Raw genomic sequence first — 144,179 nt, forward strand, 5'->3', positions numbered from 1 at the left:
AGACTGGCTGATTTCTTGAGCCCAGGATTTTGAGACTAGCCTGGGCAACATAGTGAGACCCCATCTTTACAAAAAATTTAAAAAAAATTAGCTGGACATGGTGGCATGCACCTCTGGTCCCAGTTACTCAGGAGGCTGAGGTGGGAGGATCACCTGTGCCCTGGAGGTTGAGGCTGCAGTGAGCCATGATCACGCCACTGCACTCCAGCCTGCGTGACAAAGCAAGACCCTGTCTCAAAAGAAAAGAAAAAAAAAAAAAAAAAGAAATGAAAACCTAGCTCAGAGATAGAGAAACTGAGCAATGTATAGGTTCAGAAGGGTTTGAAACAGACTGAATTGTGTCTTGGCATATGAGAGAGGTCATAGCTATAAAACAATGAGAGAAGAAACCAAATTCCACCTAGGCAGGACTGAGACAATTGGCTGTTCTTGTGGATGATATGTGATCAAATCTCAACCTCATGCAATACTTTTTTTTTTTTTTGAGATGGAGTCTCAATCTGTCACCCAGGCTGCAGTGCAGTGGTGTGATCTCACCTCCCTGCAAACTTCTCCTCCTGGGTTCAAGTAATTCTCATGCCTCAGCTGGGACTACAGGCATGTGCCACCATGCCTGGTTAATTTTTGCATCTTTTTAGTAGAGACTGGGTTTCACCAAGTTGGCCAGGCTGGTCTCGAACTCCTGACCTCAGGTGATCTGCCCACCTCGGTGTCCCAAAGTGCTAGGATTACAGGTGTGAACCACCACACCCGGCCTCATGTAATACTTAAAAATGAGCTATAGGTGGATTACAAACCTGAATATAAAAGAAAACTTTTTTTTTTGGAAAAATAGAGGGAAATGTCTTATAACCTCAGGGTTAGGAGGTTTTTCTTAGATAAAATACAAAAAGCATAACCACGCCTATAGTCCCAGCTACTCAGGAGGCTGAGGCATAAGAATCACTTGAGCTCGAGAGGTGGAGGTTGTGGTGAGCCAAGATCCTGCCATTGCACTCCAGCTGAGGCTACAGAGTGAGAGTCTTAAAAAAAAAAAAAAAAAGCATAACCTTTAAAAATGGATTAGACTATGTCTACATTTTTAAAATAATAATAATAATAATGTTCCAACTTCAGGCTCTGAAAAAAGTCAAAAAATGAGCTGTCAACTAGAAGAGGCTCCTTACTGCTCATATCACTAGGGAAAGTTTAATATGCAAAATGCAGTCATCCTTCAGAATTCATGGGGGATTAGTTTTAAGATGCCTTCTTCCCCGCAGACACCAAAATCCACAGCTGCTGAAGTCTCTGCTATAAAATGGTGCAGTACTTGCATATAATGCAAGTATATGTTCCTGTATATTTTTATTTATTTATTTGGAGACAGAATCTCACTCTGTTGCCCAGGCTGGAGTGCAGTGGCGTGATCTTGGCTCACTGTAACCTCCACCTCCCGGGTTCAAGAGATTCTCCGGACTCAGCCTCCCAAGTAGCTGGGATTACAGGTATGCGCCACCACTCCCAGCTAATTTTTGTATTTTTAGTAGAGATGGGTTTTAACCATGTTGTCCAGGCTGGTTTCGAACTCCTGACCTCACGTAATCTGCCCACCTTGGCCTCCCAAAGTGCTGGGATTACAGGGATGAGCCACCGTGTCCAGCCTCTGATATACTTTAAATTATCTCTAGGTTACTCATAACTCCTGATACGGTGTAAATGCTATGCAAATAGTTGTTATACTATATTATTTTTTATTTGTATTACTTTTTATTAGATTGCTATATTTTATTTTTTGAAATATTTTCAATACAAGACTGGTTGGATCTATAGATGCAGAAATTCTGGTTATAGAGCACAAACTGTGTATAGATAGCTCCTACCAAAACGGATGGTGAAAAAAAAGAAAGAAAAGAAAAGAAAAAGAAAATGGAGGAGAGAGACTATGAGGCGACTAAAAGAAGAGGGATATGATCATTCCATTTGCTGAAAAGAAAAATTCAAAGAAGAGGGAATTATGCAATTGACCAGCTGATGTGTGTTAGAAATGCTCAGGGTCACACATATTCATTGAAAGCCAATTTAAGCCACTATTTAAATTTAAACCAATTTAAACAATTGGGCTTTTTTTTTTTCTAAAAAAAAAAAAAAGTCAATTAGGCCGGGCGAGGTGGCTCACGCCTGTAATCCCGGCACTTTGGGAGGCCGAGGTGGGTGGATCACAAGGTCAGGAATTTGAGACCAGCCTGGCCAATATGGTGAAACCCTGTTTCTACTAAAAATACAAAAGTTAGCTGGGCATGGTGGTGTGTGCCTGTAGTCCCAGCTGCTTGGGAGGCTGAGGCAGGAGAATCGCTTGAACCCAGGAGGCGGAGGTTGCAGGGAGCGGAGATCATGCCACTGCACTCCAGCTTGGGCGACAGAGCAGGACTCCGTCTCAAAAAAAAAAAAAAAAAGAAGTATATTGGTTCGGTCTGGAAAGGTGGACCACTTGAAGCAAAGGCAGGAAGACCGGAAGCAGGGAGAGGGTTTCCAGGTCACAAACAGGTGAGAGACAAAACAGTTGCCTTCTTTTGAGTTTCTGATGAGCCTTTCCAAAGGAGGCGATCAGATACGCATCTGCCTCAGTGAGCAGAGCGGGGACTTTGAATAGAATGGGAGGCAGGTTGGCCCTAAGCAGTTCCCAGCTGGACTTTTCCCTTTAGCTTAGTGACTTGGGGGCCCCAAGATTGATGTTCCTTTCACAGTGTATGAGTGAGAGCACTTGGAAACTGAGAGTGGAAGTGTGGCAGGCCAGGTCTCACTGACACAGGCCCCCACAACACCTGTTTCAATATTGACTGAGTGGTTAAATATTAAAAGCCAGCGCCCTTATATAAAGGCTGGAATGTAACAAAAGCCCACCAAGAGTTTTTCCCAGGACTTTCCCTGGCCTTAAAGCGTGACAAAATAATGAAGGAATTCTTAACAGGATCCATTTAGGATTAAACAAGTTTTACTGGGGGTCTGCAGAAACTCCCTAGGCCTCCACAAACAAGTTTATTGGGACTTTGAAAGAACTCTGCAAACCTCCGTGATTTGGCAGGAGACAACATAAGGGTAATCACCCCAGCACCTGGACCCATTTAGATTAAGTCAATTTACTGAGGCTCCTGAGGCAGATCCTCAGGACTCAGACCTTAGTTATAGATTAAAAGAAGTTAAGGCCGGCGCGGTGGCTCACGCCTGTAATCCCAGCACTTTGGGAGGCCAAGATGGGTGGATCACAAGGTCGGAAGATCGAGACCATCCTGGCTAACACGGTGAAACCCCGTCTCTACTAAAAATACAAAAAAATTAGCCGAGTGTGGTGGCTGGCGGGTGCCTGTAGTCCCAGCTACGCGGGAGGCTGAGGCAGGAGAATGGCATGAACCTGAGAGGTGGAACCTGCAGTGAGCAGAGATTGCGCCACTGCACTCCAGCCTGGGCGACTGAGCAAGATTCCATCTCAAAAAAAGGAAGTTAATCACTTATGTCGTTAGATAAATGCGCACTTACACATAGACGTATAACTTAGAAGGTATATAAGCTCTGGAAAACTTTGTCATTTTGAGTGGGTCTGGTGATATTATCTACATGTCTTCTCCCTGTAACCACTTATAGAAATAAAAACCCTCTTCCTCTCAGTTCATCTGCATATCATTATTGGGCCACAAAAAAATAGCAGCCTGACCCTCAATTTGCTCAGGAAAGACAAGGGGACTTGGGAACACTCCTTACACTTCAAAGAGAAGGCTCAAGCCATTAAGAAAGACCTGTTGGGGTGCCATCCTTCCATCTGGCTTAGTTCTTAAAAAGATTTATATATACCTCAAAAAACAGAGGGGAAAATATTAGTTTTCTAAAGGTGGTACTCTAATGAAAAGTAGGAGGAAGGATTACTTTCTTCCTTGACAACAAAGAAAACTCAAATTACATATATTTTAGACTTACAAAAATTTTCTGGACAAATATGAAGAACACTATTAAACTCTAACAAACAGCAATCCAGAACTATTTTTTTGTTGCTGTTTTTGCTAAACATATTTGTAGTTCTGTTAATTTCCCTACTGTAATCTACCAACTTTATGTGATCTCAGTCTAAAAAGCAGAACTTTCTGGTCATTTGTAAAGAGCATAGAGATTTTAAGGAACATCAGCAATATTCAAATTTAAGAAAACTGATTATAACTTAGAAATTCTGAGGAAGAAGAGTAATGAGGGGTAACTTGTTCTAGCAGAAAATCAAGTATATTTTTATAACAACTTTAATTATTTTAACTACATACCTTCATTCTGCGGTTAAAATTTAAGACACTAACAATTCCAAATTTTGGTGAGTATGTATAGCAATGGAAAGCTCAGACATTTCTGTGGCAGTGTGAAACAGCACAAAAACCCTGGAAAATTCTTGGAAAGGTACACACAAAATTAACTGAGCTGAAAATTTCACTCCTAGATGTTGGCCCAGGTACATTAAAAACAGATGTCCACTTGCAGACTTGAGCTCAACTGTTGATAGCAGCTTTATTAATAAAAGCCTCAAGCTCAAAATAGCCCAGTGTTCACCAACAACAGTGTACATAAACTGCGGTAAATTCATGCAAATTTCAACCTGAATGAAAGAAGCCAGATGCCCTTCAGAATACAGCTCCGTTGATATAAAGCCTTGAACTTGGCTGGGTGTGGTGGCTCACGCCTGTCATCCCAGCACTTTGAGAGGCTGAGGCGGGCAGATCACGAGGTCAGGAGATCGAGACCATCCTGGCTAACACGGTGAAACCCTGGCTCTACTAAAAATACAAAAAATTAGCGGGGCATGGTGGCGGGCACCTGTAGTCCAGCTACCCGGGAGGCTGAGGCAGGAGAATGGCATGAATCCGGGAGGTGGAACTTGCAGTGAGCTGAGATTGCACCACTGCACTCCATCCTGAGCGACAGAGCAAGACTCTGTCTCAAAAAAAAAAAAAAAAAAAAATTGATCTCTCAATTGCATGATAGAAATCATACAATTGACAGAGGAATTGCAAAAGGGCACAGGAAATTTTAAGGGTTGAAGGAATGATGTAAATAGCTTGTAACCTAGTTGGGGTGATAGTTACTCAGGCATATGCATTTGCCAAAGTTCATGCATCTATAAATAAAAGACCTGTGCACAATATCTCATGAAGATTTTTACTCTTGACATTATTCCATAGTCCAATATGAAATAAAATATGAATTAAATTTCTTGAAATACTAGAACTCTGATAACTATGCTTTGTTTCTGCACTTTGTAGAAAGAAATCTTTATGGAACAGATTTGGAGCAAATATGGAATATTCACGTATTTCACATCAGTAAAATCGTGACACTGCACAGTATTGGGAAAAACATTACCCAGTTCAATGCCTAATGAAATAATATCTAATCAATCATGAATATCTACATTACTCTTTCACTAAGATATTTTTTAGATGGAGTAATTACTTTCAGGTTAATAATAGCAAATATTTAGTTAATTCTTCACTAATGCTGATGTCTGTTCTAACTATTTCTTTCTTTTCTTTTCTTTTCTTTTTTTTTTTTTTGAGATAGAGTCTCACACTGTTGCCCAGGCTGGAGTGCAGTGGCGCCATCTCGGCTCACTGCAAGCTCCACCTCCCAGATTCATGCCACTCTTCTGCCTCAGCCTCCCAAGTAGCTGGGACTACAGGCGCCCGCCACCAAGCCTGGCTAAGTTTTTGTATTTTTAGTAGAGACACGGTTTCACCATGTTAGCTAGGATGGTCTCAATCTCCTGATCTTGTGATCCACCCGCCTTGGCCTCCCAAAGTGCCGGGATTACAGGCGTGAGCCACCGCGCCCAGACTGTTTTAAGTATTTCTTTACACTCATTTATTTAATGCTTGTGTACCTTAATTCATGCAGCCTTCACATCTCTTCATGGGTTGGTTTTATTAGTAAATAGCGTTTCAACTAACAAAATTATTACAGAATTGAAAAAACTGAGACTCAGACAGCGAAGTAAATTGTTCAAGCTCAAGCCTGTAAGTGGCACTCAAGTGAGCCAAAGCTGAAGGGTTTACCTTCTAGAGCCCATGTTCTTTATTCAGTACCAAGCTCCCTCTTAATGTATTTTAACTGTTGGCATTTTAAAATATAGCAAACATCCATTGGCAGCCAAAGCACACTTGATGCTTATAGTTAGAATTTGTTTGTTTATGGATGTTTGTTTAAACATCACAAAAATACAAAAATGCTTCATTTCAGTAATTCCTAAATAAACCGTACATGAAGTATCAATTCTGCTCTTGGGAGTGTGCTTCACAGAAATTCTTATAAATGTTCTCCATTGTACATGTATAAGAATGTATAAAAAACAGCACTGTTTGTAATAATTGAAACCAGAAAGTGTCCATTCATTTGTCCAACAAAAATAGAATGAAATACTCACAGCAATTTTTTCTTAAAAATTCTTGTTTGGGCAGCATATATACTAAAATTAGAATGATATGGAGAAGAATAACACTGCCCCTGTGCCAGGAGGGTATTCAAATGTGAAGTCTTTCATATTTTTGGGAGTAGAATTGTGGCTACCCTCTAGTAGGGTCAGGTGGAGAGATGAGTATTGTTATTCAAAAATTATAATATTTCATCTAGATAGAAGCAATTCGTTCAGATCTATTGTAGAGCATGTTGAATATAGGTAATAAAAATGTATTGTATGCTTGAAAATTGCGAAGAGAGAACAACTTAAATGTTCCCAGTGCAAAAGGAAAGGGAAGTATATGAGGTAGTAGATACCTTAGCTTGATTTAGTCATTCCACAATGTATACATGCATGAAGACCTAATTTTTAATAATCTGAAAACTGCCAAAATTTATTAAGCAAAAGAAGCTCCACATAATATTTTGTATTTATATTTATTCACATTGTTAAGGAAAAATGGTATTCAGTGATACTTGTTCAAACTTGGTAAGGAAGACTATTCAGGACCAACAGCACAGCAATGGGGTCTTGCACTAGGGGAGAGATTGGCCTTAGCTCCAAATACAGCTGGGTAGGTGGGGATTTATAGCCAAGGAGCAGGGAGTAGGGTCAATGGATGGACAATCACTAAGAGAAGACATCACAGATAAGGCGGATTCTTGCTGAAGACAGGCTAGGCTGATCAGACATCACCTAGAGGGTGGTGGAGGATGAGGAACCTGATCAGATATTGAGGGTGATCGATCAAATGTTGAGGGTGATCAGATATGCAGTGGGGGAACAGTCTTGCTAACCTGGCTTAGGAGAGTTTTTTGCCAAAACTGAGTTTGGCAAAGAAGTGCACAGGCGTGTCTAGGAGAACGTTCAGAAACCTGATTAAAGTTTGATCAAGCAGAGAATCTGTGTCAGAGGTTCAAGAAAAGGAAAATTAATGTGTGGTAATGAAGGTCAGAATGGGTGTTATTTTTGGGAGAGTGAAAAGAGTGGTTTTAAATATTACAAAGTAGTTTTGAGTCAGTGTTTAAAAGTTAACGGGCAATATACAGTTCTCATTTGGCATAAAGCTCAGATTAAGTAATATTGTCCCTGGAATAAAGTGGTTTATGAATTAACAGCTTTTTTAAAACCCTGAACTTTGAGAAACAGGATATCCATCTCTAATATACACTCTTTTAGTGTGTGAGTTTTATTATTTAAGGTAATGTGTCTGAAAAGTTTTGAAATATTGGACAGTTGACTTTGATACATACCATTAATTTTGACCTTTGATTTATTTTTATTGTAGAAAAATTTATTTGTAATTTATACTTTAAACTGTGGTTTACAGTTATTTGTAAACTTCTAAAACTTCTTTCTGCTTTAGCTTAGTATGCAAATTTTATGAAGTCTTGGCATTAAATTTTTATTTAAATCCCATCAAATTAAACCAGTTGGGTCACCAGCCCCTGTCCTTCCATCTGCATAATCTGGGTAGTTGCCATTCTCAACATTCCATCTGTATTTTTCATTCCATAGGCTTAAAAGCTAATAGGCCATGGAAACAAGTAGATTGCCATTTTAAGAGATAGTTTTCAGAAGAAAGGCAAAATGATGAGCTTCACAGAGATATAAAATGACAAGGAATTAAAGATTTTGTTTTAACAGAGGCATTTTATAACTAGTTGAAAGGAAATGTCAACCATTTGGATTTATATGGAGTAAAGGAACTGAATTGCAAGTGGAGGCAAAACTGGTTTTTCCACAGCGTGAAGGGGAGAGAAAGAAACAAGTTTGATCCTGCTTACATATCCATTCCTTAGTTACCTGCAATTTATAGAGACGTACAAAGTAGCTGAAAGACCAATGAATACACGGTCTAGAAAGGACTGCTTAACACGCTGCGTATAGAAGTGTGATTTTTTTTTTGTACGATTTTCAAGTGTTTCTCATTAGAGTATTTAAAGTAAACCACAGTGTCCCTTTGTATCAAGTTAGTACTCTGTTAAACAGCCACAAACATAGGTGGGCTCGCTTCTGGATGTCTTATTTCTTTGCATGTTTTTTGTTGACACAACTTGTCTTGAAATTAAGTTTAAAATGAAATACCAGTAAAACTGAAATGAATAAGGCCTTTATTAGCCAGAGGAAAGAAAACAATATTGAAACTAAACATAAGAAAGTGAGGGCTGTAAGTTATCGTAAAAAGCAGCATCTAGGTAGGTCTTTGTAGCCAATGTTACCCGATTGTCGTACAGCTCCGTCGAGTGGCTGTAGCGGTCCCGTTGCTGCGGTGAGCTGGCTGTGTTGATGGGCGGTAAGTGGCCTAGCTGGTGCTCCAGTCTTGAGTGTGTGGCTTTCGTACAGTCATCCCTGTACAACCTGTTGTCCAGTTGCAGCACTTCGCTGCAGAGTACCGAAGCGGGATCTGCGGGAAGCGAACTGCAACTCTTCTGCAGCATCTTCGCCTTCCGACGAGGTCGATACTTATAATTCGGGTATTTCTCTCTATGCATGGCCTGTAGTTTCTGTGCCTCCTGGAAGAATGGCCATTTTTCGGCTTCAGTAAGCATTTTCCACTGGTATCCCAGCTGCTTGCTGATCTCTGAGTTTCGCATTTTGGGATTCTCTAGAGCCATCTTGCGCCTCTGATCGCGAGACCACACGATGAATGCGTTCATGGGTCGCTTCACTCTATCCTGGACGCTGCCTTTACTGTTTTCTCCCGTTTCACACTGATACTTAGAGTTATAGCTTTCAGTGCAAATGAAGGAAGAGCTTCTCCGGAGAGCGGGAATATTCTGTTGCACAGCTGGACTGTAATCATCACTGTTGAATACGCTTAACATAGCAGAAGCATATGATTGCATTGTGAAAAACAAGGAGGATGAGACAAAATTGAAAGGTGCCAGAGTTCGAAACTTATTTTACTATCCAAAACTCACTACTACCAGATTCTTTGTTACGTTAACTTTTGTAATGAAACTTTCATTTCTCCGCCCCCAACACCCCTCTCAACCCCGCCCAACCAGTCTACCCCCTAGAGCCCTGACAATGTATTCATTCTCAAGTAAAACATGGTAATTCAGTAACATTGACTACTTGCCCTGCTGATCTGCCTCCCTGACGGCTCTACTACTCTCCTGAAAAATGCAAATTTGACTTAATCGCCAATTTTTTCAATGACCTTTTATGTCAGAGAACGAGAGGACACAAAAAGCTATATGAATTGTTTATCATTATCAATATATGTGCATGTTATCTTTAAAAAACAAAGCTTAATGAGAAACTAATTGTGTTAACCACACACATACATGCATAACTGCATATTGAATTTATAGTAATTATTATTGCTTTTTCTTCACTTTTATTTAAAGAGTAATTGAAAATTCTATACACATTTTTCACGGGCATTAAGTATCATAATATTAACATATACTTACAAGTATTTTATGCCCAACTTCTAGGATGGCTAACATTTGACTTTTAAAAAAGTAATTGTTTCGTTTAGAGAAAAAGAGATGACCTAAGAACTCAAAACAGTTTCAGTGAAGTGTTAAGATACACTAAAAAGGGGACACAATTCTTTTCTTTGCAGATTGTATAGTGGGATATTTTGAAGTCATTCTCTTCACTGTCACACAATTAGCAATTTAAAAAACAATCTTTTACAAGTCTAAATTAAATTTCCATTCACAACTAATAAATTACAGCCATCAATTTATCATATTTTACATTTTAGTTCAACGTCCTTCAAAATTTAGAAGTCACAGTTTACCAAACTAGTGAATAACTCTTCTCAATAAATCTTAAAGTCTGATGAGAAATGACAAGATTTCTTTGATGAAATAAAATGGGAGGAAAGTCCCCCCACTCGCCAATGTTTTAATGCCATATTTGCAAAACAGGAGTAACAATTACAGGTTGCATAGTACACAGAACGTATTAATAAAAATAAACTCTCAGCAAAACTGAATGATGCCAAAATTCCTAAGATAATAAAATAAAAATCCCATAAAATATGGAAAGAGTTCATAGACCCAAATGTGATTGTCCAGTAAATGTTATAATGAATTAATATCAGAAACTTAAAAAAATTAACTATATTCCATGAAAAGAAAAATGTGAAAACTGTAATTTGTATCCTAGTTATCTAATAAAGTTTAATATTTAAGATACAAAATTTAGTATTCATTATACAAAGTGGAAATATAGTTCACTCAAGTTAAAACATGTATATGAATTGCAAATAAAATGGTTAAATTGCAGTCATACACACAAATAGATTTTCTACAACTGGAAATCCCTTAAAAGATGAGAAAAAACATACCATTTCAAAACCTGACATCAAAATAGCAAAAAACGACACAAGGCACCACATAGTGAACCTTGAAAACGTTATACTGTGTGAAAAAGTCAGATACAAGAGGCCAGATACTGAATGATCCCATGTATACGAAATATCCAGGAAAGGCAAATGAATAGAGACGAAAACCAGATTAATGGTTGCTAAGGACTGGATGAAAGAGGTTGTGGGGAGTTACTGCTGGTGGGTGCACGGTTTCTTTTGAGGACTAATAAAATATTCTCTGGAAGTAGAGAGAGGTGATGGCTGCACAACATGGTGAACCAAAGAGTCAGAGAAACTGAAGTCCAAATAAGGAGTTTGTTGGCAGTTTTAGAACTGGAATTCGAGAAACAGATTCCAGAAGCATCTGACATTGTGTCGTGACCGGCTGTTTAGAGAGAGTTTTTAAAGGAAATAAGAGAAAGCTGGTACTCATTAGGTTACTTACAACCTATTATCTTAATTGGTAATGAAGGGTTATCTTAACAGTTCATGGTTTCTACGCAAAAGTCCTTGAATCAGGGGTTTGGGGAAAAAGTCAGTTTTCACTATAAAGTCTTTTAATAAGTGGCAGCAATTTTTGTCTGCAGAATCTGCAAGTAGATTTTGCAGTCAGGCAGTTGCAAGATGGGTTTCAAAAAGAAAATGTTGCTATGGTTAGCTCTTGTTGCCTTCGTTCCCCGGTACTACTAAATCCTCCACTTTAAGAGGGATAAAGTGGCGTCGCACAAGAGCGAGGATGGAGAGCGGCGACTAGGCGGCTATCGAGAGGTACGGCGTCCAGTTCCGTCCAGCTACACTGCGGGACGCCGCCCCCGCCACACTACACCTGATATCCTGCGGCCCGCCATGGTGCGTCTTTTCGGGGCCGCAGTCTACGGGGCGAGGAGGTGGCGGTGCCGCCCAGCCTCGTGGGATACGTGATGGTGACTGAAGAGGAGGAGGTGTCGATGGAGAAGCCAGACCCCTGGCGGGGTTCCGGGAGTGACAACCAAGAAGAGGAGCCTCTGCAGCGGGACTTCGACCGCTTCCTCGGAACTACTGCCAGCTTCAGCCGCTTCACCCTGTGGGGCATGGAGGCCATCCCTGGCCCGGAAGCCAAAGTGCTTGGGGCCTTAACTTGGCCCAGCCTCGCGGCAACGATTCACGCGCAGGTGCCCAAGGACACAGAACCAGAGCTTGAAATTCAAAGCCGCGAACCCTTCACAGCAGTAAACCAGCTCTTCACTTTGGAGCCACTGGTTCCATCACCCCAATAAAGGAGCTCTTCACAGCACACACTCACACACAAAAGATAAAGTGGTGAATTTTATATTCTTATATACATATGTCAAACCATCTGTATATTTTTAAAAAGGCAAAAAAGACCTCCCAGATGCATATATTACAGGACGGGGTGTGGGAGGAGACTCACTTGGGGGTGAAAGTCAACAAAATTTAAATAAAGACACAAGATTTTATTATTTTTCTGTCTACAGCTCCTACGATAGTGTGTGACATGTAGCAGGTTCTCAGTATACGTCTCTGATACTTTAATGAAATGTGTAAACATGCCTCTGGGTTCAGAAAAAGAAACTCAACCACTTGAAAAAAAAAAAAAGGAAAAACAAAAGCGTTGGTTCTCCTGTAAAGTAACAAAACTTCCACGCAAAAATAAGGGAGCAGGGGGAGGCTGAGAGCATTTAATTTACCTCTATAATATCATATCAACACATTTTAATCTCTCAAGCAGGGCTAATATTTCACTCACTGTCTCCAGGGGACTACATTAACAATTCTTCCAATATTGAGCCTTTATATCAACAGCTAACCAAATGCTTCCCTGAGCGCCTGAGTGATCCCAGTTTCTGGAACACTATTCCTTTCTCTCAAATTCATTAAATAAGAAGTTAAAGCGCTATATTGTTTTATATGAGTACGACCTTTAAGATTCACTGATGACTATTTCTCAACAGTTGTTAAATATTTTTACATCAGTCAGGCCCACAAACAAGCTTAAAAGGTAGAAAGTTAGCTGGTCCTGTCAATGCTAAATCCATACAGGCTTAACCAAGAGCAAAAGTTGCCAAACTAAGGGATTTATTTTTTTTTTAATCTTAAGATATGGTAAGAAAAATGTTCAAAGACATTAGGTTCAAATAATTTCACACAGATCCTGGTTCATTTTTACATCAGAATAAAAATGAAATGAATAATGAAATAAAAATGAAAACTGAAGAATAGTAACTTAGATTGGTTCAATGCAATTAATTGCATTTGAGGTACATTAAGGTATTTTATGCTCATTATTTAAATACCCTTTGTAGCCCTAATTTAATTTCTATGGTGTATGCAAATACAGTTTAACACTGTATACAGAATAAAACCCACAACATTTTATACTAATTTAGTTATTTTTTCTCCTCACAAGATGTGCTTTGGTATTTCTTCAGATTCAGGGATGAATGCAACAAAAATGTTGTGAATATTATTCCACTCATTCTCTCTAATTTTATCTCAAGATATTCCCATCAAAGTACAAATACATGTGTCATAAACCATCCCCCATAAATTGTATACTAGACATAGTTGACTATTCTAAGTCCACTTATGTGTTCATTTATCCTGCAGCTTGGCTATAGGCTGTTTTTTGAAGTCTGATCGTTGGGAGGTCACCAAAGACACAAACAACAAAAGAAAAGGTAAATAAAATGCACAAGAGCAAAATTCAAAACTTTTGTGAAAGGACACTTACAAATAAAAAGGTGTAATAGAGTAATACTAAACTTAGGATTTTTAGACTTGTAATTATTTTTGGGACTTTAGAGTCAAATGTCCTTTCAAGATGTTGGTTTTTTTTGTTTGCATGTTTTTTATTTTAATCATGCTAAATTCATGAGCCATGTTTTCAACATCTAATTCTCAAAGAGTTAGAATGGTCTTCTGATTTGGTAGGTAGAAATTAATGCTCACTTTAATTGCTAGGTTCTACTGTTTCAAGACTTAATCAGATAAATCACCTAGCAACTGATGCATTTAAACGTGATCAATTTTATTGGCATCTTTTTTTCCCAGGGATAATCTAATTATTTGTGGGTGGGAGGAAGAAGTAGTGTGCAGTGGGAAATAGAACGATCTCCTACCTGAGCCGAAGAACCTTACAAATGCATATCTACTACATGTAAATTAAACTATAAGTAAACAAAATAGTTTACAACTTTAAAATAATGCTGCCTGCTTTTTTCTCTACCTCACCTGAATTATTTTTCTTTTGATTTATTCTTTTGATTTTTTCAAAATATAGGAAACTGCCTCTAAAAACAAAGTTTCAATCTTGGGAAGAAATTTCTCAAAGACTGAAGCATTTTTTTTTTTTTTTTCAAATCAGTTGTAACTAATGGTCTTAAAGTCACATTGTGGCTAGGTAGGCCTGAAATATGTAAACAGAAAACAGATGACATCCACAATTTTCCTTTCTTCCTTGAAACAAAGAGGTAACTTCACCTTTTCATTTACCTTCTGATGCACCAGTATAAGCTTCTCTTTTTAGTTCTTCTAATCAGCTTAGATACTACATGTTATAGCTTGTTTCTCTCCATAAAATGAAGGTCACTTTTGATCTTTTCCAGGGTCTTCCTTCAGTTCCTTTTTGTCCAAGGCTAACTACACTCCCCTTTGTCTAGTGAGCCAGCAGCTGTTTGACCAAGAACCATTTTAGGAAACAGTTTTTAAAGATACCTCATGGAAGCATTCTGTTGTACCCTTCCATACATTATTTTTTCTCAGTCTGTTTCATTAAGATTAGAGACTGCTTTCTTTTTGTTGATGTTTTGAAATATTTTGTTTAGTGTCCAAAGGCTTGGTCAAATCATGAATAGTTCTATTTTTCTTCTGAAAAATATTGTTCCTTTAGTGATTTATAGTTAAGAGATATTATCCTTTAGCTGTCATACATTTCACAAATACTTTCCTAATTTTGGACTTAAAATTGCATTTATCCTTTTTATCTTAACATTCAAAACAATAATATAACAATGATTATTATAATTTGTGCCTCTGTTTTTGCCTTGTTTGAATGACGATGGCTTTAATATCTTACTGCTAAAAAATGTTGCTTGTTTGCAAAATAGCCTTTATGCAGAAACCTGCAGCAAGTATCCAATAACCACAATAGGAAAAATCTGAGGAATTCTGGGCTTTTCAAATTTTTGTATTACCTAGCAATTATATGTTATTTGAAATTTGATTAGAAAGAGGCTAATTAGAAATTTAATTAGAAAGAGGTTTGAGTCTGGTGATTAAAAAGTGGTAAGTCTTTGTCTGATCTATGATGGTTAGTAGTTTGTGTTTTGTGGTTAAAACAATACTTACTTTCCATTTTCAAATAATTTTAATTGTTATAAGTTATTACAAGTGTCTTGCAATTAGTTTTTACTGCCTCTCTCATAGCTTTGGTTGTATCTAATTTCTCATTTCTAATGTCACTTATATTTGCTTTATTATATTTTTATTTAATCTATACCAGCAAGAGGGCACTTAATATTGCAAGCTTTTAAAAGAAATAGGGCTTCTTTTCTTGCTAATCCTCTCTTTGTCATTCCTTTTTGCTTTTTGGGAGAAGTTATTTCTACTGAAACCTTGTTCAGGTCACAAAGAAGCTACAGATGAAGAACACGAAAAGTTGTTGGTTAAAATATAACTATAACTAGGCTTATTTATGGTGAGTAATTTCTTTTCATGCTCAATTTAAATGTTTTTACCCTAAAGTAATGATGTAGGAGAAGTCTCAAGCAATCGTATTAATATACATGTCCCAGTGCAAATTTGATTCATGAAACTCTTTGTTATTTTTGGCTGCATGTACATTGTTACGATTGTGATGTGAGATGAACATTTGGCATCTTTCAAAATCTTACATTAGTAGGGAGTTGCCCCCAACCTAGGAGAGAGAAAAAGTAATATATTTTTCTCACCTGTCAACAAAGCCCATAGATAACACACTATGATGAAAGACAGATAAACAAGAGAATAACACTCGTATTTATTTAGTAAATGTTTTACATGACATGAGAACCTTCAAAAATGAAGATCCGAAGAAACAGAAAGCTATGTGGTTTTTGTTGTTGTTGTTGTTTTTTGAGGCAGAGTTTCGCTCTTTTTGCCCAGGCTGGAGTGCAATGGTGCAATCTCGGCTCACTGCAACCTCCGCCTCCTGGGTTAAAGCAATTCTCCTGCCTCAGCCTTCCAAGTAGCTGGGATTACAGGCGCCTGCCACCATGCTGGGCTAATTTCCTGTATTTTTAGTGGAGATGGGGTTTCGCCATGTTGGCCAGGATGGTATTGATCTCTTGACCTCATGATCTGCTCACCTCAGCCTCCTAAAGTGCTGAGATTACAGGCGTGAGCCACTGTGCCCGGCCAGCTATGTGTTCGTACACTTAAGTTTGATGGAGTGGACAGGTGTGCAGAAGTACGAATGGGCAAAAGAAGCCCAGATTCTAATGGTACCAGATCTAATGGTAATCAATGGGGAACTTAGCAAGTCCTGTGTGTTCAGATTCTGGGCCTGTCTGTGCCATCAGCTCATTTCCTTTGGGTATAGGGAAGGCACCTCTGGAATGAGGGTCTTAGGACCTGCTGTTCTTCAAAAAGACCATATACATGCAAAGCAACTCCTAAATGCAGAAGGAACCAAGAAACCAAAGAAGTGGGCAGACAAATCCAATGTGTCAGTATGGGGTGACTTACTGGGGAAACTTACAGACAAAATGTGGTCTTGGGTGCCCACTAGACAGGTAGATATTTGCATCGCAGTCTCCCATATCCATGGCTTATATCTTGGGGAAAAAAGAATACATGCTCAGAAAGGAATGTGTAGTTAGCTGCAGGCATGACAGCCTATAATTTCTACAACAGGGATTGTTTGGGAGGAAACTTAACAATGAATAGATATTTCTACATAAAGAGTGATACAACAACTAGACATTTGGGAGGTATTTCTAGACTCAGTGTTAGCCAGATTCACATTTTAAACTAAAGTAATTCTTGTCCCCACACTCTATCCCTCTAATTCAGCTCTTCCAATGTCATGTGCTGATATCTTCTGAGATGGTCCCTGACACTTTAGAAGGAGGCAGGCATCCAGTGCCAGAGATTGTATTAATAAATTTATTTTCTAGTTGCAAGAAAAGGCCACAATGGCAATGTAAACAATAACAAGAATTATTAACTGCTTTTGCCATTGTAAGCCCCCAGAACTAAACCAAGGAAAAAAGCCAGTGGAATAAAGGGAGGGTAGGGTCAAACATTGCAGTTATCTGGCTTTGTGTGTCTTGCAGGGTTACCATTATGTTGCCAGAGTTATCTGGAATATATACACAGCATTGAGTTATAATAACCTGCTGCACTGGTTCTCTATTGTGCAGCAATTAAGATATCCAATGCTGTGCAATTTCACCAAACAGTGTATACATGAGGGATATTTCAGAGTTCTTTCAAGAAATACTTTGTAAGCTGTCATTGAGAGCCTGCTGAATATTCTTAGTGAGAGCTTCTACTTGCCATTAATAGATAATGTCTTTAATGCCCAAGGATGGTGCTAAATGATCATTCCAATGAAAAATAGCTCTTGTCTAGCTATTAATCACATGTAGGAGATTAGCAGGTCTTCCAGATAAATTTGTCCATCATCCTTGGACCCATGGAGAACCTAAAGTGCAGCATTCTAGCCAACCTTGTGGTACCCAAGGACAGAGATTAGATCCACTCACATAATCATTCAGTACCATTTGGAGCATACCAGTTTAAGCTGGATCATCAGGACCAGTCTGTAGCAAGTGAGTGCATGGCCTGCAGGATTATAATATATTGACACTACTCCCAGAGTAAGGGTGGCTTGTGAGTCATGGGTGTGGTTCCCTTGTTCTTAACATAGGGGCACCAACTGACTTAACTGTCCTGTAGTTGGTGTCAACTGAATTTGAAGAAAACTGTCTTTATAGCAAGACTTACGAGATTTCATAATAAAAACCATACTTTCGAATTTTAGAATATAGAGTAGGGTAGGCTAACTATTATGCTTCTTCTTTTTTTTTTTTGAGATGGAGTCTCACTCTGTTGCCAGGCTGGGGTGCAGCAGCACAGTCTCAGCTCACTGCAACCTCCGCCTCACGAGTTCAAATGATTCTCCTGCCTCAGCCTCCCGAGTAGCTGGGATTACAGGCGCATGGCACCATGCCCAGCTAATTTTTGTATTTTTAGTAGACACCCAGTTTCACCATGTTGGCCAGGATGGTCTCAATCTCTTCACCTTGTGATCCGCTCGCCTTGGCCTCTCGAAGTGGTGGGATTACAGGTGTGACCCACAGCACCCAGCCTATTATACATTCTTGTGTGGCATTTACTGAAATGTGTCTTATCAGTAGGTCAATTAATCACATCATCCCCTGTCATACCAGCTAATGTGCTGTTCTAATGTTGAAGAGCCTTAATGAATGCTTTTTAAGTGTTGCCAGTCATTTTCCTGCATAGACAATGCCCACCAAGGCAGACCTGAAGTGTTGAGAAGGGTAACAAAACGCAAACCCAGTAGGCCTCTTCTTTAAGTTGTCAGCATAATGTTGAGCCCTCTGTAGGAAGAAGTTCGTTTTTCCTTTAATAGGTCAGAGAAGTAAGAAGAACAGAAGATTATGGGCAGAAATAGAAGTGTTTTGTAAGTACGTGGCAGAGTAGTTCTTTCCCATCAAACAAAATGACAGTGGAACTTTTATCTCAGTCATTATTAGAATATTGGCAGCCTGAGGATTATGGGCTGGGAGCACATACCAAACGTTTTGCCTGAGGGGTGAAGTTATCTATAAGCAACATCAAATGACCATATTAAACAGCTGACCAAAGGGGCTGTATTCTGGTGTATTGGTATGTGGAACGTTTTGGCCCAAACTCCAACAGGGTCAATAGAGAGCACTGTAGCTGCCCAGGGGATTCCTTAATTTCTGACAAGAAATACCCTATCTAATCTGTGGGAAGTTGCCAGTCCAATCCGTATTCAATTGTTCCATCTCTTGGCTCAAGATCTTGGGGAATCCTGAATAATATTTGCCATTGATCTTTTACCAGCTCTGGTAGAAATATGTCTCCTCAGATCTTTTTCACAACTATGGTTAATGAACTTTTTTCTGGGGTGGTCCCAAGTCATTGGTATGGTGCCAGCTCTGTGTTTGTTTTGACTGAATTAAGATTTCTCAGCTGGGCACCGTGGCTCACACCTGTAATCCCAGCACTTTGGGAGGCCGAGGCTAGCAGATCACCTGAAGTCAGGAGGTCAAGACCAGCCTGGCCAACAGGGTGAAACCCCGTCTCTAAAAATACACAAATTAGCCGGGTGTGGTGGCATGCGCTGTAATTCCAGACACTGAGGGATTACACGGAAGCGGGAGAATTGATTGAACCTGGGCAGAGGTTGCACTAAGCCAAGATCATGCCATTACACTCTAGCCTGGGAGACAGAGCAAGACTCCTTCTCACAAAAAAAAAACAAAAAACAAAAAAATGATTTCTCATGACCTGTGGCAAAACCATCAGCTACCCAAGCAAGGTATCAGATTGCATCACTGTTTGTAGTTGTAACTTCAAAATGGCATTATTTTCTTTTTCTCGCTTTTTTTTTTCTGGTGAGACAGTGTCTCACTCTGTCACACAGGCTGGAGTGCAGGCTCACCACAACCTTGACCTCCTGGGCTCAAGCAATCCTCTCATGTCAGCTTTCCAAGCAGCTGGGTTCACAGGCTCTGCCTACGATGCCTGGCTAGTTTTTGTATTTTCTGTGGAGGCAGCATTTCACTATGTTGCCCAGACTAATCTTAAATTCCTGCGCTTAAGCGATCCACCTGGCCTTCCAAGGTGCTGGGAATACAGATATAAGCCACCACACCCGACCTTCTAAAGTAAAAAGAGTTACAGTGAGCTAAGATTAATTTGTTGTTGATTAACAATTACATTTAGTGGCCAGGCCCAGTGGCTAATGCCTGTAATCCCAGCACTTTAGGAGACCAAGGCAGGCAGATCACTTGAGGTCAGGAGTTGAAGACCAGCCTGGCCAACATGGTGAAACCCTGTCTCTACTAAAAGCACAAAAATTAGTTGGGCATGCTGGCTCACGCCTGTAATCCCAGCTACTTGGGAGACTGAGGCAGGAGAATCACTTGAACCCGGGAGGCAGAGGTTACAGTTAGACGAGATGGCGTCACTGCAATCCAGCCTGGGTAGCAGAGCGAGACTCTGTCTCAAAATAAAAAAAAAACATAAATTTAGTGTAGCCTAAGTGTTTGTGAAGCAGACGGTATTATACAGTAGGGTCCTGGGCTTTCACCTTCACTCACTACTCACTCACTGGCTCACCCAGAGCAACATCCAGCCCAGCAAGTGCTAATCATGGCAAGTATCCTACCTGTATAGGTGTATTACTTTTTTAAATGTTTCATATTATATTTTTTACGGTATATTTTCCATGTTTACACACAAATACTCACCATTGGGTTACAATTGCCAACTGGATTTCTTGCAGTAACTTGCTCTACGGGTTTGTAGCCTAGGAGTGCTAGGCTCTACCACACAGCCTAGACGTGTAATAGGCTACACCCTCTAGGTTTCTGTAAATGCACTTTATCCTGTGCTTACAATGAGGAAATCACGTAATGATGCATTTCTCAGAAGGTATCCCCATCATTGAGTGATTGATGCAGGACTATAGCTTAAATGTGAATTCATTTGAAGTAGTCTGCATGATTAGCAGTTTGATATCTGAATTGTCTTTTATTCTTGTTAACACACACACACACACATGCACACATACCTGTTAGATAAAAACCTTGTCTCTTGCTGGGCGTGGTGGCTCATGCCTGTAATCCCAGCACTTTGGGGGACCAAGGCAGGGAGATCACAAGGGCAGAAGTTTGAGACCAGCCTGGCCAACATGGTGAAACGCTGTCTCTACTAAAAATACAAAAATTAGCTGGGCGTGCATGCACTCACCTGTAATCCCAGCTATTTGGGAGGCTGAGGCAGGAGAATTGCTTCAACCTGAGAGGCAGAGGTTGCAGTGAACCAAAATTGCGCCACTGCACTCCAGTCTGGGTAACAGAGCAAGACTCCATCTCAAAAACACAAAACAAAACAAAACAAAAAACTGTCTCTGTCTATATTTTGTCTGGGTTCACCTTTTCTTATTTGAGATGCTTATAAATTCATTCTGTGATTTTGTTTTGCTCTGTTGAAGTAAGTAAAATGTGAAGATGAATCTCTGAAATAAAAACGTTTTATCTGGGAAGTTAAGACCTGCAATCTGGTGCCTACACGCAGACAATGTGGTCGTCAGTATGTCTGATGAACAAACACAACATTTAAGGTTTTATAAAAGAAAAAGAAATGGTGTATTGTTCCTTGAGAAAGTTCATTGGCACTATTCAGGTTTTGGGGAGCTGGCAAGCGAGCTGTTGGTGGTGCATAAAACTAGTCTTAGATTTTTAGCGAGTTGTTTCAGTAGCCAGGCTAGCTGAGAGTTACATTCTTGGAACAATGTTTTGTTGCTGTTGTTGTTTTGAGAGAGAGTCTAGCTCTGTCACCAGGCTGGAGTGCAGTGGTGCAATTTTGGCTCACTGCAACCTCTGCCTCCCAGGTTCAAGCAATTCTCCTGCCTCAGCCTCCCAAGTAGCTGGGATTACACGTGTGTGCACCCATGCCCAGCTAATTTTTGTATTTTTAGTAGAGACAGGGTTTCCCCATGTTGGCCAGGCTGGTCTCAAACTCCTGGCCTCAAGTCATCCGCCAGCCTTGCCTTCCTAAAGTGCTGGGATTAAAGGCATGAGCCGCCAAAGCCAGTGTGAACAATGTTACATGACCTGACTGTTTCCTCACCCATTATGGCCCCACAAACCCCAGCCTTTCAAGAGTGACCCAACTTGTATAATCAAATTTTATATTTTTCCATTTTGATAAAGACCTTTCTCTGAAAGCATTGCTGATCAACCATTTTGAAGTTAGGCTTAATTGTCCATTAATATCTGGATGGACCTGTCCTGGTTGCTTCTCTGTCATGTTGAGGGGAACATTATAGAGGTCACATTTGAGGCCAGAAGGGAACATTTTCTCAAGCAAATTTGTCTGGAGTCCAGCATCAAGTTCTGTCTTATTAGTCCATAAGCATCAGCAACTGTCTCAAAGTGTTGCATTAACTTTATCTTTTTTTTTTTTTTCTTTTTTTGAGATGGAGTTTCACTCTTGTTGCCCAGGCTGGAGTGCAATGGCACAATCTCGGCTCACTGCAACCTGCGCCTCCCAGGTTCAAGTGATTCTCCTGCTTCACCCTCCCAAGTAGTTGGGATTACAGTCATGATCCACTATGCCCAGCTAATTTTTTGTATTTAGTAAAAACAGTTTCACCATGTTTGTCAAGCTGGTCTCGAACTCCTGACTGCAGGTGATCCACCCTCCTCAGCCTCCCAAAGTGCTGGGATTGCACGTGTGAGCCACTGCACCCGAGAACTTTATCACTGTAGGAGAGTTGGCTTTATGAGGATTAGACAGGCAATAAAAACAAAGTTAAAAAAATATAAAAATAATTAATAGTAATATTATAAATTTAGTTTGTTTAATGGTTTTAAACTAAGATCCTAAGCCTAACAGCAAAAAACCAGACAAATAAAAAGCCTGTGGGGTAAAGGCTTTGGATGAGATCTGTGGTAATTGTTTAGTAGATCTTATGACTAGATTGACTTAAAGCAAAGAACACCAGCTTTATAAAAAGGGACCCACTAGTATAATTTGAATAAAAAGTTGTGATACTGATATTTTTGGTTGGCCACTAGGTGGAATAAAAGGATTCCTTATGCCAGGTTTTGTCGCATTACTGATAGCAGTTACTGACTGGAAAATTTTAATTACAGCACTATCCTTCCAAATGAAGAAGGTAGCATTACGGGGGGTGATAGTCTCATTCTGATTTAGAGTCTTGTTCTGATGTCTTAGGAAATGCTCTGTACAGTGTGGGAAAATGTCAACTTCTTGTCTTGTCTTGAATGTCTCTGGTGATGGCACTGGGTGGTTTGGTAAACTCTTGGTGCAGCTCATGCAAATCTATTCATTTTGTGATTTGCTGCCCCATGTATCATGCAGAAGACTTGCTTTTTAAAAACATGTATCTGGGCCAGGCACAATGGTTCACGCCTGTAATCCCAGCACTTTGGGAGGCCAAGGTGGGCAGATCACCTGAGGTCGGAGTTCGAGACCAGCCTGACCAACATGAAGAAACCCCACCTCTACTAAAAATACAAAATTAGCTGGGCCCAGTGGCACATCCCTGTAATCCCAGTTACTTGGGAGGCTGAGGCAGGAGAATCTCTTGAACCTGGGAGGCCGAGGTTGCGGTGAGCCAAGATTGCACCATTGCACACCAGACTGGGCAACAAGAGCAAATCTCCATCTCAAAAAAAAGAAAAAATGTATATATATATATGTATATAATCAGCTTATAAGACTTCAGGAACACTACAATTGCTGTTTCAGTGTTTTATGGAACCAATGTGGATTGGAGGGACCTAGACAATATACACAGCTACAATCTAGTAACAGATGTATCATAGCTTTTTCTCTTCTTTTTACATTTTCATATAGGAATATCAGATTAAAAACTTATTGAGGCTAGAAACCCAAACCAAGGCAGACTTTAGGTTTTGCTTACAGCTTTAGAGATCATGAACCTGACAAGAAGTGACAGTTTTTATTTACGTATTGCAAGACTCTCAAAGTCACACATTATATGTATACTTTTATATGGAATTGTACTCAAATGTATAACCCATGTTTTCAGTTGTATTCTGCTACAACGAGAGAGCACATTTTTATTAGACTTATGCAGATAACCATATTTCCATATGAATATTCATAAATAGTTTTGAAATTTTGGGGAATCAAAATAGAAAAGGGAAGAAAAAATATTTTTATCTTTGTTAATAAAAGTGTAGTTTACCAAATTGTAAAAAGTTATGGATAGGTTAAGATAGAAAATTTCTTTAAGTCTGAGAAGACAAAACATTTGAGTAAAGGATCATTGATGTCTCAAATAACAGTCATAAAATCATTGTCATTTATTCTTTTTTTAAAAAATTACTTTTTACTTTAAGTTCTGGGATACATGTGCAGAATGTGCAGGTTTGTTACATAGGTATATGTGTGCCATGGTGGTTTGCTGCATCCATCAACCCATCATCTAGGTTTTAAGCCCCACATGCATTAGCTATTTATCCTGATGTTTTCCCTCCCCTTCCCCTCTCCCCACCACAGACCCCAGTGTGTGTGGTTCCCCTGCATGTATCCATGTGTTCTCATTATTCAACTCCCATTTATGAGTGAGAACTTGCAGTGTTTGGGTTTCTGTTCCTGTGTTAGTTTGCTGAGGATGATGGCTTCCAGCTTCATCTATGACCCTGTGAAGGACAAAATCTCATTCCTTTTTGTGGCTGCATAGTATTCCATGGTGTATATGTGCCACATTTTCTTTATCAAGTCTATCATTATGGGCATTTGGGTTGGTTCTGTCTCTTTGCCCTTGTGAATTCTGCTGTGAAAAACATTTGTGTACATGTACATTTATATTAGAATAATTTATATTCCTTTGGGCATATACCTAGTAATGGGATTGCTGGGTCAAATGGTACTTCTGATTCTAGATCCTTGAAGAGTCTCCCCACTGTCTTCCACAATGGTTGAACTAATTTATATTCCCACCAACAGTGTAAAAGCATTCCTATTTCTTCACAGCCTCACCAGCATCTGTTGTTTCTTGACTTTTTAAAAATTGCCATTCTGACTAGTGTAAGATGTTATCTGTTTGTGGTTTTGATTTGCATTTCCCTAATGATCAGTAATGTTGAGCTTTTTTTCATGTTTGTTGGCTGCATAAATGCCTTTTTTGAAAAGTACCTGTTCACATCCTTTGCCCACTTTTTGATGAGGTTGTTTGACTTTTTCTTGTAAATATGTTTAAATTCCATGTAAATTCTGGATATTAGACCTTTGTCAGATGAGTAGATTACAAAAATTTTCTCCCATTCTGTAGGTTGCCTGTTCAATCTGATAATAGTTTCTTTTGCTGTGCAGAAGCTCCTTAGTTTAATTTTACACTATTTGTTAATTTTAGCTTTTGTTGCAATTGCTTTTGGTGATTTCATCATAAAATCTTTGCCCATGCCTATGTCCTGAATGGTATTGCCTAGGTTTTATTCTAGAGTTTTTATGGTCTGGGCTTTGGCATTTAAGTATTTAATCCATCTTGAGTTAATTTTTGTATAAGGTGTAAGTAAGGGTTCCAGTTTTAGTTTCTTGCATTTGGCTAGCCAGTTTTCCCAGTATCGTTTATTAAATAGGGAATCTTTTCCCCATTGCTTGTTTTTATCAGGTTTGTTGAAGATCACATGGTTGTAGATGTGTGGTGCTATTTCTGAGGTCTCTGTTCTGTTCCACTGGTCTATATGTCTGTTTTGGTACCAGTGCCATGCTCTTTTGGTTACTGTAGCCTTGTAGTATTGTTTGAAGTCAGGTAGCATGATGCCTCCAGCTTTGTTCTTTTTGCTTAGGATTATCTTTGCTATATGGGCTCTTTTTTGGTTCCATATGAATTTTAAAATAGTTTCTTCTAATTCTGTGAAGAATGTCAGCGATGGGAATAGCCTTGAATCTATAAATTATTTTGGGCAGTATGCCCATTTTCACCATATTGATTCTTCCTATCCATGAGGATAGAAACAAACACGATCCATTTGTTTGTGTCCTCTCTTATCTCCTTGAGCTTTGGTTTGTAGTTCTCCTTGAAGAGGTCCTTCACATCTTTTGTTAGCTGTGTTCCTAGGTATTTTATTTTCTTTGTAGCAATTGTGATTGGGAGTTCATTCTTGATTTGACTCTCTGCTTGTCTATCGTTGGTGTATAGAAATCCTTGTGATTTTTGCACATTGACTTTGTATCCTGAGACTTTGCTGAAGTTGCTTATCAGCTTAGGGAGTTCTTAGGCTGAGATGATGGGGTTTTCTAAATATAGGATCATGTCATCTGCAAACAGAGACAATTTCACTTCCTCTCTTCCTGTTCGAATACCTTTATTTCTTTCACTTGCTGAGTGCCCTGGCCAGAACCACTAATTCGATATTGAATAGGAATGATGAGAGAGGACATCCTTGTCTTGTGCTAGTTTTCAAAGGGAATGCTTCCAGCTTTTGTCCATTCAGTATGATATTGGCTGTGGGTTTGTCATAAATAGTTCTTATTGTTTTGAGATATGTTCCACCAGTATCTAGTTGATTGACAGTTTTTAACATGAAGGAATGTTAAATTTTATCGAAGGCTTTTTCTGCATCTATTGAGATAATCATGTGGTTTTTGTCAATGGTTGTTTATGTGATGGAATATATTTATTGACTTGCATATGTTGAACCAGGCTTGTATCCCAGGGGTGACACTGACTTGATCATGGTGGGTAAGTGTTTGATGTGCTGGTGGATTTGGTTTGCTAGCATTTTATTGAGGATTTTCACATTGAAGTTCATCAGAGATATTGGCCAGAAGTTTTGTTTTTTGTGTGTGTGTCTGCCAGATTTTGGTATCAGAGTAACGCTGGCCTCATAAAATGAGTTAGGGAGGAGTTCGTTCTTCTCAATTGTTTGGAATAGTTTCTGAAGGAATGGTACCATCTCTGCTGTGTACCTCTCATAGAATTCAGCTGTGAATCCATCTATCTGGTCCTGTGCTTTTTTTGTTTGGTAGGCTATTTCTTACAGCCTCAATTTCAGAACTTGTTATTGGTCTATCCACAGATTTTACTTCTTCCTGGTTTAGACTTGGGAGGGGGAATGTGTCCAAACATTTAACCGTTTCTTCTAGATTTTCTAGTTTTTTTGCCTAGAGACCCTTATTGTATTCTCTGGTGGTAGTTTATATTTCTGTGGGGTCAGTGGTGATATCCCTGTTATTATTCTTTATTGTGTCTATTTGATTCTTCTCTATTTTCTTTTTTATTAGTCTACCTAGCAGTCTATCTTATTGTGTGTTTTTTTTTTTTTTTCCAAAAAACCAGCTCCTGGATTCATTGATTTTTTGAAGGGTTTTTTGTGTCCCTATCTCCTTCATTTTCACTCTGATCTTAGTTATTTCTTGTCTTCTGCGAGCTTATGGATTTGTTTGCTCTTGTTTCTCTAGTTCTTCTAATTGTGATGTTAGGGTGTTCATTTGAGATCTTTCTAGCTTTCTGATGTGGGCATTTAGTGCTATAAATTTCCCTTTTAACAATGCTTTAGCTGCATCTCAGAGATTCTGGTATGTTGTCTCTTTGTTCTCATTGGTTTCAAAGAGCTTCTTAATTTCTGCCTCAATTTTTTCATTATTTACCCTGGAGTTATTTAGGAGCAGGTTGTTTAACTTCCATGTAGTTGTATGGTTTTGAGTGAGCTTCTTAATCTTGAGTTCTAATTTGATTGCATTGTGGTCTGAAACTCTTTGCTAAGGTCTCAGTTCTTTTCCATTTGCTGAGGAGTGTTTTACTTCCAATTATGTGGTCGATTTTAGAGTAAGTGCCACATGGCACGAGAAGAGTGTATATTCTGTTGATTTGGGGTGGAGTGTTCTGTAGATAACTGCTAGTCCAGTTAGTACAGAGCTGAGTTCAAGTCCTGAATATCTTCGTTAATTTTCTGTCTCGTTGATCTGTCTAATATTGACAATGGGGCGTTAAAGTCTGGTATTACTGTGTGGGAATTGAACTCTCTTTGTTGGTCTCTAATAACTGTTTTATAAATCTGGGTGCTCCTGTATTGGCTGCATATATACTTAGGGTAGTTAGCTCTTCTTGTTGAATTGATCCCTTTACCATTATGTAATGCCCTTCTTTGTCTTTTTTTCCCCCCTATTTGTGATGGTCATACTTATTTTTTTTTTAATTATACTTTAAGTTCTAGGGTGTGTGTCCACAATGTGCAGGTTTGTTACATAGGTATACGTGTGCCATGTTGGTTTGCTGCACCCATTAACTTGTCATGTACATTAGGTATTTCTCCTAATGCTTTCCCTCCCCCAGCCCCCAAGCCTATGACCGGCCCCGGTGTGATGTTCCCTGCCCTGTGTCCAAGTATTCTCATTGTTCAATCCCCACCTATGAGTGAGAACATGCGGTGTTTGGTTTTCTGTCTGTGTGATAGTTTGTTCAGAATGATGGTTTCCAGCTTCATCCATGTCCCTGCAAAGGACGTGAACTCATCCATTTTTATGGCTGCATAGTATTCCATGGTGTGTGTGTGCCACGTTTTCTTAATCCAGTCTATCATTGATGGACATTTGGGTTGGTTCCAAGTCTTTGCTATTGTGACTAGTGCCGCAATAAACACACGTGTGCAGATGTATTTATAGTAGCATGATTCACAACAATTTGTGTATATACCCAATAATGGGATCACTGGGTCAAATGGTATTTCTAGTTCTAGATCCTTGAGGAATCGCCACACTGTCTTCCACAATGGTTGAATTAGTTTACACTCCCACTGACAGTGTAAAAGTGTTCCTATTTCTCCACATCCTCTCCAGCATCTGGTATTTCCTGACTTTTTAATGGCCACCATTCTAGCTAGTATGTGATAGTGTCTCATTTTGGTTTCGATTTGCATTTCTGTAATGACTAGTGATGATAAGCATTTTTTCATGTGTCTGTTGGCTGCATAGGTGTCTTCTTTTGAGAAGTGTCTGTTCATGTCCTTTGCCCACTTTTTGATGGGTTTGTTTATTTTTTTCTTGTAAATTTAAGTTCTTTTCAGATTCTGGATATTAGCCCTTTGTCAGATGGGTAGATTGCAAAAATTTTCTCCCATTCTGTATCTAGCCTGTTCACTCTGATGGTAGTTTCTTTTGCTGTGCAGAAGCTCTTTAGTTTAATTAGATCCCATTTGTCTATTTTGGCTTTTGTTGCCATTGCTTTTGGTGTTTTACTCATGAAGTCCTTGCCCATGCCTGTGTCTTGAGTGGTATTGCCTTTATTTTCTTCTAGGGTTTTTATGGTTTTAGGTCTAAAATTTAAGTCTTTAATCCATCTTGAATTAATTTTTGTATAAGGTGTAAGGAAGGGATCCAGTTTCAGCTTTCTACATATGGCTAGCCAGTTTTCCCAGCACCATTTATTAAATAGGGAATCCTTTCCCCATTTCTTGTTTTTCTCAGGTTTCTCAAAGATCAGATGGTTGTAGATGTGTAGTGTTATTTCTGAGGCCTCTGTTCTGTTCCATTGGTCTATCTCTCTGTTTTGGTACCAGTACCAGGCTGTTTTGGTTATTGTAGCCTTGTAGTATAGTTTGAAGTCAGGCAGCATGATGCCTCCAGCTTTATTCTTCTTGCTTAGGATTGTCTTGGCAATGCAGCTCTTTTTTGGTTCCATATGGACTTTAAATTAGTTTTTTCCAATTCTGTGAAGAAAGTCATTGGTAGCTTGATGGGGACAGCATTGAATCTATAAATTACCTTGGGCAGCATGGCCATTTTCATGATATTGATTCTTCCTATCCATGAGCATGGAACGTTCTTCCATTTGTTTGTGTCCTACTTTATTTCGTTGAGCAGTGGTTTGTAGTTCTCCTTGAAAAGGTTCTTCACATCCCTTGTAAGTCAGATTCCTAGGTATGTTATTCTCTTTGTAGCAGCTTTGAATGGGAGTTTGTCTCTGTTTGTCTGTTATTTGTGTATAGGAATGCTTGTGATTTTTGCATATTGATTTTGTATCCTGGGACTTTGCTGAAGATGCTTATCAGCTTAAGGAGATTTTGGGCTGAGATGATGGGGTTTTCTAAATATAAAATCATGTCATCTGCAAACAGGGACAATTTGACTTCCTCTTTTCCTAATTGAGTACCCTTTATTTCTTTCCCTTGCCTCATTGCTCTGGTCAGAACTTCCAACACTATATTGAATAGGAGTGGTGAGAGAGGACATCCTTGTCTTGTGCCAGTTTTCAAAGGGAATGCTTCCAGTTTTTGCCCATTCACTATGATATTGGCTGTGGGTTTGTCATAAATAACTCTTATTATTTTGAGATATGTTCCATCAATACCTAGTTTATTGAGAGTTTTTAGCATGAAAGGCTGTTGAATTTTGTTGAAGGCCTTTTCTGCATCTATTGAGATAATCATGTGGTTTTTGTCATTGGTTCTGTTTATGTGATGGATTACGTTTATTGATTTGCATGTGTTGAACCAGCATTGCATGCTAGGGATGAAGCCAACTTGATCGTGGTGAATAAGCTTTTTGATGTGCCGCTGGATTTGGTTTGCCAGTATTTTATTGAGGATTTTTGCATATATGTTCATCAGGGACATTGGTCTAAAATTCTCTTTTTTTGTTGTGTCTCTGCCAGGCTTTGGTACCAGGATGATGCTGGCCTCATAAGATGAATTAGGGAGGATTCCCTGTTTTTCTATTGTTTGGAATAATTTCAGAAGGAATGGTACCAGATCCTTTTTGTACCTCTGGTAGAATTTGTCTGTGAATCCATCTGGTCATGGACTTTTTTTGGTTGGTAGGCCACTGATTATTGCCTCAATTTCAGAGCCTGTTATTCGTCTATTCAGAGATTCAACTTCTTCCTGGGTTAGTCTTGGAAGGGTGTATGTTTCCAGAAATTTATCCATTTCTTCTAGATTTTGTAGTTTATTTTTGTAGATGCATTTATGGTATTCTCTGAAGGTAGTTTGTATTTCTGTGGGATCGGTGGTGATATCCCCTTTATCATTTCTTATTGCGTCTATTTGATTCTTCTCTCTTTTCTTCTTTATTAGTCTTGCCAGCAGTCTATCAATTTTGTTGATATTTTGAAAAAACCATCTCCTGGATTCATTGATTTTTTTAAGGGTTTTTTGTGTCTCTATTTCCTTTAGTCTTGCTCTGATCTCAGTTATTTCTTGCCTTCTGCTAGCTTTTGAATTTGTTTGCTCTTGCTTCTCTAGTTCTTTTAATTGTGATGTTCGGGAGTCGATTTTAGATCTTTCCTGCTTTCTCTTGTGGACAGTTAGTGCTATAAATTTCCCTCACACACTGCTCTAAGTGTGTCCCAGAGATTCTGGAATGCTGTGTCTTTGTTCTCATTGGTTTCAGTGAACATCTTTATTTCTGACTTCATTTCGTTATTTACCCTGTAGTCATCAGGAGCAGGTTGTTCGGTTTCCATGTAGTTGTGCAGTTTTGAGTGAGTTTCTTAATCCTGAGTTCTAATTTGATTGCACTGTGGTCTGAGAAACAGTTTGTTGTGATTTCTGTTCTTTTACATTTGCTGAGGAGTGCTTTACTTCCATCTATGCGGTCAGTTTTGGAATAAGAGCGATGTAGTGTTGAGAAGAATATATATTCTGTTGATTTGTGTTGGAGAGTTCTGTTGATGTCTATTAGGTCCCCTTGGTGCAGAGCTGAGTTCAAGTCCTGGATATCCTTGTTAACCTTCTGTCTCATTGATCAGTCTGATATTGACAGTGGGGTGTTAAAGTCTCCCATTGTTATTGTGTGGGAGTCTAAGTATCTTTGTAGGTCTCTAAGGACTGGCTTTATGAATCTGGGTGCTCCTGTTGGGTGCATATATATTTAGGATAGTTAGCTCTTCTTGTTGAACTGATCCCTTTACCATTAGGTAATGGCCTTCTTTGTCTCTTTTGATCTTTTTTGGTTTAAAGTCTGTTTTATCAAAGACTAGGATTGTAAACACTGCAATTTTTTCTTTTCTTTCCATTTGCTTGGTAGATCTTCCTCCCTGCCTTTATTTTGAGCCTGTGTGTGTCTCTGCACATGAAATGAGTGTCCTGAATACAGCACACTGATGGGTCTTGAATCTTTATTTAATTTGCCAGTCTGTGTCTTTTAATTGGGCCATTTAGCCCATTTACATTTAAGGTTAACATTGTTATGTGTGAATTTGATCCTGACATTTTGATGTTAGCTGGTTATTTTGCCCATTACTTGATGCAGTTTCTTCCTAGCATCCATGGTCTTTACAATTTGTTATGTTTTTGCAGTGGCTCGTACCAGTTTTTCCTTTCCATGTTTAGTGCTTCTTTCAGGAGCTCTTGTAAGGCAGGCCTGGTGGTGACAAAATCTCTCAGCATTTGCTTGTTTGTAAAGGATTTTATTTTTCCTTCACTTATGAAGCTTAGTTTGGCTGGATATGAAATTCTAGGTTGAAAATTCTTTTCTTTAAGAATGTTGAATATTGGCCCCTACTCTCTTCTGGCTTGTAGAGTTTCTGCAGAGAGATCCACATTAGTCTGGTGAACTTCCCTTTGTGGGTAACCTGCCCTTTCTCTCTGGCTGCTCTTAACATCTTTTTCTTCCTTTCAACCTTGGTGAATCTGACAATTAAAGTGTCTTGGGGTTGCTCTTCTTGAGGAGTATCATTGGGTGTTCTCCGTATTTCTTGAATTTGAATGTTGGCCTGCCTTGCTAGGTTGGGGAAATTTTCCTGGATAATATCCTGAAGAGTTTTCCAACTTGGTTCCATTCTCCTTGTCACTTTCAGGTACACCAATCAAATGTAGATTTGGTCTTCTCACATAGTCCCATATTTCTTTGAGGATTTTTGTTCATTTATTTTTACTCTTTTTTCTCTAAACTTCTGTTCTCACTTTATTTCATTAATTTGATCTTCAATCACTGATATCCTTCCTTCCACTTGATCGAATTGGCTACTGAAGCTTGTGCGTGCATCACATATTTCTCGTGCCATGGTTTTTAGCTCCATCAGGTCATTTAAGCTATTCTCTACACGGTTTATCCTAGTTAGCCATTTGTCTAATCTTTTTTCAAGGTTTTTAGCTTCCTTGCAATGGGTTTGAATATCCTCCTTTAGCTCAGAGAAGTTTGTTATTACTAACCTTCTGAAGCCTACTTCTGTCAACTCATCAAAGTCATTCTCTGTCCCGCTTTGTTCCATTGCTGGCAAGGAGCTGCAATCCTTTGGAGGAAAAGAGGCACTCTGATTTTTAGAATTTTCATGTTTTCTGCTCTGGTTTCTCCCCATCTTTGTGGTTTTATCTACCTTGGTCTTTGATGTTGGTGACCTAGAGATGGGGTTTTAGTGTGGATGTCCTTTTTGTTAATGTTGATGCTCTTCCTTTCTGTTTGTTAGTTTTCCTTCTAACAGTCAGGTCCCTCAGCTGCAGGTCTGTTGGAGTTTGTTGGAGGTCCACTTCAGACCCTGTTTCCCTGGGTATCAACAGCAGAGACTGCAGAACAGCAAATACTGCAGGACAGAAAATATTGCTGTCTGATCCTTCCTCTGGAAGCTTCATCCCAGAGGGGCATCTGCCTGTATGAGGTGTCAGTCAGCTCCTAATGGGAGGTTTCTCCCAGTTAGGCTACACAGGGTTCAGGGACCCACTTGAGGAGGCAGTCTGTCCATTCTCAGAGCTCAAACGCTATGCTGGGAGAACCACTGCTCTCTTCAGAGCTTTCAGACAGGGTCGTTTAAGACTGCAGAATTTTCTGCTGCCTTTTGTTCAGCTATGCCCTGCCCCAAGGTGGGGTCTATGGAGGCAGCAGGCCTTGCAGAGCTGAGGTGGGCTCTGCCCAGTTCAAGCTTCCCCAGTCTCTTTGTTTACCTACTCAAGCCTCAGCAATGGTGGACACCCCTCCCGCTGCCAGGCTGCTGCCTTGCAGGTAGATCTCAGCCTGCTGTGTTAGCAGTGAGCAAGGCTCCATGGGCATGGGACCTGCTGAGCCAGGCATGGGATATAATCTGCTGGTATGCCATTTGCTAAGACTGTTGGAAAAGCACAGTATTTGGGCAGGAGTGTCCCAATTTTCCAGGTACAATCTGTCATGGCTTCCCTTGGCTAGGAAAGGGAAATCCCCTGACCCCTTGCGCTTCCCGGGTGAGGCGATGCCCCACCCGGCTTTGGCTCGCCCTCCGTGGGCTGCACCCACTGTCCAACCAGTTCCAATGAGATGAACCAGTTACCTCAGTTGGAAATGCAGAAATCACCATCTTCTGCATTGATCACGCTGGGAGCTGCAGACCAGAGCTGTTCCTATTTGGCCATGTTGGAATGGACCATCCCTTGTCTTTTTGATATTTGTTGGTTTAAAGTCTGTTTTGTCAGAGACTACAATTGCAGCCCCTAGTTTTTTTCTGCTTTCCATTTGCTTGATACATTTTCCTTTATCCTTTTATTTTGAGTCTAAGTGTGTACTCTTGAATACAGTACACCAATAGGTCTTGACTCTATCCAATTTCCCAGGCTGTGTTTTTTAAATGGGTCATTTAGCCCTTTACATTTAAGGCTAACATTGTTATTTGTAAATTTGATCCTGTCGTCATGATGCTAGCTGGTTATTTTGCACACTAGTTGATGCTATTTCTTCACTGTGTCATTGGTCTTTATAATTTCATGTGTTTTGCAGTGGCTGGTACTGGTGTTCCATTTCCACGTTTAGTGCTTCCTTTAGGAGCTCTGGTAAGGCAGGGCTGGTGGTGATAAATTCCTCCAGCACACATATGTCTGAAAATGATTTTATTTATCCTTTGATTATGAGGCTTAGTTTGGCCAGATATGAAATTCTGGGTTGAAAATTTTTTTCTTTAAGAATGTTGAATATTGACCCCTACTCTCTTCTGGCTTGTAGGGTTTCTGCTGAGTAATCCACCATTAGTCTGATGAGCTTCCCTTTGGAGGTGATCTGACTTTTCTCTCTGGCTGCCCTTAACATTTTTTCCTGCATATGGACCTTATAGAATCTGATGATTGTGTGTGTTGGGGTTGATCTTCTTGTAGTATATCTTAATGATGTTCTCTGTATCTCCTGAATTTGCATGTTGGCTTAGAGTAGCCATGGTTAAAAATCTAATGAAAGTTTATAGTTAACAAGGATATTTGGATATTTCATTTACATATAGCATTTTAAATAAACACAAGAATAATGACGGATAACATATTAGATATCTATGAATTTATATAATTTTGAATTTTTTTTTTTGAGATGGAGTCTCGCTCTGTCGCCCACGCTGGAGTGCAGTGGCACTGTCTTGGCTCTCTGCAAGCTCCGCATCCCAGGTTCACACCATTCTCCTGCCTCAGCCTCCTGAGTAGCTGAGACTAAAGGCGCCCGCCACCATGCCAAGCTAATTTTTTGTATTTTTAGTAGACATGGGGTTTCACCATATTAGCTAGGATGGTCTTGATCTCCTGACCTTGTGATCCACCTGCCTCAGCCTCCCAAAGTGCTGGGATTACAGGCTTAAGCCACCATGCCCAGCCTAATTTTGAAATATTTATATTAACCCATAAGTGCAATGAAAGGAAGATCTAGTGTTGGTCAAGTGCACAGGCTCATGCCTGTAATCCCAGTACTTTGGAAGGCCAAGACATGTGGATCACCTGAGGGTCAGGAGTTCAAGACCAGCCTGGCCAACATGGTAAAATCTCATCTCTACTAAAAATACAAAAAGTAGCTGGGTGTGATTGTGGGTGCCTGTAATCCCAGCTAACTTGGGAGGCTGAGGCAGAAGAATCGCCTGAACCCCGGGGGAGAAGGTCGCAGTGAGCCGATATCCTACCACTCTACTCCAGCCTGAGTGACAGATTGAGAATCCATCTAAAAAAAAAAAAAGATCTGGTATTACATATTTCTGTCTCAGTGCAGTTGTGTTGCTGTAAAGGCACATCTGATTCTGTGTAACTTACAAAGAGGTTCACGTAGCTCACAGTTCTATGGGCTATACATGAAGCTTGGAATTAACATCAGCTTCTGGTGACAGCTTCAGGCTGCTTCCACTCATGGAAAGGAAAGGGAAGGCAGCCTCTGAAGAGATTATATGGCCAGAGAGGGAACTAGAGAAATGGCAGGGGCAAGGGGAAAGAGAGGGAGATGCCAGCCTCTTTTCAACCATCAGCTCTTCAGGGAAATGATAGATTAAAAACTGTCTCGCTGTCCTCTCCCAGGGAAGGCATTAATCTGTACACAAGGCATCCACGTTCATGACCCAAAGATGATCCATTAGGCTGCATCTCCAGCGTTGGGGATAATATTTCAACAGGAGGTTTGGAGGGTCAAATATTCGAACAATAGCCATTTCTTATGTGATTTATCAAATAGGCCTAATCATCTAATATCTCCAAAAGGTGAGAGATACGTCTTTTGAGTCTTTTCAGGGGCCCAACTGGCAAATTCAAACATTAATTCTAGGTTAAAGGGATTTACATTTAGGATTTGATTTTTGGCAAGTTTGCCAAAGATGTTAAAAGACACAGAACACTTGATTGAAACAAACTCATATGTCACTTAAAAAAAAAGTAGTCATTTTTTAACCAGAATGATAATCAAAAAACAAATTTACCATAGATAGCCATGGTATCGTGGCTATCCACATTATCCACAAAAAGTACAAAAACACATTATCCACAAAAAACACAAAAATTAACCAGGTGTGGTGTGTGCACCTGTAGTGCCAGTTACTTGGGAGGGTGAGGTGGGAGGACCACATGAACCCTGGAGATGGAAGTTTCAGTGAGCCAAGATCATGCCACTGCACTCCAGCCTGGGCAAGAGAGTGACAATTTGATTCAAAAAATAAATATATAAATAAGCAAGCAAATAAATAAATAAATAAATAATGTTGTTGTTGTTTTCTTTTCAACTTTTATTTTAGGTTCAAGGGGTATGTGGGCCAGCTGGTTACCTAGGTAAGTTGCATGTCATGGGGGTTTTGTGTACAGATAATTTTGTTACTTGGGTAATCAGTAGGATATCTGATAGGTAGTTTTTCAATCCTCCTCAAGTAGGCCCTGGAGTTCTTAATTCATAGCTACCATTTATAAGTGAAGAACATGTGGTATTTGGTTTACTGTTCCTGTGTTAATTTGCTAAGGATAATGGCCTCCAGCTCCATCCCTGATGCTACAAAGGCCATCATTTTACTTTTCTTTTTTCTTTTTTTACAGCTGCATAGTATTCCATGGTATATATGTACCACATTCTCTTCATGCAGTCCACCATCGATGGCATCTAGATGATTCCATGTCTTTGCTATTGTGAATGGTGCTGTGATGAACATATGTGTACATGTGTCTTTATAATAGAACAATTTGTGTCCCTTTGTGTATATCCCCAATAATGGGATTGCTTGGTCAAATAGTAGTTCTTATTTAAGTTCTTTGAGAAACCTCCAGTCTACTTTGCACAGTGGCTTAACTAATTTACATTCCCATTATCAAGTGTGTAAACATTCCCTTTTCTCTGCAACCTCACCAGCATCTGTTATTTATTGACATTTTCATCATAGCTGTTCTGGTGGTATGAGATGATATTTTATTGTGGTTTTGATTTGCAGTTCCCTAATGATTAGTGATAATGAGCATTTTTTTGTATATGTCTTGTTGGCCATGTATATGTCTTCTTTTGAGAAGTGTTGGTTCCTGTCCTTTGCCCAGTTTTTTTTTGTTTTGTTTTGTTTTTTTTAGTCACAGTTTTGCTCTTATTGCCCAGGCTGGAGTGCAATGGCACGATCTCAGCTCACTGCAACCTCCGACTCCCAGGTTCAAGTGATTCTCCTGCCTCAGCCTCCCAAGTAGCTGAGATTACAGGCATGCTCCACCACACCTGGCTAATTTTGTATATTTAGTAGAGATTTTTAGTAGAGATGGGATTTTTCCATGTTGGTCAGGCTGGTCTTGAACTCTTGACCTCAAGTGATCTGCCCATCTCGGCCTCCCAAAGTGCTGGGATTACAGGCATGAGCCACCACGCCCGCCCCTTTGCCCAGTTTTTAATGAAGTGTGCCCAGGTTTTAATGAAGTTGTTTTACACTTGTTGATTTGTTTGAGTTTCTTATAGATTCTGGATATTACCCCTTTGACAGACGCATAGTTTGCAAATATTTACTCCTATTCTGTAGGTTCTCTGTTTACCCTACTATAGGTTATTTTGTTGGGGAGAAGCTCTTTAGTTTAATTAGGTCCTTCTTGTCAAGTTTTGGTTTTACTGCAATTGTTTTTCAAGTCCTCGTCATGAAGTCTGTGCCTGGTTCAATATCCAGAATGGTGCTTCCTAGATTTTCTTCTCTGGTCTTTATAGTTTTAGGTTTTACATTTAAGCATTTAATCCATCTGAGGGTAACTTTTGCATATGGCAAATGAAAAGAGATCTAGTTTGTTTATTTGTTTGTTTGTTTGTGACAGAGTCTCATTTTGTCGCCCTGGCTGGAGTGCAGTGGCGAAATCTCAGCTCACTGCAAGCTCCGCCTCCCGGGTTCACGCCATTCTCCTGCCTCAGCCTCCCGAGTAGCTGGGACTACAGACGCCCACCACCACACCCGGCTAATTTTTTGTATGTTTAGTAGAGACGGAGTTTCACCATGTTAGCCAGGATGGCCTCGATCTCCTGAACTTGTGATCCACCTGCCTCAACCTCTCAAAGTGCTGGGATTACAGGCCTGAACCACTGCGTCTGGCTGAGATCCAGGTTTAATCTTCTGCCTTTGGCTAGCCAGTTTTTCCAGCAACATTTATTGAATAGGAAATCTTTCCTTATTATCTATTTTTGTCAGTTTTGTTGAAGATCAGATGATTGTAGACGTATGACTTTATTTCTGGGTTTGCTAACCTGTTCCATTAGTCTATATGTCTGGTTTTTTCCACAGTATCGTGCTGTTTTAGTTACTGCAGTTTCATAGTATAGTTTGACATTGAGTTGTATGATGTCTCCAGTTTTGTTCTTTCTGCTTAGAATTCTTTTGACTATTCAGGCTGTTTTTTGATTCCAAATGAATTTTAGAATTAAATTTTATAATTTGTTTTTCTAATGCTGTGAAAATTGTCATTGGTAGTTTAATAGGTATAGCATTGAATGTGTAAATTGTTTTGGGCAGTATGGTCATTTTAATGATATTAATTCTTCCTATCTATGACCTTGGAACATTTTTCCGTTTGTTTGTGTCTGCTCTGATTCCTCTGAGCAGTGTTTTGTAATTCTCATGTAGAGAACTTTCATCTCCCTGGTTAGCTGTATTCTTAGGTATTTTATTCTTTCTGTGGCTATTGTGAATGGAATTACATTCTTGATTTGGCTGTCAGCTTTGGTGTTACTGCTGTATAGAAATGCTGCTGCTTTTTGTACACTGATTTTTATCCTGAAAGTTTGCTGAAGTTGTTTATCAGATCTAGGAGCCTTTGAGCAGAGACTACGTGGCCTCTAGGCATAAAATCGTATCGTCAGCATACAGAGATAGTTTGATTCCCTGTCTTCTTATTTGGATGACTTTCATTTCTTTCTCTTGCATAACTACTCTGTCAAGGACTTCCAGTACTATGTGACAAATGAATGGTGAGAGTGGGCATCCTTGTCTTTTTCTGATGCTCAAGGGGAATCCTTCCAGCTTTTGCTTGTTCATTACAATTTTGGCTATGGGTCTGTCGTGTATGGCTCATTATTTTGAGATATGATCCTTCAGTGCCTAGTTTGTTGATGATTTTTATTATGAAGGGATGTTGAATGTTATCAAAAGCCTTCTCAGTATCTATTGAGATGATCATGTGGTTTTTCTTGTTTATGGCATGAATCACATTTGTTCATTTGCATATGCTGAATCAACCTTGCTTCTCAGGAATAAATCCTACTTGACTGTGGTAGATTAGCTTTTTCGTGTGCTGCTGAATTTGGTTCGCCAATGTTTCACTGAGAACTTTTGCATTTATGTTCACTAAGGATATTGGTCTGAGGTTTTTCTTGTTGTGTTTGCTGTTGTTGCATCTCTGCCAGGCCTTAGTATTAGAGTGATGCTGACTTCACAGAATAAGTTAGGGAGGAGTCCCTCCTCTTCAGTTTTATGGAATAGTTTCAGTAGAATTGTTGCCACCTCTTCTTTATATGCCTGGTAGAATTTGGCTGTAAATTTCTCGGTCCAGGGCTATTTCTTTTTTTTTTCTTTTTGAGACAGAGTCTCACTCTGTTGTCCAGGCTGGAGTGCAGTGGTGCAATCTTGGCTCACTGCAAGCTCCGCCTCCCGGATTCACTCCATTCTCCTGCCTCAGGCTTCTCAGTAGCTGGGACTATAGGCGCCTGCCACCAGGCCAGATAATTTTTTGTATTTTTAGTAGAGACGGGGTTTCACCATGTTAGCCAGGATGCTCTCAATCTCCTGACCTCATGATCCACCCGCCTCGGCCTCCCAAAGTGCAGGGATTACAGGCATGAGCCACCGTGCGCAGCCAAATCCAGTGTTATTTCTGGTTGGGGAATTTTTTATTACTGTTTCTGAACACTTTCTTTTTGCTGTCTGTTGTTGTTTAGCTGATACACATTGCTTATTTGGAGTGTGTAATTTTATACGTGTCATCTTTTAGTGTAATTGTAAGGATGATAGACTATTTGATATCCTCTCTAGTGTTTGAATATGTTTCCAGTTGGAATCCCAGAAAATATTTTGCCTTTCAACTTTGAGAACCCATTTTGGGGGTGCTCTGGCTTAATACCATATACACAAAAGCCAACTAAATGCAAGCACAGATGGAAAACAAACTATGTACTTACCAGGAAAGACAATAAGCTGTCCTCTCCAACTAAAAAGAAAAAGGAATTGGCTGGGCACTGTGGCTCATGCCTGTAATCCCAGCACTTTGGGAGGAGGCCAAGGCAGGGGGACCATGAGGTTAGGAGATTGAGACCATCCTGGCCAACATGGTGAAACCCCGTCTCCACTAAAAAAAAAATACAAAAATTAGCTGGGCATGGTGGCTCACAGTTGTAGTCCCAGCTACTCAGGAGGCTGAGGCAAGAGAATCACTTGAAACTGGGAGGCAGAGAGCCGAGATCGCACCACTGCACTCCAGCCTAGTGATAGAGACAACATCTAAAAAAAAGAAAAGAAGGAATTTTTTTTTTTTAACAAAAACTCAATCCAAAGGGAACAGTTCTTTCACCTGGACCTTAAGACTGAAGTCAACCAGGAATAGAAGAGTCCTCACAAACAAGAGATCTCCCAAACTGAGGGGCAAGACCCCTCTCTATCCAGGTCCAAATAAAACAGAATTTGACCAAAGTTGGGACTTCAGTTCAAAACAAATTCAAATGACATTTTAAACATCATTTAAATATGACATTTTAGGTCATGTGTGGTGACTCACACTTGTATAATCTCAGCATTTTGGGAGGCCGAGATGGACGAGTTACATGAGTGTCAGGAGTTTGAGACCAGACTGGTCAACATGGTAAATCCCGTCTTTACTAAAAATACAAAAATTAGCTGGGCATGATGGCAGGTGCCCATAATTCCAGCCACTTGGGAGGCTGAGGTGGGAGGATCACTTGAACTCAGGAGGTGGAGATGACAATGAACTGAGATTACACCACTGTATTGCAGTCTGGGTGACAGAATGAGCCTCTGTCTCAAAAACAGTGACATTTTAATCAGTCTTGGAAATATAACTAAAGGTTTTCAATTGTATTTTGGTATAGAGAATATTTTAATTGAACTTATATAAATAATCCTAATTTTATAAGAATACTGAGAATAGTTTTAGAATTCTGTGAGATCAAGCTAGAATAGAAAAATTATAAGCGGAAAAGAGGCAACCTGCAGAAGTAGGGCAGCTCAAAGGGCCCCAGTGTCAGTTTCTCACATTATAGTTGTATGGGCCTGCAATTTTCTCCAAAGTGAGTCAGCTCTGGAATCCTGTTTCTGACACAAAGCATGTCAAGGTCAAATAGAATATAGAGATATGGAGAGAATATAATATTTCAGCTTCTCTGAAATTAAAACACTGTATTTGGGAAGAAAGAGTTGCCATTTAGGGCATAGACACAGACCAGGTGAACTTTGGTAGTTTGAGGAAGAAACAGAAGGTTAGAGATTTTATTTAAAAGAGAGAGTGAGAGAGAGAAAAATGTTACATTATTTTCTTCAAGAAAGTTCACTGGCACTAGTAAAGTTTGGGGGAGCTGTGATTGGTGACTGATTCTGTTGGGTAGAATTCATGGTAGATTAGCAGCAGGTTGTCTCAGCAGCTGTTACATAAAACTGGACTCTGCTTACAGCAGGCAGAAATAATAGGCCGGGCGCGGTGGCTTATGCCTGTAATCCCAGCACTTGGGAAGCTGAGGTGGGCGAATCACCTGAGGTCGGGTGATCGAGATCAGCCTGACCAACATGGAGAAACCCCATCTCTAATAAAAATACAAAATCAGCCGGGTGTGGTGGTGCATACCTGTAATCCCAGCTACTTGGGAGGCTGAGGCAGAAGAATTGCTTGAACCTAGGAGGCGGAGGTTGCAGTGAGCTGAGATTGTGCCATTGCACTCCAGCCTAGGCAACAACAGCAAAACTCTGTCTCAAAAAATAAATAAATAAATAAATAAAAAGAAAGAATAGTATGTGTCCTGAGTGATGGGTGTGACAAGAATGCCCCAATTGATATAACTGACTTTCACAGACTTCTAGCTGTGCAAAAGCTTTTTATTTTTATTTACTTTTTGAGACAGAGTTTTGCTCCTGTTGCCCAGGCTGGAGTGCAATGGCGCAATGTTGGCTCACCGCAATGTCTGCCTCCTGGATTCAAGTGATTCTCCTGCCTCAGCCTCTCAAGTAGCTGGGATTACAGGTATGTGCCACCACACCCAGCTAATTTAGTATTTTTAGTAGAGAGGGGGTTTCTCCATGTTGGTCAGGCTGGTTGTAAACTTCTGACCTCAGATGATCCGCCCACCTCTGCCTCCCAAAGTGCTGGGATTGCAGGAGTGAGTCACTGTGCCTGGCCTGCAAAAGCTTTTTAACTACGTGTGATGCCACTTTTCTATTTTTGCTTCAGTTGCCTTTGATTCCTGGTATTACTCAAGAAATATTTCCCTAGACCAATGCCCTAGAGAGGCTTCCCAAGGTTTTCTTCTAGTAGTTTCATTGCTTGAGATCTTAAAGTCTTCAATACATTTTGATTTGATTTTTGTTTATGGTGAGAAACAGGAGCCTAGTTTAATTTTTATGCATATGAATATCCAGTTTTCCCTGCACTTTTATCAAAGAGACTTTCCTTTCCCCAATGTATGTTCTTAACATCTTTGTCAAAAATGAGTTCACTGTAGACGTATGGATTTATTTCTGGTTCTCTATTCTGTTCCATTGGTCTATGTGTCTGTTTTTATGCCAGTACCACGTTGTTTGATTACTATAGCTCTGCTGAATAACTGCAAGTCAAGTTATGTGATTCCTCTAGTTTTGTTCTTTTGGCTCAGAGTGGCTTTGGCTATTCTGGGTCTTTTGTGGTTTCATACAAATTTAAGAAATATTTTTGTTCTATTGTTGTGAAGAGTGTCATTAGTATTTTGATAGGGATTTCACTGAATCTGTGGATTGCTTTGGGTAGTGTGGATATTTTAACCAAATGGATTCTTTTAATCCATGAACATGGAATGCCTTTCCATTTGTGTGTGTGTGTGCCCATGTGTATGTGTTTGTCTGTCTGTGTGTGTTCTTTAATTTCCTGCATCAGTGTTTCATAATTCTCATTGTAGAAGTGTTTTACTTCTCTGAGTAAGTTTATTCCTAGGTATTTTATTTTATTTTTTATTTTTTTGAGATGGAGTCTCACTCTGTCACCCAGGCTGGAGTGCAGTGGCACAATCTCAGCTCGGTACAACCTCCACCTCCTGGGTTCAAGTGGTTCTCCTGACTCAGCCTCCTGAGTAGCTGGGAATATAGGTGCCTGCCACCATGCCTAGCTAATTTTTGTATGTTTAGTAGAGATGGGGTTTCACCATGTTGGCCAGGCTGGTCTCGAACTCCCAATCTCAGGTGATCCACCCACTTCAGCCTCCCAAAGTGCTGGGATTACAGGTGTGAGCCACTGTGCCCCACCAACATTTTTAGTCTTAAAATTAAAATTTTAAAGTAAAATACTGGTTACCAGAGGCTTATTGGTGGGGAGGACTGGAGAAATGCCGATCAAAGAGCACATAATTTTTAAGTTAAGCAGGAGGAATAAGTTTAAGAGATCTATTGTACAACATGGTGACTACAGTTAATAACCAATTTCATGCTTGAAAATTGTGAAGAGAAAACCTAACTCAACAACACATTTAAAAGATTGTTCATCATGTCCAAGTGTAATTTATCTAAGGGATGCAAGGATGGTTCAATGTATGCAAATCAATCAATGTGATACATCTTACCAACAAGGTGAAAAACAACCCTCTCCAAATTATACAATCTTTTCAATTGATGCTGAAAAGTATTTGATAAAATATGCCATCTCTTTATGACAAAAACCATCAAAAAACTTGGTATGGAAGGAACATAGCTCAACACAATAAAAGCCATATATTACAGACCCACAACTAGTATCATACTGGATAGGGAAAAACTGAAAGTCTTTTCTCTAAGATCTGAAACAAGATGGAGGAAAGACAAGACAAACATGTCCACTTTCATCACTGTTATTGAACATCATACTGGAGGTCCTAACTAGCACAATCAGACAAGAGAAATAATGAAGGCTATCCAAATTGAAAAGAAAGGAGTCAAATTTTTTTCTTTGCAGATGATGTAATCTTATAGTTGGAAAAAACTAACACCTATATCAAAAGACTATTACAACTGATAAGCAAATTTAATAAAGCTGCAGGGTACGAAATCAACAAACAATAATCAGTAGCATTTCTACATTCCAACAGCAAAAAATCTGAGAAAACAAAAACCAAGAAAGTAATTTTCACACCAAATTTCACTTGCATCTGTGTGAAGAGACCACCAAACAAGCTTTGTGTGAGCAACAAGGCTGTTTATTTCACCTGGGTGCAGGCGGGCTGAGTCCAAAAAGAGAGTCAGCAAAGGGAGATAGGGATGAGGCTGTTTTATAGGATTTGGGTAGGTAGTGGAAAATTACAGTCAAAGGGGGTTGTTCTCTGGTGGGCAGGGGCAGAGGACACAAGGTGCCCAGTGGGGGAGCTTCTGAGCCAGAAGAAGGAATTTCACAAGGTAATGTCATCAGTTAAGGCAGTAACAGGACCATTTTCACTTCTTCTGTGATTCTTCAGTTACTTCAGGCCATCTGGGTGTATACGTGCAGGTCACAGGGGATAAGATGGCTTAACCTGGGCTCAGAGGCCTAACAGTAATTCCATTTATGACAGCCACAAATAAAATAAAATACCTAGGACCTGGTGTGGTGGCTTATGCCTGTAATCCCAGCACTTTGGGAGGCTAAACTGGGGGATCACTTGAGGTCAGGAGTTTGAGACCGGCCTAGCCAACATGGTAAAACGCCATCTCTACTAAAAACACAAAAATTAACCAGGTGTGTTGGCACATGCCTGTAGTCCCAGCTACTCAGGAGGCTGAGGTGGAAGGATTGCTTGAACCCAGGAGGCAAAGGTTACAGTGAGCCCAGATCATGCCATTGCACTCCAGCCTGAGTGACAAAGCAAGACTCCATCTAAAAAAAAAAAAAAAAAAAAAACACTGAAAATATTAATGCAAAAAAACTGTATGCAAGCATGAGGTATATTGTGACATTTTTGCTGTATGTATATATGTTGAATGTATAAATCAGGCTAATTAGGTAAGCACATTTAAAGTCTATTATTTTTAGCAATTTTGAAATATGCGTTACTCACTGTAGTCATCATATTATACAATCGATCTGTAAAACTCATCTCCACTGACTTACCAAAACTTTGGCCAACTCTTTCTCATTCTTCTTTCCACCCATCTCTCCCAGCCCCTGGTAACTACACCTTTACTCTCCACTTCTATAAGTTCAAACTTTTCAGATTCTACCCATAAGTGATATCATGTGGTATTTCTATTTCTGTGCCTCGCTTATTTCACTTAACATAACCTCCCTTTGGGTTCATATACAATGTCACAAATGGAAAGATTTCTTTCTATTTCAAGGTTAAATAGTATTACACTGTTCATTTATACCGTATTTTCTTCATTTCTTCATGTGCTGATGAGCACTTAGGTTGATTCTGCATCTTGGATATTGTGAATAATGCTGCAATGAACATGAGACTGCAGATCTTCAACATGTCAATTTCATTATCCTTTGGAGATATATCTAGGAAGGAGGTAGCTGGATTATATTGTGGTTCTATTTTTAATTCATTGAGATATGTCTATACAGCTTTCCAAAGTGGCTATACTAATTTATATTCCCACCAAGAGTGTACAAGGGTTTTCTTTCCTCCACATCGTCACCAACATGTTGGTGATATCTCAGTGTAGTTTTAACTTGTGTTTCCCTGATTATCAGGATTAGTGATTTAAAGCATATTTTCAGATATGCTGGCTTTTTTTTTTTTTTTTTGAGACAGGGTCTTGCTCTGTCACCCAGGCTGGAGTGCAGTGTCACGATCTCAACTCACTGCAACTTCTGCCTCCTGGGTCAAGCAATCCTTCCACCTCAGCCTCCTGAGTAGTTGGAACTACAGGCATGTGCCACCACACCTGACTAATTGTTGTATTTTTTTTTCTGTAGAGATGATGTTTCATCATGTTTGCTATGCTTGTCTTGAACTCTGGACCTCAAGTGGTCCATCCGTCTCAGCCTCCTATAGTGCTTGGATTACAGCAATGAGCCACTGCCCCGGCCCTGAATTTCTGAAATAATGTTAAAGGTTTTGACTGGATCATCCTTATTATCCAGCAATTTTATGTCAAATCTTGTGAGATGGGTTGAAAACTAGGCCCTGCAAAGATGTTAATTTTCTACTCTTTGTCACTGCAATAATTTTTTTTATTGCCAGTGGGTCTTTGCAGATGTGATGAACAACCTTGAGATGAGAGATCATCCTGGAATATTCAGGTGGACCGTAGATGCCACAGTAACTTTCCTTATAAAGAAGAGACATGGGAACTCACATAAGACAAACACATAGAGAACCTGATGTGAAGATATAACCCAAGGCTGGAGTATGCAGCCACAGCCAAGGAATGGCAGCAAGCACAAAATGCTAAAGAGAAATGGAATGGATTCTCTCCTAGAGCCTCTGAAAGGAGCATAGTCCTGCCAACACCTTTATTTCCACCCTGGGATACTGATGTGTTAATTTTTTATCATGTGGAACTGTGAGAAAATACATTTTATGTTGTCTGCCACCAAGTTTGTGGTAACTTATTACAGCAAACACAAGAATGTATACACCCTCCTAAGTATTTTCCTGTGTGTAACTCCTTGTTTTTTTTCACAGAAGCACCAGGCACTGATGATCCATACATAAATGAATAGGTCCTGCATGTTTCCCCACTCCTTTATAGAAGAGTCCAACACCTAGATTCTAAACATATGGAATAGTGCCACGGTGATCCAAGTACTAAAGGATGAGAGGAGAGTTTTTGTTTTTTGTTTTTTGTTTTGTTTTGTTTTTGTTTTTGTTTTTGTCTTGAGACCAGGTCTTGATCTGTTGCCCAGGCTGGAGTACAGTGGTGTGATCTCGGCTCACTGCAACATCTGCCTCCCAGGTTCAATCAATTCTCCAGCCTCAGCCTCCCAAGTAGCTGGGATTATAGGCATGCACCACCAGGCCTGGCTACTTTTTGTATTTTTAGTAGAGACGGGGTTTCACCATCTTGGCCAGTCTGGTCTCAAACTCCTGACTTCAGATGATCTGCCTGCCTTGGCCTCCCAAAGTGCTGGGATTACAGGTGTTAGCCACTGTGCCTGGTCAAGTTTTTGCTTTTAAGTCAACCTCAGGGAGTTTGGGAAACGCCACTAAAAGATAATCACTACTATTTGAGCAGAGGAGGAAGCCATATTATATTCCAGGAGTGATAACAATCAGATGGTTATGGTTCCCTGTGATTGAGAATCACTTTGTGTCTCAATATAAATTTGGAAGACCCAGATTATGTAATTTCTTCAAGCTTCACATTTTGTAAATAAAATATCAATGAACATTTCACACTGTATTTATTGATGGAACTTAAGCAAGGAAACAAATTATCAGAAGTAAGTTCTTCTGTTATTTTAATTGGCTCTTAGACAAACAAAATCCCCATCTGTGCTTGTTATAACAAGTCCTACAATATACAGTTGCATTTTAGAAAGTAATAAATTTAATCTTATCTCTTTCAGTTCAAAACCTTTAAGAGTAACCAAGTTTGTATTCTACCACTTTGTGTTAACAAGGTGAATAGGCAAAATTTACTTATGGTTTTGTCACATGTTGTTAATATCAGAGGTCAGTGTTATGCATAGCACTCTACTGCTTCTTTTGCTTATGGATTTATTAGGCACACCAGTAAAAGTTTACAGTCATAATCATGTAAAAACTAAGATTTATATATGGTCTGTTTTTTAAAAGGTTTTTATTGTTATTTCTTTTTCTAGCTGTTTACTTTCCTGTATAATTTTGTATTTGTAATTTTTTTTGATATGGAGTGTTGCTCTGTTGCCCAGGCTAGAGTGCAGTGGCACAGGCTCAGCAATCTTAAAAGATTGCTGAATAAGTGGTTATGACTATTTCACCTCTTTTAAAGGAGTATTTTTACATTTCAGAAGGTAGATGTGGAGGAGGGGGGAGGGATAGCATTAGGAGAAATACCTAATGCTAAATGATGAGTTAATGGGTGCAGCACACCAGCATGGCACATGTATACGTATGTAACTAACCTGCACATTGTGCACATGTACCCTAAAACTTAAAGTATAATAATAATAAAAAAAAGAAGGTAGATGGAGCTTAAGACTGTGGTGACATTCCAGGAGTTTTAAGCCTCAGATGCCCCTTTTCTCCATGGAGACAGTCCCCCAAAAGAAACTATTTAGTTTGGAGAGTATAAAGCTTTCTCTCCTTCTCAAAGGAGATTAAATGGACAGAGTGTATGTGTACATAAGTCAGTTTCAAAATTTCTGGTTTCCTCATCTACAGCACAGACCATGGTTTGTGTAGAGTGATATGGAACTAGCTTTCATCACTTCTCCTCAGAAAAGGAGAGAATTGGGGTAAACGGGATCTGGAACAGTTACTGCAGCAAGTTGGTGATAGTTAATACATTCTCTTCTCCAGGAACCTGGGGTCTGCTTTCAGGATAATATGAATAATGTAGATATTAAAAATGTATCACCCATATTCTGATATGTTTCAATATACTGAAAGAATATGTGTGTATGAACCTCAGAGCTTGGTAATGTATGTGTACATGACACTAAACCCACCAAAAACACAGGGAAAGGAAACGCACACACACACACACACACACACACACACACACGTAATGCTGTCTAGCCGTGAATACAGTTTACATAAATATGTAAAAACAGATTTCATATGTCTGTTTTTTAAAAGATATTTTACTGCTATTTCTTTTTCCAACTGTTAACTTTCCCTGTAATTTTGTATTTGTAATTGTTTTTGAGATGGAGTCTTGCTCTGTTGCCCAGGCTGGAGTGCAGTGACACAATCTCAGCTCACTGCAACCTCCACCTCCCAAGTTCAAGCGATTCTCCTGACTCAGCCACCTGAGTAGCTGGGATTATAGGCACATGCCATCATGCCTGGCTGATTTTTATACTTCTAGTAGAGATGGTGTTTCGCCACGTTGGCCAGGCTGGTTTCGAACTTCTAGTCTCATGTGATCTGCCATTGCCTCCCAAAGTGCTGGGATTACAGGAATGAGCCACTTCACCTGGCTTTGAAATTCTTGTATTTTCCCAAATAGACCCTTTGCTTGAAAAGTCATCTGTATTTTATTTATGTTTTTTATTTTTTTATTTTATTTTAAAAACAGGATGTTCCTCTGTCACCCAGGCTGGAGTGCAATGGCAGGTCCATAGCTCACTGCAACTTCAAACTCCTGGGCTCAAGCAATCCTCTTGCCTTAGTCTTTCAAAGCACTGGGATTATAGGTGTGAGCCATCATGCCGACCTATCGCTTTACATTTTCATTTCATGTTAATTTTATGCTATCAAATAACATAAAATGGCTCCACAGATGAAACCACTTTTGATCTTTCACTCTTTGTGGCTAAGACAATGCATAGGTTTTCCACGGCAGCCTTGTCAATTAGGACTACCTCCTTTATGATCCTGGTTCTTGCTGTCATCTTTCAGACTGATAAGTTGCAAATGGAACAACAGCAACAATGGCAGCAGCAGCAGACACTTCTCCAGCCTTACAGTGCTATAAGGAGGAATGTGTTCTGTCAGGGGCTCTACATTTAGTTTCTGGAAAGACCTAGACTGTGACTGCTATTTTTGGATTGCCATAGTGAGACAACGGCCTTAGTGCCACTCTGACTTACCATCATTTTGGGTTTCCCATCTCAGCACATCATTCATAGGTTATGTTGCAGATTTCTTTTTCTTTTTTTTTTTTTTTTTGTTGAAACGAAGTCTTGCTCTTGTCGCCCAGGCAGGAGTGTAGTGGCGTGATTTCGGTTCATTGAAACATCTACCTCCCGAGTTCAAGCGATTCTCCTGCCTTAGTCTCCTGAGTAGCTGGGATTACATGTGCGTGCCACACGCCTGGCTAATTTTTTTGTATTTTTAGTAGAGACGGGGTTTCACAATGTTGGTCATGCTGGTCTCGAACTCCTGACCTCATGATCCACCCGCCATGGACTCCCAAAGTGCTGGGATTACAGGTGTGAGCCACCGCGCCCGGCCTGGTTGCAGATTTCTTTCAGCTCTTGTCATTGCAGTTGAAGAGAGACCATACGACATTCTAGAGATGGCTGCAGGCAAGCATCTAAAACCTTTGAGAGAACAACAGCACATCAGGGAGAGTATTATCATGACTATTGGGAGGATAATACCAAGAAGTTGGAGTATGCTCTTTACCTAAGGTCCCCACAAACCAGAATGCTTAAGATTAAATAGATCAAAGGATAAGCTAGATAAAGAGCCTACATACTTAACTAAGCAGTCTCTTCATTAATCTTCTACCAGTGAATTTCTCCAATAGGCCATGAGTACCAGCAGCTGGAGAGACACTTCTGTGTTCAGCCAATTCCGTGTGAACTCCACAAGAGAATTTAAAATTTGTTGCATCCTTTACAGTGGAATTTGCTATAGAGCCTATAATGAGCATACATTTGTAATCATTGCTTCTTCTATTTTAAACCACGGAAGAAAAACCTAACAAATGATGCCCTTCTAGAAGAGTGAAGGCCTCCTGGTAATGTTCTCTTTAACCCATGATGTGGGTTAAGAGGAATGAACCAATATTTTGTTTCTGACTGATTATGAGGCAATGTATGTACCATTAAAGTTTCTTACTGACATTGGGCCTTTATCTTGTATCCACCAAAGTATAAAGTTATCCATGTGTAAGGCTGGTTGTAAACACATTCACAAATAAAAGTACACCCCATAAGTGCACATAAGAGACCTCCTTTCCATTTCTATTGTTCATAGAGGCATAAGCAAGATAAAATATTCAAAGATAAGTTTTATGATAGTAGAAGTCTTAATCTGTGAACTTTAGAAAAGTTGCTTACATCAAAGACACCATACTCTTCTGGGGAGAAACCTCCCTGGTTAGTTTTACCTTAAGGGTTCCAATGGATGTACAGTTCCAAGAGTGTGGAGGGACCTTTCTCAGCTGTGAGATGATAAACCTAAAGTTCAAGGTCCTGAAGTTTTGCTGTAGTGTGGATGGCAAGGTCAGTTTTTCTTTGATGTTCTCAGAAGATCCAAACCATAAAAAGCTTTCACAGCAAGGCTGCTGTGGCCAGATTGCCTCTCTAGATTTCTTCTCTCTGGGCACGGCATCTCTAAAGAAAAGGCAGCAACCTCAGTCAGGGGCTTATAGACCAAACCCCCATCACCCTGGGACAGAATACCTGGGGGAAGGGGCAGCTGTGGGCAGCTTCTACAGACTTAAATGTCCCTGCCTGTCGGCTCTGAAGAGAGCAGCGGATCTCCCAGCACAGCATTTGAGCTCTGCTAAGGGTCAGACTACCGCCTCAAGTGGGTCCCTGATCCCTGTGTATCCTGACTAGCAGACTTCTCCCAGTAGGGGCTGACAGACACCTCATACAGGAGAGCTCTGATTGGCATCTCTGTATGATGGTGGGTATCCCCCTAGAATGAAGCTTCCAGAGGAAAGAACAGGCAGCAATCACTGCTGTTCTGCAGCCTCTGCTGGTGACACCCAGGCACACAGGGTCTGGAATGGACCTCCAGTAAACTCCAGCAGACCTGCAGCAGAGGGGCTGACTGTTAGAAGGAAAACTAACCAACAGAAAGGAATAGCACATCCATTCAGAGACCCCATCAGAAGGTCACCAACATCAAAGACCAAAGGTAGATAAATCCATAAAGATGGGGAGAAACCAGCGCAAAAATGCTGAAAATTCCAAAAAGCAGAATGCCTCTTCTCCTGCAAAGGATCACAACTCCTCGTCCCCAAGGGAAGAAAAATGGGTGGAGAATGAGTCTGACGAATTGACAGAAGTAGGTTTCAGAAGGTGGGTAATAACAAACTCCTCCGAACTAAAGGAGCATGTTCTGACCCAATGCAAGGAAACTAAAAACCTTGAAAAAAGGTTAGAGGAACTGCTAGCTAGAATAACCAGTTTAGAGAAGAACATAAATGACTGGATGGAGCTGAAAAACACAGCACAAGAACTTTGTGAAGCATACACAAGTATCACTAGCTGAATCAATCAAGAGGAAGAAAGGATGTCAGACATTGAAGATCAACTTAATGAAATAAAGATAAAAGACAAGATTATAGAAAAAAGAATAAAAAGGAATGAATAAAGCCTCCAAGAAATATGGGACTATGTGAAAAGGCCAAATCTACATTTGATTGGTGTACCTGAAAGTGATGGGGGAGAATGGAACCAAGTTGGAAAACACTCTTCAGAATATTATCCAGAAGAACTTCCCCAACCTAGCAAGGCAGGCCAACATTCAAATTCAGGAAATACAGGGAACACCACAAAGATATTCCCTGAGAAGAACAACCCCAAGACATGTAATTGTCAGATTAACCAAGGTTGAAATGAAAGAAAACATGTTAAGGGCGGCCAGAGAGAAAGGTCAGGTTACCCACAAAGGGAAGCCCATCAGACTAACAGCAGATCTCTCTGCAGAAATCCTACAAGCCAGAAGAGAGTGGGAGCCAATATTCAACATTCTTTAAAAAAAAAAGAATTTTCAACCCAGAATTTCATATCCAGCCAAAGTAAGCTTCAAAAGTGTAGGAGAAATAAAATCCTTTACAGACAAGCAAATGCTGATTTTTGTCACCATTAGAACTGCCTTACAGAGCTCCTAAAGGAAGCACTAAACATGGAAAGGAACAACCAGTACCAGCCCCTGCAAAAACATGCCAGTTGTAAAGACCATCAACAATATGAAGAAACCGCATCAACTAATGGACAAAATAACCAGCAAGCATTATAATGCCAGGATCAAATTTACACATAACAATATTAGCCTTAAACGTAAATGGGCTAAATGTCTCAATTAAAAGACAGACTGGCAAATTGGATAAAGACTCAAGACCCATCCGATGTGCTGTATTCATAAGACACATCTCATATGCAGACACATATAGGCTCAAAATAAAGGGATGGAGGAATATATACCAAGAAAATGGAAAGCAAAAAAAGCATGGTTTGCAATCCTAGTCTCTGATAAAACAGACTTTAAACCAACAAAGATCAAAAGAGAAAAAGAAGGGCATTACATAATGGGAAAGGGATCAATGCACTCTAGTCACTTCCACTCAACATTGTGCTAGAGGTTCTAGTTAGGGGAACTGGGAAAGAAAAAGAAATAAAAGTCATATATATTGGAAAGAAAGAAATAGACTTATCTCTATTTGCAGATGACATAATCTACATAAGAAGTCCTAAAGAATCCCTTTAAAAAACCCATAACTACTAACAAACTAATTAAGCAAGTTTATGTTATGCAAGACAAATGTAAAGAAATCAGTTGTATCTCTATACATTAGCAATGAACATCCAAAAAGTGTCATTAAGAAAACAATGCTATTTGCAATAGAATAAAAAAGAATAAAATACTTTTGAAAATTTTAACAAAAGAAATGAGAAATTATACACTGAAAACTCTAAATAATTGTTAAAATAAGTTGAAAAATATCTAGATAAGTGAAAGACATCCCATGTTCATGGATAATATTATTATCTTAAAATTAAAGACTTAATATTAAGTCTTTAAGATGCCAATGCCCCACAAATTATTATGCGGATTCAACACAATCTCTATCAAAATCCTTGCTGCCTTTTTTTTGGCAGAAATAGACAAGCTGAACTTCAAATTCAAAAATGCAAGGGACTCAGAATGGCCTAAACAATTTTGAAAAAGAACAAAGTTGGAGGGCTCACACTTCCCAGTTTCAAAACTTAGTACAGAATCATTAAGACAGTGCAATACTGGCTCACATGCATATGTACATGCATGCAATACTGGCTCACAGCAGATGAATATTGATAAAATAAAATTGTGAAGCCAGAAAAAAAAAAACAACTTCCTTTACCTGGTGAAAATACCCTGTAGCATAATAATTTACTGTTATAACATCAACCCTCTTGCATGCTAAAGCTTTTATACAACCAGAAAACATGCACTGAAAATTACAATTGGAATCCCTTAAAAATGTTTAAATGGCCCACCAGCTGACCAAGTGTACCTAAAATTTTGTTTTCCCAGGAATATGGGACCAAACATTGGATATAAGCTATTTTAGTAATTTGTTAAGTTACCACACAAATGTATTCAATTTGGATTATTTTATCTTTTCCATGATGAGTCATGGAACGCAGAATTTTTAATAATAAAGGCTTTAAAGACTCGGGAAGGACAAGGTGGCCATCCTGCTGGTTCTCCATGAGTCCATGCCTAATTAACATTAGAGCCTCTTGAATACCAGTTGATTTTCCAAATTAGGTGCATAGCATTGATAACTAATTATCATTAGCACTGATAACTAATGGGTTATCATAGGTAATACGACTGAGACTGTGGAGTTTATTCAAATTGTATATTTAAACAATTTCAGTATCAGCTGGTTTAACATGAAAATCTGACAAGGTAGTTTCTTGGTATTTAATTTTTTGTTCTTGGGTTAGTAGGTTTATATAAGAAAATCTGGTTATTCTGTGATTTAAAATAACTTAACATAAGGCTGGGTGCAGTGGCTCATGCCTGTAATCCCAGCACTTTGGGAGACTGAGGTGGGTGGATCACCTGAGGTCAGAAGTTTGAGACCAGCCTGGCCAACATGATGAAACCCCATCTCTACTAAAATTACAAAAATTAGCTGGGCATGGTGGCAGGCGCCTGTAATCCCAGCTATGAAGGAGGCTGAAGCAGGAGAATTGCTTGAACCCAGGAAGCGGAGGTTGCAGTGAGCCCAGGCTGTGCCACTGCACTCCAGCCTGGGCAACAGAGCGAGACTCAAAAAACAAAAAACAACACAAAACAAAAAAACCCGAATAACCATAATTATAATGGAGAGCATAAATTTTAGACATTCAAATTTTAGAAATCCCATACAATTTTGGAACATATATTAGTGTTATTTACCAAAATATAAAATAAAGATTGAACATCATTTTGACAATCCCAAGTACCTAAGCATGTCAAATAATCCTGTTAATCTCTTTTCTGGATGTTTTCAGGGGCCCTCTCTCTGATCCATCCAAAAAGCCAGGCATTAGGAAAGACAATTTTGAAACTGCAGTTTGATTTTGGAATTCTAGATTACCATAAATTATTTTGCCAAAATGATGACTCAGAAATTTTAAAGAAGCAAAAACTTTTTATTACCTTGTATTTAAAAAAATTATACTGTTCTTACACACCTTGCATGTAAAACTATTTCTAGTAGTCTTAATTGCATGTTACAATGTTGATTCTTACCAATTTAATTTTAACATAAAACCTGTTATGTTAATTATGTGCTAGGTGTTGATAAGATCTGATTGTTTCCAGCATAGCTAGGGGTGTGGCCAACTCCACATATCCCCAGGACTTACCTAGCTGGAAAGCAGGCAAGTTAAACAATTCTCGAAAGACAAAGAAGCAGCTTATAACCTTAAAGCATTTAGCAAACCTAATATTTGGACATAATTTAGGCCATATGTTTACATTTTGAAGACATTTGTATTTTACCAATAATCTTTAAAACTGTTTATAAGATTACTAAAGTTATGTGAACTAAAAGCCATTACACTTTTTACTTACTTAAAACAAAATATTTGATTTAAGCTCATTATTAAACCAATTAATTAAAGCTCTTTGTAGTAATTAAAACATTACAGTGGAGATAAACAGTGACTTTGGTTTGCACAGAGAGAAAGAGGCCAGAACTGTCAAACTGACTGGTAAGAAATTCTTAACTTCAAATTCTATTTACAAAAGTACATTCAACATGCTTAAAGTATCAAGAAGCCTAAAACTCAAAAAATTAGTTTAAGGTTAAAAGGCTAGTGTGCTCCATTAACTCCTGTAAGCCTGACCAAGATAGCTTAGGAATTCCAGATAAATGGTACAAAGGGTGACTTGATAGAAATGCGTAGGAAACAAAAATAACTATTCACAGAAGCAAATAAGAGCCTTCCACTAGAACCTAAAAGAAAATCATGGTTTTATATATACATATGCATGCATAAGCAAAATCCAAAGGAAATAGCAAACAAATGAAAACTAGAAGCAAAAACAAACAGAAAATCAACCTGAAGTTTTTTGTATTTAATCTTCCCTGGAGGCTACAGTGTCACCCAAAGCTCCCTCAAAAAACTACGCATAATATTTTATTCCTGATACATAATTCAATGTCCTTAAGTTTATTAATATCATCATCTATCCTGTGCAATTCAGAAATTCACTTTAGACACATTTTTAAGAGTTTAAAAAAAGAGGAAAGAAACACGAAATGCAGTTTAACAGTCAAAGACAGGTTTTGTTTTGTTTTGTTTTGTTTTATTTTAGACAAAACCTGAGAGGGGCTTCTGGCTGATTTCGGTCAGGAGCACTTTCTCTTACAGACTATATGAATATATATTGGTTTTAGGCTGAGGGAGTTTATTACAAGTTTGGAATGTTTCTGTATGGGGGAGAAGTTTATGGCAGGTTTGGAATATCTCTGGGAGGAGGGGAGGTTATCTTGGGGCTGACAGCTTTCCAGCAGTAGGGTGTTATCTCTGGCCTAGCATGTCTCTGGATGGGGAGGAGTTTGTAATGTTTCTTGTTGGAGATGTTATTTGTGGTTTAGGGTCATGCTGACCTTTGCCATTAGACTGCTGTCCTTTGGATTTAGGCTGTTTTTTGATTAATTTGAATTTTAAAATGAGGTACTTGTTCATGATGGCGATACTCCTGTTCTGTCAACATGACCAGTAAGGACTCCAGTAGTGGCACTATCCACATAAAATAGTAAACATAGTGTGAAGCAATGCAAGCATGTATGTTGAAACTTGGCTCCACACTAAATCCAGCTTCAGGCTTAACTGTATGTAAAAAAAAAAACTGTCAAACTGCCAATGCATTTTTTACAATACTTCTTACTTTACTTTAATCAAGATTAAGAGCTTTAACTATGAAAATGTTAATTAGCCAAATGTGTCCAATTCTTTATCAGGTTTTAAAGAATATTTTATAATATATTTTTTCCACATTTTTCTCACCTACTGAATGGTTCATTATCACATTGTTTCAAGAATAATCTTTTCAAATCTGTAATTTGAACTACCTTTTGGATAACTACTGAATTAGACAATTTTTTTTTTCTTGTCTCTTTGGAGTCTGGGGAGTTACTAATAACATAATCCTAATAACATAACCTTTTCCGGCACATTTTGTATACAGAATTACATGTTAACTAGAATTCTTATCCTAACACTTAATGAAACCCTAAAATGTAAGAAATTCTTAACTATCAGATATGGACACTTACCGATAAGAACAATTCCACAATTTTAGAACACATTTCACTACATTACAACCCTTTCTTAATTGGAAATGACCCAGATATGAAATGAGCATCAAAAATAACTTTTAAGATTTTAATTTACACAAAGAGTTTACCTAAAGCATTTATTCCATTCATTGTACTCAGTTGTTACACTTTATTATTATTATTATTATTTTTTGAGAGTCTCGCTCTGTCTCCCAGGCTGCAGTTCAGTGATGCGATCTTGGCTCACTACAACTTCTGCCTCCCAGATTCAAGTGATTCCACTGCCTCAGCCACCCAAGTAGCTGGGATTACAGGTGACTGCCACCACGCCAGGCTAATTTTTTGTATTTTTAGTAGAGATGGGATTTCACCTTATTAGCCAAGATGGTCTCGATCTCCTGACCTTGTGATCTGCCTGCCTTGGCCTCCCAAATGTTACACTTTGAACAAGAGAGACATGAGACATCAATTAACACATGTAAAATAAAATTGGTTCCATGTGGAAAGTTAGGACAACTCAAACTGGGGAGGGGGGTTGGGAACTTCCAGGTCACAGATAGGTGGGAAAGAAATGGTTGCATTTTGTTGAGTTTCTGATTAGCCTTTCTGAGGGAGGCAATCAGATATGCATTTATCTTAATGAGCAGAGGGGTGAGTTTGAATACAATAGAAGGCAGGTTGGCCCTAAGCATTCCCAGCTTGAATTTTCTCTTCAGCTTAGTGATTTTGGAGAGCCCAAAATATTTTCCTTTCATAAGTTACTCTCATTCATCAACAGAAAGCATGAAAACCAAGATCATTTTGTTTTGGCTGAGTTTATAGTGTTATAACCTTCTGTGCCAAACACTGACATGTTAAAATATATACAAAGACAAACATAAAATTCAGACAAAATGTATGCTGACAATTCAGAAGGCATTTCTATTTTTATTCCACCAATAATTTTAAAGCCACCTTGTTCAGTAAAGTTATATTTGAGTCGCATGAACTTGAAAATTGCTTATACTTATTTACTTAATTTATGAGCACTCCTACTTAGGAGCCAGTTTGGTAGACACACCATATGACAATAAGTGTACATACAAATTAACACATTAGACCTGTATACACACACATAAACAAAGATCCAATAGCTTGGAACATCAGCCATGAGATAGCAACATAAGCTTGCTGATTTTACTGTTTGCCCAAACAGATAATTCAGTGAAGTCTGTGAACCAAAATTTCTGGTAAAGGACTCTCCATGGCAGATTTTTAAAGGCCAAACCTCCCCAGACTCCAAAGAGTACTGGGGCCAAACAGCACTAAATGAGAGTGTCACACATTAACCAGGTCCCTTGCTTAAGACAGGAGTACAGAAGCCTGGATACATGCAATGTCATCCCACTTTCCCATTCAACCGCAAACTACAGGTTCCAAACAATAGTGGGGATGAGCAGTATTGCAACTCAGAGAAAATTCTAAGGAGGGCTTAGTACTAGACTTCAGAACCTCTGCCAAGGGCCTCTCCTTTCGAGAGGGTGAGGTCTGAAGAATTCCCCTACCTGTGCATCCCCCAATCTTAGAGTCAGATATCTCTGACCTTAGGAGTGTACCAGTGCCAGTTGCATGTTTTCCCTCCAGAGGGAGGGAGGGAGGAAGAGTTTTTATTTCTACAACCAGTTACAAGGAGAAGGCCTGGAAATTATTGGCACGCCAACTCAAAATTACAAAGTTTTCCAGAGCTTCTATAGCTTCTAAGCTCTATATCTACATGTAAGTGTGCATTCGTCTAAAGACATATGTGTTTACTTCTTTTAAGCAAGGTCTGAGTCCTGAAGACCTTCCTCTGGAGTCTCAGTAAATTTGCTTAATCTCAGTGGGTACAGGTGCTGGGATGATTACACTTGTCTCCTGCTAAATCATAAAGGTTTGAGAAGTTCCTTCAGACCCCCTAACTTTTTTTGTGGAAGCCTGAAGAGTTTCTTCAGACCCCCAATAAAACTTGTTTAGTCATGCTTTTAAGGTTCAGGAAAGGCCTGGGGAAAACTCTTGGTGGACTTTTGTTGCATTCCAGGCTTTGTATAAGGACACTGGCTTTTTCAGCTTTTAGTGTTTAACTTAACCCCTCAGTCAGTGCTGAAACAGTTGTTACAGAGGCCTGTGTTAGTGAGACCTGGCCTGCCACATCACCACATCCCTTAGCCTGTTTGGCTAAGGTTCTTTCAACACACTGAGGCCATGTGAAAAGTGAAAACGCATGCCTGGCACAGAATAAGTGCTCAGTAAACACATCAATTTGCTTACTGTTTGGAAGGAAGCTTTATCACCCAATCCCTGATTTAAGGTAAGAGTGTATATTGCCAAGTAGTTTGTTACATTTTCTTACACCTTGATCATTTTGAAATTATGCATATGGCATTACTCAACTAAGAGATTGTGAAAGGAAAAATAAATGTTGGAACCCCCAAATCACTAGGCCGAAGAGAAAAGTCAAGCTGGGAACTGTGCCAGGCAAACCTAAGATGAGAATAAGACAGTTACAAAGCTAAAATAAAAGCTACATAGGGCCGGGTGCAGTGGCTCATGCCTGTAATCCCAGCACTTTCGGAGGCTGAGATGGGTGGATCATGAGGTCAGGAGATCGAGACCATCCTGGCTAACACGGTGAAACCCCGTCTCTACTAAAAACACAAAAAATAAAAATAAAAAAAATTAGCCCGGCATGGTGGTGGGCGCCTGTAGTAACAGCAACTTGGGAGGCGGAGGCAGGAGAATGGCGTGAACCTGGGAGGCGGAGCTTGCAGTGAGCCGAGATCGTGCCACTGCACTCCAGCCTGGGTGCCAGAGAAAGACTCTGTCTCAAAAAAAAAAAAAAAAAAAAGCTACATAGATTCCTCACAATTGCCCCAAAAGAGAAATTCATTGTGGACCTCAAGGTCTTTTTTTTTTTGAGACGTAGTCTGGCCCTGTTACCCAGGCTGGAGTGCAGTGTCGTGATTTCGGCTCACTGCAACCTCTGCCTCATACGTTCAAGCGATTCTCCTGCCTCAGCCTCCCAAGTAGCTGGGACTACAGGCATGTGCCACCATGCGTGACTACTTTTTTGTATTTTCAGTAGAGACAGGATTTCACTGTATTAGCCAGTATCGTCTTGATCTCCTGAGCTCGTGATCTGCCCACCTCTACTATGAGCTTTCATTTTTGTCACTGCATGAAGGCCTTGACTGCTGGCATCCTTATAATTTGATAAGGCCATGATTTCCCATGCTTCCCATTCCATCAATGTTAATGATAGGAACTGGAAGCTGGGTTGGTTTTTTGTTCTTAGCCAGTTAAGTAGGATAATGGGAGAAAAAGAAAAAATGGTTTACGTCTCCTGGAACATTTGCAAGTCTGCTCTGAGCTGCATCACACATAGCAATAAGGGACCACACCTGAAACAGATTAAAAAAAAAAAAGGTCCTTCCCCCCTCTGGGCAGGACAATTATTCCTATTCACTCCTTGGCATTCAGGTAACACCAGAGAGTGATCCTAGCCAATTGCCCTCAATTTCCAAGGAGCTACTGGGAAACAGCCACTGAAAGACAGAAAAAGAAAAGGAAAAAAAAAATTAGAAAAGACCTAGATACCTTAAACGAACTGAGCAGTGGTGATTTGGTGCCTCCACACGGAAACTCCTAGATTCACTGCCTACAGCCAGAAACCTGCAGTTGCCTCTGTGTTTAAGCGCTGCCCACCAAGGGTCTCAAATTGGAAAGAGCAGAGGTTCTACGCCCAGCCATGCACCTCAAGATCTTTACTCCAAAGCAGTTCTGTTTAATTTCACCCTGGCGACTTACACTGATAGCTCATCTTCACAGGTGCAAGACAGAAAGTCCTCCATCTGCACATCTGCAACAAATGCCTATCTCATTGTTTCCTCTGCTGCATTGTTTATGTAAAAATGCAGACTCAGTGAGCGAGACTATGAAAGTAACTGACTATTCCTCTACCCTTCCTGTTTTTTTTTTTTTTTTTTAGACAGAGTTTCCCAAGTGATTCTCCTGCCTTAGCCTCCTGAGTAGCTGGGATTACAGGCACGTGCCACCACGCCCGGCTAATTTTTGCATTTTTAGTAGAAACAGGGTTTCTGCATGTTGGTCAGGCTGGTCTTGAACTCCCAACCTCAGGTGATCCATCTGCCTCAGCTTCCCAAAGTGCTAAGATTACAGGTGTGAGCCACCGCACCCGGCCTCTATGCTTCCTGTTACAGTTAAATTGTGTATTTAGTGAAAGGCTGATCAGAGACCCAAAATAATGCAACCATTTGTCTCTTATGACATCAAACTCTACCTTCCCACTGCCCCAGCCCCCCACCAAGCCACACCAATGTCCTGCACCATGTACATGTTACATCTTGCCTTCCTAAAATGTATGAAACCAACCTGTGCACTGGCCACGAGAGAGAGAGAGAGAGAGAGAGAGAGAGAGAGAGAGAGAGAATGAATAACCAGAAAGGAACACAAGGAAACTTTTGGAGGTGATGGAGATGTTCATTACCTCGATTGTGATGGTGGTATCGTGGGTTTACACCTATGTCCAAACTCATCAAACTGTACACATTAAGGAAGTGCAGCTTCATTGGCTGGTTGTTTTTCTATGTTTACTTTATTTTATTTTATTTATTTTGAGACGGAGTCTCGCTCTGTTGCCCAGGCTGGAGTGCAGTGGCGCGATCTCGGCTCACTGCAAGCTCCGCGGTTCACGCCTTTCTCTTGCCTCAGCCTCCCGAGTAGCTGGGACTACAGACACCATGCCTGGGTAATTTTATTTTTATTTTTAGTAGAGACGAGGTTTCACCGTATTAGCCAGGATGGTCTCGATCTCATGACCTCGTGATCCGCCCACCTTGGCCTCCCAAAGTGCTGGGATTACAGGCGTGAGCCACCGTGCCCGACCTGGCTGGGTTTTTTTTGTATATCAATTCTGTCAGGCGGACGCGCATGAAAAATTCCACCTCAATGGAAGCTGTGACCACACACACGCGTGCGCGGTACAACTTACATAGCCGACTTCACTCTCTTAAAAGTGAATTGTTTTGCAGGTTTTACAACATGCACACAGCTGTGCAGCCATCATGACGAGCTAATCCAAAGCAAGGTATTCGACTTAAAATTCAAATGCCATAAAACTTATCCTTTCGATGTTTACAATACAGACGATTTTAGTACGTTCCCAAACCTATGAAATTGACCCCAATCCTGAACAAGAAATGATTTGTCTCTGAAACAAATCATGATTTTGCAATCACAGCATGTCACAGTCACAAGGAATCATATAGGTTATTTCTTACGATTGGCATTTTTTTTAAGGCTCCTAAATCGTGCTCTTTCAGGACTTTTGCTAAATATTTTGAAGGTCGGCGAAAGATAAGTTTAAGAGTATAAACTGCGTCCTCCCAGCTCAGTCGAGCTGACGGAGGGTAGGAACAACAAAAAGGCCTGCGGCATAACTGATAGCTGTAAATCAGTATCAGAAACTGAAAATGCTAAGAAATTCAATTCCACGGTGTGAACTCTACAGCTGAAGAATAAGAAACCGGAACTGAAATTCTCACTCAACTGACTTCCTGCGGTTTACGACCACAGTTTGGTTGCACCGGAAAAGAACAGGTTCTCTTCCGTCGCAGAGTTTCGCCATGGTAAGACCGATACTTCCTAACTCCTACTATATCTGCCTCCATCATTTGAAAAAGGGCCATTCCGCCTTGGCGATGTTTCACTCTTCGGTCGCCCCTACTTGGTGGGTGGGAATGCTGCTGGTGCTGCTTCAGGAAACCCGATTTGGAGAGCGGAGGTCTGAGAAGTGAGCGTCTCGTTGTGCTCAGCCCGGGGGCCGTCACATGAGTCCATCCTTGACGCAGCCCGGCAGTGGCTTTTTACTCGGATTAGCTTATTTTCACATGTTGAAGCAGTCTCATATTCGCTTGGAGAGCACTGTGGACGCTCTCTTGACGGATGCTAGGGAGACCCGCGAAGTTTTCAAAGATCTGTGCTTTGCGTGGTCTCTTCTGGGGTCTGGCAGGAAGTAATATTTGTTCAAAACGGGGCGTGAGTATGGGCTGGGCGATCTCTTCTCTTTGGATCAGGTATTACACGTTAGCAGTTCCTACAGCTGAATTAGGACGTTTCACTGTCAGCGGAGACTAATTTCTGAGTTTGGTGTCCTTTTCAGGCCCGGGGCCCGAAGAAGCACTTGAAGCGTGTTGCAGCGCCGAAGCATTGGATGCTTGACAAACTAACGGGTGTATTTGTGAGTATAACTTCATTTTTTTTTTTTTTCAGTCAAGAGTACATGCTAAATACCTGTGGCTTGGTATTTCTTGGGGGCAGTGTTTGCTTGGTTGTTATGTGGGATTTTCGTTGGTAGACTTCCCGCACCCTGAAATTGTCCTTGCACTTTTCTGTGCGACAGAGGGCCAGGATGTCACGCCCTGATGGTTTCCTTTGCTGTTTTAGCTCCCCACTTTAGAGGGCACTTCCTGAGCCCAGAGGTGAGTGGGTTAATGAATGTGTCCAATTCCACATAAGAAAGGAGTTCAATGACAGCCCGCTGAGTCCCCATTAATAATCAAATGCGTTTAATTTAAAGTTACCCTTTGTTTTAGAGGGTGGAGTAGCTGCTTCTTACGTTGAGCCCGAGTTACTGGTTTAATGGTAAAGGCTACAGGAGCCCATGAAACAAGGGCAAGAAGTTGTGTGAGAAACTCTGGAGACTCTTGAACCGAACCTTGAAGACCTGGCAGGATGAGGGCAGTATACTCAGAGGCACGGGAGGCAAGCATCTCACAAGGAGACTAGGCAATTTCCACATTGATGGTGTGGTCACACTGGGAGAGAGTGGTTGAAGCTGTAAAGTCTTGGTCTTCTGAGACAGAGAGGAGCCAGTGTGAAGAAGACAGAATCGAGGCGCTTAAAATGCCAAGGGTTTTTTTGAGCAGGAATAAATGTGGTAAGAGACTATATCTAGCCCTGAGGGTCTCCATTTAGGGGGCACTTAGTAACTGACTGATTTGGCCTCTTCTTGGTACAGTTTGAACTCTGAACACTGAGTAGTAGAAACTTGTCTTGTCCTGATATTTTCAGAGAGAACATAGGCGGTGTGTTGGCTGGGGACCTGGATTTGCAACCTGTCCCTGTCAGTTTCTGCTTCCAAGTGCTACCTCTGCTACTGCCCCCTACTATCTGACCTCCCTGGATGGGCTGTTGTTTTCTCTATTGTTAAGTGGGTGAGAAAGGCACTCTTTTTAAGAAGACTTGCTGGGAACTTGGTCCCTTAGTCTTGTGGGCTCCTCTCCTTTTCCCTGTGGCACTGATGAAAGTGTGTGGTTAATGATTGTGAATCTGTTTTAAGAGGGACAAAGCTAAAGAGGGATCTGTAGAAGCAGCTTGAAGAACAGTCTCCATTAGAAGGGATTCTTGTGTGATCCAAGCTTAAAAGGTAATTGGGGAGTGGTGTTCAAGACAGACCTTGAGACTTTTATAGGTACCGGTAGCAGATATCCAAAGGACAGTATAACACCGAAACTGTGAGAGTATAGGTTACAGGATTTGTTGCAGTGTGAATTTGATGACACTTAAGCTGGCAAGCAGCCAAGAGAGGAAGAACGCACATTGGGTGTTACGGGGTGGTCCAGCAACATCGGCAGGGCTTATGTGGAACTATGAAGCCTGGAATGGTGAGAGAGTAGTAGAATATGTCTTTATAGGGTTTGGGGTAAAGCGTAAGCTACCCTCGAGATACATGGGATGTACTGTTGTGTTCAAGGGAGGTTTGAGGAAGCGGTATGAGTGGCAGTGGTGCTTGGGGCAGGGCAAAATGGGGAGATTGTTGTGAGGCTGGATTTGGGGAAGGGAGGGGCACAAAATGGGATTTCTATGGTTGGGGATATGACCTTCCTAACAAGACAGACCTTTAAACTGATGAAATAATTGCCCCTTTGTATTCCTCTTTCCTGCAACAAGTTAAGTTCAGCTGAACTTATGCAGAACTAAGGTATGTCATCTGCTTAATCTGATTACATAAGGAGTGGATCTTCATAGATCAGGTTACCTGCCCTTGTCTTCTACAGGCACCTCGTCCATCGACAGGTCCCCACAAGCTGAGGGAATGTCTTCCCCTGATCGTCTTCCTCAGGAATAGACTCAAGTATGCGTTGACTGGAGATGAGGTAAAGAAGATATGTATGCAACGTTTCATCAAAATTGATGGCAAGGTTCGAGTGGACATCACATACCCTGCTGGATTCATGGGTAAGGAAAGAGTTCTTTGTTTTGAAGAAGGAACGGGTTGAGAGAAGGACAAGGTGTAGGGCTCTCATGTTGCCAGTGATAAAACCGGACACTGAACTTCTGATTTCTGCAGAAGTTACTGCTGGTCCTTTCAGAAGGAGAATGAGGGATAGGGAGAGGAGTGGCAAGGCTCAAGTGAAAAGCTGGAAAGGGGTTGGTAATGTAAATGGGATGAGGCCAGCAGTGGCTGCATGCTGGTGGGTTATCAAAGTTAGGCTCCTACCTTCCGGTCGGAGACTGGGAGACAGAGGAGCTGTCCTTAGGTGTTGGGGGGAACAAACAGTAAATTCTTTTGGCAGGCTTGAGTTTTCTCAGCCAGGCACTTTGACGGGGACTGGGCTCATCTTGAGCTTTTAGAAGCTTTGTTAATGTTGAGGACTTCATAGGTCAAGGTTGAAGCTTAGCCAAGAAGAGGGCTCAGAGGAAACTGGCTAACGATTGGTCAAGGAGAGAATCTTTGTCAGTGAACAGGGTTTTGGCTCTGCCTTCCCACTTTGTTGCTGACTTAACTATTCTGGATCTCCAAGGATGTATTTGCAGCTTGGTGTAGGGGGAAGAGTGGAGGAGGGGCAGAAGGGTCACATACCTCTAGGGAAAAGGTGTACTGAGAGGGGAGGTAGGGAAAGGTAAGGAATTCTGACCTAGTGCTTTATTCACCCTTTTTATGGTGAAAGGCTCAATACAGCTTTTTAGCCTAGCATTGTCCAGAAAGCAGGAGGATGATTACTTTATCAGGTGTGGATGCTACCAAGTGGTTGGGGTTCCAGGCCAGACATTCCTACAGACATTCCTAGGATCCAGCCACTGAGATAGAAAAGACAGACCTTCCTTTTCTTACTTTCCTTCCTTCCTCTTTTTTTTTTTTTTTTTTTGCATTTTGCTTGCTTTCTCAAAACCCCAAATGCCGAGTGAGGCAGGACTCCTGATAAGTGAAGTCATGGAGGGCGTAAAGGGGGCCAGGACATTGACTGGGCAGCCTGCTGAACCTTGGGCCTTGCTTGCTTAAATGTGAGGTCTGCTTGTTCATTTGGTTTCCTGGTATGTGTGGGTGTGCTCATGTGTGTTTTCTCCTCAGGATCCTGAGTGCATTAACCCAGAACACAGTCTCAGGCAGCCATTGCACAAGGGCATAGGAAGCAGTAGAGCAGCCATAAATGTATTCACTTTCTTTTGTTGGACGACATGTATTGGGACAGGAGCCAGGGATTGGTTGGTTTCATTCAAGCACCCCCATCAAACGCTGCGGACTCCTAGGCTGCTAAAATGTTCTCAGGTTCAACCTGGCATAGAGTGTTCCTGCTGTGCATGCTAAAGAAACTTTGTGTTAACGACGTTCCTTATACCCTTTTGTGTCAGATGTCATCAGCATTGATAAGACAGGTGAACATTTCCGCCTGGTCTATGACACCAAGGGCCGTTTTGCTGTTCAGCGCATCACAGTGGAAGAGGCAAAGGTACGTTGCATAAGTCAAGTGAGCTTTGTAATTTCCAGACAGGTCTGTTACTAAGGTTGTCAGAGGGTATTTAAGCCAGATTCTGGAAATATTTCCTATCTCTACTTGTTCGTCTGGTTGTTTAATCCAGGCATGTAGGTGCACACTGATAGAAAATAATGGATTTTCCACACGAGACTGTTTTAGAAACAGGATACGAGTAAGCAGTTCTCTGAAGGACAAGATGTTTCTGTACAGGAAAGATCTGTGATATTGGAACTAGGAAGGCCTGGGTAGAAATCCAGACGTCTTGTCATTCATTAATTATGTAACTGCAGGCAACAGTACATAGAACCTTTTTTGAGTCTTTGTTTTCTTTGTAAATGGTGATAGTGTGCTTTCCTGCCAAGTTTCTGTGACTATGTTAGTAGTAATGTTGCCCTGCACTTACTAGACATAGAAGATGATTGACTTCCTGATGTCTGCCTCAGCCCTTAAAACTCCATCTTCCTTCCGCAGATTTAATGGCCGAAGTTTCAAGGAAACTTTCAATGGAGTTACTTTCAGTATAGACAGCACCTTCCATTTTTCTGTGTAGGGAAGACCTCTTTGGAAACCAGGATCACCCCTCAGTCATCCATTCCTCTTTTCCCTGGATTTAGGGTCGTGGGGTGACTTTGTTTTTTACATAACCCAATCACTGTTACAGTGACCAGATGCCATCTGAATATGAGATGCATTCTGTAAGTGAATCACAACATGTTTCATTGGATGCTGTTTCCACTTAGTTTAACTGGCTTGTCTTTTTCTCTGTTATTTCTTTGGGGGGAACACATTAGGGTCCCTATAGGAATTGACAAGTATTTTCATGTCTGGATAGTTAATTAATCGGAATCGGTTGTTTGGTTGTTTCTGACTTATTTGGTCATGTCCCTTGATGCAGGGTCCATTCTGTTTTTGTGGATTGCTCCCACAAGAGGTGCTTTGTTTTAGATGGTAGGAACTAGGCCTTGAATCATGCAGCGTGTTCAGTCGCGCAGGGTGTTGGGTTCTCTTGTACCTAAAAGGTAGAAAGCACAGGGGAAATCTTAAATCTGATGACTGGTTTCTGCTTTTACAGAATTTGTATCTCAAGAGACAATGCAGATTGGTAGTCCCTGTGAATTTTTAAGTGGGGGGAGATGGAGTGGGACAAGGAGATACTGGAGTGTTGTTAATACCTAGTACTGGCCCTACCAGATTGGCCAGCCAGGGTGTGAAAAGCTTGTATCCAGGAGAGTATCACATAGTAGTGAGAAGTGCCAAATGGTTACCCTGGGTGAGGGTACGGGCCTTATCCTTGTGTAACAGGTGAGAGACTTGGGGAAGTTTTGATTGAGCTTATTTGTTTGCTGGTTGTTTCTTTGGGCAGCTGGAAGGGAGCATTCCCTGTCACAAACCCCACCCAGTTTAGCTTGGCTTGAGCCAAGGACACAGTGAGTTCAGAGTGGAGAATCACAGGCTCCTGAGATGTCAGTTATGTCACGGACACACCAGAGAGCCTTTTCGTATTTTATTAGTCCACCAGGTAGCATAGGTTAGTGGAGAGACAGAACATCCAAACAGCCCTCCACCATTGAAAATAAGACTAGAAAAGTGGTATTTTGTGGGTCTTGGGAAAACAGTCTGATGGATTTCAAACATAATTTTTCCCCTTAACAACTTGGTATTAGTTGTTGAAGACCAAGGAAATGGAAGTCACTGGATTTAAGAATGGGAGATTAGGTCTGTTTTTGTGGGTGATTGCCATTACAGTGGATGGGAGGAAAAGAAAGACTTTGGGCGAGCCTATCATGAGCCTGCACACGAGTAATGGGAACTAAGGCAGTGCCTGTTCCCATTGTGAGTTGGGGTAGAGAGCACAAGTATCACCTGGAAGATGGCAAAGAAGACAGGGGTTTAGAATATACATCCCCTGCTGTTGTACGGAGGAAGCACATGTGGAACAGGGTGATTGAATATTTGGTGGCAGGATAAAGAGATGGTAGCTGCAGATCTTGGTGAAATACATGGATGCTTGAGAGAGTTGTGGATGGAAGGACAGTACCTTAATTCTTTGGGTTCAGCTTGCCTTGCAACTTGCAAGTAGATGATAAGACAGAAAGAAGTAAGCGCTGACTGAAATAGAGGACTGAAACACTGCTCAAAGGAGTTACAGTAGATGCTGTCTGAATAGTTGGCACAGAAACCTCATTGATATTGGGCAGCTTGTGTTCAGTGATAGGTGTGCATGGGGAGAGGGAGATTTCATATTGCAGAAGGTTTATGAACAGGATGTAGGTGGTGCAGGTTCTGTTTCCTGAAAAGTAGAAAACAGTGGTTAAAGAAATCAGAAAGAGGAAATCAGAGAGTAACCAACCAAACAGAGACTTGGGTTTATGGATCCATTCTTGAACGTTGAGAAGACTGAATCTCATAAAGGTGACAGTTATTCTCAAAGTAGAAGATACGGGACAGTGGCTAGAAAGAGGCAGAAAGAGGGAGTTTCTTTTAAGATAGTGGGTGATGTTTGCCATTTGTTTTAGAGAATTGGAGACTGGTGCAAAAGGAGATGATCAAGACCATGAGTGGGGAGACTAGTGCCTTTTTGGTGAGCAAGGAAGAAGACAGGTGGAGGGAATAGGCAGTTGAAGTTTAAGTTTCAGAAAAGGTGGAACCTGGGCAGTTAGATTTATTTCTGAGGGAGGCCAGCTGGGAAAGATTTCATATTAGTTTGTGTAGGTGTTGTACAAAGGGCAGTGGAAACTTGAAGTGAAGAGTCAATCGGTGGTTTGAGAGGGACAGTGTAGAATGCTTTCAGTGGATCCTCACATTTGATATTCATTTTGGAGAATGACAGGAGGCCTCACCTTGCAGTCAAGATTGTATGGAAAGGGTGTCAGCGGGGCAGGCATGTTGTAGTAGGTGGTGATGTGATTACAAATTATGACTGGTCAAGACTGCTGAGCAGACAGATGGCAGAGTTGAGGTTTTCTTGTGGTAGAGTGCTATTCAACAGTTAAGAATAAACTTTTTCTCTGTAGTTCTTCTATTAAACAAAATAAATTTGAAAAAATTCAGTAACTTTTTGGATACAGGTGTTTTTTGGGTTACATGAATGAATTATCCAGTGGTGAGTTCTGAGATTATAGTGCACCCATCACCTTAGTAGTGTACACTGAACCTAATGTGTAGTTATTTTTATCCCTGGCCCCCTCCCAACCTCCCTCATCTGAGTCTCTGGCCCCCTCCCAACCTCTCTCGTCTGAGTCTCTGAAGCCCGTTATATCACTCTGTATGCCTTTGCATACTCATAGCCTAGTTCCCACTTATATGTGAGAACATAGGGGTTTTGGTTTTCTACTCCTGTGTTATTTCACTTTGAATAATGGCTTCCAGGTCCATCCATGTTGTTGCAAAAGGCATTATTTTGTTCCTTTCAATGGCTGTTTTTCTCCAAACTTCTGTCTCTGAGAGTGCTCAGAAACTGACACATTCTGGAGGCTACCCTGTCTAAGCATTTTGCTTAGATATGTGTGGCTTACATATACCTAGGCTCAGCTACCTTTTATTTCCCTGGCTCCCAACCCTCTCCTTTTCTCTCAAACATTTCCTTTTGTCTCAGACATTTTATTATAAGCAGTTGGTTTGGGGTCGTCTAGCTCATACTGTTTTGTTTTCATCCATTGTATGCTTGCCTTCATGGCTTTGAGCCTGCCTACTTGCAGGACTCAATCCGAACTCTGATTCCTCTACCACATAGAGGCTGAGCCCCATCCTAGGAACTAAGGATTGAACTCAGAGCAGTCTCCTGTTTGCTGTCATTGTTGTGCCTTTCTCACTTGCCAGTGGTGACCCAGAGGGCCCTACAGTCTTTGGGAGTCCTGGGGCTGGAGGACAGAAGGTGATGGGGTGTCAAATCTTTAAAATCTGAAGACAGTCTTTTCAGCTGTGGGACAAAGGAAAAATAATTGGTTTTCTGCGGATGTTGAGGCTACCCCTGTGGTAAGAGGTTTAGCTCAACTGGAAGTTCCCCTCATGATACGGCCAGCCTTACCCTTAGTGAACCTCTAGTTTCCTGGCAGCATGGGCCTCTACTAAGCGAGAAGACCCAAGATCTAAATCCTGAGCTGTTTTGGCCACATGAAGGTGCATAGGTAATAAAGTCGTTTGAGGTGGATATGAGGAAAGCCTGCTAAGGTTGGCTTTTGCAGGAGCACTCCCGCTAATAAAAGTGTTCAAAAGTTTTTAGCCTGCCTTAGTCCTGGTCTTGAAGCACGGTAAACCTGGTCAGTCAGCTCTGTATAGAGGTTAGACACAGAACTGTACCTGTTAATGTGCTAGCATGGTTACAGGCATTTCACTCACTTGTAGATGGTTGCTAAGTTTAATCTGTATTTCACAGTCATCTGTGGATGCTTATAGGACTGACATGCATCGTGAAGCTTGGGTTAACAGTTCCAGAGGGAACCATCTCACAGGATGGAGGGAGGCCACTTGGAACTGCAGGCACCTTTAAAAAGAGAGGCCATGTCTTTTTTTCAGAGGGTGTTTCACATGTGCAGTTAAAGGCAAAGGACCTTTGGGCCCAAGCCTTCAAGTTTGATGCTGTGATGTAGCAGTGAACAGCATGGTGCTGTTGCTATCCATACAGAAACTGTTGGTTAGTGGAAGGATCTGTGGAGGACATAGGAGAAGAAAATGTTTTTACTTGTTTTGTTTTTGCTGTCTCTCTCCTGTCAGCAGTACCTGCTAACTATTGTGACTCCCTTGGCACTGTTCTCAGCTTAGCTGAGACAGTACACTGGACAGGATGTACGTGAAAAGTGGAGGACAGCAGGTAGGTTTTGAGGTGTGAATAGGCCTTCTGTGAGTTCACAGTCATAGAAATTGCCTGGACCTGTCTTACCTGGGAGATTTGGAGCTAATGAGCCAAGGTGGAAAAGGGACAGGATTAGCTTTCACTGGAAACGTTTTAGAATCACCCCAGTAGGTTCAGGATGTCACATACAAAAAATCTGGAGGAGAGTTGGGTGACTGGAATGCATTCCGCAGGCCGTGATGCAAAGACTTGCTTCATGAAGTTGGAGGGTCAGAGGTAGAGAGGGCCAGATTTTATTCTGAACACGGAGCAGTGATTGTAATAGGGATATCAGTAATAGTGACCTCAGTAACTGTGTGTAGAGCCATTTCAGAACTAGAGCTTGCATTTCAGAGTTCTTTCTCTGGTTATCAGGGACAGAGGGTTTCTTAAATCTAGCGTGGAGTAGAGCTGGAGAGATTGAAAATACCCATTAGTAGCCCTAGGTTGGTTAAAGTAACACTGCATTAGTAAGTGGTCACTGGATTGGTACTGATGATTGGATAGTACATTTTAAAGGTAAAGTGCAAGTTGCTCTTCTAAATGAGGATGGAAGAGTGAAGTTGACAGATTGTGTTTAAGGCTGGCTCCACTGGTTGCAGAATGTATAGTGAGTGGTGTAATCTTCCTTATGGTTTGGTCCCAGGACTTTCAGAGGTATAAGGGGAAAATGTGTTTTCTCTGTCTGCTTACTTAGCACTTCTAGCCTTACTTACCCTAGACTCAAACAAACCTGGATTCTTAGACCACTGCTTTGGTGCTTATGGACTGTAGCTTGGTAGTTTTCCACTTTGGAGTAGAGGGCAAAGAGAAGAATGGGTTTTGATAGTCATATTTGAAGCTCTTGAAAATTGCTTCTGGAACAAAATGGGGCTTGGATAACTCTTGGGCTGATACATGTACTTGGGATGAGACATTTTGAAGTGCTCCTGCTGGTAGATGTCATGAGCAACACCAGAGTGGTAAGTGTTAAACGAGGAAATAAAGCAAGTAGATAATGGGTTGTGCCATTTAAAAATGAGATGAGGAAGAGCAGCATTGTGTACAGAAAGCATGTAGCTGGCCGAGAGCTGTTTTTACCTAACCTGGTCATAAAATCCTCATGATTTTTTTTTTTTTTTTTTTTTTTTTTTTTTTTATGAGACAGAGTTTCTCTCTTGTTGCCCAGGCTGGAGTGCAGTGGTGCAATCTTGGCTCACTGCAACCTGCACCTCCTGGGTTCAAGCGACTTTCCTGCCTCAGCCTCCCGAGTAGCTGGGATTACAGGCATGTGCCACCACCCTGGCTAATTTTGTATTTTTAGTAGAGATGGGGTTTCTCCATGTTGGTCAGGCTGGTCTTGAACTCCCGACCTCAGGTGATCTACCTGCCTCGGCCTCCCAAAGTGTTGAGATTATAGGCATGAGCCACCGCGCCCGGCAAAAGCCACATGTTCTTAGCAGTTCTTAGTAGTGGTAGAGTTAAGTTTGTCTCTGGGGCTCTTTGTTACCACCGCTCCAGAGTTGCCGGTTGAAGACTATCAATTGGAAATATGTCCCTGAGGAAAAAATGATATACCAGTTGATTGTGTTACCACTCATACACACAGGCAACAAGCTTTTAGCCTGTGATAAAGGACCAGAGGTTAGCTCAGCTGAGCACTCTTCCAGCAGCCACCAGAGGGTTCTGAAACAGATTCCCCCTTGGCAAGGTTTGCCAGTTGTCTAAATTACTAAATCAGTATGGGAGGTCATCAGATCTGTGACTGGTTAATGTAGTTTTTCCCAGGAGCACTCCTTCTCTGACCAAGGAAATGCTGGAAATTGATGGGATAAGTAATGTCTGGGTGACTGCTTTAGGCTGGCTTTGTGTTTACATATTGAATTGGTTTTCCTTGCTGTGTTTATAGTACAAGTTGTGCAAAGTGAGGAAGATTACTGTGGGAATGAAGGGAATCCCTCACCTGGTGACTCATGATGCTCGAACCATCCGCTACCCAGATCCTCTCATCAAGGTGAACGATACTGTGCAGATTGATTTAGGGACTGGCAAGATAATTAACTTTATCAAATTTGATACAGGTAAGTTTTTTTTCCCCTTGTGTTGTCTGCCACCTTCCTCTTTGTCTTTTCTTTTTCTGTCTTTCTATTTTACTCTGTTTTGTCTGTTCACCCATCATGATTGGAGAGAACTAAAATACATTTGGTTTTCCCTAAGAGACAGCATATTGCATCATGGTCTCTTGGGTTTGCAGTGGGTTCTTGATGTTGAGTAGAGATGTGATGTCCCTTTGGGGTATCTCCAATAGCCCAGCCTCATTCAAGAATGTAAACCATAGCTATGTAAACTCTGTGTCCATTCTGTTTGTCACGAGAGGGGAACTTTGTTTTAAATGCGATAAACTTTAGCTGCGTTCCTTGAGGTGAAGGGCTGAAGTAGTCCAGATAACCTTAAGCTTGTGATGAGGACAAGATGTGTCTACATCTGTGTTTCTCCTCCCTACACCTCAGGCTCTGACTCCTGACAGGTTTACACCCAAGTGCTTGCTAATACCTGATCAGCTTAAGGAAGTAAAATATTTTGCCTGACTTGTTTTAAGAGAAATTTCTAGAAATGCAGAAACACTGAAAGAATAGATCAGGGACAACAAACAGTGGCAACTCCTTTTGTGCCATTCTTCAGTGACTTTTGTTCTGTTGCTTTTTGTTGATTTTGTTCTGTTGCTTATCTGCCCTCCCTGTTTACCTGCTTATGGCACCCCCACAGTCCTCAGTTGGACCCTGATTTAAGACCTAGCCAAAGTCCTCAGTTGCCTTGGTGTTTGAGCCCCGGCTGGCTGTCTTGAGTTCAGTACTCCACAGGCTAGTGTTGTCTGATTGTTGTTTGACCACTATGACCTTGTACCTGTGCTACCTGCACTTCTGTTATTTACTGTTGACCTGAAAATTTTAGCCAAGAATGTTTGTTCTTGGCTGTGAAAGTTGAGAGGACTTTCCGTTAGGGGAAAACATTGAGAGAGGGGATATTAAACAGGATGTGTCATGCTTGTGATACCTAAACCTGTTGTTTGATTTCAGTGTGACCACAGAGATAACCAGACATCATGCACCTCCTAGTAACAGCAGGAAGTAATAGCAGGAATACTTACATTCAGGAAGTATTCTTGTCAAAGAATCAAGACAAACTTGAGTAAAGGTTCAAAGAAAAGCATGTATATATTGGAATACACTTAAGAAACATTTGCAGAGTTACTTGGATTTTTGAGTGGCTTGCCAGAATATTTCAGGTTCAAATGATTGGGTACTGGCCATTTCTTTCTAAGTGATCCAGCGCAGGACTGCATGGGTAAAGATGAATCAAAGCTGGCCAGGAGTTTAAAAATGTTACGAAGCTGGAGAGTGGGTAGGTAGGAGCATCTTATGCTTGTCTCTCAAACTTTTGCATACCTTTGAGAATAACTTTTTTTTTTATTTTTTGAGACAGAGTCTCACTCTGTCGCCCAGGCTGGAGTGCAGTGGTGCGATCTCGGCTCACTGCAAGCTCCACCTCCCAGGTTCACGCCATTTTCCTGCCTCAGCCTCCTGGGTAGCTGGGACTACAGGTGCCTGCCACCATGCCCGGCTAATTTTTTGTATTTTTAGTAGAGATGAGGTTTCACCATGTTAGCCAGGATGGTCTCAATCTCCTGACCTCGTGATCTGCCTGCCTCGTCCCCCCAAAGTGCTGAGATTATAGGCATTGAGCCACCGTGCCCGGCCGAGAATAATTTTTAAAATGAATGTGGACTTCTTATCTCCAATTAAATGATATGTTGTTTCTCATTTGTTTATTAAATCAAATTCCCAGTTAAAATTCAACAGATTTTTTTTTTCTCCCCCACCTTTTTTGTTGGGGGGGAGGGGGTTTGTTTTGTTTTGCTTTGAGACAGTCTTGCTCCGTTGACCAGGCTGGTGTGCAATGGTGCAGTGTCGGCTCGCTGCAACCTCTGCCTCCTGGGTTCAAGTGATTCTCCTGCCTCAGCCTCCCAAGTAGAGACAGGGTTTCACCATGTTGGTCAGGCTGGTTTCAAACTTCTGACCTCAGGTGATTTACCTGCCTTGGCCTCCCACAGTGCTGGGATTGCAGGTGTGAGCCACTGCCCCGGACCTAACTTTATTTGAAATATGTATCCCTTTGTCTTATACAAACATGTTTGGTATTAAATTTTTTGCTTATTTGCTTATTACTTGTTTATTAGTTTACTTAGTTTACTCCTGGGAGTTTACATAAAATAATCTCAGAATGACAAAGCCAATATTCCTAGTAACAAGAAACCCACTGAGTGCGGGCAAAGGTTTCTTTGTAGTTCTTGGTTTGTTTGGTTTTAAATGCTTAAATAATTTTTAACTGTGGTTTTGAAAAAAAAAAAAAAAGATGCGTCAGAAATTTACCGCCTTAAACATTTTTAAGTGTAAGTTCATTGGTGGTGGTAACTGTATTCACATTCTTATGTGGCAGATCTCCAGAACTCTTTCATCTTGTTAAACTGAAACTATGTGCTTTAACCAACTCTACCACTTTCTTCTTTCTACAGCCTCTGACAACCACCATGCCACTCTGCTTCTGTGAATTTGACTCTTTTGGGTGGTGTCTTAATAAGTGGAAATGATAGTGTTTGTCCTTTTCGACTAGTTAACTTTGCTTGGCATAATGTCCTTAGGGTTCATCCATGTTGTGGCATGTGAAAGTATTTCTTTCCTCTTTTTTTGAGACAGAGTTTCACCCAGGCTGGAGTGCAATGACTCTATCTCCGCTCACTGCAACCTCCATCTCCTGCTTTCGAGTGATTCTCCTACCTCAGCCTCCTGAGTAGCTGAGATTTCTGGCACCCATCACCACACCCGGCTAATTTTTGTATTTTTAGTAGAGATGGGGTTTTGCCACTCTGGCCAGGCTGGAGTCAAAACTCTTGACCTCAGGTGATCCACCCGCTTTGGCCTCCCAAAGTGCTGGGATTACAGGCGTGAGCCACCGCACTTGGCCAGTATTTCCTTCCTCTTTCTAAGGCAGAATAATACTCAGTTGTGTGTGTATACCACATTTTGTTTATCCATTCCTCTGTGGATGGACATTTGGGTTGTCTCCACCTCTTGGCAATTGTCAGTAATGCTGCTGGGGACACAGCTGTGCAGACAACTCTCCCAGATCCTGCTGGATGTTTTTGTATACATACTCAGAAGTGGCCTTGCTGGATGATATGTGACAGTTTTGAAATTTTTGAGAAACCATTGTGCTGTTTTTTATAGCGGCCTTGCCATTTTACATTCTTACCAACAGTGTAGAAGAATTTCAGTTTGTTCACATTCCTTCCCACACTTTGCTATTGTTTGCTTTTTATATATATATTTTTTTCTTGTGGCTATCCTGGTAGGTATGAGGTCATATCTCATTATTATTTTTTTAAATTTGGAGTTCTGTGATGAGTAGAGATGTTGAGCATCTTTTTGAGTGTTTGTATATCTTTGGAGAAAGGTCTTATTCATGTCCTTTGTCCAGTATTTAGTTAGGTTGTTTCTGGTATTGTGGAGTTATAGGACATCTTTAGATAGTATGAGATGTAAGATTTGTGGATGTTTTTTCCCATTCCATAGGTTGCCTTTTCACCCTTACTGATTGTTTCTTTTGGTTGGCAGGCATTTTAAAATTTGTCAGGTTTTGCTTTTGGTGTCATGTCCAGGAAATTATATCTCTTATGTCATGAAGCTTGTGGTCTCTGTGTTTGTACTTTGGAGCTTTACAATTCAAGGCCTTACATTTAATCTGTTCAGAGCTGGTTTTTGTATATGGTGTAATGTAAGGTATTCTCCATGTTGTTTCTTTACATAGGGACCTAGTTTTACCAGCACCACTTGTTGAAGTGACTGTCTTTTCTCCATTAAGAGGTCCAGGCACCCTTGTTGAAGATCATTTGGCCATATATGCTTGGGTTTATTTCTGGGCTCTATTTTCTTCCTTTGGTCTGTTTGCCCATCTTTTATGCCAGTATCACACTGTTGGATTACTGTCATTTTGTATTTTGTTTTCAAATTAGGAGGTGTGTTATCCAAGTGAGTCAACCACACTCAACTTCGGTTTTGTCAGTTTTTGTTAATCTGTTTTAAAAAATCAACCCTTAGCTTTTTTTCTTTCTTCTTACTGTTTTTTTCTTTTATGTCTGCTCCAGTCTTTATTTAATTTCCTTCCTTCTGCCAACCTTGGGTTTATTCTGTTCTTTTTCTAGTTCCTTGTAATGTAGTTAAGCTATTCATTTGAGGTCTTTCTTCTTTTGTAACATAAGCATTTTTGAGCTGCTCTGTCTTGTGTGACAACTTTTGACTTACAGTCTATTTTGTCTGACCCAAGTTTGGTCAGCCGTGCTCTCTTTTGCTTACTATTTGCCTGGAACATCAACTTCAGCACTTCACTTTCAGCCTGTGTGTGTCCTTAAATCTGAAACTGGTCTTTTGTTAACAGCATATAGTTGTAACTTGATTGGTTGGTTGGCTGGTTTTATTCATTTAGCTAGTGTATGTCCTTAGATTGGGATGAGGAGTTAATCTCTTTTACAGGCAAAATAGTTACTGTTAAGTAAGGCATTAGTTAGTATAGCTCTGTTGTTAATTGTTTTCAATATGTTCTGTAGCTATTTTATACCTATTTTTTCTCCCTTATTACCTGCCTTTTTGTGTTTAGCTGCTCTTTACTTTTTGTAATGACAAAAAATAAAAGAATGCTTTAAATCCTTTCTGATTTTATTTTGTGTGTCTTCCATGGTTATTTTCTTTGTATTTAACAAGGGGATTGCATAAATTATCTTAAAGTGAAAACAGTCTGTTTTCAACTGTTACCTTCAGTTGTATCTCCATATCCCCTCAGACCAATTTTGTTATTGATGGCACACATGAATGTTTTTCTGTTGTGTATCCTTTTACCATTGGTTTATGGTTGTTGATATGCTTTTGTGTTTTAAGTTCTATACCAGACTTAAAAGTGATTTATACACCCTTGTGATCTAGGATTTTCTCTTTGTCTGTATATTTACCTTTATCAGAAAGCTTTATATTTTCTTTCTTTTTTTTTTTTAGAGAAGTCGTCTCGCGGTGTTGCCCAGGCTGGAGTACAGTGGTGCCATCTCAGCTCACTGCAACCTCCGCCTCCTTGGTTCTAGCAATTTTCCTGCCTCAGCCTCCCAAGTGGCTGGGACTACAGGCACATGCTGCCACACCTGGCTAATTTTTTTGTATTTTAATAGAGACGGGGTTTCACCGTGTTGCCCAGGCTGGTCTCGAACTCCTGAGCTCAGGCAGTCCACTTGCCTCAGCCTCTCAAAATGCTAGAATTATAGGCATAAGCCACCACGTCCAGCCAAACTTTGTATTTTCATATGGTTTTGTGTCTGACATCCTTTTGTTTCATCCTGAAGGGCTTTTCTTCAGCATTTCTCGTAGGGCAAGCCTAGTGGCTTTTGCTTACCTCGGAAGGTCTTATTTTTTTCTTTCATTTTGAAAGTTATGGTATTCTTGTGAGGACTAAACCCTGATTATTATCTTGCCTGAACCCCTATCTAAGGGATCTGGAGAATTATGCTCTACAGATGAGCATGACTCATCATCAGATGGGTTTTATTTAACCCTATATTTCATGACTTACTTTCCAGTCTGACTCTGGGATAAGATTACGAGACAATGAAGAAAATAATATATTTTACCCCAAAACATGTTTCTTTGCCATATTTTGAAATGGTCCTGCAAAGCTGTTCTTTGTGGGAGTGGAGGAAAAATCTGCATCTGTAAAGAATCTCTATTAAAATAGATAAATCTTTTTCTTCCAGACCCTCCCAATCCTAAAGAGATAAACTAAAATCTGAATAAGAAACATTGGTCATTTGTTGTCTCTAAGGGCAACCACTTTAAGACTTCAGAAGAACTTCAGTCTCCATCATCTTTTATCTTAACCTGAGCATTCCCTTTCCCTTCTTACCAATCCCAGGCAAACTCAACCGCCAACCAGAAAATGTTTAAATTCACCAATAGACTGGACCTGATAACCCCCCAACCCTGCCCTTTCTTGACGAAACCAGTGTATTTTTTAAATGTATTTGATTGATGCCTCATGCCTCTCTAAAATGTATAAAACCAAGCTATGCCCTGACCACCTTGGTTACATGTTCTCAGGGCCTCCTCCTGAGGGTTGTGTCATGGGCCATGGTCACTCATATTTGGCTCTTTTATAGTTAGACTCTTTTCGTTGTCACTTGGTTGACAGTTTGTTCCTTTAAGGACTTTGAATATGTCATCCCACTGTCTTCTGGATTGCAGAGTTATAGCTTATCTAGCACGAGCTCCCTTGTAAATGATGAGTCACTTTTTACTTGCTGCTTCCAAGATTCTTTCTTTGTGACTCTTGACAGTTTGATTATATTGTCTCTTGATGCTTTGGGCTTATCCTAGTTGGAGTTCAGCTTCTTGAATTTGTATGTCCATCTTCTTTCTCACAATTGAGGAGTTTGGGCCGTGACTCTTTTCTAGTAGGCTTTTTGCCCCTCCTTGTCTTTCCCCCAAATCCCGTTCTCATTTTCTCTGTTTCTGTCTTTTTTCCTTCTAGGACTCTTGTAGTTTGTGTATTGTTCCTCTTGATGGTGTCTCCCACTCCCTCTCTTAGGCTCACCTTTATTTTATTTTATTTTCCTTTTTGCACCTCTGACTTGTTAATTTCAGTGGCCTGTCTTCAAGTTTGCAGATTCTTTCTGGATCTGTGATTTTTAAATTCAGTTCAATTGTTTTCAGTTCTAGAGTTTGATCCTTTTTTGTGGGTTTCTTTTACATTGTTGATAATTTTCTTTGTATCTGTTTCCTTAGTTTGATGTGCATCTTTAAGATGGTTAGTTTGAATTCTTTGTCTGGTAACTCATACCATCATTTCTTTAGGCTCATTTTTCTAAAGAAAAACAGCCACCTCTTCCAGTCTTCACCAAGTATCTTCATACAGGGAGTATGACCTTCACCAGTCAACCAGGCTAGAGGTTTTGGGGATCTCAACTCAGGGCTTACGTGTGTACTTTCTTGGCTGTGCTTCTCTGAAGCTCCTAACCTCTTGCTTTGCCTGATGCCTGTCTGTGGTACTGTGGCCTCTCTGCTGTTGTAACAACTGTCCCCGTATACCCTGCTCCACCCCCATGCCAGTATGTCTTTTTTTTTTTTTGAGATGGAGTTTCATTCTTGTTACCTAGGCTGGACTGCAGTGGTGCCATCTCTGCTCACTGCAACCTCTGCCTTTTGGGTTGAAGCGGTTCTCCTGCCTCAGCCTCCAAGTAGCTGGGATTACAGGCATGTGCCACCATGCCCGGCTAATTTTATACTTTTAGTAGAGACGGGATTTCTCCATGTTGGTCAGGCTGGTCTTGAACTCCCAACCTCAGGTGATCTGCCCACCTCAGCCTCCCAAAGTGCTGGGATTACAGGCTTGAGCCACAGTGCCTGGCAATTTTTGTAATTTGTAGTAGAGACAGGGTTTCTCATCACGTTAGCCAGGCTAGTGTCGAACTCCTGACCTCAGGTGATCTGCCTGCCATGGCCTCCCAAAATGCTAGGATTACAACAGGCATGAGCCACCGTGCCTGGCATTTTTTTTTTTTTTTTTTTTCAAGACAAGAGTCTTGCTCTGTCACCCAGGCTGGAGTGCAGTAGGATGATTTTGGCTCACTGCAACCCCTGCCTCTGAGGTTCAAGCATTCTCCTGCTTCAGCCTCCCAAGTAGCTGGGATTACAGGTGTGTGCCACCATACCTAGCTGCAATCCACTGCAGCAGAAAATTTTGTTTTCACATACTGCTTTGTCCATAACCTTCCTCTCACTTCAGTTTTTGGGACTTGGATTTAACTTGTATTAGAGCTTTTCACAGTAGATGCACTCGTCCAGTCTTCTCCATTTTTCATCCTTTTGTCTTTCCATGGTGCATCATGAGCAGTTCTTTTCAGCACCTTCTGTTTTTCTGATTCTGTCTTCAACCAACTGTAGACATGTTTCATTAAACCCATTCCTTTCCATTCTTAATTTTGGTAACCACATTTTTCATTTGTTTGATTTTCAAATCCACTAGGTTACTCTGCAAAGGTGGGCTTCTTGTTGATTTACGTTAGTTTTTTTACGTTTTGTTTTTGCTTTTATCCTTGTATACCCTTTCAAGGCAGTTCCAAGTTCTGTATTTGGTTTGTGCTATGTTGAGGGTGGTGTTCTTTATCATGGTGTCTTAGTTCCTTCCATGCTAGACACTACCTGTAAAGTACTGTTAGTAAGAATACTATGCGATCAAGATCATTCTGCCTTCCTTTTATCTGGCCTCTAGGCTGTCTTAGCAGCGTGAGATCACCTTGATCAAGACTTGAGATTCCCTTGCTGGCTGTCCAGACAGGGTGAATTCCAGATTTTAAGTTATTGGGAAGACAGGATTGTTTTGGGCTCAGGTGTTTGTGAGGGTTTTGCCTTTGGGGTCCAGCTAATTATGGGAAGCGTCTGCTGTTTTCACCTGGAGACTGAACCCGGGGCTTTGATTTCTATTCCATTGTCCCTGTGAGACCATCAGAAAGAAAGGAGCATCTCACAACAAAAGTCAACGTTAGTTTGCACTCAGTCTGTTTTCCTGGGAGTTGTCTGATGACATAAAGAATAGAGCTGACACATTCAAGAATTATAAAATAGTGATTCATGTGAAGGGTCTCAGCTTTCAACCACCATTTACTAATGTGCCCTAGTAGGTACCATTCTAAATGTCAGGGGCTTTTTACTGGAACTTAACACACTTTGAAAGAATCAATGTTTTCATCAATTTGTAGCCTTTCTTCCCTTTTAGAAGCAGTGACAAACAAGTGAAGTGAAGTAACTATTATTAACAGTTTGAATTTTACCATAATTACTTAGCTCTGTTTTTTTCCCCTATGCATACTAAGTCCATAGTGCTCCCACATAAGGGCTCTGGAGAATGAACTAAAAAAAAACTTTGTGCACCTTTTAATTGACATAAGCATTGCAAGGCATTTCTGCTACTCTTGCCTAAATACTGATTTTTCTCTTAAAGGAGGCTCTGCAATTCAGTCTTGAGCAAAATAATAAGTTTTAATTGACATTTCATCTTACCCCTTTTTTGGGATTATCTTCTGCTTACCAGCTAGCTCAAGCCCTGCATTTTGTTCCTGAGCAGGTGCTTTTATCCAAATGTTCCTTAACTCTACACTAAAGCATAGTATAAAAAAGTTCTTTGTAACTGAGGTTGTTAGGTACTGCGCATTTACTGTTTTCTCATTAGTTGCCACAAGGACCCTAAAGGACTGGCCAAGTACACTGACCTAAGAAACAAAATCTTGGGCCTTTTATGTGATTTTGTTATCTTTCAGATAGGGGTCTGTGGGTACTTTTTTGTGACTTTAGTGGGTAACCATACCATCTTACACAAAATTACTTTCAAATCATTTCTTTAACTCTCCAGTACACTTGCTAATGTTGAGGCAAAACCTTTGGTCCTTTTAATTCCTGTGGCTTCTGACCATGTCAGAACACATATATGCAGCTGGCCGTGGGTTTCTGTTAAAAATCTGCGTGTTGGATCAACCAATGTGTTTGTGGTAGAGAGTGTCAGACTGCAGAAATCTGTTTGATCATTGTCAGACTGAGCAATTTTTACCTTAGAGATAATTGTAATTTTATTGCATCCTAGAGCCTGATCTTTAAGATGCTCAGATTGAGTTGGGTTCTTCTGTTTCCCATCAGTTTTTGAGAGATCAATAAGTGTAATATGTTTGTGCCCTTGATTCACAGGTTATAATTTCAAATTTATCTTGGAGTTTTTTAGGCTAGGTTACTAGTTTGTGTTTTGTTTTGTTAGTATTAAGACAGGGCTTTATTCTCTGGCTTTGGTGGTGTGTCTTCTTTAAAAAAAAAAGAGGATGTGTCCTTTTTTCTTTTTTTTTTTTTTTTTTAAATGTGTCTTCACATAAAAAAGAGGACTCGTGGCTGAGTCTTTATTAGCAGTGGTTTAAGGGAAAGTTTTTCTTAAAACATGCTTATTCTGTGATAGGTAAAACTTCCTTGACAAGGTAGCCTGTGTCCTAGATAGTATACTTATACTAGATGGTTATGTCCCGCAAAAATAATTCTAGATATCTGAAACAAATGTATTCCTCCCAGAGCCCCCTGAGAGCCCTCGGAACATTGGAAGATTCCCCATCGAAAGACTGGATTAGCTAGCCGTCCAGTTAAAGGCCTTTCTTTATTGTCTAGTGTCTTTCTCACAGCCTGAATTTCTCCAGTTCTCCCTCCCTCTCAGTCATCCTCCTTATCTCTCTACCCATCCACCATACCCAGTGCTGTTCCTTGCCATCTTTGTCAACCCTAAAATGATTATTTATTCAACCTTTGAAGAATTATTGTTGGACAAACAATGCAGGGAAAGCTTATGATTTGAAAAATCCTTAGGGCCTGCCTTTAAATGCTGACTGCAATCAAATTCGCAAATAGCATTCATTTACAGTGACAAGAGTTCTTGAAATTACACTTTTGGGATGATGCTCCATTCTTTTTTTCCTGGTGAGCCCGTGGGTGTTAATTGGTTTTAAAGGCAGCAGGCCCCTGTCTGGTTTTAAAATGACTCCTCTCCTGTTTATTTTCCTTTCCCTTTAGGCAATTTGTGTATGGTGATTGGTGGAGCCAACCTCGGTCGTGTTGGGGTGATCACCAACAGGGAAAGACATCCTGGTTCTTTTGATGTGGTGCATGTGAAGGATGCCAGTGGCAACAGCTTTGCCACGAGGCTTTCCAACATTTTTGTCATTGGCAATGTAAGACTTACACTCTCTTTACTTCTTTCTAAGAAGACTCATCCTAAAAAGCATAAAGACCTGCATCCACTACTGGTGTTTGTCTGTTTGTTCTTCTTGCTGTGTTAAGGTTCACAGAGTGCAGCAAGCTCTCTATTTAGAGCCTCTGAGAAGAAACAAGATTAGATCTAGAGCCTTGCACCTGCCTCTTCAGGTGGTCTGTGTGAGATGCCAGCAGTGTCATGCAGTAAATTAAGTTAAACTCAGCCTTGCAACTTTTGCAGGGCTACACCACTGGTATGGGCTGGATTAAGGTCACTGGCTCCAATCCTGGTAGTGCTATGCCCCCTTACTTTTGTAAGTGAGACTGCTAAACCCCTCTGAGACTCCATCTTATAGTTCATTAGTGAACATGTAGTTGATGGAGATTGATGCAAGTGAGGCTATGAGTGAGTTGCTAATTTGAGAATAAGGGCATTTACAAGACATGTAACACTTGTTAGTTTCCTTTACTTGTTCAAGATGATCTTGCTCTGGGATCTTTTGAGACCTTTTCAGTGAAGGACCACCTCTGAAATCATGCAGTATCCTTACATGGGAGTCAGTTGCCCCAAGACTTAAGGAAAGGGCAAGGGACATAACTGAAAAGCCTTTTTTTTTTTTTTTTTTTTGAGACGGAGTCTCACTGTGTTGCCCAGGCTAGAGTGCAGTGGCGCGATCTCAGCTCACTGCAAGCTCCGCCTCCTGGGTTCACGCCATTCTCCTGCCTCAGCCTCCCAAGTAGCTGGGACTGCACGCGCCCGCCACCACACCTGGCTAATTTCTTTTTGTATTTTTAGTAGAGACGGGGTTTCACTGTGTTAGCCAGGATGGTCTCGATCTCCTGACCTGGTGATCCACCCACCTTGGCCTCCCAAAGTGCAGGGATTACAGGTGTGAGCCAGTTGAAAAGCTTTCATCAAGGTATTCAGCCCCGGGAGCAACATCTTTCACTTGTACCCTGGCAGTCCTTAGGATATTTGAGAGAAGAGGTACAGAGGCGAAGCCTGCTGTTTTTTTGGCTGTGCCATTCAGAAGCTGTCTAGTTGGGCCATTCCTCTTCTCAGTATTGAATTATGAAACCTCAGTTTATACCTTTGAAAGCAGGGTATCAGGGAAGTGAGTAAATGCATGTAAAAGTTCTGTAAAGCTGATGATAGGGTGCTGACAGTTCACGGCTTCAAAATATGAGAACCTGAAGTTAGTGGCCTTGCCTTTAAAGATGCTTATGAAAAACTTTTTGGCTGGTTGCTTCACATAAAATAGGAGCAGGAAGACCTTTATTTAGCAGCTCAGCAATGAGGAGTGGGAGGGACTGTGAGAGGTAGATAACCTCTCAGGAGACATGTATAAGGAAGTGTTTATTTTGTTTTAAATTTTGTTGGGTGGTGGTCTATTAGCTGGCTATTAATGTAAAGGAAGGTATGAGGCGTGTGTGTTTTGGTGGGATGTTGTTTTTCTCTCCTCCCTTTCTTTCTATACTTATTTTTATCTCCTCTATTGCAGGGCAATAAACCTTGGATTTCCCTGCCCAGGGGAAAGGGCATTCGACTTACTATTGCTGAAGAGAGAGACAAGAGGCTGGCCACCAAACAGAGCAGTGGCTAAATTGCAGTAGCAGCATATCTTTTTTTCTTTGCACAAATAAACAGTGAATTCTTGTTTCCTAATGTGTTTTTTCCCCCTTGTGGATAATAGTAGGGTTTGAATTTGCTCATGATTTTGACACTGTCTTAAGATCTCTAGGAATACCACCTGTACTTCCTCTGACTCCCCAGTAAATAAACCTTTGCTTCCCTCATGCATGTTACCCACACCATCTCTGTGGGCAGAGTGATGGAGTAGCATTACAAAATGAAGTTCAAAAAGCGTATGACATTTCAGAAAAGACAGTCTTAGTTTCCTTGCTTGTTCACATTATTGGCAGAAATTAAATCCTGTGGCTGTAGAACTGAGGTCCCTTTTTCCTTGCTGACTGGCAATCTGAGATCTTTTCTCAGCTTCTGGAGGCCATGTGCATTCTTTGCCTAAATGTCCCATTTCTCCATCTTGTTCAAAGCCAACAGTGGCAGGTCAGGTCCTTCACATACAGAGTCTTTGGTCTTTCTTTGACCCAGTCAGGAATGGTTCTCCACTTAAGGGCCCATTAGAATAACCTCTTATTCTCATGGATTGTCACTTTAATGTCATATTTATAGGATCTTTGGATATTGCTTTTCTTACAGAAACTTCTATGGCTGGTGGCACCTTTGAGTTTTGCTTGGCCTGCTGGGCTCATTCTGCCCACTTGGCATCGCAGGCTGTGCTTGGCATATAATATTAGCCTGGATCCCATGCCTGCCAAGGGCAAGCCAGGTGTGGAGCAGTGAGGGGTGTGTGAACAAGCATGGGGTCTGGCCACTGTGCAGTCACACATGCTGGCTGCTGCCGCTGGGCAGGCAGCTCCAGGTGCCAGGATGGGTGCTGGCTCTCTGCAAAGCTGCAGCTGGACCAGGTGTACCACAATAGCTTCCACAGCTGGCTCTGGGGAACACAATAGCACTCAGAAGCTTGGAGATGCCAGGAACTGCACAGCCTCAAATGGGGAGCCCACAACCCTGGCTCAGGGAGCTCCCAGCTCTTGGCTCCCCAGAGTACTGCAGGGCTTCTTTCCTCATTGCCTGCAATGTGGCAACCAAGGGGAGTGTATCAGCTCTTTTGTGTTACAGGTATATTAGGATTGACATTTGGTGGGTCCTGAGTTCTTGTCCTGCATCCAGGAAGAATGAGGTACGTGGACAAGTGGAGGGTGAGCAAGACAAAGAGGAGCTTTACTGAGCAACAGGACAGCTCAGAGGAGACCCATGGGGCAGCTCTACTCAGCCAGGATTGGAGCAGGCTCTGGGAGCCAGGAGAGGTCACTGGGAGCAGACAACCTGATCCTGGGGAACAAGGGGTGCCTTCCCAGGTCCCCAAGGTTGCAGAGTGCAGAGATGGTATCGGGAGCAGGGGTGACATCTGGCAAGTTGTTCTGTGGCCCCAGTGCCTGCCTCTGACAGGTTTCCGACCCTGGAGGGGAGTGGGGGTGTAGAGGGGCCAGGGTTCCTCCAGGAGCGGATCACCATTGCTTGGTGGTCACCCCATGGGCTCTGGAGACATAGCCTTAGGAGGCCCTGGCAGAGCCAGGTGTATGTGTGCATGCACCTGTGATAATCAGATTTTTTTTTTTAATTGAGGCAGAGTCTCACTCTTGTCCAGGTTTAGGTGCAGTAGTGTGATCTTGGCTTACTGCAACCTCCCCCTGTTGGGTTCAAGGAATTCTTGTGACTCTCAACCTCCCAGGTAGCTGGGACTAGAGGCACATACCACCATGCCTGGCTGATTTTTGTATTTTTAGTATACAAAATTGGCCAGTCTGGTCTCAAACTCCTGACCTCAAGTGATCTACTCATTTTGGCCTGACAAAGTACTGGGATTACAGGCGTGAGCCATTGTGCCTGGCTGATAATCAAAATTTTGACTCAAGTGCAGCAAAGATACTACACTGGAAAGAAGTAGGATAAGAATTCTCGAGTACTGTGTTTATTGTAGTCTCATAGACACCTCTATTTCAATGTCCCTTCATCTCCTTATGACTGACAAATCCAAAACTGAATATGTTGCTCAAAAATGTTTTCTCTTACCATCCCTTCCTCCCTGATGTAAGGACAGGATGTAAGGACATCCCTTTCGTCATCATGCTTGAGAACCTAGGGTTATTGTTACCTTATTCCTCACCTTCATGTCATCATCTCCCTCAAATCCTTTCTGTAAGTGGGTGGATTTTAAATCATATGTAAGTAAACTAATCAGCCACCAAACATTACCAGGTGAGTAAATTTCTTCGTATCCATTGTCACTGTCACTCCTCTGTTGGATTTTATCCCAGAAATACTTATCTGACTTCTCCTCCTCCATCCACTGCCTATTATTTGAGTTTGGTCTTCCTGTATTTTAACTAGCTGGTGAGCTCAAAGAGCTACACTGTGAATCCATGACTTTCTTTCCGAGTCTGTTTCAGGTTTGCCCTGGAGCTCAAAGGCAGCAAGTCTTGCCCTCACAAAATACCGCTCCTTCATTGTTTGTTTGATATCTTAAATTCTTAAGTATATGTCTGCACATTGGTCCTAATCTTTGCCCTACACAGGCCCAGGACCTGACAGCCTTTTTCTGTTAGAGATCGAGCCCTCAGGCCTTTGTGCTCAGGCTTTGAAGGTCTAATTTTCCTCCCAGCTCTCTTTCCTACCGGGAGGGGTGGCAGAGCAGGACTAAGAACTCACCTTTTATCGGCAACTGAAACAAACTGATATAAAAACACACTCATCCGAATGCAAATAACTTGGGACCATGACTCCTCATGCAGCAAGTCCAAATACTTAATCCTAGCCCTAAGAGACAGATGGAAGAAGGGAGGAAAAGCGGAATAAGAAAGGAATGAGCACCATCAGTTTCAACAACACTTGACCATAGAAAAAAATCTGTATTCCTGAATAAACATTACTTTCTCATCTCTATTCTTGAGACATATTTTTTGAGTACCTACTGTTTGACATGCACTGAACAGAAGACACTAAAGCTTGAGCTCAGGTGTGGGAAATTGATGATTTAAAAAGCAAAACTAAGCAAGGTTGTGTCAGTGACAAGTCTGAATAAATAAAATGGAACTGGGATAGAGACCTCTTGAGGCAGTCCACAAGGCCTCTCTGAGCATTCACATTTGTGAGTCAGAATGAAGAGTCGACCAAGAATGCAAGTTAATGGCATGTTGCCATCATAAAAAAGGGGTAATGCATAAAAAAAGGGGTAATGCATAAAAAAGGGGTAGATGCATGCTTCCCGTTTGTATTAGTTTGCTGAGCCACAAAATGGGTAAGACAAATGAAGACCCGGCGCCATGAACGCCTGTCATCCCAGCATTTGGAGGCCAAGGTAGGTGGGTCACGAGGCCAGGAGTTCAAGACCAGTCTGGTCAACATGGTGAAATTCCATCTCTATTAAAAATCCAAAAATGGAGCCAGGCATGGTGGCAGGCACCTGTAATCCCAGCTACTCGGGAGGCTGAGGCAGGAAAATCGCTTGAACCCGTGAGGGAAAGGTTGCAGTGAGCTGAGATCATGCCACTGCACTCTAGCCTGAGCAACAGAGCAAGACTCCATCTCAAAAATAAATACAGAAATTAGTTGTCTCCTAATACTGGATGCCAAAGTTCAGTATCAAGGTCTTGACAGGACCATGCTCCCTCAGTGGTTAGGAGGGATCTGTTTTAGGCCTCTCATAGTTCTGGTAGTTCCTTGGCATGTGGCAGCATAACTAGCCTTCACATGGCATTCTCCCTGTGTGCTGGAGATACACTTAAGTGAAACTTTGCAATTTACTTTTTTGTTTTATTTATTTTTTTTGAGACGGAGTCTCGCTCTGTTCCCCAGGCTGGAGTGCAGTGGCGCTATCTCAGCTCACTGCAAGCTCCGCCTCCGGGGTTCACGCCATTTTCCTGCCTCGGCCTCCTGAGTAGTTGGGACTACAGGCACCCGCCACCACGTCTGCTAATTTTTTGTATTTTTAGTAGAGATGGGGTTTCACCGTGTTGGCCAGGATTGTTTCAATCTACTGATCTCATGATTTGCCCACCTCGGCCTCCCAAAGTGCTAGGATTACAGGCGAGAGCCACCACTCCCGGCGCTATTTACTTTTGCGGTTACAGGTGTGAGCCACCACGCCTGGCACTATTGACTTTTAGGGAAGCTTGTATGATCTTGAAAATTACAAATGACTTTAGTTTGGTGCTACTGCCTTGATCTTTTCGGGGTGGGAAGCCAGGAGTCTGAACCACCAGTGCCTTTGCACCTTCAGTGCAAACATCAGCATGGTGAAAAGGGCAGGTAATGTTTGCATGTGAAAATAATTGTGCCTTTTTATGTATTCCTGGAAAGGGTCCCAGGACCTTGATTTTAGGGATGGCTGGGTTGAAACAGGCATTGGAAACTCCTAGAAATTGACCATCTTCAATAGTTCCTTTTCTAGTAAGAAAGTCAACCAAATACCATACACCTACCAGTGCACAATGTCACTTGTGAAGAATTAGTGTGTATTTATCCATATAGTTACATATATGGATATGTTCTGAATACAATCAGGCAGATCTAACAGTATATGCAAGAAAATCAGGAGAGGTAGTTTAAAGGATATGATATGGCATAAACAAACCACACAAGCAATAAAAAGGAAAGCACTTCTAAAACATCGAGCAACATGAAAGAGTATCACTGAAGTGGTTTAGAGGAAAGAAAGCTAAACTCAAAAGAGGTTCTAATTTATATATTGCCCAAGAACGTAACACTTACCTGTGGTACTCAGGTGTGAGCCACTGCACCTGGCCTTCCTTGTTTTTTGATGTACGTGTTCATTGCTATGGAATTCTCTCTTAGGAATGTGTTTGCTGTAACTCTTTTTTTCTCACAGATTATGTAGAGTTATGTTCTTAAAGATATATGGTAGATTATCTTCTATTTTTCATAGGATTAGGTAGAATTGATGTTATTTCTTTAGATGGTATCTTTTGAGTTGAGTTTTTTTTTTTTAGGAGTCTTAACATTTTAAATTATACATTTAATTCTGTGAATAGTTATGGGACAATTTAAAGTATCTATATTGATGGGTGGAAGTGCTGTGTCTGTTGTTTGTTTTGTTTCGAGACAAAGTCTCAGTCTGTCATTCAGTCTGGAGTGTGGTGGCACAATCATGACTGTCAATAGCCTCAAACTCCTGAGCTCAGGTGAGCTTCCTGCCTCAGTCTCCCAAGTAGCTGGGACCACAGCCACACACCACCATGCCAGGGTGCCGAGACCAGCTCGATCAGGGAGACCCTAACCCAGCGGGCGCTAGAGGAATTAAAGACACACACACAGAAATATAGAGGTGTGAAGTGGGAAATCAGGGGTCTCAGCCTTCCGAGCTGAGTGCCTGAACAGAGATTTACCCACATATTTATTAACAGCAAACCAGTCATTAGCATTGTTTCTATAGATATTAAATTAACTAAAAGTATCCCTTAAGGGAAACGAAGGGATGGGCCGAATTAAAGGAATAGGTTGGGTTAGTTAACTGCAGCAGGAACACGCCATTAAGACACAGATCACTCATGCTATTGTTTGTGGCTTAAGAATGCCTTTCAGTGGTTTTCCACCCTGGGCAGGCCAGGTGTTCCTTGCCTTCATTCCTGTAAACCCACAACCTTCCAGCTTGGGCGTTAGGGCCATTATGAACATGTTACAGTGCTGCAGAAATTTTGTTTATGGCCAGTCTTGGGGCCAGTTTATGGCCAGATTTTGGGGGGCTTGCTCCCAACACCATGGTAATTTTTTTTTTTAAAGTTATTTGTAGAGATGGTGTTCTCACCATTTTGCCCGGGCTGGTTTTGAACTGGGCTCAAGCAGTCCTCCTGCCTCAGCCTCCTAAAGTGTTGAGGTTACAAGGGTGAGCCACCATACCCGGCATCTGTGTGTTTTCTGAGAAGTTTGTCCATTTTGTCAAAGATTTGAATTTATGTGTGTATAATTATTTATAGTATTCCCATATTGTGTGTGTATGTATGTGTGTGTAAGGTGTATAGGGTCTGTAAAACAGAATACCCTGTTTTATCCTGATCATGATATTTATTTATTCTTTATCTTTGTCAGTCTTACTAGAAAGAGGTTGGTCAATTTTATTGATCTTTACACAGAACCATTCTGTGTTTCACTGACTTTTTTTTTTTTTTTTTTTTTTTAGATGAAGTCTCACTGTGTCACCCAGGCTGGAGTGCAGTGGCACATTCTTGGCTCACTGCAACCTCCACATCCCGGGTTCAAGTGATTCTCCTGCCTCAGTCTCCCAAGTAGCTGAGATTACAGGCGCCCGCCTCCAACCTGGCTAATTTTTGTATTTATTTTTAGTAGAGATGGGGTTTCACCATGTTGACCAGGCTAGCCTTGAACTCCTGATCTCAGGTAATCTGCTTGCGTTGACCTCCCAAAGTGCTACGATACAGTTGGTGACCGACCATATCCAGCCTGTTTCATTGATTTTTATCTATTGTTTCTTTTTTCTATTTGATAGATTTGTATACTTTATTTTTTTTTCTTTTTGCTTGCTTTGGATTATTTTTGCCCTTCTCTATACAAGTTATTAAAATGGAAGTGTACATTATTGAAATGTATTCTCTTTTCCCATGTTTTAATTTAATGCCATAATTTTACCTGTCAGCACTCTTTCTCCTTTTACTTTCATCTGATCTGAAATGTATTTTCAAATTTATCCAGCTCAATGTATTATTTTATTGTTTCTTGACATTTTCCTTTAACCGTCTGATTATTGAAGGATTCTTGCTTGACCCAAGGATGATCTTCCCAGTGTATGAAGATTTTCCTGTTATCATTTTCTTATTGATTTCTACTTTAGTTTTGTTGTGGTTTGGGAACACACTGGATTATTGTAATTCTTTTTTATTTGTTGAGTTTTGTTTAATGGCACAGGAACCTTGAAAATAATGTGTATTTTGCATTTAGCAGATTGTTCCATGAATGTTCATTAGATTGTTTTGGTTGATGGTGTTACTGAGAGGTCTCTTTTTTGTTGATTCTCTTTCTAGTTGTCCTGTGAATTGATAAAGGATGTTGCCTTTCGAACTATAATAGATTTGTCTTTTTCTTTTATATTTTTTAGGTTTTGCTTGACATATTTTCAGTTCTGTTTCTTGCTGCATGGACAGTTCAGATTGCTGTTTCTTCTAGGTTGTTTTATTTAGCATTATATAATATCCTTTACATCACTGATAATTTTATCTTCTCTAGTCTACTTTATCTGGTAATATATCTATCCACTCCTGTTCTGCTTTTCACTTTTGAACTTTTCAGCCTGTCTGTACTTTTATATGAAAGTGAGTTTCTTGTAGATAGTAAATATGTGGGGCATGTTGTTAAATCTACACTGCTAATCTCCATATTTTAGTTGGTGCATTTAAATGATTTAGTGTTTACATTTAGTGTTAATTTTTGATATATTCATAGTTTTCTTGGAATCAAGCCAGGTCTGGCTGCATTTTCTCATGGCCTAATAACTAGAAGCAGGCAAACTACATAAGAAGGGAATTTATTCCTGTAACTAGATACAGGGAGAAGACGAGATAATTCCAGGAGACCAACTCAAAGTGTTACAATTTTTTGGTGGTTATATAGGTTGGGCTTATGTGCCCACATGCAGTATAGCTTTTGCTTAAGTCTATTGGCAACTAAATTTTGTTTCAACTAGGTCAGAGGCCAAAAAAAAAAGGCTCGCTAAATCTGATTCAAAGGGCCCCAGTGCCTTTAAAGGCTGTCTACTGTGGTACAGCAGTGATTATTTGTATCTTAGGTCCTTTAGAGCTTGATCTGGAGAGCTGCCTTAGACTCTCCCATGAATCCATTCAAACAGCTGCCTCTGTTACCTTGACTCGTCTCAGGTTTTGTTGACCAGAAACAGATCCTGGCACTAGGAATGTAAGGCTGTCTCTATTATCTTGGCTGGCTCCAGGTTAGGGAGAAGCCCATGCAAGGCTCCTAATGACCATATGTTTCATTTCTAGCTTTGATGTCTGGGCACTGATTTCTGTAGGTTTAACTCTGCTCAATGTTAAGGCAGTGCTATGGAAATTTGTCTATATATAGGGTGTTGCACAGGCCTGTGTATATGACTGTCGGGTAGAACTGTCTTGCCACAATAGCTGTTCATTTTCTGTCTGCTGGTTTTGTTTTTTCTCCCGAGTTTTATTTTTTGTCCTTTGTATGGGTTATTTGAAGAGATTTGAGACATTCATTTTGATGTATTTGTTATCTTTTTTAGTATACCTGAAGAGATATAAAGATATGCTTTTTTGGTTGTCTTTCTAGGTATTATATTCTGTAAACATAATTTGTCACAGGCTACTGACACCATTTTATCTTACCTCTCATTAGTCCCTTTATCATTTCCCTTTTCGTACTTGCCTTATGTATTTTTTCTACATACATTTACGATGATCTCAGACTGTGTTACATAATTTTTGTTATGGTAGAGTTTTTAGTTTTAAAATTTCCTTTTCTTTGCTGAAACCTATAATTTTTATGCTTTATACTTGTTCATTAGTTTTAAGCATGTTCATAATTCTTCATTTAATTATTTTTATGATGGCAGTTTAGGACTCTTTCTCAGATATTCCTGATAACACTGACATTTCTGTATTGACATTTATCATGTTGTTTCATTGAGGTGGAGGCCTTCCTATTGCTTGATTTTTATGAGTGATTTTTATTTGAAACTTGAACATTTAGGGGACTGTTAGGAGACTCTGGACCTTATTATGATGTTCATTTTTAGCTGGCTTTATCTAATACCACCCTAATAGAGGAAAGGGTGTGCTTGTCTTGTGGAGGCACAATTCGAAATTCCATTCCTCATTTCCTTTGACACCCAAGGTAGGGCTCCTCATTACTGATAAATGAATATGCAATTTCCAGTGTCACACAAGGCCTTACTCACACCTCCTAGGGAAGGATGTCTTGTTACCACATGAAAAACTCTTAGCTCTCTACTCTGTCTTCTCTGATTCCACTCCAGCAGAGGGTTGGGGTGCTTCATTACTGCCTATACAATGGATGTTCGCACTTGGACTTTGTTGGCCTGAGTAGGTTTTTTGTTTTGCCTTGTTTTGTGTGTATTGTTTGGCTAAAGTAGAGTGGCTATTGTATAAAAGCTTTTTTGTCTTAGTGAGATGTCTTTTTCCTAGCCCTGTGGCTAGAGAAGGTGGGCTTGTGAGAACATTTTTGTCTGTGCCTTTTTACATTTTTGGGTACCAGCTCCTTCAGGACCAACTATGTGATAACATGAAGCCAAAACAAAATCCAGGGAACTCATTCTTCTTATCATTTGCTGGGTCTTAAGTTCCCTCAGCAGTCTACCTCTTTGCTCCAATTTTCAGTCTTATGCTTGTTTTAGATATAATACCCAGGGATATTAATTGTATTCATGGGATGACGGAAAAGTACATTTGCTCCATCTATTTTATTACTTAAGTGATGATTGAAGATGCAGAACATTTGTACTGTTCCTTTGGGGCAGAAAATTCAAAGTAATTTTTGCTGTTAAAACACTTTCTGTGGGCGGCAAGCCACCCAGGTGCCGAGGCAAGAGACCAAGGGCACGAGCTGTTCCAGTATAATAAAATATATAAAATAAGAATAGTTATACTAGATATATATCTTAGATATGATTACATATGAATATCATTAGTTTGTAGCAATTATTCTTTATTCCAATATTATAATAATCCTCGCTCTATAATCGTAACCTAGGAAAAACCAGGCCATACAGAGATAGGAGCTGAGGGGACATAGTGAGAAGTGACCAGAAGTGACCAGAAGACAAGAGTGCGAGCCTTCTGTTATGCCTGGACAGGGTCACCAGAGGGCTCCTTGGTTCTAGTGGTAATGCCAGTGTCTGGGAAGACGCCTGTTGCCAAGCAGACTGTGGTCTAGCGGTAGCGTCAGTGTCAAGGAAAAACACCCGCTACTTAGCAGACCAGGAAAGGGAGTCTCCCTTTCCCTGAGGGAGTTTAGAGAAGACTGTGCTCCTCTACCTCTTGTGGAGGGCCTGACATCAGTCAGGCCCACCCGCAGTTATCCAGAAGCCTAACCCTCTCCCTGTGATGCTGTGCTTCAGTGGTCACGCTCCTAGTCTGCCTTCATGTCCCATCCTGTACACTTGTCTCTGCCTTTTAGATAGCAGTAGCAAATTAGTGAAAGTACTAAAAGTCTCTGATAAGCAGAAATAATGGCGTAAGCTGTCTGTCTCTCCTCTCTCTCTCTGCCTCGGCTGCCAGAAAGGGAAGGGCCCCCTGTCCAGTGGACATGTGACCCACGTGACCTTACCTATGATTGGAGATGGCTCACTCTCCTTATCTTGCCCCTTTGTCTTGTATCCAATAAATATCAGCATAGCCTGGCATTCGGGGCCACTACTGGTCTCTGCATCTTGGTGGTCCCCCACAGTCTTTTCTTTTATCTCTTTGTCTTGTGTCTTTATTTCTACACTCTCTCATCTCCGCACATGGAGAGAAAACCCACCGACCCTGTGGGGCTGGTCCCTACAACTTTCAATGAATTTAACCTAAATAGAGACAGACTACTTTACAAGGTACAGCGTCAGTTGGGTACAGTGGGTCATGGCTGTAATCCCAGCACTTTGGGAGGCCTAGGGGGTGGATCACTCAAGGTAGAAGTTTGAGACCAGCCTGGTTAACATGGTGAAACCCCATCTGTACTAAAAATACACCCACAAAAAAATTAGCTGGCCATGGTGGTGTGGGCCTGTAATCCCCATGGTGTTGCAGGCCTGTAATCCCCGCTACTTGGGAAGCTGAGGCATAAGAATCACTTGAACCTGGGAGGTGGAGGTTGCAGTGAGCCAAGATCACACCACTGAACTCCAGCCTGGATGATAGGGCAAGACTCCGTCTCAAAAAAAAAAAAAAAAAAGGCCGGGCATGGTGGCTCACACCTGTAATCCCAGCACTTTGGGAGGCTGAGGCGGGTGGATCACAAGGTCGGGAGATCGAGACCATCCTGGTTAGCACAGTGAAACCCCGTCTCTACTAAAAATACAAAAAATTAGCCAGGCATGGTGGCGCGCACCTGTAGTCCCAGCTACTTGGGAGGCTGAGGCAGGAGAATGGCGTGAACCCAGGAGACGGAGCTTGCAGTGAGCAGAGATCACACCACTGCACTCCAGCCTGTGCGACAGAGCAAGACTCTGCCTCAAAAAAAAAAAAAAAGGAGGTACAGTGTCTTTGAGTCTTAGAGGAAGCTAAGATAGTTTCTAAGTTAAACTGCTCAGAACATAAAGAGTTTGCAGAGGGTAGGGACACATATTCTAATCATGTTGACCACTGTTTTTTGCATTTGTTTACTCCTTCCTCCTTCCCCCTCATCTCCTCCTCCCTGCATTTGTTTTGTTGTTGCCGTTGTTGTTTGTATGACACTTGCCTTAACCTTACAATATTGTATTCCACATTTAACCTGTCCTTTTCCATCCTCTCATTACTTTCTCCTGCTTCTTCTAAAATTTAATTTCCTTTTTCCTTTGTTCCCCTGGTATTTACCCAAGTTAGTCTGTTCACTTTTCATCCTTTTAGGCATCAGACTTTTTTTTGTAAAAAAAAAAAAAAAATCGTCTTCAACATTTAATCATGTTTACCACACTACCCTGTGAAAATGCAGTTTGAAAACTAAAAAATGGGCCGGGCATGGTGGCTCATCCCTGTAATCCCAGCATTTTGGGAGGCTGACGTGGGTGGATCACCTAAGGTCACAAGTTCAAGAACAGCCTGGCCAATATGGTGAAACCCCATCTCTAAAAATACAAAAATTAGCTGGGCTTTTTGGCTCATATGTGTAGTTCCAGCTATTCGGGAGGCTGAGGCAGTAGAATCGCTTGAACCTGGGAGGCAGTGGTTTCAGTGAGCGGAGATTGTGCCACTATACTTCAGCCTGGGCAACAGAGCGAGACTCCATCTCAAAGAAAAAAAAATGAAAAGGAAACTAAAAAGTGGTATTATATTTTAATGGCATGTGGACATAGGTGAAATGACCATTGTTTTGTGTCATGGTATGCCAGCATAAGGAATCAGGATTCCCTGTATAGATCATGGATTATTCATTCCAAACTTTTCCTACTTAGGCACAATTTGAAAATATATGCATATGGTCAAATGGCAGCAGTAAGTTTCCAGCCTGAGAAATCTGGCTGTACAAATCCATACACCATCCCAGCTTCAGCTTTTCCAGAAAGCTGAGTGATGCACCTTGTCAGGCTTTAGCTTGTGACACCAGCAGTTTTATAGTACACAAAATCCACTGCTGCGTCTGAAAAGTTGCATAGCTGGAATCCCCAGTGTAATCCATTTCAGCACAACAACTGGGAATCTCTGCTGCAAATAAAGGAAGGCGTGTTAAATATGCAGCTAGTTCTTTCAGGCAACGACCTGCCAGTCAAAGCAGAAGATAGAAAATAAATTTTAGAAGAGGCAGGGGAAAATCAACACATTTCAATGAGATAAAAGGAAAGAAGCCTTTATGGTGGTATTGCCGAAAGTGCACAGATTTGCATAGTGGTCAGATAACTGGGAGCTAAAAAGCGTGATAGTTGAATTGATAACTAGTGACACTAGATTCATTAAGTCAAAATTGTTCCAACTCTAGTCAACACTGCTTTGACCTACCCCTTAAAGAAAGATTGTGGTGAAGTGCAAAGAGAAAAAGTAATATCTGAACACCATGAATGTTTGTTTTTGACAATGAAAATAGATTTTAATGGGATTAAGTCCATAGTCAATATTTACCGATTCACACACACACATATATATATAAACATACATATATATATATCAGTCACTGTGTTAGGTCACTGCTGGCTGTCCAAGACAGATAGACAAGAAAATTAATGTGATAGATAAGAAACATCTCTTGGAAGGAGTGATGTCTGTGCTGGAGGAGTCTTAAGTAGGCAAAGAGGGAGACGAGACCTTTTATCTCCAGGAAAGAAATGGGGCAAAATGTACAAGGTGGGAAAGGGCATGGCTGAAAGTGGTTTGTTTGAATCTTGCTCCAGATAAACAGTAGTGAAACAGACATGAAGCTGAAAGGCAGACAAATGTCAGATCTTGAAGTGATTTATTCAGCCATCCTGAGGACCTGGGCTCAAAATCTAGAAAGTATTAAATGCCAACATAAGAAGTTAAATCTGAGTTTGGATGGAGCATGAAACCAATGTGATGAAAGTGTGCATTAGAGGCTAGGTGTGGTGGTTCATGGCTGTTATCCCAGCACATTGGAAGGCAAAGGCGAGTGGATCACCTAAGGCCAGGAGAGCTGGCCAACGTGGCGAAACCCCGTCTCTGATAAAAATACAAAAATTAGCCCAGCATGGTGCTGCACATCGGTAACCCTAGCTACTTGGGAGGCTGAGGCATGAGAATCACTTGAACCCAGAGGTGGAGGATGCAGTGAGCTGAGATCACTCCAGTGCACTCTGGTCTGATGACAGAATGAGACTCTGTCTCAATAAATAAATAAATAAATAAATATAAAAGAAAATGTGCATTGGAAAATGTGAAAGGTGGACTCTTGCAGGAGGTTATTAAAGGCAAAAACCTGCTGGAATGCTTTGACAGAGGGTCAGAAATGGCCCTTGCTGATGCCAGCTGTGAAATTCCACCATGTCCTGACAGTGATGCAGTCCATGAGTATAATATCATGTGAACTTTGTTACTCAAGTGATGACACAAATAATGGTGATCATGTTTACTGAGCTGGCTAGGTATGAACTGTAATGAAGATGATCTTTGCCAACTAAAATTCAAGTTTAAAATAACTAGGGAAATGTAACTGAGAAAATACTGAAGTAAATAGTGTGTGTTAAGCTTTCTCTGGAGTTTTTGTTTGTGTGTGCATGTGTATGTGTGCATCTGTTCCTTCCTTTGTGCCATCCTAATTTAGGCCCTCATTTGATTTAGACCAGACTTCAAGAAGTTGCTTATTACCTTTTGCTAGCTTCAGTTCCTTTTTTTGCCCTTGCTCACTGCCATGGTTTTCAATGTCCCCTCCACATCTCACAATGAAATTCTGTAGCCATTGTAATAGTGTTGGGAGGTGGGACCTTTAAGAAATGATTAGCTGTGAGGGCACAACCTATCATGACTGGATTGATGGCATTATCTTGAGAATAAGTTAGTTATTGTCTGAGTGGGCTTTGGATCGAAGGATGAGTTTGGCCCTGATTTTCTGTTTATCACAAGTCCTTCACTGTATGATGCCCTCCTGCCATGCTGTAAAGGAGCCGTCACCGGATGCTGCCCCTTGGACTTCCCAGCCTCCAGAAACATGAGCAAAATGAGTTTTTTTTACAAATTACCCAGTCAATGGTATTCTGTTGTTGCAGTAGCAAATAGACTAAAGCACTCTATTATTTTTTCCTCTTTAGAGAACTAAATAAACTTACAAAGGGGCATGTCAAATTTCCTGTTGAATGATCAAAAAGTTCACATATGTTGTAAAAATAGTATAATAGCCCACCACTGAAATAAAGCACCATTTTCTGAAATCTTAACCTTGTTTTTAGAAATGAGGGAAAAGCAACCATAAAGGTAAACATGTAATTTTATTAATAAGAGAACTGCAGGAATTTAAAAATTTTTTATCAATGTAAATTTCAGTCCCTGTTGTCCTGCATAATCTGTTACCTCTTTGGTGGAAGATCAGTTGTAATTAGGGTGATGTTTGTCCAGTGAAGATGGTTGATGAGATGGCCTGGAAAGACAGGCAGCCAATGTATCAAATGTCATAGGCATTTGGAACCACTGGTTGCTTGCTGGTGGCAGGTTAGGATAAGGAGCCTCATTGACTGATACCTCAAAATATCTGGTTGGAAAAGTAGATTGTTCCACTGTCAGCCCCAAAAAGCTATTCTGTAAGGGAGGTATGATGTGGTATTGAGAAGTTGTGGTTGTAACAAAATTCACAATGTGTCCATTTGTTTGCATGTAGGTGCTATGAGAGTGCATATGAATATTGGTCAACTGATTTAAAATAGCATGTTGATCTGTGGCAATTTTGTCTGATGAGCCAACTGAAGTTGAAGATAGAGGAGGAAAACTGCTTCTGATTCGGTCAGTTGAACTAGCAGTTCTCTAGCTGACACAGTACTTCCTTGTTAGAAGCATATTTAAATTTGTAGAGGTTGGAAATGAACTTTCTTCACTAGTGTCAGCAGCTAAGCCAGAATTATGATTATCCATGTTACCCCCTGCTCTAAAGTGCTTTTTGTTGAAATCTTCAGCAAATAAAGTAGATACAGGAGAAGGATTTTTAATCCCAACTCTTCATTCTTACTGAAAGTTGGGGACAGTCACATTTGAAATTTGGATTATGAGAACTGTAACTAAAACCAAAGGAGAAGTTGATTTAGTGCCGTTTTTAACCAAGAGACAAGCGACTATCACAAATCTAACGTGTAAAGTCTCAGATTTCTGTATTATCACACAAAGTTAATGTCATCAACTAATGCATGCACATCGTTGACTATTTTTGAGAATGCGCGGACGAGCGCGGTGGCTCACGCCTGTAATCCCAGCACTTTGGGAGGCTGAGGCGGGCAGATCACGAGGTCAGGAGATCGAGCCCATCCTGGCTAACACGGTGAGTTCCCGTCTCTACTGAAAATACAAAAAAAAATTAGCCGGGCGTGGTGCCGGGCGCCTTAGTCCCAGCTACTCGGGAGGCTGAGGCAGGAGAATGGCGTGAACCTGGGAGGCGGAGCTTGCAGTGAGCCGAGATCGCGCCACTGCACTCCAGCCTGGCAACAGAGCCAGACTCTGTCTCAAAAAAAAAAAAAAAAAAAAAAATGCGCTTTTTGGGAAAAAAGCATTCAATTAGTAAAGCCCTCAAGTGAAAACATGTTATGTATTGATAGTAACATTTCACTAGAGGCTTTGGTATCTTTATTTGGAGTTCAATGATAAGATTCAAAGTTGTTGGCAAAATTTCTTAAGACACTGAAAGTTTAATGCTCAAGGTGCCCTCAATGTTTTCAAAAAATTAAATAATCTTAACCTTAATATTTCACATAATTTTTGAAATTTGGTTTTACTGCGTATATTGGCATGTTTACTGATGTATAAAATAAAATCATATGTATACTCTACTTGTGGTAACTGAAATATTTTGAATACTTTGCTTAAAAGAGTTTTTCTTCTGCCAGAAAGTTGGCCAAAGAAGCAGATGTTTGAAAATTCTGTCAAATTTTACTAAATATATAGAGGTTGAGCTGTCGAACTAAGCTTTTCATACTGTCAGTTTCCAATATTCTGTAAATTTCTTTCTTGAAGAGTTCTTCATTAATCACTCTGCAAGTTCATCCCATGAAATAGACTTGAATTGGTCACTTTCGACTATTTTCCAAAGTTTCCTGGGAAAGGTCAGAGAAAGAAAATCATCATCTTTATCTGGCTCAGAGACACAAACTGTGTAACGTGGCCTTTTAACAAGGATCCTTGTGACAAAACCGGAAAAGCATTTTCTTCAATCATTGACCTTAAGTCTGAGTCCCCAGGGAAGGTGTGTTCACACACTGGAGACCTAGTGGAGGTTTCTGAACCAGTTAATTCATCTTTGGGAGAAACATCTTGAGTTTCTGAAGAAACTTGTGGCATCTCAAATAAATATTTCTTTAGCTACTCCTCCAGCCTGCATGGTTTTCAAGACTGCAGCTTCAAATGATGCTTCAGAAGGCCTAGGCAGGTAAAGTAATCTAGACCATCACGACGTTTCCCAACCTGAGTAGCAATGATATCACAAGAGGACTTTGGTCTCCTAGCAACAAATGTAAAAAATTCAGCCAAGTATGAGAAATGAAAATTTCTTCATTTTCATTTTCATTCCTCATTTCTTTATGGGACAATTCTTCCCAGAAATGTATCCAGTAAAAATAAAATGTGGACTTATTACTTACATAGTGTGATCTCCAAAATCTCATTCCTGCAGAATCTTTTAAGTAAATAAGGAAATAAATAAATAATGTCCTCAATCCCTGAAATAAAAGTGATTTTCTCTGTTACACATACACTCTTACTATATTGGTGCCAGGAGTGTAGGGCCTGGTAATTGGACAATGCAAAAACAACAACAACAACAAAAAGATTTTAAAAGCTCTATCAGTTTGGCATGTTGGATTGGAAACTGATGCAGTGCAGAACCTATATGTTAAAAGTCCTGTCTTTACTAAGATACAAAAAATTAGCCGAGCATGATGGCATGCACTGGTAGTCCCAGCTACTCAGGTGGCTGAGGTAGGGGAATCACTTGAACCCAGGAGGTGGAGATTGCTGTGAGCCAAGATCATACCACTGCACTCCAGCCTGGTGACAGAACAAGACTCTATTAAAAAAAAACAACAAAAAAAATGGCCTTTGGGCGTGGTGGCTCACGCCTGTAATCCCAGCTCTTTGGGAGCCTGAGGCAGGCAGATCACGAGGTCAGGTGTTCCAGACCAGCCTGACCAACATAGTGAAACCCCAGCTCTACTAAAAATACAAAAATTAGCTGAGTGTGGGGGCACACGCTTGAAGTCCCAGCTACTCAGGAGGGTGAGGCAGGAGAATCGTTTGAACCCAGGAGGCAGAGGTTGCAGTGACCCGAAACTGCACCATTGCACTCCAGCCTGGGTGACAGAGAGAGACTTAGTCTCAAAAAAAAAAAAAAAAGTAGGTTACTGGTTGCTGGGGAGGGGATGGGGAATACAAAGAACTGTTTAGTAGATAAGAGATTTCCTGTTGGGTGATAGAAATGTTTAAGAACTAGAGTGAGGTGATGATTGTACAACATCATAAGCATATTAAATTCCATTGAATTGTACACTTTAAAATAATTTTATATTATGTGAAACGTACTTTAAAAAATTAAGAGCCAGGCGCAGTGGCTCACGCCTGTAATCCCAGCACTTTGGGAAGCCGAGGTGGGTGGATCACGAGGTCAGGAGATCAAGACCATCCTGGCTAACACGGTGAAACCCCGTCTCTACTAAAAATTACAAAAAAATTAGCCGGGTGTGGTGGCGAGTGCCTGTAGTCTCAGCTACTCGGGAGGTTGAGGCAGGAGAATGGCATGAACCCGGGAGGCAGAGGTTGCAGTGAGCCGAGATTGTGCCACTGCACTCCAGCCTGGGCAACAGAGCGAGACTCCGTCTCAAAAACAAACAAACAAACAAAAACTACTTGAATTTCTCCTTCATCAGAGTCAACAACTCCTGGGACTACATTAATGCCCTGTAAGTTAAGACAGCTTTTGCCTAAAATTAGTCCCATGTATCCTGCTGGTAAAGGTCCCTAAAAACCAGTGGGAACTTTGATGGGTTTTTCTCCCACAACTAATGTGAGTCTTTCTCTTGGGGGGTAGATCTAATCCTGCACTTCCTGGTGCTCCTGGGGTGAGGGAATCAATGTGCCTCCAGGCACCCATGCCTGAAAAGGGGTTGAGGTCTGAACTGGGAATGCCCTCACTGTTTGAGGGGCCGGGGATCCAGGCTCCCCTCTCGTTTCCCAACAGCGGGGTGCCATTCTGATGAAATCTTGAGTGGCAGTGATTAGCCTGGTGATTTCCTTTGTTACAGTGAGGACAAAGTCCTGGTGTTTTTTTTCCCACTGGGTGGGACACTGCATTGGAAGGTCCTTTCTGTCCTGAGATCTGGCAGCATTCCTTTTTAAAATGTCCAGTTTTTCCACAATTATAACATTTTCCCATTTTAGGGTTTGACCCTTGGCTCCTTTCAGATTTGTCAACTGCTAAATTAGCCATTGCTGGCACTAACATTGCAGATCGATGAAGCTCAGTTCCTACATCCTGACAAGCTCTGAGAAAATTTCCCAAGTTTTGTGTACACCTTGCTGGTGCTAGTGCATGTTTACAATCCATGTTTGCATTCTCAAAAGCTAGAGTTAAGGTTAGCACTTCTGCACCCACAGTATGAGGAATCTGATGCTTCACTGCCTCTTGTAATCTTGCAAGAAATTGCAAATTGGGCTCCTGTGACCTTTGCATGATATGTAAAAAGGCTTGTACTGGGACTCTCTCTTCAGGAATTGTGGCCCAGGCACGTTTAGCAGCCTTTGCACACTGCTGATAAACAAAGTGTGGGAGTGCCATTTGTCACTCCAGGTCTGAATAAGGGCCATTACCTAACAGCATATCCTCTGTAATGTCTCTGTGTCCAGCAGCTTTATTTTGTCTAGCCTGGTCTGCACACATTTCTTGCCAATTTAAATTCCATGGCAGATATGCACTAGCAGACAAGTAAGTTTGTGCCAAGTGTTTTACATCGAAGGGTAAAAGATGCATAGCACTGAACACAGATTCTAGCAATCCTAAAGTGAATGGACTCTGTACGCCATTGTTTACCACACTCGCTTTTTAATTCCTCCAACAACTTAAACTCTAGTGGAGTGTGTTCATGAATAACCTGCTGTGGATTGTTTGGATCAGGCGTTGTGGAAATAGGAAAAGCACAAGCTCCTAAGGACTCTCCAGCTATGGCAGCAGAGCATAAAATTCTTTATATTGGGGTTTCTATTTCTGCTATTGAAGGAGGCGGTACAGATGTTTCTGCAATTGGAGAAGAGGGTATAGGCCAATCCTCCCTGTAGTATAGGTATCCTCCCTGTCCTGTTTTTTATTTTCAATCGATGCTGTCGGTGGGACAACAGATTCTTTCAGATTTTTAGACTCAGCATGCTGTCCTGCAGAATAATAAGGATAATGTTAGACGTACAGTATGAATTAAACTCCAAGTGGAAAAAAAAGAAGAATCAACTTTAAGACCTTTTTGATGGGCCCATTTTAATTCTTTTCCTGCTCTGTCCCAATTTTCCGTATCAAGAGTGCCTGCCTGTGGAAACCATGAATTACGTCTAATAACCTCCTGCAGCATCTTAATATCTGAGAACTAACCTGAGCACCAGTTTGTTTCAACAAAACTTTAAGCAACTGCACATAATGTTTTTCTTCAATAGACAAATTCTGCCCCATGTTACCCTGATTCAGAAAACTTTCCGTTCCCAGTATTTCTTTAAAGCACTGCTCCCGGTACCTCTTTAGGGCACTGACCTTATATCTGCTGCTGGCAGACTTGTCCTGGGGTCCCCCTTCACCTTGTCAATTTCAGTTCCTGTGCTCCAGCAGACCTTCTTCATTCACACCCTCGAAGTCCTGTGTCCGAACGCCACTTGTAACCTGCACAGACCTTGTGGGACTGAACAAAGGAGGATGAATGTGGGAATAAAAGACAAAGACAAAAGAGTATATTTGGAAGAAGGGTTTGGGGGCACTTTGCCTCTAGTGTACAAGGGCCCAGAGCTTTTTCAGCCCTCTGGATTTATTAGGAAAAGAGATAGTGAGAAAGTGGTGGGGGCTGGCAGGGGGTGGTGGTGGTGATTGTCGGGTAATTGTCAGTTTGTCAGTTAGCCATTTGGTTCATAGCTGGCTTGCAAGACTGCATCCTTGAAACAATAGGTGCTAGATTTCCCAGTATGTAACTTCAAGGAGCCTGGTGCCAGGGAGTGACTGCCCTCAGCAAACCTTTTGACAGCAGGCGCAGGGTGAGTTTGCCCACATCCTGCATTCATGATAAACAGTTTGCTGTTTGATCATATAGCCTCCAGTGGAATGCTGAGTTGGTCACAATTCCTTTGCTGGCTCACTACAGAAGCTACTTTAATGATTTTCTGCATAGGAAAAATGCTGTATTACACAAGAAAATTAGATATTTCTATTTGAGGGTTTGGGAGTCAAATTTATCACAATGCTTTAGAATATTGCCAAGAGGTGAGTCTGAAGGAATAGACAGGCTTTGTCCCATCGTGGGACTGGAAAACACACTGCTCAGGATCTTTCATCAACTGCTCTTTCTCTTGGGTTTCCTGCCGAGGTGACGAGTGTTTCACTTGTGTCTGCTGAGGGACTTGGGTACATTTTCTAAAGGGGCATTCCACCTATTGGAGACCTCTTGGCTGCTCAGGAGCCTTATGCTGGGTAATTGGTGAGGAAAATCTGTACACGGAGTAGTCAATCTGTGCTAGGCCAGCAGATGGAGTGGGTGAGGGAAGACTCATTGTTTGGAGGTTGTCCTAGATCACCTGATTTAGTAACGTCTAGAGCAGGATGGCTGAATGACTCAAGAAGAAAATTCAGAATGAGAAAGAGAGAGTCTGAGTCACCTAAAACAACACTGAATGAGCTTCTGCTGTCAGTCACGTCCCTTGTAGGGATTAGGGACTTTCTACTACAAAAGATAGAATAGAGTTTTAGTCCTTTTTAGGCAAGGCAGTCAGCTCTGTTCACACTTTGGCCTTCATGCAACAACAGAAAACAGGGCAGTTACCATAGTTGCCAGAAGGATATTGGAAGCCAGCTGTTGCAAGACTTAAAACAGAAAATAAACTTAGGTTCTTCACCTGCATGGTCATTGGTGGTCAGATGCTTCCACATGAACATTTTTCAGTCCAACTGGAATGTAGTTTCAGCCAGAGATGTTCACTTGCCTCTGTGCTTAGGTGCTGTTCACTGAGGATCCTGAGGTGGGAAAGAGAAAGGCAAGTGGGTTCCCCATAAGGAGAGTCCTTGTATGGACCCCCAAAATGTCATTGCTTATCAGCTACTGTCTAGGGCTGGTATCACACAGGTAGTAAGAAGAATTTACAAAACAGTTATAAGAAAGGCAGATTTATTAGGAAAAGTATGGAACTATGTTGCAAGGATGCAATAAGCGGGCAGCAAAAAGGATCCTACTGCAAGGAAACAAAGGCTTGCTGAGAATTTTTTGGAAGAGTGTTTATGTTGTGTACTGAAGAGGGCTTTGTGCAGTATTGATAACACCACAACCAAAGTTGCACTGAGCTAACTTGCATTTTTCTGTCAGCTGAGGGTCTGGTCATAGCTGCAGAAAGCTGCAGAAAGACTGGATTATTTGTCCGGGAGGGCTGTGTATCCTGAAACAATGAAGAAAGGTAGACTTATAGCTTATCTGCCTTCTTTTTTTGCCTTTCTTCTGTCCCAACAGCCAGATTCCTCCCTCCTTATTAGGACTTAGCAATTTCTTCATACTATTCTCAATAATTTATAGTAGTTTCTCACCTCTCCCTAGTATTTCAGACCCTTATAAAAAAGCCTGCTTCAACCTAACTTTTTTTTCCTGTTTTTTTCCCCAATATAAGCCCTTCATTGAATTTTTCTGTTTTCATTATTCCAGAATCAAGTCACACTTGGCTGTCTGCCTGTTCCTTCTTCCTTCCCTCCCCTCCCCTCCTCTCCCATCTCCCTCCCTTCCTCTCTTCCTCCCTCCCTCCCTTCTTTCCTCCCTCCCTCCCTCCCTTCCTTCTTTCCTTTCTTCCTCTTTCTTTCTTTTCTTTCTCCCTTCCTTCTTTCTTTTTTCTTCCTTTCTTTCTTTTCTTCATTTTAATAGGGAAGGATGGAATCTCTGTCACCTAGGCTGTGATACAGTTGTGCCGTCATAGTTTGCTGCAGACTTGATTTTCCAGGCTCAAGCAATCTTCCCACCTTGGCCTCCCAAGTAGATGGGACCATAGGCAGGAACCACCATGCCAGGCTAAAATTATTTTTTATAGAGACAGGGTCTCACTGTATTACCCAGGCTGGCCTCAGACTCCTGGCAGTCTTCCCACCTCAACCTCCCAAAATGCTGGGATTATAGGCATGAGCCACTGTGGTTGGCCTGTTCTTTTCTTACTATCTACCTCCTTATGAAGCCTTCCATGAATTCTTTGCCCCAAGATCTGTCATCATTTATCATCAGCTACATTAGTATAAGTATCTGATTTATACTAATATTTAAAAGGTTAAGTTTCATTGCCTTTTGAGAAAATAATCTGGCTTTGTGGTGGTTTATAGATACTTGATTTTATTATTTCCTCTATTATGATCTTAGTGTTTCCAGTGTGTTTAAAAATAAGTATAAAAAGGCCAGACACGGTGGCTCATACCTGTAATCCTAGACTTTGGGAGGCTGAGGTGGGTGGATCATGAGGTCAGGAGTTCAAGTCCAGCCTGGCCAAGATGGTGAAACCCCGTCTCTACTAAAAATACAAAAAGTAGCCAGGCATGGTGGTGGGCACCTGTAATCCCAGCTACTGGGGAGGCTGAGGGAGGGAATTGCTTGAACCCAGGAGATGGGGATTGCAGTGCATAGAGATCGTGCCACTGCATGCCAGCCTGGGCGACACAGCGAGATTCCGTCTCAAAAAAAGTATAAATAGGCCATGCACAGTGGCTCACACCTGTAATCCTTCACTTTGAGAGGCTGAGGGGGCTGGATCACTTGAGCCTAGGAGTTTGAGATCAGCTTGGCCAACATGGAGAAATCCCATTTCTACAAAAAATTTAAAAATTAGCAAGACGTGATGGGGCTTACCTGTAATTCCAGCTACTTGGGAGGCTGAGGTAGGAAGATTGCTTGGTCCTAGTAGGTTGAGGCTACAGTGAGCAGTCAGCAGGCCACTGTACTCCAGCCTGGGCAAATGTGTGAGACCCTGTCTCAAAAAATAATAAGTATCTTTGGGAGGCTGAGGTGGGTGGATATCTTGAGGTCAGGTGTTCGAGACCAGACTGTGCAACATGGCAAAACTCCGTCTGTACAAAAAATACAAAAATTAGTTGGGTGTGGTGGCATGTGCCTGTAGTCCCAGCTACTTGGAAGGCTAGGGTGGCAGGATTGCTTGAACCCAGAAGGTGGAGGTTGCAGTGAGCTGAGATTGTGTCATTGCACTCCAGCCTGGGTGACAGAGCCAGACCTTTTCTCAAAAAAAAAAAAAAAAAAAAAAAGAAGAAAGAAAAAGGAGGAAAGGAAGGAAGAAAGAAGGAGGAGAAGGAAGAGGGAGGAAAAGGGAGAATAAGAAGAAGCAGGAGAAGAAAGAAGGAGGAAGAGGAGGAGGAGGAGCAAGAAGAAAAACAAGAAGAGAAAGCAGCAGCAGCATAAATAATATCAAGCCTTCAAAGATCTTTACAATGGAATATATTACTCAGCATGAATGGACATTTTCTGCATTAGAACACATTTTTAAAACAAAGGATCTTTAGGCCAGGCACGGTGGCTCATGCCTGTAATCTCAGCAATTTGAGAGGCCTAGGTGGAAGGATCACTTGAGTCTAGGAGTTTGAGACCAGCCTGGGCAACACAGCAAGACCCCTTCTCAATTTTTAAAAAATAATAATAAGAAGAAAATAAGGATTTTTTGTCTTCTCACTATTATGAGAGAATTCTTTTCAAATGAAATTTCAGACTTTGAACATTTTAAAATGTTACATAGGCCTGGTGTGGTGGCTTATGCCTATAATCTCAGCACTTTGGGAGACGGAGGTGGGAGGATCACAACGTCAGGAGTTCCAGACAAGCCTGGCCAACATGGTGAAACCCCATCTCTACTAAAAACACAAAAATTAGCCAGTCGTGGTGGCGCATGCCTGTAATCCCAGCTACTCAGGAGGCTGAAGCAGAATTGCTTGAACCCGGAGGCAGTGGTTGCAGTGAGCCGAGATTGCGCGGCTGCACTCCAGCCTGAGTGACAGAGCGAGATTCTGTCTCGAAAGATAAATAAATAAACAAATAAATAAATAAATAAATAAAATAAAAATGTTACATAAAGAAGTACCTGAATTATTGCTTTATAGTCTTAAAAAGTTATATTGTAAGGCCGGGCGCGGTGGCTCACGTCTGTAATCCCAGCACTTTGGGAGGCCGAGGCGGGCAGATCACGAGGTCAGGAGATCGAGACCATCCTGGCTAACATGGTGAAACACGTCTCTACTAAAAAAAAATACAAAAAATTAGCTGGGTGTGTTGGCGGGCGCCTGTAGTCCCAGCTACTCAGGAGGCTGAGGCAGGAGAATGGCGTGAACCCGGGAGGCGTAGCTTGCAGTGAGCCGAGATCGCGCCACTGCACTCCAGTCTGGGTGACAGAGCGACACTCTTGTCTCAAAAGAAAAAAAAAGTTATATTGTATTTTTTTTTTTTTTTTTTTTGAGACAGAGTCTGGCTCTGTTGCCCAGGCTGGAGTGCACTGGCACAATCTGGGCTCACTGCAGTCCCGTCTGTGAATTTTACTACATTCAGTACCTCTTACAAGTAGAGTTATGCATTTGTCTTTTTGTTACTGGATTGTCACACTTAGCACAATATGCTCAAGGTTCATGTTGCAACATATAAAAAATTCCCTTCCTTTCTCGGAGGGTGAGGCAGGGGAATTGCTTGAACCCAGGAGGCAGAGGTTTCAGTGAGCTGAGATCACACCACTGCACTCCAGCCTGGGCAACAGATTAAAACTCCATTTCAGAAAAACAAACAAAAAAATTCCTTCCTTTTAAAAACTGAATAATATTAATATTCTATGTATATAACATATTTTGCTTATCCAGATATCTGTCAGTGGACATGTAGGTTGCTTCTACCTTCCAACTTTTGTGAATAAAGCTATTATGAATGTGGGTATACAAGTATCTCTTGAAGACCCTGTTTTCAATGATTTTGATGTATACCCAGGAATAGAACTGATTGTATGGTAATTGTATTAGCTGCTTTCAGTTTTCTCTGCCCACATATTTTGGTAGGTTGTGTTTTCATTTTCTTTTTGTCTCAAGATATTTTGTAATTTCTCATGATTTCTTCTATGATTTATTCATTGGCTAAGTGTATTGTTTAATTTCCACGTATTTGTAGGTTTTCTAATAGTTGTCCTTCTATTTTTTTTTTTGTTTTCATCCCATCGTGATCAGAAATAAAATTGAAAATTTTGCAATTTCCATCACTTTAAATTTATGAAAGTGTGATTTGTGGTCTGATTCATGGTGTGTACTGGAAAATGTTTCATTGACACTTGGAAAAATGCATATAATGCTGTTATATGTTGGGTGGAGACTTATATACGTCTTTTAGATCCATTTGGTGTTCAGTGTTGTTCATGATCCTATTTCCTTATTGATCTTTTGTCTGAACGTTGTACCTGTTACTGAAAGTTAGTTACAGAAGTCTCTTATTGTAGAGCCATTTATCGCTTTCATTCTGTCAATGTTTGCTTTGTGTATTTTAGAACTCGGATGTTTGGTCCATGTTTGTAATTCTTCTATCTTTGTGGCAAATTGATCTCTTTATCATAATATAATACCTTTCTTTGTGTCTTATAAGAGTTTTTATGCTAACATCCATTTTATGTGATATCAGAATAGTTGTCCTGTTCTCTTTTGGTTACTGTTTGAATGAAATGCCTTTTTCTGTTCTTTCATTTTCAACCTTTGTGTGTTTTTGCATCTAAAGTTAGTTTCTTTTAGAAAGTATATAGTTTTTTCTTGATTTTTAATCTCTTTAGTAATTCTTTTCATTAGAAAGTTTACACAAAGTAATTACTATTATGAAGAATGTATGATTGCTGTTTTATTATTGGAGTTGTGTAAACAGATTGAATATTCCATATTCAAAATGCTTGGGTCCAGAATGGTATTGGATTTCAAAAATTTTTTTGATATTAGAATATTTCTGTTATAGTTAATGCTTGACCATCCTAGTTCAAAATTTGAAATACTCCAGTGAGCATATTTGAGCATCATGTCAGCACCCAAAAAGTTCTAGATTGTACAGATTTTGAGTTTTGGAATTTTTTATTAGGGATATTTCACCTGTATTATACACATTTTTTGCTCCTAATTTTTCTCCCCTCTCTTACTCTCTGGTTTAGCTCATTTTTTGTAGTGACTTTCAATTTCTCTATCACTTCCTTTTATTATATTCTACAGATACTTCTTTCTAGTTATGAGCTTTACATACAACATCTTAAAAGTTAATAAGAGCTTGTTTTATTTTTTCAAGTTTTACTTACTTTTAGTACAAGTTTACTTTCAGTGTTTAGGTTTTTTTTGTTTTTATTTATTTCATTTTATTTTTTAATCTTTAAAAACAAGGTCTCACTTGCTGAGGCCTTACTCAGTGCCCAGGCTGGAGTGCAGCTGTGCAATCATGACTTACTGTAATTTCTACTTTCCAGACTGAGGAGATCCTCCCACCTTGGCCTGCAAAGTGCTGGGTTATTAAAGTCTCAAATTTTATATCCTTATCTATTGTATACCTGTTAACGTAGATTTATAATTCTTACTTTGTCTTTTAAATACTATAGAAAATGAAAAGTGGGCCGGGTGTGGTGGCTCACGCCTGTAATCCCAGCACTTTGGGAGGCCGAGGTGGGTGGATCATGAGATCAGGAGATTGAGACGATTCTGGCTAACACGGTGAAACCCCGTCTCTATTAAAAATACAAAAAAAATTCATATAATTTAAGCATTTCACAATGTACATCTATATCAGAACATAACATTTTACAATGCTTGTAAATTGTATCTTAATTAATTAATTTAATTAAATTTTTTGTTTGAGACAGAGTCTCATTCTGTCTCCATGGCTGGAGTGCAGTGGCATGATCTCAGCTCACTGCAAATTTTACCTACTGGGTTCGAGCAATTCTCCTGCCTCAGCCTCCTGAGTAGTTGGGATTACAGGCGCACACCACCACGCCCAGCTAATTTTTGTGTTTTTAGTGGAGAGGAGGTTTTACCATGTTGGCCAGGCTAATCTTGAATCCTGGACCTCAGGTGATCTGCCTGCCTTGGCCTCCCAAAGTGCTGGGATTACAGGAGTGAGCCACCGCGCCCTGCCTGTTGTATCTTAATTTTTAAAAAATGAATTCCTTTTAATGCAACCTGGCCCTGAAAATATGACTACTAAAGTATTTATGGAACACCTACTTTATGCTTTACAAGGTACAACTACTCATTCTATGAATTCTCTTTTGAGAATGGAGTGAGTTGAGAGGTGATGATTTCGAAGTACATGCAAATCATTTTTTCTTCAATATATTTTCTTGTTTGAAAAGATGCAAATGGTGAAAATAGTGCTTTGGAAGATATTTTCTTTATTTGTCATTGGTAGTTCATTCTGGTACAGGTACGACCAACCTTTGCACTCTTACCGGTGACATGTAGAAGTGAGCCAAAGGGCCCAAACCAAAATGGTTACTACAGTTTAAGTAAGAAGGCCAGGGGTGATTGCTCAAGCCTGTAATACCAGCAGTTTGAGGGTGGTGGCTCGAGCCTGTAATACCAGCAGTTTGAGAGGCTGAGGTAGGAGGGCTGCCTGAGGCTGGGAGTTTAAGACTGCCATAGCCAACATATTGAGACTGCATTTCAATTGAAAAAAAAAAAAAGCAGCTTTGTTTTTTGGTTTTTGTTTTCAAATTAGTCTCACTTTGTCACCCAGGCTGGAATGCAATGTCACCATCTCAGCTCTCTGCATCCTTGACCTCTTGGGCATGTAGTTGGGATTATAGGCATGTGCCACCATACTCATTTCTGTATTTTTTGTAGAGAGGGGTTTTTCCATGTTGCCCTGGGTGGTCTTGAAATCCTGAGCTTGTGGATTTCAGGATCATGGTGGACAGGAGGCAGGACTAGATTGCAGATCCAGATAGAGCAGCATGCGGGGGCTTGCACTGTAAATTTTAGCTCCAGATTGACTGCAAGAACAAGCCAGCAATCCTGAGAGGAAGCACAGACCCTCTGAAGGAAGGAGACTGCCCCTTTAGGACCCAGGAGACACCCCAAATACTGTGAGTGTCCTAACAGTGGAAGTGGGAAAGAGAGACCCTCCTCTCCTGAACACACGCCCCCACTGGAGAAGCTGAAAGTCTGTTTGTGGGAGAGCAGTTTCTGACTTTACCTAGAGCTAAATCAAGTTAGAGAGCCAAGCCAAGCAAAATACAGGGATAGAGGAAGCAGCAGAAAGTCCATGGGAGCTCACTGGATCCCCAAGCAACAAGTAGAAGAAAGAAATTCAGAGCTTGAAGACAAGGACTTCAAATTAACCCAATCCAACAAAGACAAAGAAAAAAGAAGGCGAAAATATGAGCAAAGAAGTCTGGGATTATGTTAAATGGCCTAAGAACAATCAGTGTTCTTGAGGAAGAAGATAATTCTAAAAGCTTGGAAAACACATTTCAGGGAATAATGAAGGAAAACTTCCCCAGCCTTGCTAAAGACCTACACATGCAAATACAAGAAGCACAAAGAACACTTGGAAAATTCATCACAAAAAAGTATTCACCTAAGCACATTGTCCTCAGGGTATCCAAAGTTAAAATGAAAGAAAGAATCTTAAAAGCTGTGAGACAGAAGCACCAGCTAACCTACAAAGGAAAAACTGTCAGATTAACAGCAGAATTCTCCACAGAAACTCTACAAATTAGAAGAGCTTATAGGGTTTCTGCCTCCAATCTTCAGCCTCTTGAAACAAAACAATTATCTGCCAAGAACTTTGTATCCAGTGAAACTAAGCAACATATACGAAGGAAAGATACAATCTTTTTCAGACAAACAAATGCAGAGATAATTAGCTGTTACCAAGCCATTTCAATAATAACATTGAATGTAAATGGCCTAAATGCACCACTTAAAAGATACAGGACTGCAGAATGGATATGAGCTCACCAATCATCTGCTGCCTTCAGGAGACTCATCTAACACATAAGGACTCACATAAACTTAAAGGGGTGGAAAAAGTAATTTCATGCAAATGGACACCAAAATTGACCAGGGGTAGCTATTCTTATGTTAGACAAAACAAACTTCAAAGCAACAGTGGTTAAAAGACAAAGAAGGGCAGGGCATGGTGGCTTATGCCTGTAACCCCACCACTTTGGGAGGCTGAGGCAGGTGGATCACGAGGTCAGGAATTTGAGACTGTCCTGGCCAACATAGTGAAACCCCTTCTCTACTAAAAATACAAAAAAAATTTAGCTGGGCATGGTGGTGAGTGCCTGTAATTCCAGCTACTAGAGGCTGAGGCAGGAGAATCTCTTGAACCCAAGAGGTGGAGGCTGCAGTGAGCCGAGATCATGCCACTGCACTCCAGCCCAGGCAACAGTGCGAGACTCCGTCTCAAAAAAAAAAAAAAAAGAAAGAAAGAGGGACATTATGTAATGGTAAAGAGCCTTGTCCAAGAAGAAAATGTCACAATCCTAAACATATACGCACCTAACACCGGAGCTCTCAAATTTATAAAACAATTACTAATAAATCTAAGAAATGAGATAGACAGCAACACAATAGCAGTGGGGAACTTCAGTACTCCACTGACAGCACTAGACAGGTCATCAAGACAGAAAATCAACAAAGAAACAATGGATTTAACTATGCCTTGGAATAAATGGACTTAATATATTTTATCCAACAGCTACAGAATACACATTCTATTCAAAAGCACATGGAACTTTCTCCAAGATTAGACCATATGATAGACCATAAAAACAGCCTTAATAAATTTAAGAAAATTGAAATTATATCAAGCACTCTTTCAAACTACAGTGGAATAAAACTGGAAATCAGCTCCAAAAGGAACCTTCAAAACTGTGCAAATACACGGAAACTGAATAACCTGTCCCTGAATGAACATTGGGTCAAAAAAAAATGAAGGTGGAAATTAAAAAATTATTTGAACTGAATGACAATAATGACAAAATCTATCAAAACCTCTGGGATACAGCTAAGGTGGTGTTAACAGGAAAGTTCATATCTCTAAATGCCGATATCAAAAAGTCTGAAAGAGCACAAATTGACATTCTAAGGTCACATCCCAAGGAACTAGAGAAACAAGAGCAAACCAAACCCAAACCCAGCAGAAGAAAGGAAATAACCAAGATAAGAGCAGAAATAAACTGAAACAAAGAAAAAAAATACAAAAGATAAATAAAACAAAAAGCGGGATCTTTGAAAAGATAAGTAAAATTGATAGACCATAAGCAAGATTAATCAAGAAAAGCATAGAGAAAATCCAAATAACCTCACTGCGAAACAAAACAAGAGATATTACAACTGATGCCACTGAAATACAAAAGATCATTCAAGGCTATTATGAACACCTTTACACATATAAACTAGAAAACCTAAAAGAGATGCATAAATTCCTGGAAAAATATAACCCTCCTAACTTAAATCAGGATGAATTTGATACCCTGAACAGACCAACAACCAGCAAGATTGAAACAGTAATTTAAAAATTACCGACCAAAAAAAGTCCAAGATGGTTTAACATATGCAAGTGAGTAAGTGTGATACTGAGGCAAGAAATTAAAGAAAAATAAAATTAAAAAGAAAGAGAAATATGTTTTCCTGCATTAGGCTGATTTGTCCCAGAGGCAGCAACAGGCACAGCCTAGACCCAGAAAAAGTCTTAATAATACTACCTAATGTGCTCTGGAGACTCTCCAGCACTCCCTCAACATAGGGAGAAGAAAAACAAATTTTCCTTTGTTTTATGGAATGAGTTTATAGATTCTTGTTCTCTGTAGCTAGTGACTTCAAGTATTCTGTTTTATCTAAAAAGTACAACAAAGGTCATGAGAAGCCTGAGTAGGCCTGAACTACAGCTGCCTGGGCACCACAGTGAAGGTTATAGGATAAGCCCATGCCCAGACAAACCTAGATAATGGACATCTGGGTTGCTTGGCAATGGTCATGTGCAGTCCTGTCTTTGTCCTGCCTCTGTATCCCTGCTTTTATGCCACTGTAAGCTTGCTTCAAGCTAGCCCACCCCCTTTTGTGAAGTGTATATAAAAGTCAGATGCTGTCTTTGTGCTGGGCCCAGTCTTGGGACGTGAATCAGCTGGACCTGAGTGCACTCCGTAAAGATCCTCCTGTTTCAACCCAAGGTCTCTCTCATTCTCCTGAATCCTGCAACGATATACCACGTAAACAGAATTAAAAACAAAAATCACATGATCATCTCAATGGGTGCAGAAAAAAGATTTGACAAAATCTAGCCTCGCTTTATGATTAAAATCCTCTGCAAAATTGACAAACAAGGGACATAGCTTAATGTAATAAAAGCTACCTATGACAAACCCACAACCAATAAAATACCTAAGGGGAAAAGTTGAAAGTATTCCCTCTGAGAACAGGAACAAGTCAAGGATGTCGACTCTCACCACTTCTCTTCAACATAGTACTGGAAGTCCTAGCCAGGCCAATCAAACAAGAGAAAGAAATAAAGGGCATCCAAATTGGTAAAGAGGAACTCAAATTGTCCCTGTTTGCTGATGATATGATCATTTACCTTGAAAACCTTAAGGACTCCTCCAGAAAGCTCCTACAACTGATAAAATAATTCAGCAAAGTTTGGATACAAGATTAATGTACACAAATCAGTAGCTCTTCTATACACCAACAGTGAGGAAGCAGAGAATGAAATCAAGAACTCAACTCCTTTTACAATAGCTGCAAAAAATTTAAGATACTTAGGATATACCTAACCAAGGATTTGAAAAACCAAGGAAAACTACAAAACACTGCCAAAAGAAATCATAGACAACATAAATAAATGGAAATATATCCCATGCTCATGGATGGATAGAATTAATATTGTGAAAATGACCATTCAGCAAAATCCCCATCAAAATACAACCACCATTCTTCACAGAGTTAGAAAAAACAATTCTAAAACTCATATGGAATTGAAAAAGAACCTGCATAGCCAAAGCAAGACTAAGCAAAAGCAAAAAATCTAGAGGCATCACACTACCTGATTTCAAACTATACTACAAAGTCATAGTCACTGGGCGCGGTGGCTCAAGCCTGTAATCCCAGCACTTTGGGAGGCCAAGGTGGGTGGATCATGAGGTCAGGAGATAGAGACCATCCTGACTAACATGGTGAAACCCCGTCTCTACTACAAATACAAAAAATTAGCCAGGTGTTGTGGTGGGCGCCTGTAGTCCCAGCTACTTGGGAGGCTGATGCAAGAGAATGGCATGAACCTGGGAGGCGGAGCTTGCAGTGAGCCAAGATCACGCCACTGCACTCCAGCATGGGCAACAGAGCAAGACTCCATCTCAAAAAAAAAAAAAAAAAAAAAAAGGGACATAGTCACCAAAACAGTGTCATATTGGTATAAAAATAGGCACATAGACCAATGGAATAGAATAGAGAACTCAGAAATAAACTCAAATACTTACAGCCAACTGATTGTCAACAAAGCAAACAAAACACAAAGTGGGGAATGGACACTCTTTTTAACAAATGGTTCTGGGATAATTGGCTAGCCACATGTAGGAGAATGAAACTGGATCCTCATCTCTCACCTTATACAAAAATCAGCTGAAGATGGATTAAGACTTAAATCTAAGACCTAAAACTATAAAATTTCTACAAGATAACATTGGCAAAACCTTCTAGACATTGGCTTAGGCAAGGATTTCATGGCCAAGAACCCAAAAGGAAATGCAATAAAAACACAGATAAATAGCTAAGACCTAATTAAACTAAAGAGCTTTTGCACAGCAAAAGGAATAGTCAGAAGAGTAAACAGACAACTGACAGAGTGGGAGAAAATCATCACAATCTACACATCTGACAAAAGACTAATATCCAGAATCTACCACAAACTTAAACAAATTAGTAAGAAAAAAAAAATTCCATCAAAAAGTGGGTTAAGGACATGGATAGACAATTCTCAAAAGAAGATATACAAATGGCCAAAAAACATGTGAAAAAATTCTCACCATCACTAATGATCAGGGAAATGCAAATCAAAACCACAATGCAATACCACTTTACTCCTGCAAGAATGGCCATATTCAAAAATGAAAAAAACTGTAGTTGTTGTCGTGGATGCAGTAATCAGGGAACACTACTACAATTCTGGTGGGAATGTAAACTAGTACAGCTGCTATGGAAAACAGTGTGGACATTCATTAAAGGACTAAAATGAGAACTACTATTTGATCCAGCAACACCACTACTGAGTATCCACCCACAGAAAAAAAAGTCATTATTTGTTTATTCAAAAAAGACAGTTACACATGCATGTTTATAACAGCATGATTCACAATTGCAAAATCGTGGTACCAATCCAAATATGCCCATTACTCAATGAGCGTATAAAGAAACTGTGGTATAGGCTGGGTGCGGTGGCTCTCGCCTGTAATCCTAGCACTTTGGGAGGGCCGAGGCAGGCAGTTTTCCTGAGCTCAGTAGTTTGAGACCAGCCTGCATAACATGGTCAAACTCCATCTCTACTAAAATACAAAAAAAAAAAAAAAAAAAAATTGCAGGGCATGATGGTGGGCACCTGCTACTCAGGAGGCTGAGGCAGGAGAATTGCTTGAACCTGGGAGATGGACGTTGTAGTGAGCAGAGATCAAGCCACTGCACTCCAGCCTGGGTGACAGAGCGAGACTCCATCTCCAAAAAAAAAAAAAAAAAAGAAAAGAAAAGGAAACTGTGGTAGATATGTATACACATAAAAATGAATGAATGAACAGCATTTGCAGTGACCTGGATGAGATTGGAGACTATTACTCTAAGTGAAGTAACTCAGCAATGGAAAACCAAATATTGTATGTTCTCACTGGTATGTGGAAGCTAAGCTATGAGGACACAAAGGCATAAGAATGATACAATGGACTTTAGAGGCTTGCGGGGAAGAGTGGGAGGGGAGTGAGGGATAAACACTACAAATAGAGTGGAGTCTGTACTGCTTGGGTGATGGGTGCACAAAATCTCATAAATCACCACTAAAGAACTCACTTATGTAACTAAATACCACCTATACCCCAATAACTTATGGAAAAATAAAACATTAAAACACAATCATCATAGCTCCTCATAGCTCCTTTGTGCCAATGTGAATGAATGCAATCATTTATTACATTTATTCTAACTTGTCCTGGAAAGCCAGAGCAACGTGAGGATGTCCGTTGGGTCCCTATGGCTTATGGAGGGGGAAATTTATGAGCCATTTTACAGACTCACAGGTGGATTTGCAGGTACTTCATAGATGACCAAAATAGTGCACAGGAATCTAGGCCAGCATTATGTGAGTTGATGGAGTCACTGCTTGTTCTAAGCACTATGACAAATATTCATAGATGAACAAAGTTACTAGAAACAATAATGATACCAATTTGTAATAGGGATCTGATCCAGATACTTACCTTTTCTGGTAACTAAGTAAACTCTTTTCCCTTTTGTTCTCCTCCCCTCTCCTCCTTCTTTTTCTTTTTTTTTTTAGACAGAGTCTCACTCTGTAGCCCAGGCTAGAGAGCAGTGGCATGATCTTGGCTCACTGCCAGCTCCGCCTCCTGGGTAGCTGGGACTACAGGCGCCTGCCACCACACCCAGCTAATCTTTTGTATTTTTAGTAGAGATGGGGTTTCACTGTGTTAGCCAGGATGGTCTCAATCTCCTGGGCTCGTGATCTACCTGCCTCGGCCTCCCAAAATGCTGGGATTACAGGCGTGAGCCACCACGCCCAGCCTCCTCCTCCTTACTTTTTCTTGACATGGTCTCACTCTGTTGCCCAGGCTGAAATGTAGTGGTGCCATCATGGCTCACTGCAGCCTCAACCTCCCGGGCTGAAGCCATCTTCCCACCTCGGCCTCCTGACTAACTGGGCCTGCAGGCAGGTGTGCTACCATGCCTAGGTTATTTCTTTTTTTTTTTTTTCTTCAAGATGGAGTTTCACTCTTGTTGCCCAGGTTGGAGTACAATGGCACAATCTGGGCTCACTGCAACCTCCGCTTCCCAGGGTCAAGCAATTCTCCTGTCTCAGCCTCTGAAGTAGTTGGGATTATAGGCACACACCACCATGCTCAGCTAATTTTGTATTGTTAGTAGAGATGGGGTTTCACCATGCTGGTCAGGCTGGTCTTGAACTCCTGACCTGAGGTGATCTGCCCACCTAAGCCTCCCAAACTGCTGGGATTATAGGCATGAGCTACTATGCCTACTTATTTTTGTAGTTTTTAAGAGGCAGTGTCCCACTATGTTGCTCAGGCTAGTCTCAAACTCCTTGACTCAAGCACTGCTCCCACCTCAGTGACCCAAAGTGCTAGTAGGAATGCGTGCGTAGGAATTGGGGAAAGGATGGGAAAGCCTTCTGCTCCCTTGTTTAGGGGCTTGGACAGCAAGTTTAGGTTCAGCTGTTTTAGGTGACTGTAAAGGGGAAAGATTTATAATTTTAGAATTTACAAATGTTGGAGATGGACATTTCTGTCAAGATTTTTACTTTATTTTTCCATTTTTTTAAGAGATAAGGTCTTACTCTGTCACCCAGGCTGAAGTGCAGAGGTGCAGTCATAGCTCACTGCAGCCTCCAACTCCTGGGCTCAAGAGATTCTCTTGTCTCAGCCTCCCAAATAGCTAGGACTATAGGTAAATGCCACCATGCCTAGCTAATGTTTTTATTCTTTTGTGGGGGTGAAGTCTCACTATTTTACCCATGCTGGTCTTGATCTCTTGGCCTCAGACAATTCTTTCAACTCTGCCTCCCAAAGCACTGGGATTACATGTATGAACCACCCGTGGCCTAAATTTTTATTCTAATTTTGTTTTATTTTTTTTACTCTACAAGGTGAGAGACATACTGTCTTGCAGATAAGATATATTCGATTTAGTGGACTTTTTAAGGCTTCTGAGTGCTAATTAAATTACACCTCCATACCTCTTACTCATTCTGAGAAGTGCAACCCTTTTTACTTTCAAGGTGTTGTCTTCAAAAAATAGTTTGAAAAGGCCAAATGAGCCCCAAAAGGACTACTGCAACTCCAAACTATTGTTAGTCAAACAGAGCCTTTTAGATAAAAACACATAATTTAGATAAAAACCCATAACACCTAAACGTATAACAATCTAGATTCCCTCTGGAGAGAGAGGATCTTTCAGTTTGCTTAAAACAAAGGCTTTTATCCTTTCCTTGTCTGAACTTAAAATGGAAACAAGCAAAAAGACTGACAAGGAGCGATGCCCACAAATCCTGAACAAAAGAGAGATCTCAATCAATATGAAAGTTGTTTGGCATGCAAGAGAGCTTATCACTCCTGGTACCAAAGGACACTAAGATCCCAAAGTGCAACAAGGTTTCATAGGTATCTCATGGATGACCAAGACCCCTGGAACCATGAAGGATAAAGTTACTTTGCAACCATGCTCCTGACACCAACTGTGAACCCTGAAAAGAAAGACAAAATCAACCAATCAAACACAAATAAGCATTTACTCTGAAATGGATGTTGCAACCTGGGTAGCAGTTAGAGACTGTACCACCTGAGAGGGTGTTGGGGCTTACATTTAAAGGAACTTATTTAGACTATGTAAATTGTCTCAATATTTTATTGGTGGATTCAACAATTAAGTCTGTAATCATTAGCAGAGTAGTGCAGTTGTGTTAATCCAAAGAAAACACATATAGAATGTTTGTCAGTATTAGGACCAGTTTCTTTATATTGTATATGGTTGAAAACATGGTTGTTGTGAAAGAAGTGTGTTTCAGCGTTCCTTTCTGTTTTTCAGTATTCAAGAGTAGTTCAATATGGCATTGGTAGCCTAAGATGGAGTCACTGATGCCAAGTTGGAAGCACTTCTAAGCTCACAGTAGCATGCCAAGACTGGGCATGGAAGTCTAGTGTATCTTTTGTAATAAGGCAGCAAACGTGGGTACTTTTCGGGCTTCCCTTTTAGCCATTCTAGGGAATTATTGGACTTGAGGAAAGAATTATGGGAAACTAATATGTAGCCAGTCTGTCGGAAGTACAGATTTCTTAGGACAAATATCTTGTATATTAAATAGGCATAACTTTATTTAAATCTGTGGAGTCTTCTGAAACTCCAGTTATTTAGTGCTGGAAATAATTGATAGTTTACAATAGGTAGTTCCAGGAGTTTAAAAAAAAAAAAAGAGAGATAGAGACAGATATGAATTCAATGGTTGGACAATAGTTGGTGTTCAGAAAATTGAATAATTGGTAATTGGTGTATTCAGATTTGTTTCTCTTAATTTTATTCCAATCATTTGTGTCTTCCAAGGTATTTGTTTCATTTAATTTTTCTCCAGGATTGATAGTAATGTCCCTTCTGATATTTCTGATTCTAATGTTACAGGCAGTTCTTTGTTCTTAGAGCACCAAGATGGTGGCTGGCTGCTCCCAAGATGGCAGCAAGCCTTTTGTTCTCTGACCTGGGGTTCTTGGCCTCATGGATTCCAAGAAGTGGAATCCTGGGGCAGGTGGTGAATGTTATAGCTCTATTAGAAGCCATGGGTCACAGAAGAGAACTGTGGAACCCAGCAACAAGAGTTCAGCTCAATTCGGACGAACCTGGGCACTTAGCGGCACAGGAACAATGACAAGCCTCTAGCCCTATTGGGAGTGGCAATGGGCGCCTTGCTGGATCAGAAGCACAGTAGACACCCTACTGGATCTGGAGGGGTGGAAGTCAGTGGGTCTATGACGGCGGCGGTCAGCAGTGGTGAATGGTGAGCGAAAGCTCAGCTCGTGCTAGACAAACACAGACCAGAAGAGTGTGGGGTTGCAAGATTTAATACAGTGAAAACAGAGCTCCCATATAATTGGAGGGGACCCAAAAAGGGTTGCCCGATCCGGCTCGAATGCCTGGATTTATATCCTGATTATTTTCCCTCCCTCTGTGGTCTCAGGCGATAGATGATTTGACTATTTCTTTACCTCCTGCTTTTAGCCTAATTAGTATTTTAGTAAGCTCTCTTTACTACCTGATTGGTTGGGTGTGAGCTGAGTTACAAGCCCCATGTTTATAGGTGGGTGCAGTCGCCTTCCCCAGCAAGGCTTAGGAATTCTTAGTCAGCCTAGGAAATCCAGCTAGTCCAGTTTCTCACTAGTTATATGAAACTTTTCATGTAAAATTTGTCAATTTTGCTATTCTTTATCCAGCCAGCATTTTGTTTTATTGATTGTCTCCACTATTCTCAGTTTCACTGAATCCACCCTAATCTTTATTATTTTCTATCTTATGCTTGTTTGTGGTTTGGTTTTGATTTTCTTTTTGCAGTGCCACTAGATAGAAGCTTAGGTTATTGATCTGAGTTCTTCTCATTTAATCTAGGCATTTACTGCCGTACTTTTTCTCTAAGTCATGCCTTAGTTGCATTTTGTAAGTTTTGGTATGTCAATTTTTTTCATTTATTTTTAAAGTATTTTCTGATTTCCCTTTTGATTTTCTTCTCATAATGTCAAGTAAAAATTGTAGGATGTTATTGAACTATGCTTCTGCAGTAGGTCCCAAAAGACCAGACTAAAAATTAAACTGGGGTCACACATGCTAATGTTCCGCATCCCCAAATGTGAATTAAATTGTCTGACTTTCCAACAAATAAAAAGAGAAATGACAGTCAATTTCTCAAACAAGCCAGTTTAAAATTTTCAGGGTCTAGCTTGAGAACAATGGTGTAAAATTGAGCTGGCTTACAGACAAACAGCACCAAGGTGATCATCAGCAACATCCCAGAACTCAAATGTGAGGACAAGACAGATGCAAGGACCACAGAAAAGTGAAAAACAAGGGAGACATATCCATGAGGATGGGCAGAAACAAAGAAGAGCAGTGAGATTACCATCCCTATCCCTGGAAAATGTGCTCTGTAACTTGGCCAAAGAGATGCCAAATCAGAGTGGCTTGTCAGGAGCACTATGATGCAGAAAGTGCATTTCATAGGTACCCTGGCCAAAAATGCCTAGGTAGCATTCCCACTCTGCTGGGATATCCCCTTTGGAACCTCCCTCATTCAAACTGGGCAGTACTCTAATTATTTAATACACCCAAAGCAAACCTGGGCTTAAGATACAAACTAGAGTTAAAAAGAGGCAGCAACTAAGCAGTAAAGAATTTAAGCAAATATATCCAATAAAAAGCCAAACAAGCCAGACAGGTAAGACTGCAATACATAACCTATCCTTCAATGCAAAGACATGCATAAAAGCAACAGCAAAGAGGAAACTATGACCTTTCCAAACAGACAAAACAAGAAAAAAGTGACTGACTCTAACAAGATGCCAATATGTGAGCTCTCTAACCAATAATTCAAAGTAGAAATTTTAAGGAAATTCAATGAACTTCAACACAATACAGAAAAGCCATCAAAAACTTATCAGAGAAATTTAATAGACATTCAAATATAAAACTTAAAAAGCATACAAATCTTGAAACTAATAAATACTTTTGATAAACTGAAAAATTTGTTAGAGGTTCTTAACAGCAGGTTGGATTCAGCAGAATAAGGAATTAGTGAGCTCGTAAACAGGCTATTTGAAAACACACAGAGGAAAATTAAAAAAAAAAAAGGATAAACAGGAATAGAAAATTACCTCAAAGAAAAAACAAACTTCAGAATTATTGGTGTTTAAGACAAAGTTGAGCAACAGCAAGGGATGGGGGGCTTATTCAAATAAATAGGAATAAAAAAGTTTCCAAAATTTAACAAGATGTATTCATGTACAGGAAGTTCAGAGAACAACAAACAGATTCAATTCAAAGAAGTCTACCCCAAGGCATATAACAATAAAACTCTAAAAGATCAAAGACAAAGAGGGGACCCTAAAAGCAGCAAGAGAAAAGCAAATAACATATTAAGGAGCTCAGAATTTTCTGGGAACAGACTTCTCAGCAGAGACTATACAGACCAGGAGAGAATAGACCAATATTTTCAAAGTGCTAAAAACAGGGGAAAATACACACACACACACACACACACACACACACACACACACACACACACACACACACACACACACACCCCTACCATCCAAGAATAGTGTGTTCAAAAAACTAGTCTTTACATATGAAGGAGAGAAAAATTCTTATTCAGAGTGACAAATCAGAGAAGTCAACACCATCAGAACTACTTTACAAGACATGCTAAAAATAACTCTTCTTCTTTGGCCAGGGAGCCTGTGAAATAATAAAGCACCATGCAAAAAGAAAGAATTTGACTGTATAAAAGCCACTGGTTAAATTTAGTACATAGACAAACTGAGAAATGTACTTGTAATATGCAATTCACCTCTAATTGTAGTAGGAAGTCCAAATGTTGATAGCTACAATAACATGTTGAGATGGGTAATATAAAAATATATAAATTGATACAAATAAAATTCAAAATGTAGAGGTGATTGAATTAATGTGCAGAATTTTTCTTTCTTTATGCCTTTGTTTTTGTATAATCTGAAATTAGTCGTCTTCACTTAAAATAACTTACTGTAAGATTTTTTTTTTTGTAAGCCTCATGGTAACCACAATGCAAACACCTTTAAGAGACAATCTGAAAAGCAATGAATTAAGCCACAGTACCAGAGACAATCACTTAACCATAAAGAAAGACAGTGAGAAAGGGAAAACAGTTTAAAAAGAATGTGAAAACTTGCCACAAAATGGCAGTACTAAGTGCTTTTTTAAAAAAAATATTTTTTCGAGACAGGATCTTCTTCTGTCACCCAGCAGAGGGCAGTGGCAAAATCATGACTCACTGCAGCTTCACCAAACCCAGTGTAAGTCCTTCATAACAGTGGATGTAATTGGAATCAATTGATCAGTTAAAAGGCATGGAATGGCTGAATGGATTCAGAAACGAGAACCAATTTTATGCTACCTACAAGAAACCCACTTTACTTATAGAGACACAGAGACTGAAAACAAACAAGTGGGAGAAAATATTCCATGCAATTGGAAAGCAAAAATGAGTAGAAGTAGTTATGATTATGTCAGATTAAATGAATGACTAATCAAACACAAAAGAAACAAAAAAGGTCACTATATAATGATTCAGCAAGAGGATATAACAGTTACAAATACAGTTGCACCCAACAGCAGAGCTTCCAAGTATATAAAGCAAATAATGGATCTCAAGGGACAGACAGAATGCAAAGAATAATAGTAGGTGACTATGAATCCATTCTCGGTAATGATGGATTCACACAGAAAATAAACAAAGAAATATCAGAGTTAAACAGTGTACTAGACATAATAGGCTTAAATGACATTTACAGAACATTTTATCCAACTGCTGCACAGAATTTTATTAGCACGTGAAATATTCTGCAGAAGATATTATATCTTAGGCCACTTAACAAGTCTGAAAAAACTCAAAAAAATAAAAATAATATTAGGTATCTTGTCTGACCACAGTGGAATATCACTAGAAATCAGTAACAAGAAGAATCTTGGGAAATACACAAATACATGGAAGCTAAACACTATGTTCCTGAATGACCAGTTTGTCAGCGTAGAAATTAAGGAAACATTTATTTATTTTTTTCTTTTATTGAAGTCAAAAGACAGTGAAGAAATTTAATTTTTTTGAAGCAAAGGAACATGGAACTACAACACACCAAATTATGTGTATAGCAAAAACAGTACTAAGCTGTACTAAATGGGAAGTTTATAGCAATGAACAACTGTATCGAAAAGATAAAGACATCAAGATAACAACCTAATGGAACTAGGAAAGTAAAAACAAACCAAACCCAAGTAGAAGAGAAGAAATAATAAAGATCACAGCATATATAGATAAAATTGAGAAAAATACAAAATATTAATGAAATAATTGTTTTTAAAGATAAATTGACAAAACCTTATCAGACTAAGAAGAGAGGAGATTGAATAAAATCAGAAATAAAAAAGATGTAACAACTGAGACCACCAAATACAGACCGTCGATACGTACAAGTTCCAAGGTGAACCATGATGAGATGGAAAACCTCAACACACCAGTAATGAGTAATGTTATTAAAGCCATAAGAAAAAGTCATCTGTGAAAGAAAAGCACAAAATTGATGGCTTCACTGCTAAATTCTATGAAACATCTAAGGAAGAACAAATATCAGTTCTACTCAAACTCTTTAAAAGTAAATGGAAGAGGAGGGAATACTTCCAAACTCATTCTATAGGGTTAGCATTACCCTGATAGCAAAACCAGACAGGAACACAACAAAAGAGAAAAACCACATGCCAGTAGCCCTGATAAACTTAGATGCAAAAAATCCTCAATAAATTACTAAGAAGCCAATTTTGACATTAAGAATATTATTTACCATGATCAAATGTCCTATATCCCAGGGATGAAATAATGGTTCAACATACACAAATCAGTAAATCTGATACATTAACAGAAGCAAGAACAAAAACCACATGATTATTTCAAGAGAAGCAAAATAAAAGCTCTTAAATAAAATTTAACAACACTTTATGACAAAAAACTTAAACTGGCTGTAGAAGTAATAATATACCTCAAAATAATACAGGCCATGTTTACAGCTAAACAGTAACTTTATGGACAAATTTCCAGCTAAAATCATATTTTACAGAAAAAAAATTGTAAGTCTTTTTTGTAAAATCTGTAACAAGAGAAGATGCTCACTTTTACCATTTTACTATAATACTAGAAGTCCTGGCCAGAGGAGTCAGGCTTGAAAAAGAAATAAAGGGGTCGGGCGCGGTGGCTCACGCCTGTAATCCCAGAACCTTGGGAGGCCGAGGAGGGCGCATCACGAGATCAGGAGATCGAGACCATTCTGGCTAACACGGTGAAACCCCACCTTTACTGAAAATACATAAAATTAGCTGGGCGTGGTGGCGGACGCCTGTAGTCCCAGCTACTGGGGAGGCTGAGGCAGGAGAATGGCGTAAATCTGGGAGGTGGAGCTTGCAGTGAGCCAAAATCGTACCACCGCACTCCAGCCTGGGCACAGAGCGAGACTCCGTCTCAAAAAAAAAAATAAATAAATAAATAAGAAAAAAAAAAGAAAGGGCATCTAAGTTGGAAAGAAAGTCAAGATAGCCTTGTTTACAAATGATACAATTTTATACTTAGATAAATCTAAAGGCCCTAATGAAAGAACAGACCTGGCAGGGCACAGTGGCTCATACCTGTAATCCTAGCACTGTGGGAGGCTGAGGCGGGTGGATCACCAGAGGTCAGGAGTTTCAGACCAGCCTGGCCAACATGGCGAAACCCCATCTCTACTAAAAATACAAAAAAAAAAAAAAAAAAAAAAAAAATAGCCTGAGGTTGTAGTGCACACCTGTAGTCCCAGCTACTTGGGAGGCTGAGGCAGGAGAATCACTTGAACCTGGGAGATGGAGGATGCAGTGAGCCGAGATTGAGCCACCGCACTCCAGCCTGGCGAACAGAGCAAGACTCTGTCTCAGACAAAAAAACAAACAGACCTGATAAATTCAGTAAAGTTGCAGGATACAAAATGAACTTAACGTAAATCAGCAGTGTTTACATCAATACTGAACAATCTGATAAAGAAATCAAGAAAGTAATTTTATTTATAATAGCTATAAAGGATATAAGATAGCTGTGAATTAATTTAGCCAAAAAAGTGAAAGATCTGTATTAGGAAAATATAAAACACTGATGAAAAGAATTGAAGAAGACCAAAAAAAGTTTTATGCTTATACAATGAAAGAATTAATATTGTTAAAATGGCAATATTACCTAAAGCAATTTTCAGATTCAATGGCATTCCCACGATAATACCAATTAGATATTTCATGGAAATAGAAAAAATATGCTAAAATTCATATAGAACCAGAAAATATCCTGAAACACCAAAACAATTTGAGCAAAAAAAGAAACAAACTGAAAGGTGAAGGCACCACACTACCTGACTTAAAATTTACTACAAAGTTATAGTAACTATATCAGCATGGTGTTGGCATAAAAGCACATACACTGACCTAGGGAACAAAATAGAGGACCCAGAAATAAACCTGCACATTTATAGACAATTCATCTCTGGCAAGTGCACCAATTACATACAATGTAAAAAAGACAGTCTTTACAAAAAACAATGTTGACCAAACTAGACAACTATATACATAAGAATTAAAATAGACCCCTATTATCTCACTGCACACAAAAAATGAACTCAAAATGTACTAAAGACTTAAATCCAATATCTGAAACTACTAGAAGAAAAACACTGGGGGAAACACTCCAGAACATGTTCTCAGAAAAGTTTTTATGTAAGACCTCAAAAGCACAGGTAATTGAAGCAAAAATAAACAAATGACAGTACATCAAGCTAAAACGCATCTACACAGCAAAGAAGACAACAAAGTAAAGAAACGATTTGCAGAATGAGACAAAATATTTGCAAACGATTCATCTGACAAGGAATCAATAGCCACAGTACCTGATACCTTAAAGCCATAAGAAAAAGTAATCCATGAAAGAAAAGCACAAGACTGATGGCTTCACTGCTAAATTCTATGAAACATCTAAGGAAGAACAAATATCAGTTCTACTCAAACTCTTTAAAAGTAAATGGAAAAGGAGAGAATATACCTCTCCTTAATACCTAAGGGTCTCATACAGCTCAACAGCATAAAAGGAAATAATTTGATTTTTAAATGGGCAACAGATCTGAATAGACATTTCCCAAAGAAGACATGCAAATGGCCAACAGGTATATGAAAAATACTCAGTATCATCACTCATCAGAGGAAGGCAAATCCAAAACAGCAATGAGGGCTGAGTGTAGTGCACTGCTCATGCCTGTAATCCCAGCACTTTCGGAGGTCGAGGCAGGTGGATCACTTGATCTCAGGAGTTTGAGACCAGCCTAGCTAGTTGGTACAAATGTATAGTTTGATAGAAGAAATGAAAACTAGCGTTAGAGACATCAGTAGTGTTACACAATCTATTGTACATTTCAAAATAGCTAGGAGATAATAATTTACATGTTCTATCATAAAGAACAGTCAAATATTTAAGGTGATGGATGTACCATGTAAACTGATTTGATCTGTACAAATTATATGAAGGTACTAAATTATTACATGTACTTCTCCAAAATGTATATCCATTAAACATCAGTAAAAATTAATTACATTTTAAATGGGCAAGATAATGAAGTTTTCTCTGTTTTAATCCTTATGTAACAGAAGTAGCCTAAAGAAACCAATATTAACTAATCAGTTATTTTTCTGTTTTTTTTCTATTCCTGTCTTATGAGACAAGTAGCTTCGGAAATGACTGATAATGCTCATTTTTTCTTTCATTCTGCTTTCTTCAGCCCTTCTCTCTTTATAAAGCCAATCTCTTTTATTCAGCTCCTTGGAACACTTATTCTATTTTATGGAAGAAAATATTGTTCAATTCTAGCATATAAACAAAGCATATAAACAAAGGCAATTGGGATCTTTATACCAAATATGTTGTAATTTTGTCTTTTTTTTCTTTTCTTTCTTTCTTTTTTCTTTTTTTTTTTCTGAGACAAATTCTCACTTTATCACCCAGGCTAGAGTGTAGTGGTACAATCTCAGCTTACTGCAACCTCCTTCTCTGAGGCTCAAGCAGTTCTCCCACTTGACCCTCCCAAGTATTGGGGACTACAGGTATATGCCACCATGCCTGGCTGGGTTTTGTATTTTTAGAAGAGAGCATGTTTCATTATGTTACCTAGGCTGGTCTTGAACTCCTGGACTCAAGCTATCCACAGGACTTTGCCTCCCAAAGTGCAGGATTACAGGCATGTGCTACTGTGCGCAGCCTAAGTTTGTCTGTTGACAGATCTGGTGACCAATATAGGAAACTGAAGGAAATTGTTGATGACCTTGAGACCCATAGAGGAACACAGAGAAATCACCACTAACCCCTTTGGAAGGGGGTATTCTGTCTTTGTCATTGAGCTTTGAGCATTGTGCATAAGTCTCTGTCATGTCTGAGTTCTTCTCTTTTTGCATTTCAGCTCCCCAAACTTCAGCTTTTAGGATTACAATTCTAGTTAATACTGTGAGCAAGGATTTGGCTTTGGTTAAAATCTAGGGTTAATTTATGCTGCGGCACAGCACATGACTTTAACATGGCTGACAAGTCAGTGGCATTTTTCCCCTCCCATTTTGTAGACATCTCTTGTGTGTGGTTGCAGAGACTGAACAGTCTCTCAGGATCCAAGATGAAATGGAAAAATATGATCCCTAATTTCTAAAGATCTGAACACTCTGCCTTCCAATACACCTACTTTTTCTATGTGTACAATTTCTGGCTCCAGAAGTTAAGAATATTTACCAAAGTGGCAAAGTCTTCCTATAGGTAATTCAGAATTATTATGGTCATTATATGAAATATTCCAGATGTACAAGATAATAAATAATCCAGATGTTCAAGTTGCCTCAAGAGTGCAATTGAACTTGAAGCCTCCCAAATTAGGCAGAGAGAATGGAATTTTTATTTGTTTTCAAAAACCCCAGTGAGACAACAGTATTCTAAAACAGCTTTTTAAAAAAGTTTATTATGAATGGTTAATGAAAGCTAAACATAAAAATATTATGCATAGCAAGGACATTAGAAACGGCATGTCTCCTAACTGCTCCCCTTTATTCTACTTTGTCTGAATATGCAGTCTGCTCCAGAATATTCAACCTACTATGTCTTGTTTTGTTGATCTAAAGAGAGAAACTATGGCAAAATTAGTATAAATAGAGTTTATTTGGGGAAAATTTGAGTTCTCCAGCCTGGAAGACATAAATTCAAATTGTCCTGAATATGTGCTCTGAATAAAGGGAAGAATAAAGGAAAGTTTGTAAGTTGAACATAAGCCATTGATTGGCTGTATATTCTTTATATTACAAATTCCAGGAACCTGATGGCAATAGGAGAGGGATTACATTGTACAGCTTGTGATAGCAATTTAAATAATTTATCAGCTAATCTGCAAACCGTAGGGAAGAAAAGAAACAACAAATGTTGTCCTAGGCATGTGTGAGGTCATAACTGAAATCTCATACTTTCTTTGTGACTGATAAATTTTATATATCAGCCATTCTTTTCTCCATGTTGGCCTGACTGGTCTTGAACTGACCTCAAGTGATCTGCCCATCCCACCTTCCCCAAGTGTTGGAATTACAGGCATTAGCCACTGCAAAGGGCCTAGAAATACAATTTAGAATGTGTACAGGAACAAAGATCATTAAGCTATAGGAGTGCATTGAAACCCAATCCAAGGAATCTAAAAATTGTGATAAAACAACGCAGGAGCTGATAGACAAAATAGACAGCATAGAGAAGAACATAACCAACCCGCTAGAGCTGAAAAATCCATTTCCACCTCAGCCTGCCAAGAAGCTGGGAGTACAGGCACTGCCATCATGCTCTACTTATTTTTTAATTTTTTTTTTTTTTTTGAGGCGGGGTCTCACTCTGTCTCCTGGGCTGGAGTGCAGTGGCACAATCTCTGCTCACTGCAAGCTTGCCTCCTGAGTTCAAACCATTCTCCTGCCTCAGCCTCCCTAGTAGCTGGGACTGCAGGTGCCTACCACTGTGCCCGGCTAATTTTTGTTTTGTATTTTTAATAAGGGTTTCACCTTATTCGCCAGGATGGTCTTGATCTCCTGACCTCACGATCTGCCTGCCTCGGCCTCCCGAAGTGCTGGGATTACAGGCATGAGCCATCGCGCCCTATCTCTGTATAATTTTTAATGAGGTATCTGTTCAAGGCATTTGCCCATTTTTAAATTTGAATGTGTGCTTTTTTGTTGTTGAGATTCCTTTTTTTTAATTTGCCTTTTGTCTGCTTGCTGGGAAGAATTTTAAAAACTGGTGGTGTATTTTGGATAAAAGTCCTTCACCAGAAAGGCGTTTTGCAAATAATTTTTCTCCTAGTCTATGGCTTGGCATATTCTCTTGACATTATCTTTTGCAGAACAGAAGTTTTTAATTTTAATGTAGTCTGGCCTATCAGTTCTCTTTTTCATGGATCATGTTTTTGATGTCATACATAAAAGTCATTTCCAAACTTAAGATTGTCTAGATTTTTTCCTATGGTTATTTTCTGGGTGTTTTATAGTTTTTATGTTTTATGATTGCATATATGATTAGTTTGAGGTCATGTTTGTGAAGGATGTGGTGTCTGTAGCTAGATTCTTTTTTTTCCATTTGGATATCCAATTGTTCAAGCACCATTTGCTCAAAAGACCATCTTTTCTTTTTACTATTACCTTTGCCTTTGTGTCAAAGATAGGTTGATATATTTCTCTTTTCTTTTTTCTTCCTTTCATTCTTTTTTGTTTTTTGTGGAGACAGGATCTCACAATGATGCCCAGGCTAGTCTCAAACTCCTGGCCTCAGGGTATCTTTCTGTCTTGGTCTCCAAAACTGCTGAGATTATAGGCATGAGCCACTAATGGCTCTGTTTTCTTTTACTGATTTATTTATTAGTCTACATTTTAATCTGTACTACACTGGCTTGACTACTGTAGCTTTATAGTATCGCTTAAGGTCTGATAGTACCCTTCTTCACACTTTGTTAGTTATCATGCATTTCAGTTCTGGAATTCTTATTATTTTCTGTTTTACTGATATTTTCTTTTTTTGTTTTGTTTTGTTTTGTTTTTGTTTTTCAGACTGAGTCTTGCTCTGTTCCCAGGCTGGAGTGCAGTGGTGCGATCTCAGCTCACTGCAACCTCCACCTCCCGTGTTCAAGCGATTACCCTGCCTCAGCCTCCCAGGTAGCTGGGATTACAGGCACGCACCACCACGCCTGGCTCATTTTTTGTATTTTAGTAGAGACAGGGATTAACCATGTTGGCCAAGATGGTTTACTGATATTTTCTACTTAATGAAACACTATACTTCTTGTGGGTTTTTTTCATGATTTCCTATAATTCTTTGAGACCAATATAGTTGAGTTGATTTAAAATCTCTGTCCAATAAGCCTAATGTGTGCTTCCTTAGGGACAGTTTTTGTTCGTTTTTCTTTTTTATTCTTTTTTTTTTTTGCTTTGTAGCCCATGAAGAGTGTTAATTTTCCTTTTCTTCTGTGAATAAACCACACTTTTATTGCTTCTTAGCTTGCCTTTAAATTTTTGTTGAAAACCTGACATTTTGACATTGTAATCTGGTATCTCTGTAATTCAGATTCTTTTGTCTCATTAGAGTTGGCTTTGTTGTTTGTTGTGGGTTATAATTGTTTAGTAACTTTTTAATACTCTTTTTTTACAAGACTGCGTTTCTGTTGTTTTATGTGATTCCTGGATCTTTTTTAAAAAATGCTGTGGCTTGACAGAATTTTTTCTAATACCTGGATTCCACAATAATCAAATGACAGAAAAGAAAAAAAGAGACTCCCAGTTTTGTAAACTGGCTTGAGCAATATCAACCAGAGGTGAGCTTATGATTTCCTCATGTATTGTCTGGGTATTTATTTTGCCCTTTGCATGGATATGGCCTCTGGGTTCTTTTTTATTTATAGGACCTCTCCAAAGCTTTTATTCCCAAAGTAACTCTCCCAGATTGTTTTCTTCATGCTTTTCATCAACTTATTATTTGCTCTAACTTTACTTTTTTGTTCCTGGTAGCTATTGCTTACTCATTTGACTTTCCATGTTTTGTAGGAATGAATGCCCCTGCTTGTCTACCTTTCCACCCTGAGAAATCCAAGTTATGTGAAACAAAAGCAAATGCCTTGTGAGCTGTGCAGAGAATCCTCAGACAGATTAAAATGGGTAAAATACATAGATAGAATTTCCTGGAAACAAGGTCTTCTCTGCCGTCTCTGGAACCAAAGTATTTGTGTGGGAACTTGGGATGCAATTTTCATGACATCTGTGCTAAGAAGGGAGTTGATCAAAGACAAGTTAAAATATCACAATTCTCTTTACTATGTTTAGGTGCCTTTTTCTCCATTTGACATTCACTGTATTGATGTCAACTATTTTTCAGAATTCTGACAATATTATGACAATTTTTTTGCCTTTTCTTTTGTTTCTGCTTCTTTTGTTTTGTTTTGTTTTTGGTGTCTATATAGACGGACAGGGTTTTGAAAAATCTCTGCAGAGCCATTTTTGCTAATTTCACTTACAAAGTAAAACTTCCTATAGTACCTATTAATGTGAAGTATTGTGGGATAAAAATATTGTTATAGTCATAGTCTTCAAAAGAGATTACTAATGGAAGAGTCATGGGAGACAAGGCTGCATTATATCATATGATTTTTGTATTATATAAGCTGGTACTACTGAAATATGGTAGCCCAGTAGCTTCATGTCAGTTGAATCTACTCATAAAGGTGAGGTGGAAGGATTAACTGAGCCCTGGATTTGGAGGCTGCAGTGAGATATGATTCTATGACTGTACTCTAGAGTGGGTAACAGAGTAACGCCTTGTCTCTAAAAAAATTTTAATTAGTAAATAAATAAAATTGAGATGGGAACACAAATAACCTAACAAAATTAAAAACACAATAAAGCTTTAGTAATAAATAGTGTCATTTTTATGTAGTTATATATATATATTAGGTACTAGAACATGGGAATAGAACTATTCTTATGCAAATATAAAAACATGGTACATAATAAGGTTGGCAACACAAACAGAGAAAAGATGCGGTATTCAACAAACAATGTTAAGACAGTGGCTGTTTGTGTACAAAGAAATGGTAAATCTAAGTAAATTCTTGAATTATAGAAACAAAAATTAATTCAGGATATGTTACATAACTGACCAAAAACAATCAAATTTGGTATTTCAAGAAGTCAAAATTTAGGGTCCTGGGAAAATTTTGGATTTTAAGCAACATACAAAAGAAAACACTAAGTATAGTTGGAAAGTAATTAATTTGATTATATGAAATTTGAAGACACGGTGGGACGCAGTGGCTGACCCCTGTAATCCCAGCACTTTGGGAGGCCAACGCGGGTGGATCACCTGAGGTCAGGAGTTCGAGATCAGCCTGGCCAACATGGTGAAACCCCATCTCTACTAAAAATACAAAAATTAGCCAGGCATGGTGGCAGGCACCTGTAATTCCAGCTACTTGGGAGGCTGAGGCAGGAGAATTGCTTGACCCTGGGAGGTGGAGGTTACAGTGAGCCGAGATGGCACCATTGCACTCCAGCTTGGGCAACAGAGCAAGACTCCATCTCAAAAAAAAAAAAAAAAAAAAAGAAATTTGAAGAGACACAAGTACCTACCAGTAGGCTTTCAAAAGTTTGACCCCCCTACCCATGGTAAGATAAATCTTGAATATGTTATAATCCATTAGTTATCTTCATAAATATGAAATCAAACAATAACTTATTCATGATGTACTCTGACATGTTTTATTATATTTAAACATTTGTAATTACAACACACTAGATGAGTAGTTCTGAACTTTGCTCTACAATGAAATTTAAAAAATATAACTAGGCTGAAGCTTCACTCAGAAAAATGAAGTTAAAATTTGTGGAAGTTAGATCTGCACAGTGTATTTTTATTTGAACTTAATTTTATTTATTATTATTATTATTATTCATTTTTGAGTCAAAGTCTTATCCTGTGACCCAAGCTGGAATGTAGTGGCGTGATCATGGCCCAAGGGATCCTCCCACCTCAGCCTCCTGAGTAGCTGAGACTACAGGAGAAGAATACCACATCTGGCTAATTGTTTAAATTTTTGTAGAGATGGGGTCTCACTGTATTGCTCAAGTTGGTCTTGAATTCCAGGACTCGAACAGTCCCTCCACCTTGGGCTCTCAAAGTGCTGGGATTACAGGAGTGAGCCATCATGCCCAGCTGATAGTGTATTTTTGAATAGTTATCTGGTGATTGTGATTTCATGTTAAACCTGGGAAGGTCCTGAGAAAAATTGGAGGACTCTGTTTGCCAAACAAGAGAAAGATACTTTTAAAATTTATAACAAGAAAATATCAATATTCGGGCCAGGTGCAGTGGCTCACGCCTCTAATCCCAGCACTTTGGGAGCCCGAGGTGGGTGGATCACAAGGTCAGGAGATTGAGACCATCCTGGCTAACACAGTGAAACCCCATCTCTACTAAAAATAAAAAAATTAGCCGGGCGTGGCAGCGTGGGCCTGTAGTCCCAGCTACTTGGGAGGCTGAGGCAGGAGAATGGAGTGAACCCAGGAGGTGGAGCTTGCAGTGAGCGGAGATCAGCGCCACTGCACTCCAGCCTGGGTGACTAAGCGAGACTCCGTCTCAGAAAAAAAAAAAAAAAAAAAAAAAAAAGATTAATGTTCATAATGTGTAAAATGTGTCTACAAAAAAAGGGAAGGAAGAGCAACTCAAAAAAACAAATAAACAAAAAAAAAAACAAAGCAACAGGTTGTTCCAAGGAAATTTGCAGAAAAGAAAAATTGTATAGCTATTATACTACAAAGAAATTATAAAATTAAAACAATGTTAGCATTTCACAGTTCCTGGGTTGACAGACATAAACAGTATCAAGAGTTAGTTGGCTAAGGAGCAGGGAATGGAGAACACTCTTCTTGCTTGAGGGAATGACTCTTGGTATACTGGGCAGATTATGGTAAAATAATGTAAACCCATTAGTTTTATGGCTTAATGAAACAGGACAAATTGTTTTATAAAACTGACATATATATATCAAAATAGATATATATTAAAATATATATCTATTTTAATAAACATAGACATAGACCCTGCCAGCTTTGAAACTTGAGAAAGTTTAATTTGTCTTATCTGAATTCCTTTCTCAGAAAACTAACCATCTGGCCTCCTAGTTTTCAGACACACAGTTTGTGAAGGTTTTTCTCCCACTCTGTGTGTTGTCTGTTTTCTCTGTTGATTATTTCTTTTGCACTGCAGAGAAGCTTTTTAGTTTAATTAGGTTCCATCTATTTTTGTTTTTTTAATTATTTGTATTGCATTTGCTTTTGGGTTCTTGGTCATGAACTCTTTGCCTAAGCCAATGTCTAGAAGGGTTTTTCCAATGTTATCTTCTAGAATTTTTATGGTTTTATGTTTTAGATTTAAGGCTTTGATTCATCTTGAGTTGATTTTTGTATAAGGTGAGAGATGAAGATCCAGTTTCATTCTTCCACATGTGGCTTACCAGTTATCCCAGCACCATTAATTTAATATGGTGTCTTTTTCCCTCCTATGTTTTTGTTTCCTTTGTGGAAGATCCGTTGGCTGAAAATATTTGGCTTTATTTCTGCGTTCTCTATTTGTTCCATTGGTCTTTGTGCCTGTATTTATACCAATACTGAGACAGCCAGGTGGTAGGGAGTCCCTGGAGAAACTCCAACCAGTCTGCCCACTGAAGTGGAGGGAGGCTCTGGGAGCTCACTACATTTACAACCGGGAGGATCCTGGCTCCTCCTCTTCTAGCAGGGGTATCTGGCCTTGTGAAAGATCCCTGTTTCCCTTTATTTTCCCCTTTCCCCCAATAAAACCCTGCATTACTCACCCTTTAAACCATCTGTGAACCTAAATTTCTGTGGCTGTGGGATGGACAGGAACCCAGTCATTAGCTGAACTAATGAAAAGTCCTGCAACAATACCATAGCTGTTTTGGTAATTATAGCCTTGTAGAATAGTTTGAAGTTGGGTACTGTGACACCTCCAGATTTGTTCTTTTTGCTTAGTGTTGCTTTAGCTATGAGGGCTCTTTTTTGTTTCCATATGAATTTTAGAATTGTTTTTTCTAGTTCTGTGAGGAAAGATAGTGGTATTGTGATGGGAATTGCATCAAAAATTTGTACATTGCTTTGATACTATACTCATTTTCACAACATTGATTCTACCCATCCATGAGCATGGGATGTGTTTCCATTTGTTTGTGTTATCATCTGTGATTTCTTTCAGCAGCGTATTGTAGTTTTGCTTGTAGAGATCTTTCACATCCTTGGTTAGGTATACTTCTAAGTATTTTAACTTATTTTTTGGCAGCTGTCATAAAAGTGATTGAGTTCTTGATTTGAATCTCAGCTTGGTCTTTGTTGGTGTGTGCATTGTGTGCATTGATTTTGTATCATGAAACTTTACTGAATTCATTTATTGGATCTAGGAGCTTTTTGGATGAGTCTTTAGGGTTTTCTAGGTATACAATCATATCATCACTAAACAGTGACAGTTTGACTTTCTATGTATTAATTTGGATGCCCTTTGTTTCTTTCTGTTGTTTGATTGGCTAGTACCTATTCACTTTACTACAATGGTTTGAAATGCTGTAGGCAGCAACTACTAAACACCAAATTACAGTGTTTTAACTTGTTAAATTCTAGAGAGAACTGCAGTAGACATTCTGCATTGTAAATATTCTATTAACTAATATTCGTGCTGTTAAGTTACAGAGTTTTGACTTCTGGTTCTGAAAAAGGCAGCTACTTCTCTTAAATCTTGAATGGTGAAACCAATCAAAGCCTCACCTTCAGACCCATTTTCATTTGATGGGTCTTGATATGGCCTTGTGAAAGATCCCTTTTTCCCTTTATTTTCCCCTTTCACCCAATAAAACCCTGCGTTACTCACCCTTTAAGTCATCTGTGAACCTAAATTTCTGTGGCTGTGGGATGGACAGGAACCCAGTCTTTAGCTGAACTAATGAGAAGTCCTGCAAAAATACCATTGCTGTTTTGGTAATTAAAGCCTTGTAGTATGGTTTGAAGTTGGGTACTGTGACACCTCCAGATTTGTTCTTTTTGCTTAGTGTTGCTTTAGCTATGAGGGCTCTTTTTTGTTTCCATATTAATCAATCAAAATGAATGGTTTTTGTGAAACAGAGGGCCAGAAATTAAAACTGTTTAATCCATATAGGCCCAGGGACTATTGTGGAAGATGGATGATTCTGATTCTTTGAATTATCTCAAAATTAGTTGAGAGATTTTCTATAAATTAAACATTAATATCAAAAGCACACTGATGTAAGGCTGGGACCTGGTTCTCTGTGTCAGAATAACAGGGTTTTCTTGGAGCATTGATCTGTTCTTTAATAAAAAATTGTAAATGGTTCTGGTACGTTGTGTCTTTGTTCTATTGGTTTCAAAGAACATCTTTATTTCTGCTTTCATTTTGTTATTTACCCAGTAGTCATTCAGGGTTCAGTTTCCACATAGTTGTGTGGTTTTGAGTGAGTTTCTTAATCTTGAGTTCTAATTTGATTGCACTGTGATCTGACAGACTGTTAGGATTTCCATTCGTTTGCATTTGCTGAGGAGTGTTTTACTTCCAATTATGTGGTCAATTTTAGAATAAGTGTGATGTGGTGCTGAGAAGAAGGTATATTCTGTTGATTTGGGGTGGAGAGTCCTGTAGATGTCTATTAGGTCTGCTTGGTCCAGAGTGAGTTCAAGTCCTGGATATCCTTGTTAATTTTCTGCCTCATTGATCTGTCTAATATTGACAGTGGGATGTTAAAATCTCCCACTATTATTGCGTGGGAGTCTAAGTCTCTTTGTAGGTCTTATTGTAGGTCTTAAGAACTTGCTTTATGAATCTGGGTGTTCCTATATTGGGTGCATAAATATTTAGAATACTTAGCTCTTCTTGTAGCGTTGATTCCTTTACCATGATGTAATGCCCTTCTTTGTCTTTTTTGATCTTTTTTGGCTTAAAGTCTGTTTTATCAGAGACTAGGATCGGAACCCCTGCTTTTTTTCGCTTTCCATTTGTTTGGTAAATATTCCTCCATCCCTTCATTTTGAGCCTATGTGTGTCTTTGCACATGAGATGGGTCTCCTGAATACAGCACACTGACGGGTCTTGACTCTTTATTCAATTTGCCAGTCTGTGTCTTAATTGGGGCATTTAGCCCATTTACATTTAAGGTTAATATTGTTATGTGTAAATTTGATCCTGTCATTATGATGCCAGCTGGCTATTTTGCCTGTTAGTTGATGCAGTTTCTTCATAGTGTCGATGGTCTTTACAATTTGGCATGTTTTTGCAGTGGCTGGTAGCGATTGTTCCTTTCCATGTTTAGTGTTTCCTTCAGGAGCTCTTTTAAGGCAGGCCTGGTGGTGACACAATCTCTCAGCATTTGCTTGTCTGTAAAGGATTTTATTTCTCCTTCACTTATGAAGCTTAGTTTGGCTGGATGTGAAATTCTGGGTTGAAAATTATTTTCTTCAAGAATGTTCAATATTGGCCTCCACTGTGTTTTGGCTTGTAGGGTTTTTGCCAAGAGATCCACTGTTAGCCTGATGGGCTTCCTTTTGTGGGTAACCCAACCTTTATCTCTGACTGCCCTTAACATTTTTTCCTTCATTTCAACCTTGGTGAATCTGACGATTGTGTGTCTTGGGGTTGCTCTTCTCGAGGAATATCTTTGTGATGTTCCTTGTATTTCCTGAATTTGAATGTTGGCCTGTCTTGCTAGGTTGGGGGAGTTCTCCTGGATCATATCCTGAAGAGTGTTTTCCAGCTTGGTTCCCTTCTCCTTGTCACTTTTAGGTACATCAATCAAATGTAGGTTTGGTCTTTTCACATAGTCCCATATTTCTTGGAGGCTTTGTGTGTTTCTTTTAACTCTTTTTTCTCTAATCTGTCCTCTCACTTTATTTCATTAAATTGATCTACAATTTCTGATATCTGTTCTTCGGCTTGATTGATTCGGCTATTGGTACTTGTGTATGCTTCATGAAGTTCTTGTGCTGTGTTTTTCAGCTTCATCAGGTCATTTATGTTCTTCTCTAAACTGGTTATTCTAAAGCTAGCAGAAGACAAGAAATAACTAAGATCAGAGCAGAAGTGAAGGAGATAGAGACATGAAAAACCCTTCAAAAAATCAATGAATCCAGGAGCT

The 144,179-nt window shown here is 40.2% G+C and overlaps 2 protein-coding genes, 1 long non-coding RNA gene, 1 other non-coding gene and 2 pseudogenes across 5 annotated transcripts; 4 read left to right on the forward strand and 2 right to left on the reverse strand.

Annotated features, from left to right (window-relative positions):
* Positions 1-6,220: 6,220 nt before the first annotated feature.
* SRY (sex determining region Y) lies at positions 6,221-12,371 on the reverse strand. Its single transcript, XM_063660953.1, has one exon. The coding sequence runs from the start codon at positions 9,310-9,312 to the stop codon at positions 8,611-8,613; it is 702 nt and encodes a 233-aa protein (XP_063517023.1). The 5' UTR covers positions 9,313-12,371; the 3' UTR covers positions 6,221-8,610.
* On the forward strand, positions 6,449-6,553 carry LOC129026016 (U6 spliceosomal RNA). Its single transcript, XR_008497401.1, has one exon. It is a non-coding gene; the product is annotated as a U6 spliceosomal RNA (small nuclear RNA).
* On the forward strand, positions 11,530-12,049 carry LOC129025633 (ribonuclease H2 subunit C-like; annotated as a pseudogene).
* A 13,051-nt stretch (positions 12,372-25,422) lies between the features above and the next one.
* LOC134739085 (uncharacterized) lies at positions 25,423-51,142 on the forward strand. Its single transcript, XR_010125574.1, has 5 exons — positions 25,423-35,950; positions 36,478-36,511; positions 42,303-42,421; positions 45,779-45,885; positions 46,295-51,142. It is a non-coding gene; the product is annotated as an uncharacterized LOC134739085 (long non-coding RNA).
* A 10,294-nt stretch (positions 51,143-61,436) lies between these two features.
* On the forward strand, positions 61,437-86,835 carry RPS4Y1 (ribosomal protein S4 Y-linked 1). Of its 2 annotated transcripts, XM_054473494.2 has the most exons (8): positions 62,768-62,818; positions 63,054-63,359; positions 63,893-63,970; positions 65,790-65,970; positions 67,366-67,463; positions 74,210-74,381; positions 84,990-85,147; positions 86,672-86,835. In XM_054473494.2, the coding sequence occupies exons 2-8, from the start codon at positions 63,357-63,359 to the stop codon at positions 86,771-86,773; spliced, it is 792 nt and encodes a 263-aa protein (XP_054329469.1). In that variant the 5' UTR covers positions 62,768-62,818; positions 63,054-63,356; the 3' UTR covers positions 86,774-86,835. The 2 variants fall into 2 exon arrangements, with proteins under 2 accessions (XP_063517022.1, XP_054329469.1); XM_063660952.1 differs by having other exon boundaries at positions 61,437-63,359; positions 84,990-86,835.
* A 14,648-nt stretch (positions 86,836-101,483) lies between these two features.
* LOC129025965 (heat shock transcription factor, Y-linked-like) lies at positions 101,484-103,436 on the reverse strand (annotated as a pseudogene).
* Positions 103,437-144,179: the final 40,743 nt, after the last annotated feature.

The sequence above is a fragment of the Pongo pygmaeus genome, chromosome Y (assembly GCF_028885625.2).
Source record: "Pongo pygmaeus isolate AG05252 chromosome Y, NHGRI_mPonPyg2-v2.0_pri, whole genome shotgun sequence".
NCBI lineage: Eukaryota > Metazoa > Chordata > Mammalia > Primates > Hominidae > Pongo > Pongo pygmaeus.

Bases quoted from the DNA above. Each gene is read 5' to 3' on its own strand.
- SRY (XM_063660953.1), bottom strand. From the start codon at position 9,312: ATGCAATCATATGCTTCTGCTATGTTAAGCGTATTCAACAGTGATGAT.
- RPS4Y1 (XM_063660952.1), top strand. The intron at 63,971-65,789 runs GTGAGTATAACT...TGTCTTCTACAG, and splicing joins ACAAACTAACGGGTGTATTT to GCACCTCGTCCATCGACAGG. The intron at 67,464-74,209 runs GTACGTTGCATA...CTGTGTTTATAG, and splicing joins TCACAGTGGAAGAGGCAAAG to TACAAGTTGTGCAAAGTGAG.